Source organism: Maylandia zebra, linkage group LG14, assembly GCF_041146795.1.
Source record: "Maylandia zebra isolate NMK-2024a linkage group LG14, Mzebra_GT3a, whole genome shotgun sequence".
NCBI classification, from domain to species: Eukaryota; Metazoa; Chordata; class Actinopteri; order Cichliformes; family Cichlidae; genus Maylandia; species Maylandia zebra.
In genome coordinates this window covers 25,391,660-25,501,630 of record NC_135180.1, presented here as the reverse complement: position 1 = coordinate 25,501,630, position 109,971 = coordinate 25,391,660, and the positions used below count along the sequence as shown (strand labels likewise).

The 109,971-nt window shown below is 38.5% G+C and overlaps 3 protein-coding genes and 1 long non-coding RNA gene across 7 annotated transcripts; 3 read left to right on the top strand and 1 right to left on the bottom strand.

The window, feature by feature from the left end:
* The first annotated feature begins 14,285 nt into the window (after positions 1–14,285).
* LOC101487801 (extracellular calcium-sensing receptor-like) lies at positions 14,286–18,664 on the top strand. The gene is made up of 10 exons (XM_014408498.2): positions 14,286–14,410; positions 15,281–15,578; positions 15,803–15,889; positions 16,008–16,115; positions 16,246–16,412; positions 16,524–17,001; positions 17,080–17,310; positions 17,415–17,538; positions 17,649–18,121; positions 18,221–18,664. Exons 1-10 carry the CDS (start codon positions 14,286–14,288, stop codon positions 18,662–18,664), a joined length of 2,535 nt encoding a protein of 844 aa, XP_014263984.2.
* An 11,708-nt stretch (positions 18,665–30,372) lies between these two features.
* Positions 30,373–32,862, top strand: LOC143421951 (uncharacterized). 2 transcript variants are annotated; one of them, XR_013101554.1, is made up of 3 exons: positions 30,373–30,545; positions 30,667–30,773; positions 32,657–32,862. It is a non-coding gene; the product is annotated as an uncharacterized LOC143421951 (long non-coding RNA). The 2 variants fall into 2 exon arrangements; XR_013101553.1 differs by having other exon boundaries at positions 30,667–30,795.
* Positions 32,863–38,552: 5,690 nt separating this feature from the next.
* Positions 38,553–73,037, bottom strand: LOC101488070 (neprilysin). 3 transcript variants are annotated; one of them, XM_004543546.5, is made up of 23 exons: positions 72,598–73,037; positions 69,375–69,551; positions 68,054–68,089; positions 65,966–66,127; positions 53,511–53,591; positions 52,992–53,087; positions 52,770–52,888; positions 52,554–52,622; positions 51,963–52,097; positions 49,689–49,790; positions 49,424–49,560; positions 49,183–49,276; positions 48,164–48,292; positions 44,230–44,328; positions 44,031–44,108; positions 43,712–43,815; positions 43,299–43,357; positions 43,081–43,200; positions 42,577–42,710; positions 42,087–42,152; positions 41,466–41,561; positions 41,090–41,166; positions 38,553–40,894 (listed from the first exon to the last, which is right to left on the bottom strand). In XM_004543546.5, the coding sequence occupies exons 1-23, from the start codon at positions 72,638–72,640 to the stop codon at positions 40,795–40,797; spliced, it is 2,313 nt and encodes a 770-aa protein (XP_004543603.1). In that variant the 5' UTR covers positions 72,641–73,037; the 3' UTR covers positions 38,553–40,794. The 3 variants fall into 3 exon arrangements, with proteins under 3 accessions (XP_004543603.1, XP_004543606.1, XP_004543604.1); XM_004543549.6 differs by lacking the exon at positions 72,598–73,037 and adding an exon at positions 72,186–72,355; XM_004543547.6 differs by lacking the exon at positions 72,598–73,037 and adding an exon at positions 70,130–70,496.
* A 20,840-nt stretch (positions 73,038–93,877) lies between these two features.
* On the top strand, positions 93,878–105,193 carry LOC101464373 (putative G-protein coupled receptor 149). The gene is made up of 5 exons (XM_004543550.3): positions 93,878–94,968; positions 96,441–96,621; positions 96,780–97,282; positions 102,042–102,185; positions 102,977–105,193. The coding sequence occupies exons 1-5, from the start codon at positions 93,985–93,987 to the stop codon at positions 103,487–103,489; spliced, it is 2,325 nt and encodes a 774-aa protein (XP_004543607.3). The 5' UTR covers positions 93,878–93,984; the 3' UTR covers positions 103,490–105,193.
* The last annotated feature ends 4,778 nt before the right edge of the window (positions 105,194–109,971 follow it).

Below are 109,971 nucleotides of genomic sequence, written 5' to 3'. Positions count from 1 at the left end.
TCTAAATACTGACTGATGGATTTTGGAAACAAATTCAAACGTACGGCTCTTCTATCACATCCAACATAAATGAAGTCAGAACAGCAGTAACGTTTGTAGGGTTACTGAAGTTTGGCTAGCTGGTATATAATGATTTGCTACGTGACCGCTAGTGACACAGCTATGTGAGCATAATAATAATAATAATAATAATAATAATAATAATAATAATAATAATAATGGATTGGATTTATATAGCGCTTTTCAAGGCACCCAAAGCACTTTATTCATTCACTCTGGCATTCACACACACATAATATAAACAAGCTAACTTTTTTCCACTCGATAAAAGTTAACGTGAGTGTTCTCGGTGGTCAGGAACAAATGTAATCGCATGGCAGGATGCTGTAAAAGGACCAAACTTCAGCCAGGAGAACAACTGAGATAATCCATCCACAATACAAGGTTAGTCATTCATATACTGCTGCATGGGCTGGGCTGTAGTTACATCCTAAGGTTTTAAAAACTGAGCTTAAATAAATGATTAGCAGTAATGAAAGCCGAGGGAGGTCAACAGTGATCACTGACTGTTTTAGGAGCTTTTTGAGATTAAATAGAAGAAAATACATAACATTAAACATGTTAACAACACAAAAGCCATATTAAACGCAGACTACTTTAGACCCGGAAGCAGGATTCGTCACGTCATCACTTAAAGACCGGATAGTGTCAGTAGTCACATATTTTCAGAGGGTAAAGGACATGTTTTCTATAGACTACCAGTTAATCTTTTTGTTGCTTTGTTTACACTTTTGTATCCGTCTATAGCTATCATTTGTGGCTGAGACAATCAAATGAAGTTATTGGAAAATGATCTGGAACAGTATGCCACCTTCTGAAATGGGTCTAGATCATAACATTTATGTACAAAGAAATGCAGAGTGATCAGTGCACATCTCCAAGATGCCGCAGGCTCTTGAAGCTAAAACAAAAGTGAGCAGCTGCTCGGTGGACATGTCCCCAGCTTCTCACAGTTTGGAAAATGTGCGCGTTGACAAAGACTGTCGAGCAGATAGTCCAGTTCATACATATACACTTTCACAAACTTCTCCTACTTGTCATTGCAACTTCTCTACCAATCACAACCATGTTCACTTCCTCTTACAACCATAAGCTCTTTGTAATAAAACACATTTGTAATTAAAAAATGATTTAAAAAAATGTATAAATAATGTACATTTCCTGCACCTGTCATAGACACATAATGTCCAGAAATATTACCCAGTCCAAAGCTCAAACGTTGAACATCATATTGACGTCCAAGTTTGGACGTCCAAGATCTGGACCTGCTTTGGACATTAATCCATGACCAGAATTGATGGACCCAATATAGATATGATGTTTAGTGGGATTTGATTTATGAGTAAAATGTACTATTTGGCTATTTTCACACAGAGTTATGGCCAGCAGGCCTTGATTTCAAAATGTAGAGATGATGAATGCTACCGTATGTTTAACTTGAAAGTGTTCAGATTCCCTTTCTTTCATTCAGTTTATTTTATTTTATACATATGATTGTACACACTCTGTTTGCTGTAATGAAAATAATGAGAATATATGTCTTCAAAAAACAATTACAAGAGTATTTTATCCATACATGTATTTGTGAATATCTTCAATTATACCCGATTTACTTATTCCACTGTATTAACAGTGTTCCAATAACCGCAGTGCTAAAACAATAATATATAGATCCATATCATTGCAAATGAAAAACAGAAGTTTACAAGTGAATTAAACACAGACTTGTGAAAACACAAGTAATACCATATCTTGTGTAACTGTAGCTCAATAAGATTACATTTTTAGAGTTAGTTAATTTATACATCAGTGTACATACAGTTCCTCAAAATGTAAAGGTATGAAAAGTGGGGACCATAATTAAATATAGTATATGGTTTGCAGTTGTTCATCTTGGGGACTTATACAAACAAGGCACTTCCATTTTGCAGGGCTTCAAAATGCTGCAAAGTTTTAATATTGACTATTTTAGATCACATAGGAAATTTGTGTTCCAGCATACAAATGGTAGTATTACTGCTGAACACTGTCATAACCGTGTACATTATTCCTGGTAATGTGACCCAAATATCTGCCTTTTTCATTACACTTAATATTGTAACATGACATACCAAGTAAGTCATTTTTTTCAGAAAACAACTAGTGCAGTAGTTTTCGATAGTAACTATTGTTTTTTTGTAAACTGTTATGAACAGTTGGGGAAGATGATTTGAAAGTCTTTTTGACTAACAAAACCTCAGCTGGATGAACATAGTGATGTGGAATCCTACATCTAGTAATCTAGAAATCTGGGCTAATATGTTGTTGTTTTTTTAATCGGTCAATTTCTTTCTTTCTTTGTTCTGTCTGCTTTGAACAGAAAGTTTGAATGTGAAATAAAAACAAAAGAAACAAACAAAAAACAACATTATATATTGCATGGGGATTTACACATAATCATTCTTGATTTGAATTTGTGCTAAATGCTTTTGGCATGTTTACCTTGTATTTTCAGTTATTTCCCTGTGTGGCACTTTAAGAAGGTATTGCATTTGGATTAGGGGATTAAAGTTACACTTTTGACAAGGAAGCAAAATAAACAATTTAGCATAACTGATTTAGCAGTGTATTGAGCCTTGCAATAATTAATTTTGTTATTGTTGCCTTTCAGCCAAAGGGATGTTCAGTAGCAGCTGGTGTGCCTCTTGGGCCCTTTTGAATTACCAAAAGATATTGTTAATTTTGTTTATGCAAAGTTAAATTGGTGTTTCAGTCACGGTTGTTTACCTTTGGGTATTGATTAAGTTCGAACACAGGTGCTGAAGTGCAGGTGCCTAAGGCCTGACCATGACCTACACCTGTGGCTCATCCCAGTAACAAGCACAATAACAAACTGAGAAATTCCCTCCAGAATACACTCAGCTCACACACCTATCCTCTTAGCAGATACTTGTTTCCAGGAGTGTTGCATCATGATACCCTCATGATGTCCACTGGAGAGCTGGTGCCGTCAAGGCCAAAGTCTATGATTGATCTTACTTTTTGAACTTGATGAAATGAATGAAAGTCAGAAGGTAACTTCGTATATGTTTTTTTTAGTGTCAAAAGACATATTATCAATCAACTGGATCTGAACTTTTTATACACCTAGGCTTATTCTCTTTGGTATTATGAGGGTTGTTGCAGGGTAGGTTAGCAAAACATTGACAAATAATAAATATTTAAGCTACATTTCGATAACAATCCAAAAACGATCTGCTTCCTTTGGTACACTTATGTAGTATTTATAAGTTTGTAGCAGTGCAGCAGATGATTATTACCTGTGTTCTTTTTTTAATGGGGATCAGGTCAGATCTCTGTGCAGTCCAGTGATGTTCTTTATTATTACTAAATGATCTTTATATTCAAGAGAGCATTTTAGTGTTGCAAGAGTGAACGGCCTACACTAAAGTGTTAGAGTTAGTCTTGGAAGGTCAGTATTACCATAACAGGGAACTTAGAATACAAGTCAGCTAAATTATGGGGTAGAACATGGAAAGAGAGAAATAAATAAGAAATTATAAAAGCTGAAACCTAATTTTGTTCTTATACAGAACACATCTGGGACAGCAATACAGTATGTAGTGCAAGATTTAAATCAATGAAAATAAAAGAAAAAAAGTAAAATACTTTTCCTAACAAATTACACATACACACAATCACAAATCAGTGATTTCTTTGTACCTCCATTGGATCACCATACCATGGACAATACTGTCATCTGCTGGTAGTATTGTGGAATTACTGAAAACCATACTAATTCCAGTTATGGTGTATATTTTGCTGCTGCAGCAGCAGCAGCAGCAGCAGCAGCAGCATATTATTATTATTATTATTATTATTAGTAGTAGTAGTAGTAGTAGTAGTAGTAGTAGTAGTAGTAGTAGTAACTAAAAAACTGTATACAGCCAATATTACTAGTCCATACACACACTGTAAGGGGACAAAAATGCATATAAATACAAACATATACAACAATTACAGAACAAAAAGTAGACCAACACATGAGGGAAATATAAAGAAATTCAACATAAGCACAGTGACAAGTTAAATATATATATATATATATATATATATATATATATATATATATATATATATATATATATATATATATATATAATTTTTTTTTTTTTTTTTTTTTTTTTTTTTTTTACGTGGCATGGCCACAGACACACCAATATTGACACTGGCTGTGTGTTCTTATTATAGATTGAAACTTAATTTCTTAATTTCTTAACCTCAATGATGATAAGCCCTAAAATTCAATGTTGTGTCTTTAATTAAAACCAATTAAGGGACTTGTTCAGTCAGACTGTGCAATGTTTAAAGAAATTGCAAAAACACCTAAGAGTCACATCTCAGACTCTATAGGCCCAAGTTGGCATGTTAAATATTGAAGTTCATGACAGTACAATTAGAAAAAAGCCTTAACAAGTATGGCAACACCCTAATAAACCACAATACCTCTGGAATAATATCCTTTCAAAAGCAGAGAAGAAAATGGAAATGTCTAACCATAATGCATGTTTGTTAGAAACCAAATCCAGCACATCAGCACAGACGCCTCATACCACATCAGAATCAGAATCAGAATACTTTATTGATCCCTGGGGGAAATTATTACATATCAAGCACATTGGTAGAGGGGTGATGTTTTGGGCCCATTTCACCACAGAATCTGAGCACATTGATACCAAAGTATTGTAGAGTCTAATGTGAGATCATCTATCCGAGAGCTAAAGCTTGGCCTAAACTACATCATGTAACAGAGCAGTGATCCAAAGCACAGCAGCAAATCATAATGCCTGAGAAAGTAAAGAATCAAGGTGACAGACCTCACCCTGGCCAGAATGCTATCACTGGGAAAAAAATGCCCACAAATATCAATAATCTGAAGCAATAGTGTTAATAGTATTGGGTTGAAATTCCTCTTCAGTGATGTGAGGGATTGGTAAAGATATGCAGAACATTACTTCAAGTTTATGTTGCTAAAGGTGGTTCTTGAGTCATCTTGATAGTTTCTGACTCATTGTTTGTTCATTCTGGGATAGTTTTTGTTAAAAACAAAAATGATATACTGTATGTAATATGTATGTTAGATTATTTATTGCTGTGTACCTCAAAATGTGTTGAAATAATTTTTGAACCTGGTAAGGACCAGATGGTTTATTTATTTTTTGTTATGTCCAGATACATAAAACCTTAGAACTGAAAGAAGATGTACTTTCTTTTCTCATGACTCTATAAGGTCACAGTAGTTTCTCTTACAGGGACAATCTTAAGAGTAAATCCAAATGTTTGCAAAATATCACTGGGCTTCAGGTATAACGGTGACATTCAGTAATAATGAGAAACATCTTCTGATGTGAAGTGCAAACTCACAAAAGGACTGAAATCAAACAATTGCTTTGTTTGCCAAAATTCAATGGAACCAATAGGGGTACTTGGTTATGGTCATCTTTGGCGGCAAGTCTTTTCCCACTACCCTGATTTCTGCTGCATACTAGGAGATAGTCACAGTGTTAATAGTATTGGGTCCATATCAAGTGTCCATATCAAAATATGACATTTACCAAAGAATTGATGATGACGTGTGGATACTTTTTAAAAGGCTGCAACGAGGGAAATTCTAAAGATGACTGTGCTCATAGAAGAAAAAGACTATATTTCCCAGTTCTGCCTAAAAGGTTTTACAGCTAGATAACTGAATTACAATTAAATTGTGGGTAGATGACAATCAAATAGAAGATATTCAGCAGAATTAGAGTTACAATGAAGTCTGAAAGTCATGATGGAGATTTGAGTGGCCTGAATACAGCCAATGTTATTTGAACTCATACTGATATTTTTAATCCTTGTAAACCTAATGAATATAAATATATATGTACAGCATTAGCTTGAACATAAATTAGATAAACTACTTTGAAATGTAATGTTTAATTTCAAATTGTGAAAACAATGACACCCTTGAATAGAAACCTTTATACTTTGTATACCTTTGTACTCAGTATGTGTGTATGTTTCTTAAACTTAACTTAGAAGAGTTTTTTTTTCTTCTCTTCAATATTAAACTAATAATTGCAGGTGACAGTAACTAATGTCTCACTGCCATCTCACTAATTAATGGCATCAATGCTAATTGTTTTGAGAGAAACAAGGTAACCTTCAATTAAAAAAATTCTAAATTAATTAGTTTTCAACGCAACACCTGGTGAACGCTTGTTTTCTATCCTAAGGGCCAGATGTCATCAGTCTTGTCGAAAACACTTGCTTGTCTTTTCTTGCCCAGTTTGCCCCTTGTCTACCTCTCACCCCTCTGGGAAAAAGGTAAATTGGCAGGTTTAGGTTGATGTCATAACATAGTTTCCCTTTCATAATATGCTCACAAACAAGTTTAAGTGCTTCCCAAGTGCACACACTTATGCTTCAATGCATGTTGTTATTCATTCAGATTAAGACAACACATGTTGTTTTCATCATCTACAAGTTCACAAACAAGTGACATGCAAACATCAAAAAAACTTGCCACAAGTGAAGGATATTTAAAAACTTTTGTGTCTGTGAATATGTGTGACATATTTCATGTTATACATAAGCGTATGCATATATATTTTAAATCGTATATTATATCTATACATTTATAAGATGGCACTGAGTCTAAATTGTGATGTGACCACTACCCCTTAAATGACTTTTATCGAGCTGCACCACACCAAATGCTGCACCACACCAAATGCTCCTGGTAGACAGCAACAACCTTCTAGCATAATTCTGGTTGGATAACTGACAACTCTTTACTTTATAACTTTATCAGTTTCAAAATCACTTTTGATGTTTGTTGTCTTGGAACAACCAGTTGTTTTTAAGTTGAAGCTGTTGATTTGAGGTGATGTTAATTATTTCATTGACTTTGTGCAATGTACTAGCAAAATAACCCGAGAGCATGATACCACCACCATGCTTAATAACTGGTACTCGTACTCCAAAAATACCTCTTGTCAATTTGGCTAAATAGTTTGATCTTTTTCTTGTTTGACCATAAAGCATTTCTCCCAGAAATCATTTGGCTTGTCAATTTGGGCAGCTGAATATTGATTTGAAAGTGGCAATTTTGAACCATTCAGTCCATGGTTATGTAAAACTGGCTTCTTGTGGACAGTGACACTACTTTTTCAGCAGTTTCTAGTTTCTGGCAGGCTTGGTGGTTCCTGGGTTGTTGCTGAACATCCTAACCAATTTCCCTTTCTTCTTATTGTGACATTTTGGGTCTTCTTCCAAACGTTAGCAAAGTGGTGCTCTATCCAAATAGCTTGTACAACTGTGTGTATGCCACCCAATTGTTCCTTCTTACTATAGCCTGTAGTATGTATAGGATTTGAGATATGAGATTTATTTTAGGAAAATCAAAAGTTGTGGTGTTTAACTGAAGTTTGCTTAATAGTTACCATTTTAATTAATAACAAGAATTTTCAAAATTTTCCATAACTCCTGTGGCATTCTGACAGGACAAGCAAGGCAAGCAATGCTGTCTAAAAATACATATATAATAATGTGTACCATAGGAAACCAACCTCTTTCTTTTGATCTCAGACAATGCTGTCACTGTCAGAGATCTTCGCGCCTGTCAATTAACATGTGCATCCATCCTTTATATTGCTGCCATCTTGTGGCTGCAGTCAGCTTCACTTGTGTCAATCTCAGAAAAAACCCAGTTCTCTCTGTTTTGGGGACGTGTCCATTCTCCATTAAAAATTACTTTAACTGGACAAGCTGAAAGGCCAGCTGTGTTTTTCTTGTAATTTGCACGTGCACATTATGGATAAACCACTGGTCTTTGACGGTAATCTGATGGGAGAGTAGGTACACTTTCGAAGTAGCATCTATGAAATTATCTGAATATGTTTAACCAGCTGCTTTGTCAACACATCAGATTCATTTTTCATTCATATTTTCAATCCCCACTGTGTAGATATTTACAGTTAACTTTGTCTGCTCAAGCCTCTTAATTCAGCTGATTCTTTATTATTATTTTATTATAATAATAAGAAAAGTTGCCCCACACCACTGGCTTTAAGTTGATTTTGTGGGAAAAAATATTCATGCTAAAAATGCTGAAAATCAAACAGCAAAGTTTGAAGTAACCTTCATTCTCTGAACAGACTATTAGCCTGGAGACTGAATATTCTGAAGACTCTAATAGGCCGCAGGTCTCTTACTTCTTCCAGTACAAAAGGAAATGATTTTTGCATGACAGTGAGAGGCAGTGAAATTTTGCTCAATATTCACTGTGTGAGAAACAACAAGGAATTGCTTGATCTGCATAGTGAATCAAGCCCTATACCATCATATCACAACCAGAGGTTCTTTATTTTTCCATATATCCAACAGAGTGCATGTAGAGTATAGGCATACATATTGCCTGGATCATTTTCATTTTCCTTAGAACAGCAGAGAAAATGTGTTTCCAGGCCAGCTAGAATTTGTAATTCTATGTTCTTAATCTCTTCTGTGTGCTCGATACAGCCATGTAATTTTTGCACTTATTATACTCAATGTTATTCCTGATTTCTGAGCTCTTCACCTTCCAGGCATTCTGCAAATCCAGCTTATACTTAAAAGCTGAAGCCACAGGTAATACTTTAAATTCAAATTGACTGCTAAATCCAGAGTGTTTCCTTTACTGTCATGTTATGTCCCTTCTAGGATGAGGCTGAGAAAGAGATCGTTCTAGCTGAAAATATCAGACAAACAAATCTAAGGAATTAGATATGTGTGACATGCATTCCATGATAGATAGATTCACTCGCTGGGCCCACGTCCTCATATGAGGTTTTACATCGTTTTAGTAGATAAAGGTGAATGGCTTGGACATAAATTGAGCTACGGTTTGGGAAAGGCCTCGAAGGGGACTGGCGGAGGTTCCCGGGCCTGGCAGATCCCCATGTACTAAATAGAAGTGAAGACGTTAACGAATTGTAAAGGGCAGGGACGGTGGGGCATGTAAACTTGGGGGACATATATAGATGAGAACCGGAATGAGCATGTTTGGAGGCATGGTCCTGCTCCTGAAATTCAGATATTTTATCTCCAATTAGATCAAGATATCCTAACCAAAAGAAAGAAACTACACTACACCTAACCTCACTACCTAACGTAAAGATGAGAAAAAGAAGTCAGATAAATAGATAGATTGGATTTGGATTAGCTGATTATCAAACTAGTTGTTTGTAGCCCTTTACATCAATATAACGGCGCAAAAATGACATCTAATAAGGAAGAAAGAAAATGAACAAGTTGTTCTCTATCGAGCTGATAATATCTGCAGACTCAGACTGATGGGACAGAGATGACTGTAAATTAAGCAAGACCTCCGAAACTTTCAATTTATGCTCCTTTCAGCAATCAGCCTGTCACCAGAGGGATGATATGGAGGAGCAACACACATGAAACGTGATGCAGCCTAGAAAGGCGTCCCAAGAAAGATATAATTTCATCATTTTTATATAATTTCTCCTAGAGTTTCTCCAAGATTTAGTGTTGCATGTCACTGATTTGTCACTCTACCAGGCGGGGTCCAGTGAAATGAGCTTGTAAGGTAAATCCAACAAAGGGAAGCATCAGTGAAAAAGTGTGGTTACAATTCCCACATTAATGCTGAGACAGAACTAATCTGTCTGTGGAATTTAATCTTCATCCTTCTCAATTGCGACCAATACCCAAAGCTACTTCAGACCACTTGTAGCAGTGACTTTCTCCAAAACAGAAAAGATAAAACAATCTGTTTTCATAGTTGTGGGTCTGCGACCTAGCATTTATGTGTTTGGACCTTTGATTTTGTTTTATTTAATATTCTGCAGTTAAGATTCTGTTCCAGGTTTTGGTTCTTATTGTAGTTGTAATCCCTCTGTTTTATATTTATTTATTTTTTCTGTTGTATTATCTAGTCTTTAGATTTCATTCCTCCCATGTCCTTCCTCATGAAGTCAGTTGTGTCTCTGTTTGTTTACCTTTCTTGTCCATGTCAAGTTCGTGTCTTTGTCTCTGTCTCAGTGGTTATGCTTTCTGTTTTATTGTGGTGGCCGGTGTCTCTTGTGCATTATGTTCAGCTTTGCTTCACCTGTGTCGTTACTCCTGATTTGCCCCCGCTGTGTTCCCAGCTGTCTCCACTTCCCCATCTCCTCCTGTGTATGTATTGACTGCATCTCTCTGGCTGTGTCCCAATCCAGCGACCGCACGCTTCGTAGTACACGCAGTTCGCTGGATCAGTGTTTCAATATTTATATCTTCTATCAGCTGTACATGTAGTTTGGTTATTTGCCTTTTGGTTGAAAGTACACTGAGAGAGGACTTTTTCATTAGTGATCATAATAGTATTTTTTTTTCATATTAATGTAATTTTTTCATTTAATTGAATACAATCTATTTGTGTATGATTGTCAGTCCAAAGAGGGAGAGAGGAAAGAGGGGAACGTGAGGAGAAATTACAAGGTCAGGAAGAACCAGGTAAGAAAACAGACAGGGAATAGTGACAGGCAAAACAGACACTTTTAAACTGCTTGAGAGAGTTGACCACCAAAAGTGATAGACAGATGTGCTAACCTCAAGGTGAGGCGAAATAGGTTAAAATGAAATAAAAACATCTGCAGAGCCATAGTAGTATCTGCAATAAAGATCTTTTCATACATAGTATACATTGTACCATTGGCAAAGTTGCCTCCATTTTTATAATTGTTTTAAATTAATATTTTGTACATTTGTACATTTCAAGGACTTCTATTTTTGAAGTGTATTTTTATGTATCTGTATTATATTTTACATACACATTAAAAATGTGTATGTAAAAAGTAAAGTGATTAAGTAAATCACTCACTATGAGCATCATTCATTATTCTCCCCCAGTAATTAAGGTTAGGATATGTATTTGTTTTTATTCCAATCCATTCTTCTTTTGCAGCATTTAAATAACCATGATTAGATTTGATGGTTTTGTTACAGACTTTTCAAAAAAGTGTTTTGCTTTTCTTTCACAAGTCTGGAGATTAAATTGTATTAAGATGTACAAAACAGTGATGTCATGTTTTGTGACGAGGACCCAGGCACAGAGAGACTTGATGAATTTAAGAATCTTATGATTTAATAAAGAAATTTGCAGACTTGAACAGAGATGGTAAAATTATGATGACTGATAACGGAGACGAAGACAACAGATGATGAGGACAGGGAGGAACAGGGTTTAAATGCACCAAGGAGACAATCAGAAAGAACTCGGGAAAACTGGAGACATTTAGGAATGCAGGGACTGACAGAGACAGGGAAGAAGTCTCATCGTGACGAGTAAAGTTTATCTTGCCTGGCTGCGCAGCTGTCTGGGTGCTCAGCATCCCCAAAGCTCTGATCCTAGAATCGCCCCTGGTTCCCAGGACACATGTGTGATTCTTGTGATTAAAGCATCTTTCTTTCAGCTTAACGAGTGAAACGTCAGCTCGTTCAAACACATGTTAAAGTCTGTTTGGCTCGACACCACCGAACAGAGGCAACAATATAACATAGCAAACATTAACAATGCAGTGAATCCTGCTTGTGCCGTGATATTCACGACTGCAAACCGAGCAGCATCACTGACTTTCAGCTTGTTGTGTTTGTGGATATATGACTGACTTTAATTAGCTATAAAATCATCACATTCTCTGTAAGATTAAGTCAACTATTGAACAGCGTATATTTTAAAGTAAAAGCTTTAAAACCAAGTTGACGCTGAAAGTACAAACATCACTAATGACACATATATTTGCCAACATGTGGCCAACAGTAATGTTTTAATGTTCTTCATTATTAAACATACATCGCACATAAATAAGTGACATAATATTCAGTACTTACTTTTGGAAGTTTACTCTTTGGCGGCCACGCTTCAGGCATCCGCCGTTTTTTTCGAAACAAAATATCCACACCCACCGCCGCGCTATGAATTGTGGGATATATGGGACCACAAAGTCTACACCGGTCTACACTTCAAATTTGGGGAAATGAACTGCGCATTTGTCCAGCATATGGGTCTTACCTGTCTGCTTCACAGTCAACACATGACACTTCACTGGCCTCAAACATGAAGGTATCAACCCTCATCTGGATTCCTTCATATGCCACTAACAACCATCCATTCATGTATTGTTAAAAGTCAGTGTCCAGTAAGGGCCAACAAAATCATCTATCTGAGGAACAGTAAGTTAATTTGTTATATATGAGCTAGCAACTGTGTGTGTGTGTGTGTGTGTGTGTGTGTGTGTGTGTGTGTATATAATGATATATGTGCATATATGTATGTGTGTCTGTCTGATTTATGATGGGAGATGTAAGGTACAAGGATGGAATGTTAAAGTCAAATGACAGAAATGTGTGGTAACGGTGTTGCATACCAGTCTATTTTGTTCTCGCCACCATGTTAGTGAATCATAATCATTCAGAACCAATAGCCTGGTGCGATCTCCATACAGTTTGCCCTGCCCGATTTCTCACACGCTTAACTCCAGCTGTTGCAGAGAAAATGGTGACGATGTTGCAAGTGAGAACTCCTAAAATAATCAAAGAAAACAGAAAAACCGCCCCTACATATCATAGTAAGTGCCTTGGCAACATTGGAAAAGAAAAACTCCTTTTTAACAGGAAGAAATCTCCAGCAGAACCAGGCTCAGCGAGGGGCTGCCAGTTGGGGTGAGGGGAGGAAGGCAAGACAAAGATCTTAACTGTGACTCAGTATTTTCTTTCTGTTCTTCCTTTTTTAGAAAGTTGATTCATTTATATTGTCTTTGTATTGTTATAAGAGAGGAACTTCACTTACCATGATACCCATCTCCCAGCGATGATAGCTTTTAACTACAGTCTATTTTTTTTTCTTTTCATCAAGTTGTTTTTAGAATAAAATAATGTTAATCCTTTCCCATGAGAGCATTTGATCCTTTGAGCCCAAGGTCTTGTTAAAAAGCTCAACTAAACAATACAGAGATTATCGTATCCTAATACTAAACACTGTCTCCTAGGACACCATCCTTCCACTTCTGAGCATCACTCAGGGACATATTAGGTGCATAACACAATCGCATGGCCTAAGGCAGCACAACATACAACATGTGATATTCATTCTGCTTTGCTGTGTTTTGTAGCCTGCAGAGTTTGTCTTGATAACAATATGCAAAACACACCAATGACTCATTAATAATCACTAAATTACTCCAGAGTCTGACCTTTCTTTTAGGCACCAAAAGTAAGTCAGAACATAAATCCTAAAAGCATAAAAATCAAATTATGGCTGAATTATGGTTATTTTAAATGTACCTTAAAAGTTTAGGGAATTGTAGGAGAAAGGGTTCAGGGTTAGAGTAAATCAGTGTAAGTCAATTTAATGTATTTTATATTGATAAAAGTACAGCTGTGTGTATGTTCTAAAAGTAATGTATTCACGTGTGATGTAGTGTAGAAGCCCTGTCTAACACTGCACTACTATGTGCCTTTCCTTATCCCTGAAGGATGAATACCTAGTCAGGCATAACACTAAGACATGAGACAGCTCATGTCTTTCTTCATTATGGTCAGGTGCCCATCCCAGTTCCTTGTTGTTGTTGTTACTTGTTGTGAACCTCATGTTCTGTTTCCTTTGATCATAAGTTCCAGGGAGATAGTGCCAATCTGACAGTTGCAGCATGAGACAGAGAGCATATATATCATACAGGGCAGCATCTCTTACTTGATGCCAAAGACTATACAGTTATTTGTGCACCACTGGTAGGGGTGGAAGATACAGCAGATTGATAGAAAGTATTTTAACTACTAGATTGAGCTTATATTAATCAACTTATGTTGGCCAAATACTGTATGTTAAATTTCTTTAAATGTTGTGTTTGTGTCAGCATAAGTTAATGATGTAATGATGCATTCTTCATGCTTTTTCTTAACAAGTTAACTGTTTTTTAATTTATTAGTTTTTTTTTTGGTCATGGTCAAATTTCTATAAGTTTTGCAAAATTTACTATCAGATGTATATAGTTATTTATTTTCCAGAAAGGATGAACCCTTTATGGATGACACTGACATTAACAAAGTTTAGTCTTTCATGGAGAAGAGCAAGGCTTGTCCTCTTTAGTCTTTTGTGGACAGGGATTTTGGCCTATGACTCGTACCAAGATCAATGTGAGATAATTCCTGGCACGATGAGCCTGCCTGCACTGGAAAAAAAAGGGGACATCATATTAGGAGGACTCTTCTCCCTTCATGACATGGTGGTGGAGCCCAGTCTGTCTTTCACTTCTACACCTCCGTCTACCCAGTGCACGAGGTAAGAGTTCTTTAAATATCCTTAACATTGCTGTTTGGAACTTCACATTAAGGATGTTGAAATATAGTGTTACTTGGGAATATCATTTTTGCTGATTCCGAAGAGCTATAATTAAAAGCATGTACAAATAAAAATAAACTTTTAATGCAAAATATTTTGTTTATTATGGATACAAAATAACTTAAGCTTTACAATTTCCCCCAAACTGCAATACGTTGGAGAATCTTCTCTCACTGAACCAACTGAAAATAAAGTTATTTTAAGAACAATTAACTGTAATTAATGCACACACTGTACCCCCAGCTTTACACAGGTGCAACACGTTTATGTAACAAAACAAATGTCAGTTGCTGACATAATTTTCCAGAATGTTTATAAATTGACCAAATAACAGGACACTGATCATTTCCTCTGTTTTAACTTGTTTCCATTATTTTCCTTATAATTAGTGATCCTTTGTGCATACTGAGGCTGCTGGGTTGTGACTAGATCAACCCATTTGACTTCTTGTTAGCTTTAGCTTGTGCCACATTGCCTTTGTTAGAAATCTTTAATCTTTAAGATAATTTAAGTGTCACAAATGTTAGTTGACAGGATTATTTTCATTGTAGTCCCCTACCTGATAGCTTTGGTGAACTTTGTGTCTACTCTCACAGAAAGGAGCTTGTATCCTAGCAACATGGTACCATGTAACAAGTAACTATTTGCTTGCATCACTGTGCATGTGTTGTACATGCATGACGTGAGACTACGTGAGACTGGTATGCCAGTTACCAGTCCTGACTCAGAACAATGGAAATCATCCAGTTCTAGTCCCTGGCCAGTCAACCCGTGCATCTCAAATGTAAATTTCTTGCTGTTTTCTTCCAGGTTTAATTTTCGGACATTCCGTTGGATGCAAACTATGATCTTTGCCATTGAGGAAATTAACAGAAAGGGCAATCTCCTTCCCAACATCACACTGGGCTATAAGATATATGATTCATGCAGTACACCCCATCAGGCTCTAAAGGCTGTATTAGAGTTAAGGGGTACAGAGAACAATTCAGCAGGAAATACACACCAGCAAGGAGTCTGTCATGAGTCCATACCAGCAGTGATTGGAGATGGGGGCTCTACTCAGTCTCTTGTAGTAGCTCATTTCTTGGGAGTCTTTCATGTGCCACAGGTAGGTTTCTCACAGCTTGTAAAATATTCTGTAATCGACATAGTAGTGTGCATTGCTTATTGTCATTTTTTTTTTTTTTTAATTACCACTAGGGTAGGTCAGGCCTGTGAATTAAATCCAACAGACTAATTTAAGAGTCTTTTAAGGTTCAATACCGGTCATCATCAAGGTTTTATTTTACATTGAAATTTATGGGATTTTTTTTGTTTGTTTTGTTTTTATAGGTTAGCTATTTCTCAAGCTGTGCATGTCTCAGTGACAAAAACAAGTTCCCTGCCTTTTTAAGGACCATGCCCAGTGACTTCTTCCAGGTTCACTGCAACACTCAAACAAAAATATATTTTGCATTGTTTTTTGTTGTTGTTTTATTTTATATTTGTTTTTTGTTTTGGTTCTCTGTGCTAGTCTTGGTTTTTTTTCTACTGCCAGGTAGATGCACTACTACAACTTGTCAAGCATTTTGGCTGGACTTGGGTGGGTGTGATTGCAGGGGATGATGATTATGGTCGTGGTGGGGCTAATATCTTTGTAAATGAGGTGAGTCAGACAATTACAAATAAAGGTATTCATAATAAAATTGCATTCTTTTCCTTTTCTTTGAGTATCTTACTAAAATAACTATGAAAATGATATTTACTGTTATTTATCTTCTTTATTGCTCTCTTAGGTTACAAAGTTGGGTGCTTGTGTTGCTCTTCATGAAATTATACCTAAGAACAGAGCGCAGAGCACGATATCATCTATTGTTTCCAACATCCAATCATCTGGGGTTTGGGTGATTCTGGTGTTTGCCGTGGAACAAGACGCAGCAGCTCTGTTTGATGAAGTGCTCAGGTTGGATTCTTCCACAAGTCCTCAGTATCATCTGTTTTATTTGCTGACTTTAAGTCTATAATGTTTTTTTATCACTGTAAAAACACAAATCTACATGTTTCATGAATTCAGAATGGAGCTTGCTGGGATACAATGGCTGGCCAGTGAGGCTTGGAGCACAGCTGCCATTCTTTCCACCCCTAGAAAGTACCATCACATCCTCCAGGGTTCGATGGGATTTGCCATTCGGCGAGCAGACATACCTGGATTGCGAGATTTCCTTCTTCGTTTGAATCCCTTAAGCTCAGATGCAAGTAATGATCCCTTCCTGGCACCCTTCTGGGAAGAGGTGTTTCAGTGCAGTCTGGGTGTAGAGGCTGAAGATCAAAAATATAATACTGAGGGTAATCCTCCATGCTCTGGAACAGAAGAGTTGGGGAGCATAGCAAATATCTATTCAGATGTGTCACAGCTAAGGATTTCCTACAATGTCTATAACGCTGTGTATGCCCTTGCCCATGCAATCAAGGCTATGAGAAGCTGTGTGAAAGGAAAAGGACCATTTCTTCAGCAAGCATGTCCAGATATGGACAGTATAAAGCCATGGCAGGTACTACTTTGTTTAATAATTCATTATAAATTTACAGAAGTCACTTTACTCAAATGATCATATCTACTTTTTTTCTAGCTGCTTCATTATATAAAACAGGTAAAATATTTCAACACTTTTGGTGACGAAACAAAGTTTGATGGGAATGGTGACCCTAGAGCCATGTATGACCTTGTTAACTGGCAGCTGAAGCCAAATGGAAAAATGGATTTTGTCACTGTCGGTAAATTTGATGAGACAACTGCAGCTTCACACCATAAACTTCAAATCCAGGAAGAGAACATTTTATGGACTGGTAACCAAACCAAAGTAAGGGTCTCAGCAGAATACAACAACAATTTTCTGAACTGTAATTTGTATATTCAGGTTTTCATTATGTGACCAGTGTAGTTTGTGATTCCACGTTGCCTTAGGTTCCCTTGTCAGTATGCAGCAATGTTTGTCCCCCAGGGACCCGGAAAGCAATCAGACCTAACTTCCCTATTTGCTGCCATGATTGTGTGGTTTGTGCAGCTGGGGAGATTAGCAATCAGACTGGTGAGGAAATGCCATTTGGCCACATTACTGTTTACAATGTGACTTACCCAGTGCATTTGCTGTGGAAAAGTCACAATATGGCAGTTAAGGCCTTTCTGTCTTTCCTTTAGATGCCATAGAGTGTATCCAATGCCTGCCAGAGTTCTGGTCCAGTGCTGAGAAGACTGCCTGCATCCCCAAACAGATGGAGTTCCTTTCCTTTAGTGACACTATGGGAATCATTCTGATGGTTATTTCCCTCACTGGCATCTTCAGCACCTGCTTTGTGGCCTTCATATTCTACTGTCACAGAAGCACCCCCATTGTTAGGGCTAATAACTCTGAACTGAGCTTCCTGCTACTCTTGTCTTTGACTCTGTGTTTCCTGTGTTCCCTGATCTTCATCAGTCAGCCCTCTAAGTTGTCCTGCCTGCTGCGCCACACAGCATTTGGAATTACCTTTGTCCTCTGTATCTCCTGCATTCTGGGGAAAACCATAGTGGTCCTAATTGCCTTTAAGGCTACACTTCCAGGCAGTCATGTCATAAAATGGTTTGGGCCTTTGCAGCAAAGGATAATCATTACCTGTTGTACACTTGTCCAGGTAAAGAATTTTTACTTTTTATTAAGATAAGAATAATTATGGAGCATTTCTTTAAAAAGTTGAAATACTAAACATGTACTTTTTTTTTTTTAAATAAAGGTAATCATCTGTACAGTATGGCTGGTTGTTGCTCCCCCAATGCCACAAAAACTAATGCCACGTGATAGCCCTATTGTCATTCTTCTCTGTGACAAAGGTTCCCATCTAGCATATGCTCTGGTCCTGGGCTACATTGGCCTGCTGGCTTTTCTCTGTCTTGTCTTGGCTTTTCTGGCCAGGAAACTTCCGGACAATTTCAATGAGGCCAGAATCATCACATTCAGTATGATAATTTTTTGTGCTGTGTGGATAGCGTTTATTCCTGCCTACATCAGCTCTCCTGGAAAGTACTCCACAGTCACAGAGGTGTTTGCTATCTTGGCCTCAAGTTATGGATTGCTGGGCTGCATCTTTGCCCCCAAGTGCTACATAATTCTACTAAGGCCAGAAAAGAACACAAGGAAACATCTCATGTCCAAAACATCCACATCCAAAAGATTTTAGAACATTGTATTAATTTTATTTCTGAACTTACAGTCACTCACTATTTTTCACATAGTTTAAACTAATTAATCAGCAAACAGTTGTGTGTATTTGATTGGTAAATAAATGCAAGTGGTGGCATCAGTGTTTTGCCACCAGATGGTGGTAGTGTGCTGTCAATTGTCTCTTCTGCTGTTTATCATATCAGGAAATGTCAGATACCTTTATTCTTTCTAAGAACTTTTCCAAGTGTCTCAGTGTGTCTGTCTCACACACACACACACACACACACACACACACACACACACACACACACACACACACACACACACACCATCCATCATCAGAACACCGCCAAAATAATGGACACAAATCATGGTCATCCAGTCAGTGCTGACTACATGGGTTTTACGTGTTCATTATCCTGTTAACTGAATGCATGAACACTATTTTTTCTTCTTCTTCTTTTTCTTTACAATCCCACAGTTGTATTTTTCAGGCTACACACTTCTTTGACATCTTCAGTGGAAATTTGAAGGACAAGTCATTGCCAGACATGAATGGGTTTTGGCAATGGTGTCCATGCTGATTTGACCTGAGATAGAATAATGAGGCCCAGGGTATCTGAGGTATGCTCTCTAGAAATCCCAGCTGTCATTTGTTAATTAAATCCTACTCCTGGGGCCTTTACATATAAACATCACGCTTGGCTGTTCCTTACAATAACAAACTAAAGCATTAGACATTTTCCTGGCTTACCCAGCTGCTCTCAAGCTAACATTGATTATCCAACACTGATTGATCTGTTGTTCCTCCCAAGGCAGAGGAATACTTTGGGAAATGGAGAAATGGTGGGCCTCTGTCATTCATTTGAGATAGACAGGGAAAACAAGTGAGTGGGAGTGGCACATAGACAAAAGTGCCTCACTGATTTACATTTATTAACTATTTTTTAATCTACACCCTGTTTACACTTAGCCTTTGTATCTTCTCTGTATGCAAATTCCAATACAACTCCTCTTCAAAGTGCACTGCCTGCCTGATTAATTTCAGAGTAATCATTTAGATCATAACTGTGTTTGCTAGATGTAATTGAAGAAACCAGAATAAACAATCTCCATTGGAAGGTTAAATAATTAATTTGGTTTAAAAGGAGAAAACTTCAATAAAATGAATGGTCTTTAAATATCCAGACATACAGAATTAATTTGAAGTGTGGCTTGGTGTTAAAAATATAAGTGACTGTGAAGAATGCACACATCCAGGATTCGAGTAAATCCATTAATAAAAATACTGACAAAATGTTAGGATGAGAGCATGAATTCTTCATAGATACAGCTATTTTCTATGTACAGCTATTTACTCTCATCATTTATCACTCTTTGTTTTTTGGGTTTTTTTTGTTATGTGGTAAATGCAGATTAAATGTTTATCAGATTACCCAAGAGTTTACAGTGACAGAGATTAGAATAATTATTAGTAAGATTGTATCATTATTATGAAGTGCTTAAAATAAGATATACTGTAAGTATTAGAAATGACTGAACTTGAGATAAACGTATGACTAAATTCACTATAAATTCCAGCAGCCCTACATTAAGTAACAGCATGATGCTGCGGTTCGTTACATTATACTTTAAGGGAGCTGTTTGTAAAGTTGGGTAAATACTCTGTTATTATGTCAAAAAGCTGGAACTGTTGAGAATCTGACTTTGTTGATTAATACTCAGCAAACTTTTACTTAAAGGGTTGTAAGCAATAAAAGCAGCAATCAGCCTTTAGTCTCACAGACTCCATTAAGACAAGCCATCAAAGCAACATATTTGGCAGAGATGAAAAAAATGTCATATTTCTTTCCTGGATTGCTAGAAGGGAAATGTTCTACAAAATTCAGACATTATATGGATAATAAAAACGAACAGATTAACAGAAGAAAAAGTTAATCACAACAAACCCCTTGCCTGCATTTGAGGAAGTGCAAATCACTGGATATTTGTGCAAAACTATATTTTTAAAAGATAAAAGCTTCTGAGAGTCATTTTGCGTAGATGCAGATCTGTTGCATTTTATTGTTAGGTGCAGTCTTTCTATTATCCACTTTTTTTCAAATGCGCCATTGTTACCGATGACATCAAAGGACACGATGTATTGATGTAATGAATATGAAAAACTATTTTAAGGAAGTAGGTAAGGAAGGTAAGTCTATATATTTGTCACACTGTATAACCATTGTGCACCATGACCTCAAATCTATTTTTGTGATGATGGTCTTTCTTTTGCTATATTCCCAAAGCTTTCTGTAGTTCTCTGCTCCTCACACCAACTCTTTTGAGGTTGCTTTTTCTTTCTTTTACCTATTATGTAGTAAGAGAAATAGTCACATGGGAGATGGGCACCATAGTAACTGCAGCAGAAACTAATGGTCTCTTCCATAATAGCACCATTCACCGGAGCCCACATCGTTGCCTCCATTATATAGGACACCAAATGATTAGAGGGTTTTAGAAAAAATCCTCTGAAATTGAAGAAGCAAGTGTGATGATGTCTTTTTTTTTTATATAGTATGAGTCACCATGTTAATCTAATTAGGTACCAGATTCATTTTTGGAGCGGTTCAAAATGGGAGGACAGATAAGAAATGTGTTGACAGAATGAACACGAGAGACAGCAATACAGTTTCTCACACTGAATAATATGTGACAGAGCAAACAATTCCCACAATGTGCAGCACACTCGCACGTGAGCTCTGATGAATGTTTATTGGACTGTCATATGAGTAGCACCAAATGAGCTCATGAGCTGATAGTATGATAAAATTTCTGTTCTATTTATGCAGAAATACATACTCCTCCTTAGAGTAAGGTAAGCTGAAAATGGACAGATCAATCTCATTTTATCTGACCATTAGGGAATGGTGTCATGATAAATACATCGCATTTTGTAAAGGGTCAGTACTTGGTCAGATTTTGCTTCACTTTTGTTTTAAGTCTGTTATGTTCTTTCCTATCGATCAATGTGTCATGCTATTAGGACATCAAGATTTATTCTTGTTTGTTTGATTGATTCCTAGTTTTGTTTGGTTTTTTTGTAAGTGTATGTGTGTTTTGTCTCAGGCATCAGAAGAAGAATAAAAAAAGACTTTGGTGCAATACAGAACAGAGTGCTTTAACTTCAGTACAGTGCAAATACCTTCTTTATGCAAGTATCAGTTCCAGGAAAACTAATGTACTGCTGGCACAAAGGCCACTTACAGAAGATCAGCATACTGAAGGTGATTAGTTTGGCTTCATTAAAATCAGGACATTTGTTGGCTAGAAGGCCAGGAGGAGGCAGACAAAGGCCAGTAGACCAATGTAGCCCAAAACTAGTGAGAGGCACTATACTGACCCCACTGCACATTCAGTAATGATCTTGGTTCCCTATTGTCCATGATGTCTGTTTCTGCTGGCTGATGAGCAGGCAAGGTCAGCCACAGTGCACAGATCAGTGCCTGTGAAAATAAGGTTGACTGAGGAAATGAAAAGGGAAATATGTTTAGAATACAAATCATATTAGGAAATTCAAATTGTGAATATAAAGCAGTTTGCAGTGCACAGGGCTTTGAACAAGACTAAATCTCTGTTGCATGTCCTCATATGGGCACTAGTATGAAAAGTACGCCAATCACTACAGACCTAAAGAAGTGCTATGTTTTAAACATAGGATCACCTCTACAGAGGGCAAATTCCCAACCTCTGCTGACAACACATCAGGTTCTCCTGTGGTACCACAGAATGAAAAGCCACCAGGACCACCGAAGCTCAACTCAGCAGGCAGCAGATAGACAACATAAATCAGACTGCAACTAATATCTGGCCACAATAGACCAAAATGCAGGCTCCCCAAAGAAAACCCCCTCGGAAAAGAAGCAAATTCAGTGAAAGCAGGAGCATGAAGTTCATTTCTGGGTGATTAGCTCACACCTCAAATTAAGGGAGATTTTTTTTTTTTTTTTAAAAAGGAAGACTTTATGAATGACAGAACTGCATTATGATTATATAATAATTATATTTTTTGGCATGGTAAAAAAAAGATGCCGTTTTTTCAAAAATGTAATTTAATACCTGTGGTGGTGCTACACTTTGCTGGCACATCTTTTCCTGAATTGGTTATTTATACTAACAACACACACCTATGGCAATCTCTGCTCATTTGTCAGTGCAGCCTAAGCTGTGACAGTCGAATGAATGATGGTGTTTTTTTGGAGAAAAAAAAATTATCTGTGAAAACACAAAGAGAAAGGCAGCACACAAGAGAGATCGATAACAGTTATGTTTAGGCTTTTCCTTATGTTAAGTAACAAAACCTAATGACTCATAAAATGCAGAAAGACAAGAACAATTGGAGGTTATGACAAGGAGGAGGAGTAGCACTATTATAGTAATGACTTACACGTTGTAGGGAAACCGCATGTACAGGACATTTCCCTAAAGTTTCCTTTAATTTTCTATTCCGTGAACTTTAAAGGAAATATTTCAATGAAAAAAAAGTGCTTCTCATTAAGATTTTAAAGGCCTAAATAATTAACAGTTACCGTGGAGCTACATGAAATTATTATATTAAAATACCTTATGATTCCACATTTCACCTTAATATTAATATGACAACTTGAAGGCATTTTGAAGTGTGAAATTTAGTTTTTACTGATACATAAAATGAATGGAAAACTTTTTTAAAGAAAGGCTATGGATATGGGTTGGTCTATAGCACACATTATTTATGTATTTCATTTCTCTTAAATGCATGTGAAGAAGAGCTATTTTCCAGTTATTATTATGTATTTATTCAAACACTATTTCAGTATAATGAATCCTGAAAAGTACCCTTTTCTCTCTCAGCACAAGGCCAGCAGTCAAGGAAACATGTAAGTCAGCACTGCTCTCCTTGAACCAGGAGGACAAGGACTACCACATATACACCCAGGCACCCAGGACCAGTTAACATGGTAATATTACATCAGACTCTGAGAATTCAAAAGAAGTCACATTCAGACTTCAGAACAAGATTCTGAGTGCGTAAAAGAGATTCAGGGGGTAAGTCAACTTTTCTCACTTTATGGGAATTGCTTCCTTACAACCACTCAGTCAGTGTCAATGTGTAACTGATGCTCGCATCACAAGATGACCAACAGTGTCAAACTATTGTTTCATATCCTGTCAGAGACCATTCAATGTCATATGAGACTGTCCAGAGGTCAGGTTCAGTTTGTACCTGTAAATGAAATTCTACAATCTTGAGAAGGCACAGATGTTATCAGTTTTAGAAGTGAAAAGAACCAATCCTGTCCTGTCTCAGATAGCACTATCTGCAAGAAGTGGCACGATATTTTTAAGAGACTAGTTGAACCCCACTGTAGTCATGCAGTCATGCGTTTCTTTTTGAGCTTCAAAGGCATGTGCATCTTTTATTTCATTGCTTTTGAAATTCTTAGTTGAGGCACATTTGTGTACACATGCATTTCAATGCCTAAATGTCTCTCCTTGCAAATAATGCAAATAAATAGTACAATCCCTGAAAAAAGATAGGACACTGTGCAAAATGTTAACAGAAATGTAATTAAGAACAGAATGCAATGATTTGCAAATCACAGATTTTATTTACAATAAAACATAGAAATCATAACCCAGAGTCATATTGAATTTGATGGCATTAACACATCTCAAAATCTGTAATACAGCCATATTTACTACTGTGTAGCATTAATTTTTCTTTTAGCAAAAGCCTGTTTATGTCTGAGAACTATGGAGAGCAGTTACTGTTACTTTTGTCCTATTATTGTCTGATCAAGGATTCTAGCTTTTTTGACAGTCCTGGCCGTACTTTGTTGTATTTTTTTTGTTTCATGATTTGTCAGCACATCACAGGCAGCACGGTGGAACAGTGGTTAGCACTGTTGCCTCACAGCAAGAAGGTCCTGATTTTTGTTTTCACCACCTGGCTGTGTGGAGTTTACATGTTCTCTCTGTGCTTGTCTCCGGGTACTCCAGCTTCCTCCCACAGTCCAAAGATGCAGTTAATAGGGTCAGGTTAACTGGTAATTCTAAGCTGCCCATAGGTGTGATTATGAGTGCAAAAGGTTGTCTGTCTCTCTGTGTTAGGCTCCACTCCCCACCCCCCGCCACAAGTGATAAGTGGAATAGAATGGATAGATGGATGGATGGATGGATAGATGGATGGAAGCCTATGTTACTCTTAAATGAATTCTTAAACCTTTCAATATGGAGGGTTGCTTTCCAGATCTGCAAACTGACAATTCAATTTAAAGTAATCGTGCACCCATACCATCAGGGATTTATGCTTTTGAACTGAGTTCTGATAGCAAGGTGGATCCATGTTTTGCGTAACAGAGCTTTAACTAGTAATTTAAGGTGGTGAACTGTGTTCATAGACAGTGCCTTCTGGAAGTTTTCCTGAGCCTATGCAGTGATTTCCATGAATTATGGAATTATTTTGTTTTAACACAGTGCTGCCAGTGGTCTTAAATAACACTGGCATCCAATTAGGGTTGCCAACTCCCTGAAAAATAAATAAGGGACACCTCGTGGCCAGGGCCGGGCAACCCAGTTCACCCTTCACAGTGTGGTGAATTTTGTAGCTCTTTTTTTGTGTGTGAAATTATTTTTTAACCATTTGACTTGAATTTGATTTAAGCAGATGCATATTCTTTGTGATATGACCATATGGGAAACAAATGATCATTTAGCCATTTATTTTTAGCTCAAAATGACAACATTAACACAGTAAAACAGGTCTCTTTCTTAAACAGAAGCCTGTCATGCTTAACTTTTGAGAATATAAGTAAATCTTTCTTTAAAAGAACTCTGTCCTGCTTAACTTAAAATTATATAAATTAATAGAAAACAATAGAACGAAAAATATTCTTGTAACAGTGCACATATAGTGCATTTAGTACAATTGGCTTCAGTTGAGGTATTATTTCAAATCTTTTTTACGCACACACAAATCTTTTTTACGCACACACAAATCTTTTTTACGCACACACAAATCTTTTTTACACATACAAATCTTTTTTACACGTACAAAATATTTATGACCACATTTTGAGCCCATAGTGGTGTGCGTGTCTGTGTGAGTGAAAGACAGAGAGAGGGAGAGCGACAGATTTTCTGTTATAACCTTCATTTTATGGAGGCACAGTGTGAGCACTCAGGTCGCATCAGAGCATCGGGCGGTATAGTGTGAGACCTGCATCGTGACCTACGAACTTCTAACCCCTGCGAGTCAATCGTGCAGTTTGAGCAGGAGCTGAATAACGTGACTGAAAAAAATCGCACAGTGTCTGCCCAGCTTCAGGTGTACTGTCGTCCGAGACTTGCACCGCAGTGTCGGCGTTTGTTTCCCTGTTGGCCATGCTTGTTGTTGTGGTCATCTGTTGTCTTCCGGTATTTTCTCCGTAAGCGACCTTTCCTCGACCAATGAGATGAGCGGTAATCTGAATTGTCATACTCGAATTGTCATAAGTGTGCTGTCAGCTCATGTGTCACAAAGCAGGAGAGGGGCTGGGAATTATGTTTTCAAACAAAGCGTTAATTCCATTAACATTTATAGACTACTTTTGATTCTCACTGTATTACGGGACAAAGTGCGTCCCTTATTAGCTCAATACGGGACGTGAACTTTTGTTTCTAAATACGGGACAATTCCGTTTTTTTAAGGGACGGTTGGCAACCCTACATCCAATACTGTTGGCACTTAAGCTAATTAGCCACTAAATGTCAATCAAGTTGTATCTGTTCAGTAGCACTTACTTTTTAGCCTATTGTTGCCCCCGTCCAGCTTTATTGAGAATCTTGCTATCATTGAATTCAACACAAGCTAATATTACATGAAAAAGCAAAATGTCATTTAGTAGATATTCTGTTCTACTGTGAATAAAATATCAGTTTATGACATTTACAAATCATTGAATTCTGTTTTCATGTCTTTTTCTTTAAAAAAAAGAAAGAAAGAAAGAAAGAAAGAAGCCAGTTGATGCCAGTTCGGGCATTTGACAAGGATGCCTCCTGGTTGCCTCCTAGGTGAGGTATTCTAGGCATGTCCTACAAGGAGGAGGCCCCTGGTCAGACCCAAGGCTTGCTGGAAAGATTATATCTCTCAGCTGGATGGGGAACATCTTGGCGTCCCCCCGGATCAGCTGGAGAAGGGGGCTGGGGTGAGAGAATCCTGGCCTTTTCGGCTCAGACTGTTGTCCCCAGAACTCCAACCCAGATAAGCAGCAAAAAAATGGATTAATTAATTAATTGCATTTTCTTTCCATGTCAGCACTAAGAGAGCAACCACACAGCGTTCCTTGGAGATAGTTTTATGAAAGGATCAGAACTGAGGTGCATGAAGTTCACGAGGCATCCTTTCTGTGTTAAAAGCCAGAGATATCAACCTTCCACAAAGCAAATAGTATTGTCCTATCAAATGAGAGGACATTACATGGGATGCAAACAGTAATCTATATGACTCAAGCCTCATTACCGATTCACAGCTTAAGTACCCGAAGAGCTGAGAAGCAGAGGTGTATTATGTAGAGTTCAAGCTTTCAGCAATGCTTTCCATTACCACCTTTGGTTAGTCCTTTGAATAAAAACGGGAACTGGAGGCTTTAAGAATACAGAGGAGGAACTCATAGAACTACTTTAATAAGGAGGCATTGCTTTGAGTTTGTTTGCAACCCCCTGAATCCTAAATCTGCCAGAATCATCATATGCATACAGCAATTCCACCCAAGTCCATCCCATCAAGGGCAGCAGCTCAACTATGGCTCATGCTTGTGCAGCATCACTGGGCAATGAAGGCTAGGTAGCTCATCTGTGAAGAATAGCAGTGGTTAGAGTGACAGATGATAGAAAGAGAAAGAAAGACAGTTTAAAAAGACAGAGACAGTGAGTATGAAAAAATGGAAATTGACACATCAGTTGAGTTATAAAATATGAGTAATCCTAGAGAAAGACTTCATTTTTGAGGCCACTGCTTTTGTCAAAGGCAATTGTGGGAGCATGTCTAATACCTAACAGTGATGCCTTTGATTTGTGGGAAATTAGGAGCGGTCAGAGGAAAGCCATATGAAAACTGGGGAAACTTGAAAGTTGAACATATAGAGCCTGCAAGCTTGTTATTGAGGTAGCAGTGCAACAGAGTGTAATTCAAACACAAATGTGTAACGCTTCATTACTGGTATGAGCAACAAAGTAACAAAACAGTCAGTGTGTTGACAGCAATATTGTCGCTGACTTGCAATTGAAGTGTTGCTCTGACCCATGTGGACATTATCCAGGGGCTTGTGTCTACCTGCAAACTTGGAAGCATGATTGTTTGACCTTTCATCACTTCTACAGTGGAACGTTTGGGGCATGAACTTAATCTCTAGTTACCATAGACATGGCTGCTAACAGAGTGGTGCCCTTTGCTAGGCAACTCTCAGCTTTCAGACAGTCAAGGGTGACGCTGAACAGGAGGTCTGAGTTACTGTTCATTTCCTTCACTGCGAAGGTCGTATCCCCAAGGCGTTGACAAGCTGACTGGTTAAAACTGCTACATGAGTCACACAGGAAAATAACACCAAGAAAGATCAACATCAGAAATAAAGCCATACAATGAAAAATGCGTAGTATTAATAGACCTCTCTGCATTGAATCATATCTGTTATTAACCTCTGTCTCTCTTCCACAGCATGTCTTTTATCCTGTCTTCCTTCTCTCACCCCAACCGGTCGCAGCAGATGGCCGCCCCTCCCTGAGCCTGGTTCTGCCGGAGGTTTCTTCCTGTTAAAAGGGAGTTTTTCCTTCCAACTGTCACCAAAGTGCTTGCTCATAGGGGGTCATATGATTGTTGGGTTTTTCTCTGTATCTATGAAGCGCCTTGAGGCAACTTTTGTTGTGATTTGGCGCTATATAAATAAAATTGAATTGAATTGAATTGAATTAGCTAATATTAAGGAAAAGAAAACATTACATCCTTTAAAGTCCAATGTTTTAGGGGAAGCACTAGCTTTCTCAGTCTGAAATTCCAGCTCAGGCTGTGCTGCTCCCACATGAACACAGATGAGGCCATCAATCAATAACCTACCTACCTGATAAACACTACCTGGAATATATTTTACCACTGGCAAGAGTTCCTACTTCTCTCCATAAAGGTTATTGTCAGCAAAGCAGCCATGGAGCTGAAATGCATATTTGATAGAAAAAAGTGCAGTAAGAGAAATTCAAAGAATATCCAAAGTTGATTAGTTAGTACAACAGATATGCGCATGAAAATACTTCACATAAATCCTCTAATCACAAATCAACAATACAAATGAACAGTTACTTTGAGCAACAGTGGTTTCAAGTAATCTTTGTCACACTAAAGGAAAGAGGAGGAAAACAATGTAGCTAATATATAAGAATCACTGCAGCAAGGATGGAAAGTCTGATCAAGGCTTAGCAGGAGGAGAAAGAGATTACAGGCTAATATGGAGTTAACACAGGAATGGCGTAACACCCAGGTGTGCACATTCAGATCACCAGGGAAAGAGGTTTTAAAATATAGATGCTATATTTACATTTCACCTCAAAGTAAGTTGTTGCAGCAATGGTGTAAAATCATTGGAAACAGCTGTGTCAATTTCATCAACACCCACACTTTGCACTGACAGCAGACGTTGGGCACTTTCATGTAATCTTGCAATCAGCCTAACCTCATACTTTTCAGATCTCAGCATACAGACTCTGGGCCATATGTTAGCAGGTGAGGGTGCTGGATCTACAATTAGAAGGGGGGACTAGAGGGGTATTAACAATGAAAGGGCTTAGCCAGAGAAAAAGAGCTGTCATTTTCAGAAGGACAGCCTGTCAGTTGCAAGTGCTCATCCAATTACACCATGAGTGCCGTCTCTTTTGCGTTCTCGTTTTCTTCCCTTCCTCTGAATCTTCCTGTGCCCTCTGCTTTCCAGGGCACATGATCTCACTTTTCCTCTGCTCTCCTCCTTCATCCTTTGTTGGGTCTTAAAAGGTCTCCAGTAATTACTGCTCCTCTCCTCCACTCCTCTCTCCTTCTCTCGTCGACACGCCTATTTCTATCAACGTACAAAACAAAATCTGTTTCCACATCAGTTGGCATATTGCATCCAATGTGATTATTGTGCAGAAAACACAAAGTGTGGAAATGACTGACTGTGGTTTTACTGACAAGTAACCTGCCCAGACTCTGGGGAGCCACAGCTCCTGGTCAAGAAATAGTCCTGCACACTCCAAACCTTTTTTAAAAAATATATTTACACATGGTTTGTAAGAATCAAATTGATTTTAATATTTAAATATTAATAATCAGTTTCTTGTATGTTTTGGCTAATCTGTGTAGAAAAAAAAACAGACAGGTCAAAATCCACAAAAGAAACCGTTCAGAAAAATGTGTTTTATCTCACGTTGCTCTAATATTGACCCAGAGTATTGAGCTGCTGGAGAGTCAGAATACACTCTAGAGACAACATTGCCAGCCTCAGCTGTAACAGTTTCTCCCGGGAGGATAAGAGAGGAGAAGACCAGGGCCCACCACAGCTGGGACTTGGTCCATAGAGAAAACAATGTGACAGCCACTGCATCACTTCCAAAAAAAATAAATAAATAAAAATAAAGGAAAATTTAAATGTTCTGTTGGTAATATAAAGTGTATTGTGAATGTTGGGTAGAGGAGAACAGGCTAAAATCAAATGGGACTGAAGAAGGGCTAAAGATGGATTGTATTCCAACTCCACCAGATTTGTTTCACCCTGCTCTGCCGGATGCCAACATCAAGCCCTCACAGCAAGGAGGCTGGTTTTGCACACATCACAACAAAAAGATTAGAACAGAGAGAAGTGCCATGTCCAGGCGAGGTAAGACACACACGTACTACCCAGAAATGAGACACAACATTGGGTGGGGGGGGGGGCTCCGTTTAATAAATTTTTCCTCAACCACTCATCACATTGATATTGTTTCTCTATTTGTCTCTAGTTGTGGGTCCAACAGATTCATCCTACAAACTATTCCCTGTTCTGTTGATCGTAGGATGGATTCTCGGTTGCATAGCTGTTGTCTACTTCGTCTTCATTTTTGCTTGGGTATCTGATTTCTCTTTAAAATGTATGACATGCTTAAATGTAATACAGCAATAATGTATGTATTTGCTAGATGTTTTTAAATGTGAATACTTTTGAATAAGTTGTGAATGCCAGTGGCTTGTCAGTCAGTCAGACTTTCAGCCCACCACTCTGACTCAGACTGAACTATCTCAAAAAATATTTGATAGGTTACCATGGGGCTTTGCATAGACCTGCAAGCCCCAAGACAATGATTTGCTGTGACTTAGCTGATCCCCTGATTTTCCTTTTTAGCACTACGTCATGGTTTCAGTTTAAAACAGAAATGGCTGGATGGCTTAAAATTTAGAAAATTTAAGATAGACATGGATGGCTCAATCTGGGTGAAATATTTTATCCTTGGCAACCACTTAATATTTCACATTTCATCAGATCAAGATGACATGTATACACAAGAGGAAAAGTACCTCAAAGAAAAAATAGTGACTAGAGATTATGTTTCAAAACCTACAAGCCAGCCTGAAGTCTCATCCTGTGTGTTGTCTAAGGGGCTTGGAAAGAAAAGCGTCTGGACTTCTTTGAGTTGCTTGAAGACGTTTCACTTCTCATCCGAGAAGCTTCTTCAGTTCTAAGGGTCAAATGGTGGAGAGTCCCAGATTTAAACCCAGTGGGAGTATCCCCCCAAAGAGGGGCAAAGGACCCCCTGATGATTCTCTACCTAATCACATGAGTCAAGGTGTGAAAGCAGGTGTGGGTCACAATCAGCCAGGGTTTCGGGTGAGCTCATTATGAAACCTGGCCCCACCCTATCATGTGATTTCCTGAGATCAGATGGCCCAGGATGTGAGTGGGCGTTAAGGCATCTGGGAAGGGAACTCAAAACTGGATTATAGATGGCAGACAGTTGGTGTCGTAAACCACCGCCTCTGTTCAAAGATGGTCGCTCACAGTGGACATAGATGGCTTCTTTCACTCCTCTACACTACAATAGGTGACACGGGGGAGCCCATGAAAGATAGACGCAACAACATTGTCATCCCCTATGTAGCCGGTGTATCAGAGAAACTCAGGAGAGTTTTCTCCAAGCACGGCATCCCAGTGTATTTCAGACCCAGCAACACACTCAGGCAGAAACTGGTTCACCCGAAAGACAAAACTCCTAAACACAAACTTAACAATGTGGTGTATGCTGTACAGTGCAGCGAGGAATGCTCAGACCTCTACATTGGAGAGACCAAACAGCCACTTCACAAGCGCATGGCCCAACATAGAAGAGCCACCTCCACAGGACAAGACTCAGCAGTCCATCTGCATCTAAAGGGCAAAGGTCACTCTTTCGAGGATGCTAACGTTCACATTTTGGACAGAGAGGATGGTTTGAAAGAGGAGTGAAAGAAGCCATCTATGTCCACTGTGAGCGACCATCTTTGAACAGAGGCGGTGGTTTACGACACCAACTGTCTGCCATCTATAATCCAGTTTTGAGTTCCCTCCCCAGACCCCTTAACGGCCACTCACATCCTGGGCCATCTGACCTCAGGAAATCGCATGATAAGGTGGGGCCAGGTTTCACAATGAGCTCACCCGAAACTCTGGCTGATTGTGACCCACACCCGCTTTCACACCTTGGCTCATGTGATTAGGTAGAGGATGATCAGGGGGTCTTTTTGTCCCTCTTTGGGGGAAACTCCCACTGGGTTTATATCTGGGACTCTCCACCTTTTGACCTTAGAACTGAAGAAGCTTCTCGGATGAGAAGTGAAACGTCTTCAAGCAATTCAAAGAAGTCCAGACGCTTTTCTTTGCAAGCTCCTTTGACTACGATGACCTGGATGACTGAGAACCTTCACAGACATCCTGTGTGTTTGTTTTACTAATGCATTTTGATTTTCTTTGTTTGGCAGAAAAGTGGTATGTGAGGAAGAAATTCAATTCATCACAGAAAATAACTTCTCCTTCCAGAGGGCACGGGGAAGAAAAGATCATCTGTACGCTTCAATATTAATTTTCTATCAGATACGGTCTGGACAGACAAGAAAATGTTTGTATGAAATTAGGGAACGGTTCCCTACTGTGATTGTTTGATAATAATGTTCACATGAATAATTCTCTGTCCTGTCATATATTGTTTTTTTCAAATAAACACATTTCTGCAATTATCTCCCATTCAATTGCAGTATTTATATTATACTGTAATCACTACAACATGAATTAAAACACTTTCAGGCATCTGGGATTGAAATCCATTAACTCCACAATCAAGTAGATATCCTATTGAGAACACCAGCTGTTTTTTGTCAGATAGTGTTAAATGTGAAACATTTGCATATTTAGGCTGCTGAACTTCACTTTGTAAACCATTTCAACTTTAAAAAGAATAATGCTTCATGTTAAAAAAAACAAAGCCAAAAAAAAACAAAAACAGGAATATACTGTATTGTCAGTGTCACATAGCCACATTACTGGGACATGCCAAGTTCTGCTCAATTATAGTCTACAGTGAATGTATATAGCTGGGTGTAATTTCTGCTAAAATGATGCACCCCATTTGGTGCTTGTTCCAAAAAGTTGTCTGTGTGTGCATGTGCAAGTGAGCCCTCTCTGTATATTCCTGTCATACAGCTGTGCATCAAAATTCTTTCTTAGTCTTAGGACTAGCAATATTGTTACCATGGCTACCACAAGTCTCTTTTTTTTTTAGCAGTCCCGCACTCTCAATGGCTGTGAAACCATAACTCTTGAGAGATTAGACATCTGAGGAGTACTTTTTGTTCATAATTTGTTCTAAGAAATGTAAGCACCTGATGAACTGTTGCACACTACTGAATTCAGGCAGAATTTACTGTAGCACGTCAGGAAATGTTTGAAGCCAGTATTTGGACTTCAGCTATGAGTGATCAAACATCTTAGCTCATAAGTTAAAATGACCAAACTCTGCAATGGCGCTGTCAGCTTAAAGAGGCATTTTAAAGACTGCATTTAATAAGAGGCTATTACACTGTCTGGTTTTTTACTGCAAGTTGTGTCACATCCACTTTCCAGTAAGCAAGAGGTGTAAGCCTTATAATCGGGCACAGGCCAAATAAGCCTGTACATTGAGTGTCATGTTCAATATGTGCACCAGATGCAAACATCAGTCTAAAGGGTAATGAGGCTGAGATGGAAACTTTGTATACCACAACACCGTAATAGCAGAAACACATGTAAATTATAGTGACTCGCACACACATCTTCATGCTGACAAACATGCAAACACATGCAATTACTCTGCATCCTACTTATACACATATAACCTTTCATTAAACACGCATACAATGATTTGTAGTAATTTAATAGCGTCAGGTTGCTCCTAACAGATATTTTGCAGAATAATCATGCTTTATGCTGTTAACACACCCACTGTGCTCACTTCACAGCAAACCTGCCTTACACCACCTCACATCGAGATACGCATTCTTCACAAAACTTGCAGCCAGCCTCACTTTGGCATGCCTTCCCACTAATAGATCACTTTACAGGTACACCACATGGTGCTGTGCAAAAACATGTCTTCCAGGTGTGGTACATTAACTCTAAATTAATTCTATGTGTCTACACTTGACATTACACAATTACCACCTTGTTGTTTTGCCCTTGTTTAGTAGAAAAACATAAAACATGCATGAGTGGAACGCAAAACTGAGATCATTCTAATAAGATGCATCGTTCCTGTCAAACCTTACTGTAAGTATTGGATGGTAACAGCAATAATATTGCTTATTGTTTCCAATAATACCTGTAATTGTAACGTTATAGTGATGTAAGAGTCTTTTTTAGGCTTTAGGCTGATTTTAGCAGTAAATTTAACACCACTAATGATGCTGGCAATACGGCTGCAGTTCTCCTATATATAACCCTGGAACCACCTGGCCTAACAGAGGCTGTTTGATACCACCACCACCTGGGGCAAAGCCAGGTCCATTTTGGTCTTAAACTTATTTTGGGATGGGAAAAAAGTAGCCTGTATGTGGATCTAATGCTCTTGAAAGACTCATGGGGAATAAATGCATTTGTTTTAACAGTAGCTGTGGGCCAATTCAGCTGTAGTTAAGAAATCAATAGCTTCTTAAAATAAACACGGAAAATGACAGTTAAACTTGAGTCAAATCTTGTTGTGGAGTTGATACATAGTGAACAAGCCAAATATATAAAAGCACTGCCTTAACATAAGCACCATGACCAGCCAAGACAAGAGATTAAAGTAGAACTGATGGTTTTTCTTGATAATTAAAGACGGAGGTTGAAAGAATGCACATCATGTTTTAATTGTCTGATTTAATCCAAATATCTAGCAGCTGATGATTTGATGATATTTTATCAAGAGTGTTTAACAAAGCAACTATCTGGCCAGCAAAATCAGCAAACCAGCAAAATGGAAAGACTGCATTCCCAGAAAGCCCTACAAAGTGCTGTATGTCGAATTGGCATTTCTGATTGTGACAGATAATAGTGTTTCATCAGTTGAACCAATTAAGTGCTGTGACCTGTGTGCCAGTGTCTTGAAGCAGTTAATAAGAAATGCGTGGTCCACTTAGTGAGACAAAATGTAAAATTAATGGAACTGATCTTTCACCTGTTATCTGCTAAAAGAAGATCAATGGTTAGTTTAATGGCAGAACACACTAGAGTAGACATGGTTGAAACATGAAAGGGAGAGGGGGGGAAAGCATATGTGGCTGTCTTCAGATAACTGAAGTGGATGCCTAGCTGTCAGCTCAAGGGTCGATTAGAGCGAGCTACAACATGCAGTTTCACCTGCGAAAGAGAAACAAGATCCAGTGTGGAAAGTTGTGTGCAGCCAAAGTAATCAGTAATCCTCATCGGATTAAACTTTTAAACTTTTGCAGCTATCTATCCAAATGGACTCAGCTAAAAAACAAATAATAATAGGTAAACAAACAAAGAAAAAGATATTTAAAAACAAAAACAGATTTACTGAACAACCACAGGAGGTCACTGTTTTATATTAATTATGAAGTGAGCACAGACACTAATGTGAAGCCTTAAAGCTGTTGATGCAAAAAATATTTTTTAAAGTTTTATCATGTCCTTTTTTCAAATATTTTAAACTGTATTTACACATTGTCTATGCTGAGTACTTGAGGCAAACTAATACACATATGTCTTTTTTAATTCTTAAATTCTTGACAATATTTTTAGAAAAGGCATTAAACAGTTTCTTTTGATATATCTGCACTCACTAATGTGAAGCTGAAGAATTTTATATGTTAATTTATGTATTAAATGAAAACCACTAGCGACAGTGAATTGTTCCCGTGCCCGTGTGATCTTATGAATTCTTTTCTTTTATACTAATGCATGAAAAAGTAAAGAGCCATATAAAAAAAACTTCAGGGAAAACTCAACCAGTTTGAACTCAAAATGGGTGGCTATCAGCAGCCATTAAAAACAAGAGCACAGCAAGAGGGCACTTCACAATAAGAGCTCCTTTTGAATCAAGTGAGCAATAACAAGATGTGATTTCCTACCTGAAACACTTTCTCACTTATGATTCTCCTAACATATTATTTGCACGTGGCAGTGTGCCTATGCACATGTGCTTTTGTGCATACACCGTGCAGTGCCCCAAGCACTAACACACACAAGCATTCCAGAGACTGGAAGAGACACCCCCCCCCCAAGATACACACGCAAACACACACATACCCACACACATACCAGTAGACCCACCATTAAGGTCACCCAAAGGGCGCACGATGGAAAACTGAGTAGTTTTATGACCAGAGGGCAACAGAAGGGAACTTTGTAGTGGGAGCGAAAACAAAAGAAGAGCTGGCACTGGTGACTTTCTTAAAGTTGAAATGGCAGTAGGCTTTAACATTTTAAGCCCAGAAGTGCTAGTTGTGTTGTGAAATATAAAATAAAATAATAACAGCAAATTAAAAAAAACAAAAAACAAAAAAAAACTCAAGTCACTCTTTAATGTGTTTTCGTTTAATATCCCCCCTCTGGGTTACCACAGCAGTCTACAATGTTCACAGTGCAAAATAAACTGTTCAGCCTCCTAGGAACATGCTGAGGTGTTGTAATGTTAGCTGTGATGTTAGCTAGTGTAGCTGCTAATGACTGGGAAGGTGAGAGCACGAGGAAAGTGGGTGGTGTGAACTTTCAGCTAACTGCCAAAGTGTTACAGCCAGTGGGAGCAAAAGGGGGAATCTTGGCAGTAAATAAGCAACTGCAACTAATATTCTACTGAAAACAGTAACTGAATGAATCTCAGATAGGGCAGAAATGTGTTAACCAGAAGCAGCAGGTGAAAATATCTTTGTTGGCTGTTTGTTGTTTTATGCAGTCAAGAAACACTAAATAAAGTTTGTCCTTGCTTTTTAAAGTCACCCTGTTTGACACACTGGCGACATTTTGTAGACTCCAGCATAACCCTCAAATACTTCTGGTCTGCTCTGCCAATGAGAAGCATGCACTCACGTGAAAGTTTTTATAGTGTGGTAAAGAAGAACTACAAAAATGAAGACATAAACAAAATAATTCCAGGCTTTACTTTTTGTCTATTTGCACAAGTATGTGTTTTTTGGCCCTTGCCCCTGCAGCAGCACTCTCCCCTTTCTTAAGATATTTTTGACACTTTTCTTCAGAGTTTGGTCATATTTCCTGTGCTCCTACTTGGCATCCCTGTCCCTCACATCATGTGCGTTATAATTCTCTTTGGCTCACCTCTGAACTTCTGAAGTGTTGTTTTCCTTCTTCTTCTTCTTCTTCTTCTTCTCATTCCCTGTACGTCCCTGACAGTTTCCCTCTCTAGTCTCAGCCAAGGTGCAAGCCATCCCCGTGCCAGGAAATGTGCTTGCTAGTTCATTGCAGCATGGGGTATATTTACTAGCAGGCAGCTTGGGAGCTGCTATAAAGATATTGCACATTCATTTGTTTGCATTGTGACTAACTTTTGGCTGGCTTCACACTCAGCTCCTACTCCCCCAATTCTTATAGGCCTAATTAGTGGGGGAAGCTGCATTTAGATTAAATATTTGCCCTCTCTGTGGAAATTTCAAAAATAAACCACTTTATTCATAATACACGCATCAAGTCAACAATATTGTGTGAGTGGAATGTAATGTATGTCCATACTTTAATCTTTACAAGGCCATCAGGGAAATGCAGATTTCAAGCTTTGATGTAGAATATTTGAATGATTTTCTGCACAATTTTATTAGGTACACCTGTTAAACTGCTCTTTATCACAAATATTTAATCAACCAATTACATGGCAGCACTTATGTAGACATGGTCAAACCGAGCATTAGAATAGATAAGAAGAAGTTGACTTGTTGGTCTGACTATTTCAAATCTACCGGATTTTGATTTCAGATAGTATGGTCAGACTTAAACAACATAAAAACATTGATCCATCCCGGTTATGTCAGTTCAGGCTGTAGTGGTGTAGGAGATATTCTCTTGGCATCCTATCATGTCAATATGAACCAAAATTGCTAAGTAAGGTTTCCAGTGCTTTGTTTATTCTAAGAATTAGGCATTTCTGAAAAACTGAGAAGAAGAGGAAAAAAAAAAAACATATCATCAGCTAATTATTGTAGTAAATGACTTCAGCTTCGCCCAAAATTTTGATTTCTTGTTTCTCAAGGATTTCTGACAAGATTAACCAACCTTTCACATGTTACTAGCACGTCCTTCCTATCCCAGATAACATGCATTCAGAAATATATTTGAGCTAAAGAACAAAAACACCCATGAACATAATAAGTCAAGCTGTCTGCAGACATACTGTGTTTTTTAAAGGTTTATTCTGAAAGAAAGATGCTTCTCAAGATGATAATCAGTCATTCTTAGAAAGTATCTAAATACAGGCAACTGAGGTATTTCTGTCTTTCTACAAGTGGACTGAAAGTGAGAGAAAGAAAACCGAGTGACCAATAAAGACACAAAAACAGCTAGCACAAATAGCATTGAGAATATCTGTCTATATATATATATATATATATATATATATATATATATATATATATATATATATATATATATATATATATATATATATATATATATATCAATATATAGATGTATAGATGTATAGATATATATATATATATAGATATATATCAATATATAGATGTATAGATATATATATATATAGATATATATATATCTCTATATAGATATCGATACATATATCTCCCGCTCGCCCCTGCAGGCAGTTTAGCTTTCAAGCTGTAGTGCTCTACCAAAGGCCTGGGAGCTTGAATATATATATATATATATATATATATATATATAGTTTGGACATGGAAGGCGTATACAGTCTACATGGTCTACATGATCATGTACATCATTCATTGCACTAATTTCTAGCTTTTCTAGCTTTTTCAACTTACAATTTAACATTAAAAAATAAAACCACATGAAATGGTTAATTAAATTCTACTGATTTAATACAATCACCTGTATTCAAAAAATGGATGCACTTGTGATTTTTTTTTATGTTTCTGAAACTATATAAGAAGCTTAATCTTTTTGCTTTGTGCTTATAATCACCTTAAAACAAAAACAGAAAACATTGGCTATATGGCACACTTTGTAAGATTAAGCCAAGATAAAAATGGGAAATCACTATGCTTCTTCTCAATAGTTAAACATTTTATGAACACACTTATTCAATGTCTTATCAAAAGTTTGGAAGCTTAATAATACGCTCACATGAGTTTGTTAAAAATCAGATTCTTTTTTGACTTTGGCTTTTCGTACTGATAAAAACATGAAACGCAATGTGGCAATTACTGAAATCAAGCCGGGTTTATTATATAAACTGGACAGACCACGGACAGCTCTTTGCACTCGTTATGCTAAGTTAAGTCATATGGCAGCTGGCTAAAACACTGAGACGTGAGAGTGGTGTTGATTTTCTCATCCAATTCTTAACGAGAAAGCAAACGAGCATGAGAAAAAGCCGAGCTACTTGTTTAATAATACATTTTCTTATCCTTTGTTCTCCCACAAATGCACATACACACTCACACAGAGTAGCACAACTGTAAGGCATACCAATCTGCTTGACAAACAGCAGGCAGTTATAACAAATGACGTACAAAGACTGGAAAAGACACAGAGACATTCATTCACACGGAAACACTCAGGAGTCTCGAAGAACGAAAAGGGTTTGGTGTCTGTCGATTGTCGTCTTTATGACTTATGACCAGGTGTCATCTTAAAGGCAAAAACTTCATTTTGGTTTATAATCCACGTTCTGCTAATGAAGAGCAGCCACCTGCCAACTGCGGTAAAGATGTTAGCATTGATTATAGAACAGCACTGTGTAATATGCGATCGCGATTAAATACTCGCTGCTCTATATAATAAAATGACTTTTGATTTTCTATAATAATTTATCTAATCTAGTTTTATGGATGACCAAAGATTACACTATGAGTACACTTAAGAGTGGATCAGCATGTTGATGAAGGCTGAAACCAGCTGAGGTTTTATGAGAGTACAGCTCAGTCCCACATACAATAGAGTGGTTCAGCCCTGTTACATGTATATGAGTGTGAGTGGGTGTCTGGTGTATTCATATGCCAGTGGGCTGAGCACATTTGTCTGTCTGCTGCTCTTCTGCCAAATACTTTTGCAGAATTTAGACTGAAACACACTCACATGTGCACTCACAAATACACATTGGACTCATAAATGAGAAGCAAAACAAGAAAAATTGAGAGAAAAATAAAAACAAAAATACAAAAGTGATTGTATGAGTAGGAGAATAATTGGGCTGAATGAATGAACTACAGTGTCAGAGGTGGAGAGACAGTGCTCAGTCCATCCATCTACGAGGGTACAGTGTGCTGCCGTCCTTGGATGAAGTGCATACTGCAGTGTCAGTCCACCAGCCATGGTCCATCCAGTCAAGAGCTAAGGGAAGCTTCCATTTTAATGCAGCCCCCGGTGAGTTCTTCAAAAATCAGAGGGTAGAGGTACTGTAGGGGAATGGGGAGGACCCATCCCAGAGGTATGTGAATCACCACACACGGCAGATGTTGTCAGGAACCATGTAGCTGCTTTTGTTGCAGTTGAATGCTTTGGCAAATTCTGGGAAATTCTGAAGGGAGCCTAGTACCCTGTGAACGTAGAGAGGAGATTGATGGTTGGAGCTGAAGTTGTTATATTAGACGGGGACTTGAAAGTGAAATTAACATGACATATCATTTTGTCTAGGTTTTAAAATGTTAGCTACCATTGTAATTTGTTTTCTGCCCTTTGCCGGCAGCACATAGCTGATTGATGTAGAGAAAATACTCTTGGTTTGAGTTTACCTGAATTTCCCTGGACTGTGTACGTCAACTTTAATGGAATTAACAGCTTGCTCTGGCCGATGTGTTCCACACCACACCTGTAAAAAGACAGTGATTAGGATGCACTGAATTGCACCAAGAAATCTGCACATCTATCCATTGCTTAACCCAGTCATCCATCAATCCATCCATCATTCAATCAATCCACCAATCCATCCATCCATCCATCCATCCATCCATCCATCCATCCATCCATCCATCACGAAGCATGCATATTTTGCAGGATATTTTTCTAATGTTGCCTACAGTCCTAGGAAAGATCAGAACTACAATGCATGTGTAAAAAATGGCTTATTATTCAACAAACAACTGCTGCATCAGACAGTAAGGCTATTACCTGAGCAAAGTTTAGGAAGAAGAGTTGATCATGGGAAAGGTCAATTCCAGGCAGAGGTGGTTCCTCTCCATGCTGCTTTACGTAGTTCTTGTAGGCCTAAATCAGTGACACAATCTTACCCAGCAGTCATGTTGAATACATCCAAAAATCACACTGATTATGAAATCATAACTTATGTCACCATGTTTGCAGACAGAAAAATAAATGCATATGGATCCATCCTGTCTCCCTGAGATCTACGTATTAATTAGAAAAATAATCTAGACTTTGCGCTGAAAGAGAAAGAAAAAAAAGTGTACCGTGTATGTACTTTGTTAGACATGTATAATTTATGTGAAAATACTATACCTGCTCTTTCATGTTGCATTCAAGTCTTTGAATGTCTTTTCTGTGCTTTGCCAAGCTAAAACTGATACATCCAGCAGCGACATTATGTCCTTTATTGCTGTGTTTACAATAGCTAATGAGCCAGCCTGTGACCTAACAAAATAACTAGTCTATTAATGTTAGAAAGCAGATGACAATAGCAAGCTGCAGACTGAATCACCTCCTCTCTTATCTGTAAACTGGGCCTCTTAAACAGACTTTCTCTCTCTCTCTTTTTTTTTCCAGGCTCATTACCTGATACGCCTGTCGTATCCCTCCATTGTCAGCAATGTTTTCTCCGAGGGTGTTGTTACCATTTAACTGGAGAGGCGATATAGGGACATAGAACACAAAGATTGACAGGGGAAAAGGACAGAAGGAGGCTGTAATTTTTCCTCTGTATTTCAGCAAATCATACATATAACTTTTGGGATATAGGAAATCATTTCACAAGGGATAAAAGAAGCATTGTTCAAAAGAAAAGGACACAGAAGGTGAGACAAAGAGAAGGAGAGGAAGAGCCATTGATATGTCAACACAAAATATTAAGGGCACCTGGAGCAGAGAAGGTATGAGGCAGCAAAATGTGTGGAAAGACAGAAAAATGACCAACAGATAAGCTGGCAAAGGTAACAGGAAAGCAAATTATGAGATAAAGTAAAGTTCATGATAATATTGGGGGAAAATATGGGAGGAAATTTGATAAGAGAAAGAAGAAGGATGGATATAGTTCAGATGAACGTACATGTAGTCCACTAGCGAGATCCCAAGAGAAGTTTCCGTACTGATCAACAATGCACTTCGACAGTTCGAGGAACCTCTGTGTTGAGTCTGGTGTCCACCAGTCCTTCAGGTCGCCATCCTTATCATAGTTACGGCCTAAAGAATGAATGGGACGTGGACAGGTTGAACTTGATGAACAAGAAAACAAGAATATCAAGAGCACTTAAATGCTATATAACATATAGCAACTAACATATATATTCTATGTTAGTTGCATATTTCAATTACATTTATGTGTTTGTGAACAGTAGATGTCAGTACAAATAAATCCTCTCATCTCTGAAGCAGAACCAAGTTGGAAAAAAAGTTCTGAGATCCTAAATGGTGTTACAAAACATGTTTTTCTGGTACCAGTTACAAGGGGAAATCTATTACATATATATATAATTTATTTTTCCAAAGATCAATGCAGTCTGCCAGAACTGCCCCAGGGAGGAACAAAGAGTAACAATGCGGAAACTCATACCATTGTCATCAAAGCCATGTGTGATCTCATGACCGATTACCATGCCGATGCCGCCATAGTTGAGAGACTTAGCCTGGCCTTTGCTGAAAAAAGGAGGCTGAAGGATTCCAGCAGGAAACACTGACACCAAGAAAAGTAAAATAAATAAATCAGCAAATACATAAAATATGTATTGTTTTAGTCTTTTGCAGTTTAATCTTTGCATATATGTGAAATACCTATTTGATTTTTGCTGGATGAGTAGAAGGCATTGACAACAGCAGCTCCAGTTACCCACCTGGAGAAAGATGTTGGAATTAACCTACAGTGAAGAGCACTACTGCTACAGTAAAGAGCACTAGACTACTGTGAAATGCATGTTTGATGAAATATATCAAAATTAACCTGCAGTTATTAATAGCTGGGCTAATGTTAGCCTCCCAGCCGAGGAAAGCTGAACTCTATACGTGGGTAGGAGTATGTGTGGGAGAATGATCAGTGCACTGTGCTAAATGTGAGATACTGGGGTACACCAAAAGTGGCAAAAAGAGAAAAAAACTGATTTATTACTGCTAATTTAAATGGTAATAATTGCAGCTTAATATACATCTGGAATAAGGCAGTTTATTCTACCCCTCAATGGAAAGCTTACTCTTCTTTGTTGACTTTTACTCTGAGTTTCCGCAGGCGTTTCTTCTGCACATACTCCAGGTTCTGTAGGATGTTTTCAAAGTACTCCTCTGCACTGTAGCTCAGCTAACACCAACACACAGAAAAACAGGAGGATTAGCCGAGATGAGAGCTATCAACACTTGGCCATATATTCTCCAGCAAAACTCATAAAAGCCAGGAATTCACAGAGATTTTTCACAGAACCGATATGCGGCTACAATAAAGGCGCTCTGTATTCTGCTGAAATGATTCCATGAAAGAAGGAAAACATTCTCAGTTGCATATTTTCAGATACTTACATCTTTGTACTCATTGTTAAGATATTCGCCATCCATGATGTTGTCTGAATAGCCGATCCGTTCCCGAATAGCTCGGGCCTGCACAAGAATAGGTTGAGAAAATTGAACAAACATTTTTAGCCATCAACTATCCTGAAATTCAGAATGGGCTATACGTATAACAATCATTAACTGTTATAGCTAAAAGTATAAGCAATACCTTCTCCTCAGCTGCTTTCTTGGTCTCTGCATCCATCCATGTCAGGTCATCAAGGTTACTAATGAACACTTCCCGAATGCCTTTAATCATCTCTTCCATCTAAGCCAAACCACACAAACACAAACAAAGAGTGAAAACCTCATCATATCAGTCAGAACAGATTTACTGCAGAAGGAGACTATCATCAAAAGTCATCTGAAGTTATGCCAAGCAATCTTGCAACATACTGGGCAACAAATTCATAAAAATGCACTTCCCTGAATTAAGCCTCATTATTACATAGTCACGTATGAATGCAGAACAACTCCAGGTTACACTCTGTGTAGGAGACCTTGGCAGACATTTTCAGAAGTGTGATATTAGTTTAACATGACATATTTTTTTCTATCAAGTGTTAAAATTGGCTGTAAATTGGCAATAATCAGATATGCTTCATTAGTGACTAAAAACAACTACAACTACCAAAAGAAAATTATTATTAAATAGATATTTCTTTGTACATATAAAAGTCTCATCTTGTTTTAAAATTCTCTACAGTAGATGTCTTCACTCCTTGACTGCATGGTTACAAATACATTATTGATCATGCTACTGCTCTACATATTTTAAAAATCTACATTCGCTTATAGATGCATTCAGCATTTTAGGGTTTCATTTCTGGTTACTCGAATGATCCTGAGCTTTATGAATTTAAATTATAGAAGAGATATTGCAGCATAACGGCATCCATGCGATAGGCAGGCCAGTTATATTATTTTTATTTAACACATGAACGAGTGCAAGTGAAAAGATGCTTCAGAGCAATAGTAGCTTCAGATAATGAGATTTTCTTATGCAAATTCAAAAATCATCAGTCATCACATCAAAAGCTCACTTTTCAGTGAAACCTGTGGTGCATGTTTCTATAATGTATTTGCCCTGAGCTACATGTTTTCACGATCTGACTGACGGCACCAGTGCAAACCATGCCTGTACTTTGCCCATCAGACTTAAAAAGGCAAAGGTTTTTTGGCCACAAGCACAACAAATACACAACTGGGACAATTCAAATGAAAGTGAAATGAATCGCCACCAAATAACAAATGCAAAGAGAACAGAAACAGGAAATTAAAAAAAAAATAACTTCAGAGACATCAAAGGTCACCCTTCAAGAGTCCTCTAACCACAGATTTATTTTGAGGCCACAGTAGGCAGACAAAAGGCACACCAGCTTCTCATCACATTAGCAGAGCCCTAGCTAACATAATGCGTGACGACTTGGAGAGCACACTGTGGTTGCTGACAAACCAGCAGCGATTATACTTAAGAGGCTTTTCTAAAAACCTTTTAACATACTTGTGATAGTGTTGTGTGCATGGATACGCTGTGTTCCAGTTGTTGGTTTTTTTCTTTTAGTCAAAGTTTTAGTATGATTATGCTTCTTTGTCACACAGTGCTGCAAATTAGGTGCATTATCTACCCAAAGCTAGCAAAGTGCTCAAAAATAGATATTTTTCATTCACCATGATTTAGTCCACATGGACTGAGTTTGGAAAAGTAGACAGTTGGACCCAAAGTTACCTTATCGTATTAAAAAGAGGGATGCTTAGAAATGTAACGCTTTAGCAACAATCTAATGAAAAATATTGTAATTCAACTTATCAGAGTTACATATTTACCATCTACATTAACTATTTTGAATTACTTTATATACCATATATACTTACTGGTCAATTTTTTAGGTACACCTTTCAAGTACCAGTTTGGATCCTCTTTTGTTTTCAGAACTGTCCTAAATCATTGTTGCACAGATTCAACAAAGTGCTGGAAACATTCCTCTTATTTGATTTGTGAGTGTTTGTGTTGTTTTGTCATGGTCCTGGACCATGTTGGCCCAGTATTCTTAGTTTCCATGTGTTTTGTATTTTGTTCTTTATTTATGCCGTGGTTCCTAGGTTCTGTTAAGATGTTGCTTATTTGATTACCCTCTGTGTATCTGTGAGCCCTCGTTTCCCCTCCTTGTGTTTTATTCCATCTTTTCCCCAGCCCGTTATGTCTGTGCTCTCCCCGGGCTCTCTCTCCTCCTGTCTGAACCTCTGTGTACTTCCTGTTTTACTTTGACAGTCTCCCGTCAGTGTTGCGTTTACTCCTGCCGTGTCTTGTTATGATTATCAGTTTCACCTGTGTTCCCCGTGCGCTCCCACTTCCCTCATTAACCCTCTGTGTGTTTATGTCTGTGTCTCCCTCAGTTCTGTGTCACGTTCTCCCTCATTCATGGCTGTGTGTTTCTCTGTGCAATATGTTATAGTTTCCAGTTTAGTTTGTATGGTTTTTCTGTCCAGCAATAAAGCTGTGTTTTGAGTTCAATCCTGCCTCCGTGAGCTTGCGTTTGGGTCCTCATCCTGCCTGCACACAGCCGCAACCATGACATGTTTAGCCGAAATATATTTCTGAATGCATATTATATATAAGATTTGCTAATTACATCTGAAAGGTTGGTTAAATTAAATTATTCATTGCAATAATAACTTTTGTTAGGGTTTTTCCTTTTATTTATTTATTTATTTATTTTTTTGAGAAGTCATATATACACTCACTGGCCGCTTTATTAGGTATATTTTTCTAGTACCATGCCTTAATTTTTAGATTAATCAAGATGCTGGAAAAACTCCTGAGAGATTTTGGGCTATATTGACATGATAGCATCAGCTGCTGCAGATTTGTTTCTGCATATATCCCGTTCAACCCTGTCCCAAGGGTGGTTTATTATTGTATTGACATCTGGTGATGTTATGTTCAATAAACCAGCTTTATCATACAGTGTGTTATTCTGTTGGAACACAAAAAACATCAGAAGATAGATAGACTATACACATAGACTATGGTGTTTAAATGACACTTAATTTAAAACCCCAAAGTCTATCATTAAATTTCCCCCACACCATTACACCACTAGCAGCTTGTGCTATTGATTCATGGCAAGGTGGAACCATGCTTTCAAACTGAGATTTATTAGACCAGGTACCATGTTTCCAATCATTTATTGTCTAGTTTTGATGAGCTGATGTAAGTTACAGCCTCAGTTTCCTGTTCTAAGTTTACAGGAGTGGCAGCGATTGTGGTCTTCTACTGCTGTAGCCCATCTGCTTTAAGATTTGAGGTGTTGTGACCTCTGAGATGCTCTTCTGCATACCTTGGTTTATAAAGTGGCAGATGAGTAAATATTGTATCGATGGTATACTAATAGCAGCAGTATAAAACAACAATTTACCTAAAGTACGCACTGAAAGGAAAGAAGAACATATCAAAAAGATACTGTATCTGTGTCACTTAAAGAAAGTGTGGCAGCTGCAGGTCAGTTAGTCACAATGAAATGTGTGTACTGTGTGCATCAGAGGATGTACTGCCATACAAAGATACTGTAAAATTCTTGATGATATGACAGAAATGTACAATAATGTATTTCTATTTGTGAAAGTTGTACATGGTCGCAAATAAAAATTGATTCACATGCACAATGTCAGATGCCACAGCTCACACATACACATGCATAGGCAGTTTGAATTTACAGTGTGGGTGGTGTGATCATGCTAACAAGGACACCTTGTTCAGCTGCTTTGAGTGGAGGCAAGCAAAAACTACAGTATTCTGATAGACAAGACACAAATGTGACAAAAACACAAGTGGGTGTCAAAATACTCTCCATCAGATGTGCCTGAAACACATGTTTTTTGTTGTATGTATGACTAACTGAATACATAAACGTCCACACTCCTCTTGTAATGCCCTGCAGAGGCATTTTTAGATTATCAGTTTCAGCTTTCAATAAACAAGGTGCGGAATTCCATTACAGAGATTGTATCTTGTCTAATGAAGGATATTTCCAAGAGCTCTTTATCTTTGATTGAGTCTAATGTGTTTTAACAATACAAAGCCTAATGCACCTTCTACTGACCAGTTCTTTACTCTTTTCAGAGAATGCCTCCTGCACATAAAGTCGTCCCACAGCATTTTCCAGGTTGTTGTTGACGTACAGAGCACACTGTCGCCACACTGCTGCCTCTGACGTCGTACCAGACAGAGCCTGCAGGGAAAGTAACAAGGCACAGATCAATTAAAGATGAAGGATAAACTGGTCAGCATATTGTTTAAAGAGGCTCATGGCAATAGGAAATGGGGCAGTGGGGAAATGATTAGATTAGAAAAAGGATTACCAAGATTTTTAAGGCATGGAGGAAGAATATGAATGAAGCAACGTGTTGAAATCGACTGTTTATTAGAGCCTGACTGATACTGCAGTTTTAGCATCAATTAAATAGGTGTGTGGGTGGCGGTAGGGTTTGATTCCCATCCCCCACTTTATTTTAAAGAATTTTTCAAAATGAAAACTCTTAACACCCCCCCCCCCCCCCCCCCCCCAAAAAAAAGTCATTGAAAATATAAAATCTTCTAATTTCTAAAAATGTGCCTATTTTGCATGTTGCATAGACAAATCTCAAACATGTTTTAACCTTAGATGGTTTTCCAGTAGCCTTGTCAGTGTTAGAAGATAAACTGTATCAGCTTAAGGTAACTGATATTGCTTTGTGAAAGTAGCAAAAAAGTGCAGTAAATAACCATTTGGAAGCAGCCTTATGTGCTAATGTAACTGTGGTTTAGATCATTTCTGTTTAGCACTAATTGCCAAGTGTTAACATGCTCACATATTCCAGCAAGGTGGTGACAGTGGTAAACAAACCTGCAAATGATCAGCATGTTGGCATCTTAAACATGATCCCATGCTAACTTTAGCATTTAATTCAAAGCATAAGTATTGTCATTTAGCCCCATACCAGCAGGAACATTACTGCAAACATTTTTAACTGCTTTGCACCCTGTGTTGTTTGCATTTCTTTTAATAACTTAGGTAAGCAGCAGTGTCTGCAAACAGGACCTTCCATGGACTATAACAGCATCAAGGTCCTGTACGTGTACCTTGCGGAAGGCTTTCCTGGTGTCTCTGTAAGCTCTGCTAAGACCCACCACCATGTTCATAGCAAAACGCCACACCATGTAGTTCTGCAGATCCCTGTGAGTAGACAGAAACATGTTGAGAAAAAAGCAATCATACTCACACAAAGCTATCAATACTGTGCACTCCCTCCCCCACAAGCTTAGAGACAAAAACAGGCTTTTATACTCCATCACAGATACAGACTTAAATGAACACACCTACCTCTTGGTGTATTTGGCCAAGATCAGGTTGAGCCTTCTGTAATAGTTGGGCGAGTAGTTTATGACCTTTTCTGTGTCAGGGACGCTGATGTTGACTGTATTCATTATTTTAGCTGTGAAGTAACTCCAGTCAAATAGCTTCAAAAGGAGTTTTTTTTTTTTAAATCCCCCCAGAGATAAAGAGGAGAAGAAGATAAAGATGAGAAAGAAGTATCTATGTGAAATGAAAACAGCAAACTGTGGTACATAAAGAATTTTTTTTTTACCTGTGATTCAACCTCAAGGGTGAAGTTGGCGTTCAGGTCCCCCAGTTCCATCTTGTTGTAAAGCAACACCGGGTTGTTACGATCCTCTGGGGTATCAGTAGCCTTGGAAAGAGCAAGACAGAGGGGCTAAAAGTCAAGAATGCTGTCACAACCCTCCTGTTTCCCGACACATGCGTACAGTTGCAGTGCAGGTCCAGCAGCATCAAAAGTATTTGGCGTCCCAGGAGGCTTTGGCTCTGTAAATGTCAGAGCGCGAATGGTGTGACTGCCTTGTAAAAGCCAGCAGCTGAGTGGAGGAGAAGTGAAGCATGGCAGAGAACAGAGCAGAACAGACTAGGATGACAAACACAGAGTGTGGAAAACTGTTGATGAAAAGTCACGGTGTTGGGATCAGGCTGGTTAACAGCTTGTTTTAGACATCAGCTGCTACAGACTGGAACCACAGACACACACACAGAGGAGGGAGGTTTGGTCTACAAATGGATGACAGGAGGGTCATCCTGCTAACAGAAACCCTTTGTGTTAAGTTAGATGAAAAAAAACAGAACTAGAATACAGAAGGAAGAAGGAACCTTTGAACCATCATCTTTCCAGTCTGTCAAGAAGTACCAGCTTAGACAGAAAGATAAAGCTACTGAACCTGCACAAAGTCTTTGCCCTGCTAAAGTTTTTGCCTGCATTTTAACTTACATCAGTTGTAGGTTGCCTCTTGTGGGATTATAATATTATTTTATGCCATGTTATACCCCTAAATAAAGATTGTGAATTATTATGTCGTTTTAGTTTGCATTATTCTCCTGAATTAGAAGAAGGTGATAACTATTGCATTTGTTAAACTGATTTGCATTACATTAGACTGCTGATTTATTGTGAATGAATGATATTGTTTTATGATGCATTATACTGCTGAGTTATAAGAAATACTGTTCGCAGAAAGTCATCGCCTTATTTGTCTGATTAGAAGAGAACAGAACATGCTGGAGTTTTCTGCCCCATCTCAGCAGGAGCAGATAAACAGGGAGCCAAGGTCGTAGCTTAGGCGCTGTGTGAGAGAAAGAATGTGAATGTTTAGGCTTTTATGATTAGGTGGGGGCCACTAGAGGCTATAAGAGGTTGATCAATGCTCCACCATTTTGAGATCTGATGCTGTCTGCGTACGGTGTCCATCTCCCACGCGTGTGATCATTAAAATCATTGTTTGACTCAACCCGGCCGGACCAGTGTTGTTATTGTGGTTTTTCCTCTTGTGTCCATCCCCAATATTTGAATCCGTAACACTCTATATACTGAAATGATCACAGTAATTATGTCACCACAGCCTGCAGCTCTACATTTAACTGCAGGTCAGTGAGCTCTATCAGGTATGATTCAGAAAATCTTGGATTTCACAAGGAGGCAACTCACTGAATCTCCTCAAAAATGTGCAAGTGTTTTTCATTATGTTGACTTGCTTATTAAGGTATCTGCTATTTTACTGCTTTATTACTGACAGTTTACTCCAAGTTACCATTCCAGGTTATGGTTAACTTTCTTCTGTAATATTTTAGTTGACTGTACTATTCAGTCTCAATGGCTGTCACCTCATTCACTAGCCTCAAAATTGAGATTAGTTTAGCTTAATACCAGCCTGCTTTGCATCACTAACAGTAGTTTTAAATCAATGACATCCCAATGTCTCTCTTTCCATTACCTGAAAAATATTCTCTTTCAGCTAACAAGAAGAAAATGTCACTCCCTTATCTGCACATAGGTCAAGGAGAACGGGAATGAAGAAGCTCAGAAAAAAAGGTGTATTTCATATTTTATAAAATGATATGTGTTTAACTACACGTCTTCTGTTGCTTATCATTGGAAAAGGGTAAGATGTGAGAAAGAGGTTTATTTTTGATTGTGGTGTAGTTCAGTTTGCCACATAATCTTGCTAGCTGTTTCATTATGGACAGCTCTCAACCACCAGGAAGTCTACACTAGCAACAGTGCCCAGTGACAACTAGCCAGTTTTAGTTTGACGATATCTATTTTATATCTACCACACTTCTCGCAGTGGACCGGGAATTATTTTACATTCAGTTATTGATCATAATCAGACTTGGAACTGGATGAATACTTGGAACTGAGCAGGCTTGAACTACAGTATGCATTACTGAAAACAAGATCTCTTTCCCATGGTTTCTCAAAGCCATAATAAGCATATTTTGAAAAGTACAGGAGGTTCTTAAGTATTTGAATTCATATTTCTACTTGTAAAACGGCAAAGCACAAATCCATACTTACATTAGCAATGTCTCTCTCCAAGTCTATAACTCGTGTCACCTCCTCTCTAATGCGAGTTTCATTGATCGCTAATCCTCGGTCCTTGCGCATCAGCTTAGCCAGGTCAATCATGAATTGCTCATAGGCCCGACATGCCTGCAAAATAAACACAACTTGTAACTCACTGATTTCAGTAACCACTGACTAAATCAAGATTTGACTGATACAAAGTCTGTCTATAGCAAACATGCATATCAATTAAGGCAAAATAGGAAGCTGTAAAGTGAAACCAGAGCAATGGACGTCTGTTCCACTCACACATCTGGTTTGGATTGAGATAGAGTTATCAGCATTATGTGTGTTTTCGTTCATCACATACAAACTCACTACATTTCTAAGAGTAGGAATAAAATTTATTTGTGCACTGATGTGAACAGATGTTTCGGCTGATAGCCTCATCATTTGTGGTTTTTTTGGAACAAATTCGGAGGGACATGAAATCCAGGGGCTCAGGTGAATAGTTGGAACTGCTTTCATTATTCATTGATTAAAACGCTTTAACTGCACTGCACTGGCGTGTGGATTTGTATACATGTAAACATGCAAACTGACCTCTGCATAAGGACCAGTGCATGCATAGTAATCTCTGGACACCAGGCCAAGGCTTGTTTGCTGGTCAAACTGGCAAGGAGAAGAAGACATTTATTTTCAGTATCAAAGCCAAATAAAGGCTTAGTCATTACCTTCAGTGAACAGAGGGACATGAGGGCTTTTTGAATATGAACAGAGGGAGGTGAGTTCTTTTCCTTGCCACAGGCATACACCTACATGAATGATATGCGAGGTTGAATCCCTGTCATCAGTGCCGACGAAAAAGTTAACCAAGAGCAGAGTTCCATATTTCTCATTCAACTTGGCAATAACGTCCTCCAACCTCCATGTTCTCCCTGAAGAAATAAGAAAAAAGAAGTGAAAAAGAAGTGAAAAGAAAGAAATGGCATCAATAACATCATGCCCAATGACACTTGAAAAAGAACCAAAGTTCTCTACCATAATTGGTCTCCCAGTTGTCAACAGCTATAGGCCACTCAGACACGTCAGGCAGCATGTCAAGCAGAGGACTCCCCCCTCTCAGCTCAATTAAACCTAGTTAGAAGCGAAAATCAAAGAAAATAGGTTTTGCGGTGTAGATACATTTATTTTCTACCCATAAAATTGTGAAAATCAATTAAAAAGAAATTCAACCACTGTATTGCTTTTTATCAAGTACATACTAAACCTGTGGCAATTCAGAGGCCTTAGAGGAGTTTATTGATGTGGCTTCCAAAGCAAATCACTTCTGAAGAAAGCATTCATTTGAATCATGTAAAGCTGAAATACTGCAGTTCTTTTTTTTTTTAAATTGATGATTCATGTATATTTTCATGACAGTTTTGTTGATAGACAACACAAAAACTGAATAAGAAACATTTAACCTTCAACAGCAATTTACAAAATGACTGTTCACATTAGGATAATAGAAGATCTAAAAAGGCATAGCGTGTTAATGTCTTTTGCCTGCTGACTCACTCTCATTGGTACAGGACTTGTAAAGGGTCTTAGCCTTGGTGAGAGCAGCAGCTTCCCCCTCCACTGTTTTTTCAAGGACACCTTCAAATAAAGAAACAGAGCAAGCATGAAGCAAACAATCACAGACAAAGATGAAGAAGCAAAGTTGCTCACTGCACAATAAGGAAAGAGGGAGTAGTTGGGTGCATATAACCTCAGGTACAACATAGAGGTTTTATTTTTCTTATCTCTGGGGATTCAAAAATTCAAGAATTCAGCTGTCATGCGTATGCATTTTATTTATTTTAATTAAGGGATGCTTTCGGTCCTTTTGTCAGAAAATGGCGACACTAAGTAAATTATGATATAAAGCCTTTGCAGTAGATAGTAACCGGTGACAAAACAGAAGAAATGTAATTATTCTAAGAAGAAAAACATGTCACAGCTGTTCTTTTCAATTTAATTGTTTTATTTCTCTCTAAATAAAAACAACCTGAATAATTATTATGAAAAAAATATTCAGAAAGTGCATTTTTTTTGAGTCATAAACAAGTACAGAATATTTTAAATGTTATATAAAAACACAAGCAACATAGTGTGTGTTGGAATTTTCCTTTGATATACCAGGTGCCCCAAGAGCAAAGCTAACACATCAATACACTGTCAAAATGTGAATAAGGTGAACAACCAGTTTTACTTTGAATGAATAAATAAATCAATGAGTAAACAGATAAATAAATAGTGTTCTAGCTCCCATCTTTTAAATGGGCATGATAAATGTTATCATGCAAAATCATGTAAAAATAAATGCATATTTTATTCTGTGCTTGTCACAAATACCTTTTGGCATGGGAGTTACGGCACAGAGCAGACGAAAAGAGGTGGAAAGAAATCAAGGTGCAACAAAGCTGAAGGTGTGGCAGTAAAGGGCCATTTGGAAACAAGAGTGAGCACCAGCGCTTGTTTTATTACCTGCGTTCATTGCCTCTTCAACACCTGTTGTGGGCATATGGACGCCAGTTAGCTCAGCCTCAGGCTAGACAGCATTTCTAGGTAGACAGCTAATCAAAATGAGTGATAAGTGTTGGGGTGTAAACTTGCTAAACTGAGGGGGAGGGCATGGGGACCAATACTCTTTTCCTGTGCCGCCTCAAGGCACCAAGTTGCATATTGTAGCTTTAAAGTGTAACTATTCCTACAGGAACTGCTGTCACTTTTCAGCAGCAGCACACGAGCAGGAGCAACACGAGGATGTGCCTAAATACATTTTCTCATCATCAAGGTTCAAACACCCACACAGTCAGTAATTTTTGTGTTTGCTGCAAACCGCTGTGGTTAAAGCAAGTTTATTGTTATGTGATGCCGGTACAGAGTCCGTGTCCTCGGTGCTTCAAAATAACAAAACCTTACACCTACACAGGAGGTATCTGAAACTTCAGCTCAAGTCCAGCTGCTGGTTTGTCATTCAGCACCAACAATATGAAGAACTTAACTCTCCCTGCACTACGCTGATAAATTCATGAGCATGACTATCACGTCATAATGTTTCACTGCAGTTCAACTAGTATGCTGGGATTTCTAGGGGTGGTTCAGGGAACCTTGAAGAAAAAATCAGAGAGATGGTGAGCGCATTGAGTGCATTGAAGTGATAGGAAACATTGTAACAATGTAGGGACACAACATGATGTAGACTAAAGATATTCTGGTATCACAAAAAAAAGCAAACATAATTACATTTATTTTTCTCCATCGAAAAAAGTCTCAACTTTTCCCCAGCTTTTAGATTTTTTGTTTCTGTTCATCAACTGTATAGTTGCTTTATATGGCCTGTATCATGAATAATACATGATGTAAATGTCTTTCAAGTCTAAGTGCCTTGTGATATGCTTTGTCTACATACGGAATGTATGTAAATAGCTGCACTTATGATTGCTGTTGCTATTGTTTATGACAACTCAAGAGAAAGAAGCAGCCTTTATGTATTTCACATTTTGAAAATGTATCTCATCAGGACTATATGTGCATTTACATTTTCAGCACAAGATAGTGCATTTAATGTGCTAGTGCACTGACCTTTCAAAGACTGTAACCCAGGTTCATATCTGTCTACAACTAACACCTTTCCCAGCTACAAGTAGTAGTTGTTTGTTGTGAATACCAGTACAAATGCACGTGCTTACAACTACAGCGCTGTGCAAAAGTCTTGTGTCACCCATTTCTTTATATTTTGCTTCTGAGGACCCAGACTTTCTTGTAATTATTTTAAATGGTTTTAAGCTACACTTTTCAAAGCTTTTTAAAAGTTTTTCGTGGGACATGGGCTTCTTTTTCTCTTATTTTCAGTCCAGTCCTTTAACCTAACCATTGTTTGTTAGTTTTTTAGCCCTTAACACTGTGTATGATTCATGCATTAAAAAAAAAACACCTAACTCAAGGGATGAACCAGTGTTGTGTCTACACAGAACAGAGAGCTTAGCAAAGAACCCATTTTAAATGGTGTCTTTAGGTATTTTTTTACTAGCCTGTCGTACAAACACATCATTTGTTCCTAACTCTATAGTTAAATCCTATGTAAAATGCCAAGGATAACACTGTTTCTTAGGCATAAAATAACATGTTTGCACCAACAAGGTGATTCCCAAGGAGCTAGGTGAAAACCTGGCATATCCCAGCGCAGTCTGCAGCGTGTCCTTAAAACAATAGAGGAAACTGGACAAGTGAAGTACAAAACATCTATAGTAGTATCTACAGAGTAGATTTAGCTCTTTCAATGCTGTGCACACAGATAACTAACAAAAACTTTTGGCCAAGGTACAGCCAAAGAGAAATTGCTACAGACCAAACTACAGAGATAATGCCCGTTCATGAACTCGTGGCTTCTCAGAACTGGCCTGCTGTCTAGAGAACCAGTCATCTAAACAACAAGAGTGAACGATTGAAGTCATTCATTTAGATTATTGTAGCATGTTTAAACATTTAGTCCCTCAGGGATGGCTTTTTGAAGATTTAATGGAAGAATTCATTGGTATAGCTAGCTTAGTATTTCAGACTGTGTGTCTCCTCTGCATTCATAAACTTCCGCTTGTTGATAGCCACAAAGACAAGCTGTGCAAACACTGTCTGGTTAGTACAATCCTCCTTTCTTGAGTCTAAAAGAAAGGATTTAAGGTCATTTTCCCCATGGCTTTTAGTGTAGCAGACTAAATATTCGGCAAATACAAGCATGTATAACCTGCATGGTAAATGGTAAACAGACTGGCTCTTATAGAGCACCTTTCAACTCTACCTGTACTCAACGCGCTTTATTCACCCATTCACTTTTTTGTGAATGCTTTCTATCTAACATTCACACACAGTCTCAAGAGCTTGGAAAGAAACATTCACGCACATTCATGCTACAACGGATGCAATAGAGAGCAATCTGGGGTTAGTGTCTTGTTCGAGGATATTTGGCACACAGACTGGGAGTAGCCAAGGACCGAGCCACCAACCTTCCAATTAGTAGATGACATAATTTACTTCCCGTGCTGCACTCACCCTGATGTCTGAAAATTAGCTTTTTCTTTCTGACAACACAAAACTCATAAAAAATAAGAAATGAAATAATATATAAATCATGTGCTGTGTTGCTGCAGAGATTTTGACTAAGATCTAAGAAGGATATACAAAATATCCCTGACAAAAAATGCTACCAACATTTCAAAAGCTTAAATGATATTTTCTTTGTTTTATTCTTCCTGGTTGTTTTGACATTATCCAAGGAGAGCAATTTCTGTGTTATCAAAAGTAAACTCTTCAGTGGGTGGTTAAGTAGGTAGGATGTGTTAGAAAGATAACCTTTGATAACCTTTTGACTTTGACAAGCCGTCACATAGCTCAACATGACCTGAAAGCTTCCTGACAATTATAAAGTTATCTTATAAATATTGCATCAACAGATATACACCATCATGCTGCACAGCTCAGTGACACACCAGGATCAATACAGGAAAGAGGATGGAGTTTAAATTACACGGGCGCTTGACAGCCAACTTTCCCCTGAGTCCAAAAGGACAACAATCCTGTCACTATGAGTTGGGTTGATATGAAAAGATAACAATAAGAACAAATTAGATTTTTTTAACTGCTCAAAAAAAAAAGGATTTTCAATGCAGCTCTCTACAGTTTAAAGATCTGGGTTTCCATAAATTACACAATTCATTTTTTTTAGGAAAGATTATCAACTTTAATATTTAATTTATCAAGATCTGATATGAAATATCATTTTTTCCCCTTTATAAGCAGTAGGTCTGCAAAATACATATTTGAGCAGTTTCACTCTTTGTTTCTGCAAATTCAGTTTGGATTAAATTTGTTTTCTACAGATTCTGGTGACCCATTATTACCTCAGTGCATCAAATACTGCTGATCTGTCACATGTTGCTGGCATCTCTTCCTTACACACAAAGTGTTTTGGCAGCAGCTGTGGCAGAGAAAGATAACAGTTCTGTTTCAAAGGTTGATATTCCTGTGACTCAGGGATGGCCGGAGGTTTTTCTTTTCTTATTATTGTTATTATTTCATTTTCAGCATCTGACTTCCATTGGGCTTTTGACTTACACTGTCACTCACGTGTTATCGTTAGACAATGAATACAGCTGGTCATGGTTCACAACAGTAATCCTGCATGTAGGAAAATGACACCTCACCACTAGGTTTAAATGTGGTGCAAAAGAGTGCCTTTGAAGCTTTCATAACGGGTGAGTAAGGGGGTGAGAGATGTGCAAAGCCAGCCACTCATTACACACATTAGTATGTGATGAGAAAAGGTTGGATTCAGAAATCCTTGGACACAGCTTTTTTTGTTTGTTTGCCATATGGGTTACTGTGGTTTGTACCAGTGACCATCAAATTATAATTGGTTCATTCTAGTGTTAAAGAAGAGTCATAAAAAGATTTCCACAAAACATGAAATGATTCCAAGAGATACCTTTTCAAATGGTATCTCTATCTCCTGCTGCACAAAACATCCTTTACCCCTTGGAATAAAAAGGAAAACAATCACGCTGTGACAGCCACCATCCACTGACCTCAAGCCTACTAAGAACATGAGGAGCATTCTTTAAAAGGAAGATCTATAAGAGTGGGCAACAATATAGCAGGAACCAGCAGCTCCGGGTGGCAGTATTGACATCCTCAAAGGAAATCCTGACTACTATACACAGACCTACAAGTAGCCCAACTGATGAGAGAGTTAGATTTAAAATGACATATAAAACCAACTTAGAGGTTTCTTTATTGTGCTTATTTTATGTTTATATGTGTTTTTGGATCACAGCACAGCACTGTTATCTATAGATCTGCCTCGGAAAATAGAAGATATAATTAACGTGGCTCAGACACTGCCTCCCCCACCTCTGAGTAGGCTGTTATCACCTAATTAAATGGTACAGCAGCTCAATCGGACTGAGATCAGGTGAGGGACAAGTATATTCTTCATCCTCCTATATTCCACCATAATGATGTTGTATCCATTAGTTTCTTTCAAAATTGGTATGCTGAAACACAGAGAACATCATTTATCCAAATACAAACACAGGCTAGAATTTTGCACCAAATGCTCAGTGTGTAGTTTTGAGTGGGTTTTTTTTTTTTGGTTCATTTGCTGCTTTTTTAAGTAATTTCCTTCCTTTTTCCCTCATAGGTCTACTTGTTTTCACTTCTTGCATAACTGCATTTCACTTCAGACTCTTTATACCGTGTTCGTATTTCGAATCCTCCCATTTTCTTATTACCATGTGTGCACTATTTATGTGCTCATTTAATTGTAATGATGTCCTGAGATAGAGACCCTTCACAGGGCGCTTCCTGCAAAAGGGCACAGATCATGTGTGTGTGATTGGATTACTGACTGCCTGGCGCTAATGTTTAACCACAGCAAAGGCTTACCCTTTCACTCTCTTTTCTACACACACACACACACACACACACACACACACACACACACACACACACACACACACACACAAACAAACAAACAGACACACTTTCTATCACCCCTTATGTGTGTATTTGGATTTATTTGAGAATGGATTTTGTGCCACCTGATGTTTGCTTGAGACGTCACGTCAATTTGAACCAAACCACTCAGCATGATACAGAATCCGAATTTAGAGTTTCTACCCTCTGCATTGCCATTTTATCCCTGAGTGTTTTTCATTCCACAAGGCATTTCACTTGCAGTGTTTTTAGTGCAGCTGGATTTGCTTACAATACATGACTATAAAGGATGTACTTAGTGTATATTACGAGCAGAAATTGCAAATGAAGTCAAGACTGAAATGAGTCAAAAGTGTTTTCAGACTCTAAGTTTCCTGCTTTACACATTTGTAGGGACAATAAACCCACTGCGAGGAAACGTCTTTACCAAAGGAATACAGATTAGCTTTAAAAATTTTATGCAATAGCTTTAACATCTCAGCTTCTCTGAGGCAGCCCCGTCTCCTGTTCCCATTCAGCTAAAATTTATTGAAATGTGTTATCTAAGACTGTGTTTGTTTGCGATATATCTGAAAATGACTTCCTAATTAAAATTTCTTTGTCTTTTTTTTCATGGCTTTGCTAATGCTGTACATTTTCAGGTAAAAGATATTATATCAGACCGTGTACTCAAGAATATTCTGGAGAAGCTTCTATCGGTTAATGTTGTAAAGAAGCAATTGCATAAAACCATAATATTTTTCTAAATGTCACAGAGTAGTCTAGAGCCATAATTCTAGCCAATCAGTGGCAGACTTGAAAAGAGTATCAAAATCAGAACATCCTATGATTCAACCCCCTGTGGTCTAGGCGAAAGGATGGTAGGAAATCATTCTGCTTTTTTTCTGAAAAAATACATTTCTACTCCATATGCCCAGTGAGTTTTTATTTATTTTTTGTTTAAGTGAAATTGGCTAGTCAGGTTTTTGTTTGCTCTCTGTGTGCTATTGCTGGGAAATATCTGGGCAGAGGAGGGTCAGCTGCCCCACAAATAAAACGTTTGAAGCAATTAGGTTGGAAAAAAAACTATTTTTTGTTACTTATGTTTAAACTAAAATAGGCTGAACAACTGCACTTTAAATCTCCATTTGTTTAAATTAAATATTAATTACAATTAATATTAATACTAATTAGTTAATACAAATGATGTTTTGTTAATAGAATGTACATAAAAGATGCACATAGCCAATATAGTCATTGGATAGAAAACTCCCATTATGAGGCCTCGCATTAATAATAATGGATTGGATTTATATAGCGCTTTTCAAGGCACCCAAAGTGCTTTACAATGCCACTATTCATTCACACACTGGTGGAGGTAAGCTACAGCTGTAGCCACAGCTGCCCTGGGGCAGACTGACAGAAGCGAGACTGCCATATCGCGCCATCGGCCCCTCTGGCCATAACCGGTAGGGTAAAGTGTCTACCGCCTACTGCCAAGGACACAACGACCAGGACAGAGAGCCTGGGAATCGAACCGGCGACCTTCCGGTTACAGATGCGCTTCCCAACCACGGTTGCCGCATTGACTGCTTTTGCTGTCATCATCTTAGCTATTAGAAAATAGAGGTCACAAGAAAGGAACAGGGGGGCCTTGTGGCAAATTGTCAGTCACCAGGTAAGCCCACCTAAGGCACACCCCTCTCTATCATCCTTTTTGACTCTAATTATAGTTTTAAAAATAAATAATATCTTGCGTTCAATAAGAAGCAGACAAATTGAACTAAAACCTTCAACGGATCTGGAAAGTGTTTACTCAGGTTAATGTTTAATTAGATCTTAGATTGCTTTCTGAAATCAAAGTAGCAGCCTCCTGCTGGCACATCAGCACTGGCTTCATGTTTCAGACCCATAAGTTACATGCAACTTTCATATACTTAGTGGTTATAGAGCTATTACATGTAGTCTTGTTCCCCATTCAGTGACAAAAACAGTAATTTCTTAGAGCTTGGCTGCGCCACAGCCTACTTTGCTATTGTGTAAACTAAAATAATCCCAGCAGTTGCTGAAACAGCCATATAGCTCAACACTGCAGTTTTCAAGTAAAGGTAGTAAGTATTTAGTCCCCCCCTCCCCCCCAAAAAAAGCAAAATCAAAACTTTGTATATACTATACACTCGTTCTGTCAGTTCTTGTTAGTCAAAATGCCACTTTATTACTCTTAGTGTTATTTACACAGGAAACTCAGACATTTGGCTTTAGGACAGCTAGCAGGGGAGGTTATTACCTTAGTGGAGGTCTAAACTATTTCCTTTTATTCATAAGCATTTTTTCTGGCAAAAACATATTCACTTCAGGATTTTAGTTCAATATGTTTTTGTTGGAGAAGAATTACTGCATTAATATTCATATTATTTTTCTTGGCCACACACCTCAGGTCAGCTATATTTATTTGATGTGTTTATGAGGAGTCGAGTTTCTGTGGTGTTTTGCAACGATTCTTGCTGGAATTTTGATATGAGGAGGTCATGTGAGCAAGCTATTTATCATGAGCAAGTCCTACTGTGGTCAGTACTGTTTGTCTTACAGTAAAGCCGTATTTCAGTTATTGTTGTCACAGACAGACAGTCTCTTCAGTTTGTCATAAGTTGTTAGCATCATGCAGAAAGAAAATCTCATATCTGGACACAGTGTTGATGCCACAGCTACCACACAGGTTTGTTTTGAAGCTCTTGATTATGCCGAATTCCACAAGAAACGTAATCTGCAGGCGCTGCCCTGGTTGGATTTTGCTCTCAATAGTCAGATTTAGACCTATACAAGAAGCACCTCACACAATCAAATCAAATCAAATCAAATCAAATCACTTTTATTGTCACATCACGTGTGCAGGTACATTGGTACAGCACATGTGAGTGAAATTCTTGTGTGCGAGCTACACAAGCAAGAGAGTTGTGCAAAATACAATAATGTAAACAAGCAAAATACAAGAATGGCTACATCTGAAACTAATAAATATATGTACAATATATAATAGTATATGCATTTCTGGATGTGTATACTAAATATTTTTCTACGCGTGTGTGTGTGTGTGTGTGTGTGTGTGTGTGTGTGTGTGTGTGTGTGTGTGTACACATATTTTACAAATATGTGTACAAAATATGTACAAAATATGTGTACAAAACAAGAGAGCAGCAGTGTGCTCATATACAGATAATGCACAGATAAATGTACACACAGACACAGACACACACTTTGCACTTTAACAAACAAACACACACACACACACACACACACACACACACATATATCTGCCTTTGTTCCTTCCTAACTAGTTTGTTCCTTCCTGAAACACACTAGTTAGTAATTAAAAGAGTCACGGTCAATTAGTTAAATTATTGCACAGCATGCCACACCTGAGGAGGGGGAACTGAAAAACAAAATTCTACCAGCCTCGTGCACCTACGTACACACAGCTGTGGTCACATTCAGGGTGCAGATCCTCATTACGGATCATTACAGCATTTTACAGCATCTGAGAACAATCCAAGGCATTTACAAGCAGCCACAAATCTACACAGCTATTCACACACATACACATAGATGGAGTCATTTTTATTGCATGTCAGAGAGCCTAGAGCTCTGTGGTATCCAGGTGTTTTCAGGCCCCTGCAGCTGTTGACAGGAAAAGGATGTGCTCATCAGTAGGCGGTAGTATCCAAGTAAGCATCGGCAGCCAGGCCTAAGATCAGAGGTCTTATATTTGAGACCTCAGAGCAGAGGTCACAACTCTTAGGTCTCACACTTACAGTAAATTTGCCTTCTTACATATTTAGTCAATAGAAACGTTTTAGGGGCAAAGGTTTTATGGCTATAAGTCTTCAAAACAATAGAATGTGCACTTCAGATCCAAGGCGTTGTGTTTTTATTTTGTTTTTTTAAATGAAAAAAAAAGGACTTACACAGAGAAGCAAACAGAAAGTAAACCTGAACATGTGTGCATACAGTGCAGTCTGAGACGTTCCTACTGTGACAAGCTGAAGGAATGAGCGCAACACTGACTGCTGTTGGGGATTTAATCTGATGAATGACTGGAACCTCATGTCTCTCTGTGGTAAGCACAGCATTTAGAGCAATTAAGTCAATGATTGTAAAACATCAACCACTGCACTTTGCCCAGTGTTTCTGCCAAAACTTCCTTTCTTCCTTTCTCCTTTTATAGTAATGCAGCAGATATTAGCGCAAGACCTGATAAATCAGCCAGGTCTCAGCAACAATACAAGAGTAAGCATATTTTGTATGTGTAAAGTCATGCCGCAAACCCACACGGAGCCATGCAATGTGCATAACGGCACATACAATAGCATTTTCAAATGGTCAAATGAGTCTTTGTTGAGAAATGTTTCCTTCTTGCCCCCTTTGTGTGATTTTTATGAGTGCTTATACTGTCATTGAGAAGACAGAATAAAGCAGAAATGAATGGCTGTGAGTTGTGCAGTCCGAATAAGTTAATGTGCACTGCTTTTTATACCATCCCTAAGCTGTTTGTTAGAAGTCTAATTTAAAATCCCTGCAGTACCTCTGAGAATCTCGTGTTCAAGAAAATCACTGTGAAGGCGTAAGAGGCAGAATTTCAGCAATACACTTTTATAATTACACTACACAGAAGAAATAATGATGCAATTCTACCACTAAAAGGACCCTCTGAACAAAGGTATATAAATAAATGATCATTATGTTACAAGGCAATCTCTAAACCCTAATGAATGTTCTATTGATTGGTAAAAAGGTGTTGATCAAGAAGTAAAGAAAAAGTAACAAAATTAAAGAATTTGTTTTCCAAAACAAAAAAGTTTTAGAAAAGAAAAGCTTTTCACTTTAAAAATAGCATAGCATGATAAATCATTGTAACAGACGGCAGACAATATATACTTCATTTTGGATTAAATGCAAAAATTACTTCATTCACATCCACAATCATTTTTATGTTTTGAAACAAATCTCACCAACTGAAAATATCAGGGTAGAAAGCAAAAGAAAGACGATACTGTCCCAATGCACTAAACAGTGTGTTTATCCATCAAGACTGGACAAATGGATTACTCAAGGATGCTGCAAAGTCCACAAGACAAGCTGCACTTTAAACCCCATTTTTCCTTTCCCAATAAGGATGAATCTTTCTCATCCTCTCTAATCACTCTGTTTCTCCTGCAGCCACTCCACACTGTTTTTATTACAGAGAAAGGTACTGATATATACATTTCTAAATTTATGGCAGATGAAGAGTTTTCATTTTCCATGGAAAGTTTGTGTCCCATAAATATTTAGCACCCTGAAACAAAGGGCTCTGCCAACCTTCATGCAAACAACTTGAAATGAAGCATGGACCCATATGTACACACATGCTCAAATCTGCAAACACATTTGCACTTTAACTGCCTTTTTTGTAACAAGGACACTATACTCTAATGCCTACTAAAAACCTACAATACACTTGGGCGCACTCACACATGCAATGCTTAAATTGTGCTTTTTTCATCATAATGTGTTGGGATCTTTAGAAAACAGCTCACGCTCACACACATGCACACATATTGATAATGCCAACAAACTCCCAGCCCCCGTGGCATCAATGATATCTATAGAGCTGCGGTCCCTGATGGACAGTCCTCCTTACATGTAAACTAGAGAAACCAAGTCAAGCTCTCCTCAGTCCTACAAAAAGTAGACCAATAAGAACGTATTGTGCGAGTGCTTCAGAAGTTTTCATAAGCTAAAAGCTTTGATACAACCCTAATTCCAAAAGAATCTAAAGACAAACAGAATTTTATTTAATAGAATATAAAAGAATATCAGATGTTTCAATTGAGAAATTGCTTAATTTTAAGACAAATGTTGGCTACTTTTAAATCCAACAACTTGGACGGCCCCTCTCTCCTTTTGTCAGGGGGCCACAGCATCCATGTTTTCCAGAAATAATTTCAACACAATGGAAAACTAAAACAGAGACCTTTGCACACTGTTTTCTTCATTCTGCCTCAGTGCACCTCTGCACTGTGTTTTTAAAGTACACAACTCAAATTTCAATTTGTCTGACTACAGAACTTTGACTCAATCTGTTTTAAATGAGCTTTGGCCTAGAGAAGATGTTGGCATTTCTGCATCATGGACACACGGCTTCACATTTGTACGACAGAGCTTTAGCCAGCATTAGTGGATGGCATGGGGAACTGTGTTCACAGACAGTGGTTTCTGGAAGTGATCATAAGCCTTTTCAATGATTTCCAGAGATTTCTTCAGATTTTTCTCAGTTTAAACATTTGATATGTTTTCTGTGTTCAATTGTGAAATAAATACAACTTTATGACATTGGTAAATCATTGCATTCTGTTTTTATTTTTGTTTTACACAGCGTCCCAACTTTTTCCGAATTGGATTTGTATAAACACTTTGGTCTGATTGCCTGCTTGTCTTTCTGTGCGTGCATCTGCTTGCGCGGGTGTGTGTAGGTGTCTGACCTTTGAGGATGACCTCCAGTTCATCTCGTAAGATGTCAAAGGTGCTGTATCTAGAGGTGGTTTCAGGGATGATGTTCTTTTTAAGCCACCCTCCACAGGCATACTGGTAGAAGTTGTCACAGGGGTCCACGTTAGCGTCCATGTTCTCAATGAGACGAGACGCTGCATGGACAGAGAGGAAACAAACTCCATGAAATGAAGGAATACAGAAATAAGCAAGCCATTGTTTAAGGATATACAGTTTCAGTAAAAAATAACCAACAAATATATGACAGTGTATATGCAACCTATAATTTGTATTCAAAATTGTGTATAGTGCTGTATAGTTTTTTCAACAAGTGCAAGTCAGTGAAACCTACCATTGCACTATATTTGGACAAATGTATTGACAGCAAAAAGCTAACAAGCTGCAGGCTACACTAAAGGGACTTATTTGAGTATTACTGATGTGAACACATTTTTGTTTAATAATTAAAACCATTGTTAACTTAGATTTAATAAAAATAAATGCATTCAAAGAATAAATATTAGGCTGAAAACAGAAAATATACAGTAAATGAAATCCCGTAAATGTGTGTGAAGTTAAATAACCAAAAAGTTGAAACTAATTTTATTGGGTTTCCCCAAAAGCAGATCAACCTGCCCTTCTCCCAGTCATAGATGGCACAAATAGATGGATAACAAGCAGAAAAATAGGTCAGAGACTAACACAGATCAAATTTTGTTTCATAAATGACTGTCAGCTGAACTGATATTCTCCTTGAACACACATGTCCATTCTTAATCACTGCAATTTAGGTGGATAATGGCAGATGGCAACTTGAAGTTCCAGTTAACATGGTAGCCAGCATTTCCATTTTTATATGGCTTGAAATAATGTGATATAACACATTGATAAGTGATCTGTGAAAATCTTTCCATGTTTTCAGTTGTTATATAAAGCTAAAGATATGAGCTGTCTGAGGCATTATAAATGGTTGACGGCATCTTTTCACATACGATTCAGCAAGACAGTGAAAAATACTTCAAAACACTGAAATGCTGAAACTTCACAGAGAACATTGACTAAGCAGAACGAAGGTAGGAATTGTTAGGGCTCTTTCTGTAGGTCACTGAATAACCTGTAAAAAGAAAAGAGCATTTGCAATCATGATCTCCCTAAAGCCTGAAATGCTTGCTGTTGCAGTAGCATAATATTCAACAAAAGAAGATACAAAAATACAATTCTCTGGTATAAATGTAACATTTGCAGCAATGCAAAAGGAAAAAAAGCGGTATAATGACAGTGATTGAGTTCAGCTTAGCACCGGTACTCGAGATATGTATACTTTTTTTAAACTGCAATTAAATTCCACAAGGCAGCTCAGAGATCTCCTGTGACAAGGCTGTCTGTCAAATTTGACTGAACTGGGACACCAGCTCCCCAAAAATGCATCAGAAATGAATCAGCATCTGTTGCTAGAAACGGGAGGTAGAGTTTTAACCAGTTAAACTTGTATTTCATGTATTTTTCTCTCCTATGAGATGTTTTTAACAATGTGAAAAAATAAAGTAATAATGTTTTATGTTAGTATAGATGAAGAGAGAGGCAGGGGTTCTTTTTTTTAAGGATAACAACAGAGTTGTTGGGAGCTACTCTTACAATTTTAGTAAAAATGTCATGTTCACTGACAGGAATCATGATAAAAAAAGAGGAGAGAGAGAAAGATAAGAAAAATTGGTTGTGTGACAACAGCTTTGTGTGATATTCATGAACGTTATACAAGATTGCTTATTGCTGGAGACGTGGTCAAAGAATATTTACAGTTGAAATAATGAACTCCATAACAAAATCTTAATATGCTGAGAAAAAGAAGTTTCAGCTTTGGACTGTTTCGCTTCATCTATATACCCGCTTAACGAATTACCAGTTTCTCAGCTTCTGTTTCCTATGAGAATCTGAAGTGACAATTTCTCCAAGAATGTATCTGAAATCCCTGGGCTTCATGAGGCAAACTCAGTTTTCCTATCTTCTCCGTCTTCCCTTGAGAAGAATCAAAGCCTGCGGAACGAGCCATTAAAGAGAATGCACAAACAAACACTGCTTACCTGACTGTGTGCAGTCTGCTGTGGTGCAGATTTCATCTACAGAAAATGCAAAACAAATCATTACTCAGTGGGATTTTTGCAGCTATCAGTCATGATGTCATATCCTATTCCTCTTACTCCACTTCCATTTTCTCTCAGTTCCTTTGTTTATTTGTTCTTCTTCTTGCAAATAACGTGTGTAACTCTCACTATCAGGAATGATTTAGATGGTAAAGTGTTAATGAAATTCAGTCTGACACAAGAAACAAAGTACTGTACGACCTTGAACAGAATGCTTCATGAGTTATGTGGAATTGCACATGATGTGCGCACAGCTATGTGCATGAACGGGCACAAACAAGGTGTTGAACTTTAATCTTCATGACTTGGTAGTTTACACATTTATGAAGCAAAATGCTATAAAAGCCTCAAACTTAATTTGATTCCTCTTTCTGTTAGATGATTGTTTTCTAAACCTGCAAATTTTCACATTCCTTTTATTATTATTTAATCTGTACATCTATAAATAAGCTTCCTATTATCACTGTTAATTTATTCCTACATAGCTTGTGCCACATTCCATTAACCCTGGATCTGCAGTGATATAAGTGAAACTCCTAATATTATGTAAAATGAGCCTTCTGTCATGTGCAAGTGACAGTTTAATAAATCATAAAGAACATAAAAAAGCACGAAAATTCATGTATATGTTAAAAAACTGACAAATGAAACAAACTTATTTGGCTTCCACTGGCAAAGAAAGGCTTTCTCAGTGTCCTTTTATCATAATTTCTCCTGATTTGAAATAAACATCAAAATATATTTACATATATTCTCATCTGAGGTCAGATTTCGTACAATGGGTGTACAAAGGTGCCAAAAGACACAATGGAAACTTTTAAAAAAAGGACCTTTAAGAGTGTTTTCTTCATTCTGTCTCAGTGACTGCACTTCTGCACTGTGTTTTTAAAGTACACAGCTCAAGTGTCATCTATCACCTGAACAAAGTGCTGCTCTTCAGCAGGCTTCTTTGTGCTCACCATTAACCATGAACTCAGTTGAAAGCAATTGTCCTTCCATGTACACAGTTTAAAGGCAATCTTGAAAAGTTTGGAAAAGTTTGGTTAAGATGAGAAAAAAAATGCTCGGTAACACTCGGTGACTGTCAAAAGTATTTTTAATTACTTGATGCATTTGTATTGATAAGGATTTTGTTAGGTGCAGAAAACCTTCATCAGCATGAGCCTGACAAAAAACCCCAAAATGTTTGTCCTTTGAGCTACTCAAGGTTTTCGATATTTCTTATTTATCTTTATCAGTCTTCTGTTGTTAGATCACTCACCCGTCTTCTGTGTGGCAAAGAGGATGATGAGGGCAATGATGACAATGAAGAGCAGGGAGACAATAGTAATGAGGCCGATCTCCAGGGAGGTCCATCGGAGCTTCTTAGCCGACTTGGGGGTGTTGGTCTCTGTCATTCTTGGCACTCCTTCTTCAACTGCCGCCTGTATCAACTCACCTACGGAGTTTTGACTGAAATGATTAGTCAGCTGAGAGCAAACTAATCAGCAGCTATTCTAATGAGCAACAAATTCTGATTTAGTAAGCAAAAACTTTAAAATGCATATATGCTGACGTTTGTAGTTTGTGTATACTGGTTGCACAAAATAAGTAACTTAATGTTGGCACATTGGGACATTTTTGCAGTTTTGTGGCAAATGTTGCTTTAATTTATTAGAAATGATTCAATAATTTAATATAAAAATAATAATTCAATCTAAATATAACAAAATGAATGGGTTCAGATAATAGCAGTGAGCCAAAAATACAAGTAGAACTAAAAATCCCAGTCTTTGGGAACCTTAAAGTTTGGGAATTTTTTTTTCTCTGTTTTTTTGGACCATGTACTTTTCTAACATGAAAGGTATTAGTTGAATCTTTTTGTTGCTTTCTTAGGCACATGCAGAAAAAAGAAAGAAAAAGTTAAAAGGAGATAAAAGACACGGCAATGTTAGGAAAACAAATGGGGGGGAAAAAAGAAACCGTAAAAACTTTTTTTTTCTTGGAGTGAAAGGTGAAAATAATGGAAGTTCTTACCCTGGTGACTGTACGCTCCCAACAACAAAAAAAAGGAAAGCAAAAGAAAACAAAAACAAAAACAAAAGAACAAAACGCAAAAACAGAGAAGGAAGCACACACTTCTGAAGAACAGAAAACAAGCAGAACCTTTCCTCTGCTCTTCTCTATGCAGTGTTGTTTTCCTCTCCGGGGCCAAGTGAGAACTTTACAAAGTTCATGAAACAAGTAGTTAAGTCTATCTCTGAAGGCAATTAATCCTTAATCCTTTAACAACGCTGCACAGACATGCACTCATTCAGTGACTGCACACAAACACTCATCCACAGCCATGCTCTCATACACACTACAAGCTATAGTGTCATGAGGTGTCTATGCAGATGGGTGAGTCTTGCCACATGCAGGCTGAGATGAGAGCGCTGCGTGACCAAAGGACAAAGTCTCCTAACTTTCTTTGAACGAACAGACAACTACAGACACACATCATGTCCTGTACTCCCACACACCCCCAATCCACATTTATCAAATGTAACCACAGTCTTGCTGGATGTAAATTCACCTATCAATCCACTTCATGACTAAACAATAACCCGAGGTAAAGTAAACCTCTGAGGTTATGGCTGTTATCTAGCATGATAAGCCACTATTACACACACCAAGCACAGATCCCCACAGGCAGGGTGCTTTCCCAACTCTACACCGAAACCAAAGCATGTAAGACATCACCAAGATTTACTACAGGGAAGTGACAACTGGATTTGTTTCTACAACTGTAATAAAGGCAAGGGAAAATATGGAGGGGAAACAAGTGATTGAAAAGATAAAAAAAGGAGATGAGACAGTACGATGACACAAGTTGATATGTTAGTCGCAACTTCCTGTCAACCCCTCTCAGACTGCAGGAGGGGGCAGAAACTTTGTCTGCGAACACACACATCACTGTGACAGCAGTCCCACAGCTCTAATAAAACCATGTGTGCATGTCAGCATTGTAGAGGTTGTATATTATATTCAGCCACGCTTCTTGACACTTTGCATGCCAAGAAGTCGAATGTCTGCAAAATATATTAAAAGGGAAACTGAACATAAAGACGCAGTGAAGGAATGTGCAAAAAGAGTTGAGAGCAAGAGGAAGAAAAGGTGCAAGAAAAACTGAGCAGGACACTGAGAGGTCCTGAGTGACTCCCTAAAAGTGTATCCAGGCACGTTTAGCGGAGTCCTATAGGAGCACTAATACTGTCCCACTCGTGTTCTATTTGTCATTACGCTTACTGCTGTGTTTCTGGGGCTACAAATATAAAGTAAGGTTATTCTCATTTACTCATTAACATTGGATCTGGTTAGGTTAAGGGGACCTGTTAGCAGTGACAGTGATGCTTTTATTAAAGAGGTTTACTCTGTCAGTGTGTGTGACAGAGAACACCTAATCCATGTTAAATGTTGCTACTCCAGTTACAGGATGCAGTCAATATTTTTTTTTCTAATGCTGTGGCTCTGAGTGTATTTGAAAAGTATGCACTGCTGTGTCTGTATTTTAAGATAATAGTTTATGAAAGGAGCCACAAAAATCAAAACTCATTTTTTTCCCACTCTGTCTGCCTTTCTTGATATATCTAAAACATAAACAGCCCAAATCTTGTGAGACCACACAAACCCCTTCAAAATTAAACCCATCATTCACTGAGACACCTGAAAACACCCATGTGCCCATACGCACACGCACACATACACAATCGACACAACACTATTTGCAAAGTCACTTTTTTTTTTTTTACAACTTACATACATGTGAGCAATTAATATGTCCAGAGTCTAAATGGGTTTGAATACATGGAGGAATGTGGCCTACTTTAACTGAAAATAACACCTTCTCTGAGATATGATTTTTAGCGCGGGGCCTATAGCTGCACACTGAAGACTAAAATCATCTTTGAGTGAAGAGTCCCTGTGCGCAAAAGTGCTGTGATCTAGATGAAATGAAGTCCACCTCTTAAATTGCTGTCCAAATGGTTTTTGCAAAAGCAGTATGAATGCAACAGTAAAAATAACTTTTAAAGGGATATAACACCAAACTTACAGCAACACCACCAGTCCGCACACAGCTGGAATACAGTGCACTAGTATCACAGAGAGGTTAGAGGATACCCAGCTGGAACAGTGTTTTCTTGACGCACCAAATGCATCTAAGTTTTAAACTATGGTGGGGAAAAATATAAGCCTCAGCGCACACACCGTGCTTCGCAACCGAGAAATGCGTGCCAGCTCCTCATCTCCTGTTGCACGTCAGAAACTCCGAGGGGGGTGGCATGATCAACTGGTGCACGCTGCCCCGTGTCACTGAAGCAGCACGGGCGCACAAGCAAAACCGATGCGCGCGCACACACGCGCGCACACTCACACATACGCTCACACACACACATACATAGAGGCGCCGACGCACACAGATGGCACAGCTTTACAAGAGCGCTTGGTTTGCGTGAGCGACTTACCAGATATGTCGGGAAATTTACGGTCGATGATATATATGGGCATCACATCCACTGATCAAACATCCATCAAATCCACGGAGGGAACGCGAACTGCTGATCGATCTATTCCAGACGATCTATTTGCTTCACCCGGGATTTCAACAAGACACAAACCGATCCCGCCTCTCTTCTTCTCCTTCTTCTCCCTCTTCTCTTTCCTCTGGCTGTATATTCTAGGAGTACAAGAACACACAAACGAACACACTCACGCACAGACCCTTCTCTACAACTACCTACTGTACTATACCACATCTACCCAGAGAGGATCGCTGAATTGAAAATGATCCATCAGAGTCTTGCGCAACTGTGTGATCCACACAGGGGAGACCCCATATTTATACAGCCCGTGACATACAGTAAAGCAGTGAAGTAGCCCTCTGAAGTTAGCCGTCCATAGAGTCGTTGCCTCCTCCGCTAGGGCGACGTTTAGAAGTGACCCTGTCAGCTGCACTTGCTACTAGTGGTGCCTAAATAGCCCCAAGGCGCAAATTCAGATGAACAGTGCCATGGACTGATGTGTACCTTATTTCGTATAGCCTACTTATACAGCTTTTAGTAGCTTTTAAGCCTGAGCAATAATGGCAAAATGTACAGCAAATTCTCTGTTTTTAAGCTACACTATGCTTAATGGGTCTAAAATGCATAATTTGAATTAATAAGGACGAGCAGCTTTTAATGGAAATATTGCCTGCATTGATTTACATATGCAAGAAAAAATGATTTGTAATAGTGCAATCGACATGTAGGCAATAGGGACACGTGGATTAGTCTTCCTTTCTTTTCTTTTCGTTTCTTTTTTTTGTCCCTGGAGGCCTAGACAGTCCTAAAGATGCAAACATAAAACATGTATTCACCACTGATTCACCATTGACTACTTATTGTTGCAGGGTCTTTATCTCAGAATAATAAAGTTCCTTGAGGCGACTGTTGTTCCGATTTGGTGCTATATAAATAAAATTGTATTGAATTGAACTGAACTGAACCATAAAAATCTACACCGTCTATGTGGAGTGATCTCAACAGTGAATAGAGATTGTCTAATTCTTTTTAAACTGTCAGTCTATTCTACCTAAATCATGTTTAATGTTACCAGGGCTGGGAGTGTTATATTAAATATATCTGTGGATGTATGAGAACTGTTTGGCCTTGTCATAGTATCGTGCCTATTGGGTGTTAGTGAGTTTTTAAGACAAGTCAAAAAAAACAAAAAACTTAAATTTATTATATTCTCCATGTTACTGTTGAGTTAGTTGTGACCTTTTGCTCCTACTCCACTTACTATTTAACAACAATGTTCGCCAGTGGGCCATTCCTGTAAGACCAGTTAACAAACAGTGGTGTTTGAACTGAAAGTGAAAGTCAGCATTAAAGTGAGAGGGGTAGAAACTACATGACACTGGAAAATGAATGATGTCATTTATTCATGTCTTATTTATTTATTTATTTATTTATTTATTTATTTATTTATTTATTTATTTATTTGTTTATTTATTTATTTATTTATTTATTTATTTATTAGTAAGTATAATAAACATTTCACAATATTGTAATAAAGATGGACTATCTGGTCAAAGAGACATGATTTAGTTACACCTATTGCAAAATGCACTCAAACTCTAAGATCCAGAACTCCAAATTACTTTTTCGTGCATGTCCAAATTCAATAGAATGGTCCAGTTAGTCCAGGTTGAGAAAAAATGATTGCTTGATGGAGTTTAAGGAATAAAAAAACATTTCTATGGGTGGGGAAATAAACATGTGCTCATAGTTCCCCCGGTTTAAAACTCAAAAAATAAACATCACTCTCCTGTGTTATAGTTTGAAAGCCTAGTAGTTATAGTTTTGTTGATCCATTCATTCACCCCAAGCTCTTTCTTAGATAGCTTTTGTGGTTGTATAACTATGTGACCTTACTTTCTTTTTAGCTCTTGTCATTATAGATAAAAGACCTTATCACAATAAAACAGAAGGTCATAGATCACAATAAGCTACTTTGTCAGCTCCACTATCAATCATGTGAATTACACCAGGAAAAAAAAATAAGCAAGCCTATTTAATGTCACCCAATTATCCTGTCCATGTTTCATTGTCTGCAATCACAAAAACAGTAGGCATGCCCTCCAAGGAATTCCCATCTGTGTATATCTTTTGAATATCTGTGAAGCTGAACTGACAGCGGTTTTCACAGCAGCTGTCTGTCAGTGCATTTAAAGGATGTTCATTTGCCTGGAGTGCAACCACTGTGATCATATTTTCCATCGTTGTGTTTCTGTGCTCTTCACATAAAACCTATTGCCCCTTCTCTGTTGGCCATTTGAGCTCTGTTCGCTGTCAGTAAACCCAGCATGTTATGGACTCCTGGAGAGTATTGGATTTTAATTGCGCTGTGCCTGGGGTGACACAGGTATTAAAAAGTCTTTTGTTGTAAAAAATAGGTCGATGTGTGGAAAAACAGACACAAACATACAGACACACACTCTTTTCATTCTTTTTAGGTCTTTGGGTCTTTTTTAGGTAGGCTGTATTTTTCAAGCTCAACGGGGTCCCACACTAATCTAAAATGATTTTCATCCAAGCTCAATTCCATGTTTACCATCTCAGTTCTAAATGGCATTACACAGATACAAATATGCATCAATTACCCTCGTGGACATCGCATGGGTTGAATAAAAAGAAATGCTGCCTTTCTGTCATTTTAATTCAATTTAGTACCATTTATTTCTTAGAATAAAAATAAAAACTTCCACATTTTCATTAGATGATTCATCAGCTGAGTTTTGTGTGACAATTTTGTGGATGTAATTGATTTCCAGACAACTGGAAGCAAAAACCGTGACTAATAACCACTTCTGCATTTGGTAGGCATATGCTTGTGAATAAGCTGAAGAAAACAAATAGATGGATGCTTGAATCACACAGGACAGGCACTTTGTCACAATTTTAAAAATATATGCTTTGTTCGTAATTAATGTAACTGATGTCTAAGTGTTAGGCGTTTGTCGCCAGAGGAGCCAAGGTACGAAGGGTTTTCGGTTTGTATCAAGGTCGCTCAGATGGGTTGTACTATCAGCAGCTCCTTTCAGAAACTGTCACGGGAGCACCTCTACTATCAGCAACGGACGAGCCATCCAATTCAGCTCAAAATGTGCTGTCAGTACACATAAACATGCACACATAATCTACACCCGAAGTACAGATCCACAGAAACACAGCCACAAGATTAATGACTCACATTTACTGCACAAACATTAATAACCTTGTCACTCATAGAGATGGACTTTCAGCCGAAGCTTTGTGACAGTCATGAGGCTGCTTGCAGAGGAATACAGAAGTGCAAAACATAGAAAACACAGGAAAATGGTTAAAAGTACCAGATTACTCAGTATTTCCACACAGGCTCAGACTGTTTAGTTCTTATTTTTTATGAATTATTGTCACAAGGAATTGGATATACTCTGCACTACACTAACAAAATTCATTTGTTGTTATTTTACAGTTCCACGACACTAACTCTTCAGTGATTTACTGGAATCACTGGGAAATACTATATGTAGTATTAGGTAGATGTATACATAGAGTGCAGGAATATTATGAAAGCTGTTCCACTTGAGCAAATGCCTTCCATTAGCATGTATATCATGTATTTGTTAGTGACTTACATTTATTCCCTTGCTTTGAATCATATGCATAACTACCATGTGGCCAAGTCCAACCACTAATAAAAAACATAATCTCTGCCATGTGCTTACTGTGATAACTTTTTGTTATCAATAATACAACTTCACACCCACACCCATTAATATACAGTGTTCTTTATTATATTCATTATTTGTGCAGAGATTGTTTGTGCTGATAATTTCACTTGCTCTGTTTGAATTGCAAAAGTGGGGCAAATATCTATTCCTCTTTCTTTCCTGCGTCTTCCTGAAAGAAGTTTGCCTTCAGGGCTTTCCGCTAGCAAGGCTGTCAGGCATAAAAGCGTTCTTTTCCCTTATCCTATTTCCAGTTCTCAGCTGCAGTGTGATCAGATTTAGATAAAGATCACGGTTTGGGTTAAACCTCACCCTTTTAAAACTGGTAACCACACCTTAGAGATCATGTCTGACAAAAAGGCCTGCAGGCAAACTGTGAGTGCGTTCGTCTGCGTCACTGTTTTTTATGATTATCGATAGTCATCATAAACGCTGTGAAAATTCAAAAGACAGCTTCTTTACCCTCTTCACTTGTCCATTCTTGCTTTGCAGTTGTGAGCTGCTCTAAGAATTCCTGACGTGGAAAGGAATGCAAACCGATTCAAAAAACTTCCTTCCCAATCAGATAAACTCTCTTTTTTTCCTCAAAGTAAAAAAATATATATTTTGATAAATATGACATTATATAAATGCAGTGCTAGTTTAAGCTCAGTATGTTCTTTTCTAGAGACATTTTGTTCTTTACTACCTGATACTTTTTCTGATGCATGCCAGCACTTGCAACCGACCATGCTGGTTATAAATATATGAACAGTTATGTGAACAAGGTTACCTATAGTACTAAAAGTGAGGAGAATTAGCACACATGTTTTACGATCCCTCAGTTTAATGTGTCAGCTCTGAAGTCATTAGTATTTTGGTTTACTATTAATATTGTGCTTTTAAGCATTACCAAGCAGCAGGTTGAGTCCCTGAACCCATTTTTAATGTGAGGAGACGCTGCTGCCCCTAGCACCAAACATCAAACTTAAAAGTTAAGCCACTATAATGGAGTGTTAGCAGCTAAAAAGACAAATGTGTGTCTCAGAAGGTAGTGTGTTCCTTTTTTCTGCTTAGTAGATGAATAGGTAACTCTTCACTAACAACTCACATGTATACTGTAACTTCAAACTAAAGTCATACAGCAGAGGAAATAATTATTTGATCCCCTGCTGCCTTTTTAGGTTTTCTCACTTACAAAGAAATGAACAGTCTCTAATTTTTCATGGTAGCATCATTTTAGTGGAAAGAGACAGAAAATCATCAAAATATATAGAAAAAAACACATTACATAAACATTAGAAATTGATTTGCATGTTATCTAATGAAATAAGTATTTGATCTCCCAAAAAACATGATTTGTTAGTGTGATTGAGGTCTTGAGACTGGCTAGGCCACTCCATGACTTTAAAGTGTTTCTTCTTAAGCCACTTCTTTATTGCCTGGGCAGTATGTTTTGAAACCATGTCATGCTGGAAGACTTTGTGACTTTGCCACAGTTAATGTGGCAAAGTCACCCTGTACCCTTAGCAATATATATATATATATATATATATATATATATATATATATATATATATATATATATATATATATATATATATATCCAAAGACATGCAGCTTGTGGGGATAGGTTAATTGGATAATCCAAATTGCCACTAGGTGTGAATGTGTGAATGTGTGAATGAATGTGAATGCGAATGGTTGTCTGTCCCTGTGTGTTGGCTCTGTGACAGACTGGCGACCTGTCCAGAGCGTACCCCGCCTCTCGCCCTATGACAGCTGGGATAGGCTCCAGCGCCCCCCGTGACCCTGAAAAGGATAAGCGAATGGATGGATGGATGGATATATATATATATATGGCTAACCAACCGGACATAGTGGTGGTAGACAAACAGAAGAAGACGGCCGTAGTGATCGATGTAGCGGTTCCGAATGACAGCAATATCAGGAAGAAGGAACATGAGAAGCTGGAGAAATACCAAGGGCTCAGAGAAGAGCTCGAGAGGATGTGGAGGGTGAAGGTAATGGTGGTCCCCGTGGTAATCGGAGCACTAGGTGCGGTGACTCCCAAGCTAGGTGAGTGGCTCCAGCAGATCCCGGGAATAACATCGGAGATCTCTGTCCAGAAGAGCGCAGTCCTGGGAACAGCTAAGATACTGCGCAGGACCCTCAAGCTCCCAGGCCTCTGGTAGAGGACCCGAGCTTGAAGGATAAAACCGCCCGCAGGGGCGTGCTGGGTGTTATATATATATATATATATATATATATATATATATATATATATATATATATATATATATATATATATATATAACTGTGGGGATGGTGTTATTTGGGTCAAACTCTGCATTTGTTTTCCTCCAAACACGGTGAGTCAAGTTGATGCCAAAGGACTCGATTTGGGTTTCATTTGACCACAGCACTTTCTTCCAAGCCTTATCTGAATAATTTAGATGTTCACTGGCAAACTTAAGACAAAACTATTTGATTCACAAAGCTTGACTTAATAAATTGTGCAAAAATGATCAGTATTTTTTCAGGTTTGGGCATACGCATTTGTAAAATTGTTTTAATGTGTGGTCAGATTACTTCTTATTATGTACACATTTGCAACCCTTTTGGTGCAAATTTCTTTCCATAATTAAAAGAGTGGAAGAAAGTGAGCCTTTAAAGCTGTGTGCATTTGTTAAGCTGTGCTGAGATTTATTATCTGTTTAGTTTAGTTTAGTTTAGTTTAGTTTAGTTTAGTTTAGTTTAGTTTAGTTTAGTTTAGTTTAGTTTAGTTTAGTGTGGAAGTAGTCAGTAAGAAAACAAAAAAACAAATGCACCAAAATAGTAGTAGTAGTAGCAACAACAACTTGTAACAAGTGTAGTCACAGGTAGGTGGTGCAGGAGAAGTACAGGAGGAAGGACAGGAGTCCCACCAGAGTGTTCTGTATTTCCAGTTTGCTGTACTGACTCTACTGCTGAGGTGATAAACTCTTATCATTTAAATTAATGAAAACTGTGTTTTTTGTGCCGAGTTGCATCAATCTGAATTTTATGACTTGATAATATATGTGTTTTACCTCTTTCTTGAATTTCCTTCATTGGGGCCCCCAAAAACAGGCCACATGCTTCTACTGTTCAGAACCTCCCTCACTCCAGCCCAGAGGGAGAAGGACATATATACTTACCCCATCATAATGTCATAAGAAAATCTTCATAATTTGGCTATAAATGTCCTTTTCCTGCCTAGAAGCACCACTTGGACTTGGCTTGTAGCTCAGTGACAGACTCAATACTTCACATTTAACAAGCTACAGACTCTCCAAAGGGGAGCTGTTATGTCACACCAGTTCAATACATGTCAACCAGCAGTTCTAAACTGATGCTGCTGTTACTTTTCTTCACCTGCTTTTCCAGTAGGCCAGTAACTTCTCTTAGAATCTCAGGTCCAGAACTGTGGCTGGGCAGGTGTTTCACATCAGCCCCACATGTCCTTGTTTACTCAATTTTTCACTCTCATATATTAACAGCTATGCACACACACACACACACACACACACACACACACACACACACACACATACACACACATACACACAAAGACACACACACCTACACACAGAAAGTTGTCCCTCCAAAAGCTCTCACTTGCTGACAGCTGGAGGTTGAAGAGGTCAAGTTGATTGCTGCTACACAGCTTTGATCTCAGACTTAGTGTGATCACTTCCCAGACTGAGGTCTACTGGTTCAGTACAGTATGTGTTTCTCTTTGAATTCCAGTGTGCAAGGGATAAAGCCACTCTGCTATGAAGAGGTATCCAGTTTTTATGACTAATTGGCTTCAAATACGGGCTTATCCAGCCATATTTTTGACTCTTGTTTGTAATTATTTTCTATAAGATGCATCAAAGAAACAAATATGCATATCATTAATTGGCACTATTTTTTGGTTAAATGCATATAAATATATAAATGCATCTCTGTGTGTTGCTCATGAGTGTATTTTCCTGAGTTGGTCTGAATTGGTTATGCATGACCCAGAAGAATTATCTAATAGTGCTCATCAGTCATGGCCATTTAGCATGCCTGCTCCTGAGTGTGTTCCACCCTCTGGCACCTCTGTTCCAAGCTTTCAGAAGTGATAAACCCTTTCACTGTGTCCACCACTGAACAATTTGTCTTACTACACAAATGATCTGACAGAGGTTGGTCCACAAGCATGAGTGACTTGGACCTGAACAGCTTGTCTCAAAGAATTAACTACAATTAGTAAAAGAAATACCAAGGAGCAGTTCTGAATTAAATGATCTTAACTGGCAATCTTGAAGATTTGTATTAAAATAAAGGTCTGTTAAGTAAGATGATAGTTATACTTTTTTTTCAGATGATAGTTATACATGAAGTACTATAAATTGGTTGTCTTCAGATATAAACAGGATAATTGCTGTTATATTACTGCAAAATGTAAATTGTGTTTTGAGGCCCAGCTGCGAGGTAGTTAGCACCACTGAGTCACAGCGAGATCAAAACCAGACTGGGGCTTTTCTGTGTGGAGTTTGCATGTTTTCCCCATGTCTGTGTGGGTTCTCTAAAGATACTCCAGTTCCTTCCCACAGTCTAAAAACTGGTTAGGTTAATTGGTGATTCTACATGTCTACACCACACTCCCTGCTGGTGGCTGATGCCCTCAGACGTTGGTGTGTTGGTGGTTCTTGGTGTCTGGGGCTTGGCGCTCACGTATGTACCGGCTCACTCCTGGTGGCCGATTGGCAGGGCCTGGCGCCTGTGGCCCGGCTGGGCCCCTTCCGGGGGGTGGGGTGCCCTCAGGCCTCTGGCCTCTGGGCCTGAGGCCCGGTCCTCTCTGGCACAGCTGGCTGCTGGCAGAGCCCACGGGCACGTCACTGCAATCCCCTCTGGCTTCTGCTCCGTAGCTGCTGGGTGACCTCTCGTTTGGGGCTCTCCTCAGCTCTTCCCAGGAGGGTGGCACGGTTGCCCCTTTAGTGGTCCTCCTCGGGTCCTCGTACTCTGGGATCTCTGAATGTCTGGGGCCTGGATCTCCTCCATACCTGCTTCATGCCCTGGGGGACGGGGCTATGGCTCTCCACACTCCCTAGCAGATCGTTACATGGAGAAACCTTTTGAATACAAGCGTGCTGATCCACACAGGTGTGCACACAGGTGTTCACAGACACAAACTACACCTTCGTTGGCTGCACATTGCAGCCAAGGAACCTCAAAGCACATTGTGCGCTGTCGATCTTGCGTGCTGCACAATAACATGTAATATTTAGTATCTACTGTTATCTACTGTTAGCTAGTGTATTGTGATGGTGTTTTATTTATTATGTTGCTCTTTTTTGTTTGTTTTCTCTTCTGTTTTTTTTTATCTTCATACAGGTGATCCAGGTGTTTTGTTTGTTTTTCTTTTTTTTCTTCCCCCCTTTCTCACCATCTCTTCTCCCCTCTATTTTTCTTTCTCTCCCCCTCTTTCATTGTCTGTCCCGTCTGTAACAACCGAAAATCTAATAAAATAAACACATAATTATAATAAAGGTCAGTCAAATTAACCAATATGGCAAGGCCATGATGATCCACTTGGTAAAGTAATTCCGCTTGGCATCTTTCTTGGCCTTCAGACAACAATTCTGATGGCTAAAGATCCAAACGGGACAGGCAAAAAATTGGTGATTCTAAATGGACCGTAAGTGTGAGTTTGAATGGTTGTCTCTGTGTGTTAGCCCTGCCATAGGCTGGTGACCTATCCCCCCACGAACCTCCTTCAATCCTCAACCGCTTTAGAAAATGGAGGGATCAATATTTCCTCCTGCTGCAACTTCACAGTGAAACATTTAACTGGCAAATTACAAGTTGTATTTTATTATGAAGCAGTAACACACAGTCACATGAAATGCAATATTTTATTAGTCTTTTTAGGACTTACCTTTATTGGTCAGTGCTAAATGTATATACAAAAAGGACATCATTCATTTTCAGTTTAGAATACTGCACAGATTAATAGCACAAGAAGGAGCAGCCACAATGGACTATAGGTGACAGGCTGCGCACCACCAACTTCTCAGCAAGGTAACTACTGTGTCCTTTCACTGTGCTCTGCTGTTTGCAGACTCAAACCATGTGCAGCATTAAATCAGATCAGACTTGCTCACAGAATGATGGAGAAAGCTCGATTTATTGCCTGACTTCTTTATCAAAACAACAATAGTTTGCTTTTCTGGTCCCAGCACTCTGTCACACGCAGTATTAAAGTGCATTTGGAGTTACCACTAGTAACTACGGGTGTCACCAAATCAACCAGGACTGAAATCTTTGAGATTGCCGCTTAAATTACAAACAGAATGGTTTGCACTGAGATCGGCTCCAGGGAAAATACAAAAATTGAAGCGTTAATTTTGAAAGAGTTTGGAAAGACTTTATAAGGAGTTCAAGTCAAGTCAAAAATTGTAAGAAAAAACAAAACAAAAACAAAACAAACACAAAGCACTTATTTAACATACAGGCACTGTGAAAGTTCCTGTTACATCCTGACTCATTTCATTACCAGTGTTTTTCCAAGTCAATAATGCTGTCATAAGTAATTATGGTTCTTTCTTCTGAGAAGGCTCTTAGTCAGTCTACTCCTAAAATGGGACAAAGGCGTGCTTTTATGCAATAATCCCTTGACTGAGCCATAACGGAACAGTATCTATACTTCTGTCTTCTGCTCTCACGGATTACTGATTTTTCAAAAAGCTTCAAGTACAAGTGTGATATCCATTCACATCGCACACTTCACTAAATCCAATATCACTCCATGTATAGGATGTTATCTTTAGGGTAGCAATGACTTGATTTCCACACAGATTATATTCTTTTGTGCCTTTTATATTCATTCTGTCATCACACCACATGTTCCAGCAGGAATCAAGACTTGACAAAATGTGGGGACATAACAATGCAGGTACAGTGGGATTTATCCTAATCCAGACACTGAAAAGAGATTTCACTGAATACACCTCCTGATCAAAATGTAAGACATGTCTAGACCAGTTCCAAAACAGTTTTTTTCATTCATTGGGAATCAGCAGGAATCGTAGAGTTAATTGTGTGGTATCTGGGTTGGAGCTGTGTGACTAACCACTCTACTATGTGCCAAGCTTCCTCGTGAGTAGCAGCATTGCTGCATGCTGTCACCTCTTACAGTGTGCCATTTTCTGTGAGCGGACATTGTATGTTTTCAAGCAATATTTGTCTTAACACTCTAACATGATCTGTCGACCACCACCGAAATTCCTACGCTTCTATTTGGGTTTACTTTGTTTCCTCACCCTCGCTTGTTTTCCCCTCTGTCTGAAATCCTCTGACAGGAAATGTTTTACTTCACTTTGAAGAGTCAGCAGAGACACAGAAAAAGCATCTATCTCTCCTCTTGGACTTTTCAGGGGGCTACTCCTGTTTGAGTTTTCCATCTTCTTTGGCAAAATGTGAGCATACTGATTGGCAGTGAAAATTATGCAACAGCTAAGGTCAAGTAAGCATGAAGGTGAAGTACACAGCGGGCTACAAAGAGAGACTAGTTAACACCAGCCACTGAGTGTTGTGTCTGCTGTTTCACAAGTTTCTGGTTGATCTGAAATCGGCTTTGGCACTTTATGCAAACCCACTGCCCTCTAATGTTCTGTAATGAAAGCACAGCAATGTTTTATTCCTAGCTGTAACCCCCTGTGGTGAAGCATATTTGTTATTTTTAGTGATGTTCAAGAGAAAGGCTTTTTTTTATTCTACTCCAGCCAAATTTTTCAAACTGTTCATCTCTGTCTGAGATGAGCACTGGATTGGAAACACCAAGATTGAAAACACACTTCCCAAGATAAGATCTGCTGCCAGTTAACTTGTTGGGGAGTCGCTACCCGTCCACAGTGTTTTGAAGTGCGCTCCAGTTTGATAGCGTGGCTGCTTGAAAGGTTTTTAAAAGTTTGCCCAGCCATGCTTGTCAGCAGCACGGGGATGATAGCCAAGCTAGTGCATAGATGTCAGTCAAGGAAACCTTTCGGATTTGAGCTCAGTCCCTTATGATCTGTTTGTTTTCTATAATTGAAGCATCTGCCTCTCAAGTTGAAATGATTAGTGCCAAAATGTTTATTTAATAACCAATCATATTTCATCATTTACTTGTCATCACTCAACAGCTGATGTTTCTTTTTCTAAAATGAAAAGGAGTTCAAACAAGCTGGGGTATTCTAAAACGGTGCCAGATATATTGCAGTTTACTGAACTCCTGTGACAGTGAGGCATGTCTCTTTCCACTCTCTGTCTCTCTCTCTCTGGTTATTGCATCAGAAGAATGAATGAGAGCAAAGAAGCCCATAGGGAAAAAGAGGTACTAATGGGGCCTTAATGAAAATCTTTGGTCTGCTCATTAATGTTGAAGTACATACACACACACTACACACATGGATAGGGAAAGGAAGCGAGGCTCAGTGCTTGGGCACACATATGAAAACATGCATATGAAGACAGATGGGCTTGTCACATCACCTCCTTTATATGAGCTCCTTTTATCTTCTCTCCCTTCCATCTCTTTTGTATAATAAGAAATAAAACAAATAATAGTTTATCATCATCAGTTGATTTGCATAAATGATCAGACGTATTACTCCCCCGTTATCTCAGACACAAGCTGGGTTTTCTCTTGTTGTTGTTTTAGTAACTGATTCCATTAAGCCAGGCATGCTGGATGAATTCGTTATGCTGATTAGTGTGCTGCAGGTTGTTGAGATGGAGTATAGAGATCATGGAGAGAGATGGTCAAAGAAGCAAAAAGCTAATTTGACACATTTCTCCACAATCAGCTGCCTTGATGAGTTCTGTCTCTGCAGAACTACAGCACTGGCCCACCTGAGTGGCGCCAGAGTCCCCCCTCAGATTTGTCACCCCCTGCAGGGTGACAAATCTGCAAGAAAGGAATTGTGAGTGTAGAAGACAGATACAGTGTTATCTGTCTCTGGTTGTATTCATCTTACACTGGCTTTAGGCAAAGCTTTGGAAGCCTGGTTCCTCCTGAGTGATCCACTATTGGTTATGTTTGACTCTGACACAGCTGAGCCATTACACAGTGCAATAGGTCCATCTGGTGGCCAAATTAGAATCTTGACGTGACCTGTTCATGTCTGTTCATTTTGGCCATTAAGTGACGTTCCAGGTGTGTTTGCCATGTTGGTAATTGGGTAAAAACAATGCAATCCTTGTTATGTGCAAAAGTATGTTTTTTTTTTTTGTTTTTTTTTCTGTCTGTCCCATTTGGTTCTTTAGCCGTCAGAATTGTTGTCTGAAGACCAACAAGGATACCCAATGGATTTATTTTGCCAAATGGATCATCACGGCATTGCCGTATTGGTCCATTTGATCGACCCTTGTTTTTATTATTTATTTTATTTTATTTTCAGTTGTTACAGACGGGACAGACATGAGTGAGGGATAGGAAAGGGAGAAAGAAAGAGGAAGGAAAAGAAAAACAGAAGGGGAGAGGGACAGTGAGAAAGGGGAAAACAATCTCCTGGATCACCTGTTGAGAGAGAACGAAGAGAAAACAAGCAAAAAAAAAACAAAGCAACATACTAAACACAACACCATCGCATTAATCTAGCTAAGTGTAAACAGCAGTAAATACTAAATATTCAATGTTGTTGTGCAGCACGCAGGACAGACAGCGCACAATGTGCTTTGAAGTAGCAGCCAAGAAAGGTGTAATTTAAGTCTACGAGCAGTGAACGCCCGTGTGCACACCTGTGTGGATCAGCGCGCTTGTATTCAAATGGTTTCCACATGTAATGATCTGCAAGAGGATGTAGAGAGCCATAGCCCTGTCCCCCAGGGCATGAAGCAGGCATGGAGGAGATCCAGGCCCCAGACATCCAGAGGCCCCAGAGTGCGAGAGCCCAAGGAGGACCACTAAAGGGGCATCCGTGCCACCCTCATGGGAAGGGCTGAGGATCCCCAGACGAGGGGTCACCCAGTAGCCACCGAGCAGAAGCTAGAGGGGGCTGCACCGGCGTGCCCGCCAGCTCTGCCGGCAGCCAGCTGTGCCAGAGTGAACCGAGCCGTAGGCCCAGAGGCCGGAGGCCCGAGGGCACCCCACGCCCCGGAAGAGGCCTGACCGAGCAACAGGCGCCAGGCCCCGCCAAGTAGCCACCGGGAGTGAGCTGGTACATACGTGAGCGCCCAGCCCCGGACACCAAGAACCACCAAACATACGCAAAAGTATGTTCTAAAGTTTATCTTTTTGAGCAAAGTGGACTTTTTAGTAGAAGATCTGTTTTTCTAGCCACAGTAAAGTGCAGTCCAGGAAACAGAGTTTGAAATAATATTTCAGTAGGAATACAACATGAGAACAATCACACTGAAACCCAAACCGGCCCCTTAGAAAAAGCCAGGTCTACTTCTGGATTTTTTTCCTACTTTTACGTTTTCATATAGTCTCAGGACCCTTCAGACTGAGCTTCTGAACAAATTATGGTCCTGTTACCCAAATATGGGTAATCAGAATGGCTTACACATTCTGATTTGATGAGTTATTTGGTATTGCTTCCACATACAAAGTAATGGCAAGTAAGAAAAATAGACATTAATTAATTACTAGCCCATATTTCTTTTTTCCAGTGACAGCCTGCATTAGAAATCTTACAGCAGCTCTTAGGTTGGAAATTAAGTCAATAAATGACACAAAACATAGGAAACTGGTTATATATTCCATTAATATTTACTCTGTAACACACATATTCATATTGTTTATTAGCTAATACAGCCACACACTTTATTATCTATAGCTTTAATACAGAAAAGTAACAAAAACACATACAGAGACCACAATATCCATTATGATCCATGATCCCTGTAATTTAGTCATTGTTTAATAAAACATTTTGAACTTGTCATTTAAATGATTCCAGTCAGGATTCATTGAATGATTCATGAATTTAGTGGTTGTGACATTTCACAGTGATCCCCCTAAACAAACAAAGGCATTGTTCAGAGGAACATATGGGAAAGAGCATATACTTACAAATCTCAAAATAGGTGGCGAAGCAAAAAGCAAAGCCCCATTAGAGTATCCTTGAAAGGTGTTGGGATCTCATAATAGCCTCAGTTCTTCTTGTCAAGACTCTCCAAAACTCCAAAAGTGTACTGGAAGGATGAAGTTCCTCCTACTAAAATGTCTTTTCATTCACTATCATGGCAATAGTGATGGATAGCGATCTTTCAGACAAAATTACCTGTTGGTGTTTATCTCCCCTGAAACATGGATCATTTTCATTCTCATTATGCAATTTTATAATGAGTATGAAAGCATCTGAATGTGTTACATTTTCCCCCTCATTTAACCAGTTATCTGTTGCTTCCTTGTCAAAATATTAAAAAAAAACCACACAGTGTGGTTGCGCAGAGGTCTGTGGCTTATAAATAGCATGTTGTTTTTTACTGTTTTCATTTCTACCAGGTGCATTAAAATCATTCCAGCCCAACAAGGCATCGGCTTTTAAAAATGCAAATCAGCTTAATGTAGCACTGAACTTTATGGCTTTGAAAAACTTTTAATAATGCAAAAGGATTGTCTTCCTTACTTGGAAGGTGTTGCCTTCTTTAACCTTACCTCAGCCTAATTTCAATTTCAAGCATTTGTGTTAGGCAGTTATTTGTTTCTGTGGGTACTGTCACTGCCATATGTTGTCGCACTCATCGCAGCCAACAAAAGGAACCGTTATTACTAAAAGGTATACCACATTTTGTTTGGCTGATGGGGATGTGACCTCCACTTAAACCTCTATGAGTGCACCATTAGTCACTTTTGTAACTTGTTTGGGAAAGTAAAAAATTTATATTCAAACTCAGTCAATTAGTGCTGATGGAAACTGAGTACTGGTGCATATGTCCTTGCTTATGTGAGAGATAAATAAGGGAAACAGCACCGAACCAAACCTGCATATCGCTAAACTCCTGTCACCGTTTCCGTGGAAACAGGTGCAGAATTGTTTGTGGTCTGATAAGAATTTCTGATGGTCAACTTGGCTTGAGTTGAAATGGCACACACACAAAGTAGAAATGAGCTATTATGCACCTGACACCCCTAATGCTATTCAATCTCCCTAAAAAAAACACTTCATTTGTCTCAGGGTGGGTAATAAAATAATGTGCTTCACCATCTAACTACCACTGACATCCCCTGATCAGTAGTTCATTATGTAGTGCAACAAAAATCACAAGTAAGTGTTAATCAACACATTATTGTTTCAAAGCAAGCACACACTGCTTCACCTTTATAAGTATTATTGTAAATAATCCCTACATTTAAGCGCTTGAATAATTAATTATTAACTACACTGTATTATTACTTTGTTAAAAAAAAACAAAACTACAAAAGAAGAAGAAGAATCTGCTCACAAGTCTGCCTAATTTGTGATATATGACAACACTTAAACTGCGTGCAGATATAGATTCCTAACACATCTGCATACATTATTTCAGATCTCAGTCATTTACAGGTGCATACAGCAGAGAACCAAATGGACAATAAATGCACTTCCAGTTTCATTTGAATTTTGTCTGCACAATTTGAAAAGCATTCTGAAAAGATACTGACAAACTGACAAGCAGTGAATGTGCTGATTTATGTATTGATTTTAGGCATTTTTTTCAGCCTGCTTGCTTATTATAATAACCTTTAAAAGCCCACTTTAATAGAAGAGAGGGTCCTTGTCCTTCAGCCTGCTCACCATGCGCTTTTTCTGTTTTTCAACACTGCCTTTATTAAGTATAGATTCCAGTAAAAATAGAAAAAAAAAGTTACTGCAAAATCAAGGTGAAATTCAAAATACAAAGTTAATTTAACTGGGCACATTTTTTAGTATTTCCCATTTTCAGTGATAACATTTTAAAACATAGGGTTGACATTATTTACTTGAAGTTTAATCTATTATCAAAATTTTATGCACCTAAGTATATTTACTACAAAAAAAAAGAAAAAGAAAAGCCTTATCTTATTTAAATTTGGTAAATCACAGATTTGGGAATATATTTCTGGTGCGCGTCTGCACCATTTTCAGCATGGCTGTAAGTCCCATTATTTTCTGCAGCAGTTGAGCCTCTGCAATGGACACTAAATCACTTCCAGCATGTCAAAACATGACTTTTCAACTTGATTTAAATTTTTGAGATGTGGACTAAGTTGCACAAGGCAAATCTGGGAAAGGATCCAGACTTTGTTTCTGTGGCAAAACCTGTGTTTTCAGTGCACTCTGAGCTAGCAGGAAAGAGCAGTTCTGTTCGAAAAGAAAAAAAAAAAAGAGCAAATCATGCTCCCTATCTCGCTCTTTATTTGACTGGCTTTGAATATTCTTCAGCTGGGAAACACTGGAAATGTCTTGGCCGTAGCTGGAGATCCTGGTCTCATCACATTTTGTTGAGTTGAGTTTCTCTGCACAAGTTTGAGGCATCATAGCCTGAAAATTGTTAAGCCATCTAAATTGGACAAACAGGGAGTGGTCTAAAAAAATGCAGTGATCCTGGAAACTATCTTACATACCTGAATGAAAATTCAGTCAATTTTACAATTGGTGAAATTAGTTTGGATTTGTGGATCTGTTCACAGGATATTTGATCAAACACCCTATTGTGTGTGTGTGTGTGTATATATATATATATATATATATATATATATATATACACACACACACACACACACACACACACACCTTACAGTTAATAGTATATGCATATACAAAAGATGTTGTATTCTTCAACCAACCTTAATCAATGTTTTCATTTAGCAGAAAACACCAGAGTCGACCAAGCAATCTCCCCAAGGCCAGATCGTCCAATGCTCAGAGAAACTGCAAAAAAACCCAGGAGCTACATCTTAGACTCCACAGGCCTAAGATAGTATGTTAAACGTTAAAGATTATAACAGTACACAGTAGACTTCTGGAACAATATCAGATGAGAGTTAGAGAAAGTGGCAATGTACGTGCAAAAACCAAACACAGCTCACCGGTATAAACACCTCATATCAACTGTCAGCACAGCTGAGGAGGGGGGATGACTTGGGCTTATTTTGCAGTCACAGAACCCAGACGTTTTCTAGTCATTGATTTAACCATGAACTCATGGCATCCTACAGTCAGATGTGAAGCCCTCTGTCTGACAGGTAAAGCTTAGATCAAATTGGCTCATGCAACAGGACAATGACTTTAGTTTAGACCTCAAGCTAACTGAATGCTGTCAGAGTAGTGTCAGAGCTGTGCATAAACAAAAGCCCACAAACCACAATGAACTGAGGCAATGTTGTGAATGTATGGAAGCAACTGCTTACTCCAACAACTATGAGAATGGTTTCTGCTCACTTACTGACATTAAGATATTTGTTCTCCTTTTAGTTCAGAGTTTACCACTAAAAACCTAATTGCACAAAACCATTTGATTCACTGTTGCACTTCTATGAAAACATTTTTAACACAGGTTTAATGTGTCTTTTAGACATTTCTACTCACTAATGCTGGACTAACTTGTTTGTACCATACAAGTTTTAATGATTACATTGGACATAATTTGGATCTCAAAGTCACTTTAATTCTAAAAACAGCATTTGAACAATGCCAACATGCACCAGTTGTATTTTACATGGTACACTCAGCAGAGAATTGAGTGTTGAGCAATTATAAATTCATGGCACTAACTATTCATCCTCCTCTGCTCATTAAATTTAAAGCTCTCTCTTTTATGCAAATATAATCTTCCATCCTGTTTCTGTCTCTATATCTCTGTGTCAAGTGCTGCTTCATTAATATTTGATGTGACTTAGGATAATGATGCACTTAGACACTCTGTGTTTATATGTGTGTATGTGCATGTAGATGTGGGTACATTTGTGTTTAGAGAGAGGACGAGAGCTGCACTCCAGCAGCTCTACAGTTTAAAGTTACAAGCTGTGATGTACCACCAGAGGCCAGTAAGCAACAGAGGATTGTTAGTTTTATATTTGTACACGTATTCATGTATATGATGCAATGCAGTACATCATTTATGAATTTGAAGGGCATTTGAACAGTATATTACAATCATCAATCATCGATTAGCTGTTTCCTTTTCATGGTCCCGATGAACTACACCAAGGTTTTACTTCAAAGTATTCCCATGGTTTTGGTTTCATATCAAAGCCAATATTACAGTAAATGGATTTATTAGATGTGGTAATATGGCTGTAATTCTCAAATGAAGCTCTTTATTAGTTTGAATCTAATTTTATTTTCCTTCATGGGACGTCATTAATTGGTGGACACACCAATAAAAATGTCAGATGTTACAAAGCACACGTTCCATGTTAACACAAGGAGAATGCTAGCCATAGCAAGCCTCATTTGAAAGATTTAAATGAGGTGCAACAACACACAATCCAATAAGAATAAAATTCATGTTAGAGTCTATGCAGATTTGCTCAGTGTAAACTCTTATTACCCTCATAGTGCAGCATGCATGTGTGTCAGTCTGCAGATGGAGGAAGTTCTTTTATCATGTAGCTAGAAAACAATGATAAGCTAGTTGTGGTTGTGCTGGGAATTTGCAATAAATGTTTCATCACCCAAGCATGAATTTGTATATATGTATTACAATGACCTTGAATTTAACTGTGATTGTATAAATGACTTTTTTTAACTTCTTTTTTAAGACTTAAAATGTGGAGTCTATGATAGCCATTTATTCATTTATTTATTCAAAACTGAGCTACATCAAAACTTGTAGTTCAAACACACTCACTGTGTTTGCTCTGATTAACATTTATTTTATAACTTTTAATAGGACGTACTGTGTTGTTCTGCCCTGTAATCGACACTAACATGAGGATTTTAATAACTTACTCAAAACTGTATACACCTACTGTTAAATATTCTGTTGTGGTAAATAATTTTCAGCCGTGTATTTCTTCTGTTCAACCTCCGCATCGAACTGACTTGAATTAAAATGTACTTTAGGTCTTTGTTCCATCAACAGATAATGAAAGTGTGTTCGTTTTTCTAACAGATCATGTGACCCTGCATTTACTCTGTTCCTCATCGATGCACTTTTGCACAGTGTTTCTGAATTTATTTTACAGAGCTGCACACTTACCTTGCGCTCACATGAACAAACCACTGCATGCAGTACACACAGAGAGATAGATACACATAAAGTAGGTCACCTTGATGTGTGAGGCTGTGCTCAGCTGGTATATTTGTGTGGGTTTGTGTGTATTTGTGTTTTAGTGTTTATGTACCCTTGTGGATTGTGTTTTTGTCCTTTTACATTCCCCTCTGTGTCCTCCTGCCCCCCGAGAGAGTTGAGTCATTAGAATAGCTGGAAGTCACTTAGCCCAGACTATAATTTAATTACAGGACCTGAAGTCAGATGCACTTACACTCAGGAGCATCCACAGATAATGATATCATACAGTGAGTAAGAACATGAGGAGTGTAAATAAATGAGCCTGAGCTGACATCATACATCTCTGTGCATATTTGCACAAAGGGCATAAGACCAAAAAGCTATCAACAATGATAACAAAGCACAACACAGGAGGTGTGATCTCTTTTTCTTGAAAAAACAAAAGTAAATGAACATTCATAATATTCTTTATCACAATATTCTCTGAAAGAAAATACATCATGTAGTAGCTCTCTGTAACACAGCTTCCTTTTACAGATAAGGGTAATTTATTTCTATAACCTTCAGAACCTTTGCCACACTTTTTTTCATCTTACTTTACGAGTACTTTTCAAATCTAAGGACATGGGATCATATACAAACAGCCATGTAAGCACTTACAGTAAACTGGCCTTACTCTGTTTCGAGAGAGCATCCACCCCACATGATTCCCTTATTATTTTAGCCCTGGCATTTAGTTTCCTGACTCCATTAAGCAAAAAAAAAAAAAAAAAAAGGCGCGGGTGGGGGGTTTGAAAACAAAGCAATGAAAACCAATCTGCTGAAAATGGCTCGCACAGCCCGTGTAGATGGATTTCAAATGGAATTATTCAGTAAGTGATGGCTCCACCATTACACATAAACAAAAATCTGAATTGTCCAAAAATAAAAAAAATAAATACATGAATAAGACCCTCTACTTTTTATCATTTGCATTAAATTCTGTCAAAGGGCTTGTTCAGACAGGGGTGATTATTGGAATGTCTCGTCAAATGAGTCGAGCCATGACACAAATAAAAATACACCCTGATGAATCGAACCGGTCCTACACGGATATAGAACCGGTTGTAGTAGTATGCTGCGTTTGGCTCAACCCTCCAGTGACTGCCGTGAAAGTAACCACTGATGACGACAGCGCGTAAATCAGCAGCTGGAAACGAGAGGCACTCTGGCTGCGCCGTTTGAACGGTGGACACAGGTGCCTCCCGACACAACCTCACCAGCTCCACATCCAAGAGACTGGAAAGCGTCTGCACACGTTCTCAGTTGGATGGTGATTTTTTTTTAAAAAAAAGCATGAGCCGAATGCTGTGCTGTTCTCGCGTCGTTCCAGCCTGGTGAACTTTACAAGCTAATGAGTCAAATTTGAACACTTAAAAGTGCCAAAAGAGGCAGAACAATGAATTCACTGGAGATGTCTACGACGTATCAGAGCTCCCCAGCGCCTAACCAAAGCTACCTTCCAACTGCCACCTACGACACGCCAGACCCCTCCGGGATGGAGAGGCAAATCCGCCTGCTGCTTTTCGGTTTGTGCGTAACCATCGCCGCTGTAACGTTAGTTGGAGGTGTGTATTCGCTGCTGTCTGTCCTCCGGATGAGGAAAAAAACCTCCCTGTGTGTCATTGTGGCTTCCATGTCGGTGGACGACCTGCTCAGTTTGGTCCCACTCGCTTTATTCATGCTCCTTCAGTGGGAAGCAAATGGAGGTGAAGGGTCGGGCAGCCTGTGCACTTTATCTGGACTTCTGTACGTGTTCCAAGGTGTTTCGAGCAATATGAAGGCTTGCCTTATAGCAGCCTACACTTTTTATGTCACCAAGAGATTCGGAGTGCTTCAGTCTGTGCGCCGGCCACTGAGAGTAATGTGGGCTATTGCCGGTGTGTGGGCGGTCAGCCTGGCCGTCAGTGTCCTACCTTTATGCGGATGGGGAAGCTTTACGCCGGCCTCTCTCGGGTGTTTCCCAGAGAGCGACAGTTTTTACATTTTGCTGCTCTTCTCTTTATATTTTCTGTGTTTTTGCGGCTTGTTATTTTTCTTTATCCCCCTCACTTACCAGCTGCTGTGCTCCAGGGAGCCCCAAAGGACTTTATTGTACCCCAGCTATCTAGAAATGGCAAGAGGACTGAGCGGGACCACTCCTCTCTGTGATCTGCAGTCCTTTTCCCGGGACAGCCTGAATAAAAGTTTCGGGGCGTACAACGAACTGAGTCCAAGTCCGTGCGGGACAGAGATCAGGGAGAAAGAGGACAGCAGTTTGTCCCCAGTGTCTGCCAGTGATCAAAGGACAGCTACTGTCGGGGATTCGCCTGTGGTGTTTGCACAAAAGCGCTTCTCCATGATCCTGGCGGTTGTCAGAGTTGTTTTATGGATGCCAATGATGGTAAGAAGCCTCATAAAAGCAAATGTCCCAGTAAATGGTGCCAAAAACAACACCATAATAACTTTTTAGCAAATGGCCTGCCAACCCATTGCTCTACTTGGCTTGGAGCCTTTTAGTTGTATTACCTTGAAATGAAATCATTTATTATTCATTTAGTTGGAATGCTATTCAGCGCTCTGTGTGTAGAAAATCTATGAAACTCCAACCGAAATCTAACACGAAACCGCCTCATAATTATAGAACAACCTCTGGACAACAAAATAAAACCTCAATATCTTACTTTAAAGTAAAATCACTTTAACCCAAGGTCTCTGTTTGGCTTTATATAGCTACACAGATTGTTTTGGTGATTTATTGCCGTAATCGGTGAGGTGAGCAGACCAATGGAAATTATCGTAAAGAGTTATATTGTATGTTTCTGGCCAAGGGTGACGTCAGCAGCCACCATCCGAGCAAATCCACGAAAGTGCTTAACAGCCAATTAGAGACTACCAGGGTCTCTGTGTGGCACGCGGTTGAAGAGTATCCCCTAATCAGATCACTGTTCTTGGTGGCGCATATGCTGTAAGCTGTAAGGGTTAATAATGTGGAGGGGAAATAAAGTGGAGTCGTTTAATAGAAGTGTTTTCTTCTCTTTTTACTTTCTCTGTCACTAAAAATGAATAAAATTCCTTATCTTGTTAAAGACTCCATCAGAAATCCTTCACAGTGAGGAGGACACATTGTGAATGATGTCAGAGATTGTGGAATTTATTAATATTAATAAATTATTTCAATTTAACTTCATGGTTTGCTGCCTGTCTTGTAAAACCTTGATATTTTTTAAAATACGTTTTTTTTAATGCATTTTTTGTATTTCACAAAATAATCTCCCTAAAAGGCTTTGAGAACAATTGTTTGCAAGTTTTATGTAAAGCCTTTAGGGCACTATTCACTGGGTTTGCTTTGTGAAATACATCCATGCTTTGCAACACCAAGTTCCTCTGTTACAAGAGTTGTTCTTGTTCAAAAAAAAAGAAAAAAGAAAGCAAAAGAATAAAGTGTAGGTGATAAATGCTGTGCAGCAGTGATGGACAAAGAGAATTGGCATTCCAAACTTGCAACCCTCTTAAATGAATAAAAACAAATGATGATTAATACGAAAATGTCAAGATATCGCCGGTCAGAAATACAGTAATTTCTGTTTTGTTTCTGTGGATTAGAATATTTTCATTGGTGTTGGTTTTGTTTTATTGTAGCTGTATTATTTGTAGCCATCTTTAAAATTGAGAATACTCAGGTGCAATGCTAAAGTGCCGCTGGCCCACTGGAATACGGAACATAGGAAAATTAAAATCAAGAAAGCCCAGTATGTGTGAAAGGTCTATGCAATTTATTTTCATTCATGTGTCTCCCTCCCACAACTTCCTCATGCATATTAAGTCAGAGACTCCTCAATGACTTAATTTCTCTCCTTTTTTCCCCCCTCACAGACTTTGGTACTAGTGCGCCACGCAATCAGTGCACGCAGCTCCTCCCTGGAGACTTTGAGCTTCTTTCTCACTCTGCTGGCGCCTGCGGTCACTCCGTTATTCATGCTTTCTGAGCGCTGGATCCACATGCCATGTGGCTGCTTCATTAACTGCAAACGGGAACCAACACCAGAACCCTCAGGTAGATGATGGCACAGCACAAATTAATTAACTGTGCACAACCAAATGTCTTTTTGCACAGTAAAAGCCAAAACAACTGTTCCCGTGTGGTACAGGGGGAAACAGTGATGATTTTGCAGGGTGAAGAAAATAAAATTTTCTCACTTTTCTTTCTCACAGTGATGAAAAGAAGATTTAAGTTCAACCTTTCCTTCCAACAAGGCTACGGAGTGTATAAGTTGTCACATGCCACCATGTCACATAACAGTCCTCCCATTGAGAAGCCTGCTTATCACAGCCTTTTTAACTGTGACTTCCCTAATGCCCGTCATGATGCGCTTCAAAGTGGTGCGCTCTCTAGGCTGGGGCCCAATTTTGATTTCAGCACCACGTGCCCAGTGGACAGCTCCTCTCATGCAGATCTTCTATTGGAAGCAGTGGCTGGTGGCGGGGAGGCACTGGCTGATTGTGCTCCACTTCCCCATGAGAACCATGGGAATGATGAGAAATTCTGCTGTGTCCCTTCATTGGCTTCTCATCACCGGGAACAGGATCATAGTCTCACTGACACGTCATCAGTGTTTGAGGGGCCTGAGAGGAGGCTTTCACATGAGGAGTGTCGGAAAATCGAGCTGACAGACTGGGAGTGGTGCAGGAGTAAATCCGAGAGAACGCCCAGACAGGTACACCAGCATTCAGTGTAACCAGTTTATTTGTTGGCTCTTGAACCATTAAATGAATCATTTGTGTCTGTCACTTTGTGGTTTATGGCTGGCATTAGGCAGTTTTTCCACACACTGCAACTCTATTGCTTTCATAAATTAATCAAAGAAACCTAGGCTTTACCATACAACGTGCAGTAACATAGTGTAGTGGTGATCATTTAAGAGTAATTAGTGTTTCGCGACCGTAAAACAGACACATTTTATAATCTCCCTTTGTGCATTTACATTTTGTTTGAAAGGAAATTAAAATTTTTTATTGTGGTCCACTTGTATAGAGACACAGGATGATAGACGATGGAATAGGGTGCAATATTTACACAGACAGTTTTTAAGGAAGTGTTTGACGAGAAAGGCTTACATACTGTTGGTTTGGATTTTTTTTTTCCACATCTAAAAATATGCCTCTTTATAATCAGGCTGACAGCCTTGGAACTGTGCGTGAGATTTAGATAAAATGCTTAAAATCCTCTCTCCTCTCCTCTCCTCTCCTCACATATTCTTATCTGTTCTGAGCTTTTATCACTTATAGAGCAATTGATCAAGTTACCGCACACCATTTTAGTAGCCAATGCCAGCCTGTCTTTCAAAACCAAATATACATCCACAAACTTAAAATTTATTATGTCTAGTGAATTTCTTTCACTAGAAATAAGTTGAAGTTGGAGGAATGTGCAGCTTTAAAATGCTTACAGTTTAAAGATCAGCATCAGTGAGATTCGTTGGATGTTAGCTCCTTCATATGTGTTTATGAATAAGTTGTGCAGGTTAAATATTTGAGTGAAAGTTGAATTTAAAAAACAAACAAACAAAAAAACTAACTTATTTCCAATTCATTCTGTAGTTCAAGTTTAATCAAACACACACATTGATTCAGTATATACTGTACAGTGGTGTTTCTATACCGGGACTCAAAGTTATCATTTATTCAGGTACTCAATATTTTACTCTATCCACTAGCAAAGTCAAAGACCACTAAAGCTTGAGACAGTTTGCTAGAGACCACTATCCACTAATCCATTTTAATCCATTTCTTTCTTTGTTGTTGACATCCTGTGTTCTTATAATACCAGAAGCTTAATTCTCTTTGTGTTTCGCTAGAGCCAACTGAATTGTTAAACAAGGACAAAGCAGTAAAGGCCTAATGATTAATGTATCCTGGCATTGGAGATAAACGACACAGATGAGAGAGCAGCCTCTCTTGTGAAACAGAGCAGCCACAAGCATTAACGTTGAAACCAAACTGTGACTATTAGAACAATAACACTATTAGATTTGATATAGGCTCATTCAGTAGACTGTGGATGTAAACAGACATGGAAACATACAGGCATGTACACACATGAACGCACGCTGTAGCTGTCTCTCCTTCTTTTTCTTTCTCTGCTCTACTTATAAGTTTGAAATGTTTCACTCTGAAAATCACCAGAGGGTGGAAAATCCATGGAGCATGCATCTACAGCTTGGTTTTGGCACTCACTTTGCATCATGTATAAGTCTAAGATGCTCACTGCTGGCGTGTGTGTTTGTGTGTGTATGTGTGTGTGCGTTTCCCTGCCCTACTTCTCAGTATACCAGTCTATATATATGTCTCTCTAGGCCTTAATCATTGATTGGGGTCTTTAAATGTGGAATCACGATTACAGTGCAGTTTACAAACAAAGATAAAAACACTGCCAAACAACAAAGAAAAATGAAGCCTTTTTTTCTGTATCCACCAACCATTATGTTCCTCAAACACATTTACAAAAGACATAAAGAAACACACACACAACGTGTTATTACTGTATAAATACAGAAAGCCAAACAACAGATGAAAGACAAGCCAAAATACTTTGTGATTTATAGTTCTTCCAAGCTGTGTTTTGTTCCGTGTTAGCAGACTAGATGTCATTACCCATCGTCTTTTCTCCTTACTGTCAGCCCATCTGGCCTTCGGGAGCCAGGGAAAGAGGTGGAATTAGAGCTTAAACACATCTTTACCCTCTCTGTGACATATCTGTTAGCAAGCACAGAGTCAGGGTCCACTTACAAGCCCTTTTCCCCAAGAGGAAATGGAGAACTAATGTGCATTAAGGTATGGAGGACTGAAACCAATTTACTCTAAAGAAAAAGATTGTCCAATGCAATGAAATATAGAGACTTAAAAAAATACTGACTTTGAATAAGTATGAAGTTGATACAATTTAAATAATAGATTACTGTACGTGTGTATGCTGACACTTCAATTAATGACACTTCAATTAATTAAAGGTGTGAAATAAGCAAATGAGTCATGCTGACAACCTGATGCTTTGCTGTCCTAATGTGTTTATCCTTATTTAGTGTATTTGAATACCAAGATTTTAATACCAACTAACCTTAAACACAAAGAACTACACAAGCGTATTAATTACTATTAATTAGTAATTGAGAATAACTTAATTACTGTTTACTTACTTGTTATTTAACTGTTCAGTTCATTACATTACACAAAATATCTTATTTAAACAATATATAACCTATTAACAGCAAGCCTTGGTATTCATCTAAAAAGGGAATGAAATATAGTGACACATCAAAAAATATCTCAGTATTAGTTAACTTCAGTACAGTATTTGTGCTCTTCAGTTGTCACCTGCTGTAAATTAAAAAGGAAAAAAAACGAACTGGATCTAACTTGTTACAGTAAAAGTTATTTACTGTTCCTTAGAAACAAATATTAGCTTTATGCCAATTTTTGGATCACAACATGTGCCTGGACATGTTAGCATCCATGTGCAGTGCTTAACAAATTTATTAGCTTTATTAGCCTAAAAAACAAGAAAACAGAAGCATCTTTCAGAAGCTTGTTTTTATACAAAACAATAACTGACTTCATTGGACGTAATTCATGTTCATTCAATTCATTTTTAAGAAAGTTAGGAATTAAGCAAGTACAACATTCCACCCCTAATATTTTTTTCTGTTTAGGAGTGCAAGTAAGTAACTTTAGTTTTTCATACTAAATAAAGTAATATTAATGTGTTTTACTATAATTTTCTCCCTTGGTGCATTTAAATAATATCTATATTTTGATTCAGTTTTATGCGCACTCACTACGCAAGTGATTGCACCATAACTCTGTTAGCAAATTTTTAAAAAAGTTATCATCACTGCAAAGGTCAGCACCACATTTAATGGTGATCCAGTAGTTTTGTTGCCATTTCCTTAATCACTGGGGTCAACATCAATTTGGCATAAAAAATCAGAACAGACTTACTGTCAGCAAATAAGGAAACAGTTCAAAGGATGTTAGAATACACTGACTGGGCGCTATACAAGTACAGGCCTTATTAGTATTCATTTTAAAATATCATCACATCTGCATTGGCAGAATTTGAAATTAGCTCCCTTAGTCCCTTAGCCCCCCTTTCCATTGCACCCTACACCCACTAGAAAAGCATGGTAATATGCACGGAAATATCTGACAACATTCACACGCAGGTGTAAGCCTTCTGTGTAGTCCCACCACTTCTTATTTTTTATGCAGACTTTTTTTTAACCTTATATAACTCATTCGATCTGCAAATAGCTTCAGCTGAACAAAGTCCTCTAGCACAAGTTAGATTTTCGTTGGACAGACCAAAAGAGGTGCAAAATGGTTATTGTGGATTTTTTTTTAAAGGCATTTTAAAAATAAAAGAAAAAATTAACTTGGAAAAGGAAAAGCCAGGTGATCCTTTGGGGAGCATGTTAAAATAGTATTTTATATGTAAGATGAAGAAAGGCATGTGAAAATATCCAGAAAGAAATCCATCCGTGTGCTTCCCACATGATGTGTTCTGAACATTATTTGATCTACGTGACAATGTGTTTTCAGCTCAGCTTTGCAGTCTTTGTCTCTCCCTCTATGTCTCTCTTCATTCACAATGAGGCAAACATAATGACAGGGAACCAGGCAGATTTGGGGGAGATTGCCAAGAGACTGGCATCTGCTTTGTTTCTGTTGTGCATCATAGTCACAATAAGATTATTATATTTAACTAAATAATTTAGAAGCTTAATTAGACCTGCCACAGGTCTCCCTACTTCTGTGCCACATGATGCTTCTATTTCCCTCTGCCATTAGTATGCACAGTCTCAAACATGTTTTCACAGAGGCTCACTTTGATCTACTCTCTGGCATCATAATCTCTACAAAAGCAGTGTAAATGTGTGACTGAAAAACATGAAATATGATTGAAAAAATGAAAATTAAACTAAAAATGTAGACTCATAATTAAAAGCAAGCTGATAAGCCGTTGGAGAAAATCTGCCTGATACTGTGCACTGAAACTTTGCTATTCGAATCTAATAACGGCCAAAAAAATATGTCAGTCATTATTTGTGTTTGTGTGTTTTTTCACTGAAAGGTCTGTTGGCCTCTACATGCATGAAGTCTTGACATCTCATTTTAACAGCCGAGTGCTGTTGTTAGGGCTCTACATGCAAGCCTCATTAATTCTTGGATAGAAATGACTGGTCAGCACATTCATCTTACTGCACTTGACATCAGGCACATAATGTAACTTCAGTTACTTTAAACAACAGGAATGAGATGGAAAATGAGTTGTAGTCACAGTGAAGTATTAGTTGCTTTGGATTTATTGTCAAGAATGAGCGGCCAAGGCGGAATTTAATAGCAGTTTGATTTTCAAATAAAGACGATGTGCTAAATTCTGACTGAATTTTTGTTCTTTTCTGTGTTTTTCCTGTGCAGCGATCATCAGGTGGTCTATCAATTCCCCTGTGCGCCTTTCAGGGAACTGTATCTTTACAAGCACCTACAGGGAAGACGCTGTCTCTCTCCACCTACGAGGTCAGCAGTGATGGTCGAAAGATCTCCCCGAACAATGCCAAAAAGGTAATGTCATCTCAGCACTCTCTTTGTTTAAACTCACGTTGGAAGACAGAATTTATTTCCTCCGTAGTATGGCATTGTGGGAAATGCTCTTTGCATTCGTACTGAGAATAAATACAAATATGAATCGCTTGCTTACTCCTTTGTTATGCTGTGATCATTGATCACTATAATTTACTTAAATGTGTTTGTTTGTGTTTAAATTAAAAGAAAGGGGTAAATTATGATTTAGTTCGCTTTAAAAATGTTGTTAGGTACATTTTTAAGCTTTGAAATCATTTTCCAGTCTGTAAGTAAATCTAGTCTGAAATTAAGCTAAGAGCTGCCTGGCTCTGGCATCATATTTAAGATTTATGCAAGGTAAATATTGTTTGTGAGATCAATTTTACTCTCTTATATAGCCATCAAGAGCGGCATAGTTTTAGCCATTTCTCTCACCATCAAAAACATTCTAGATTATTTATCCTGTCATGTGCTCCTGATTGCAACACAACTCACTTCTAGAATTAGCCCTATAAGACCTTGAATCAGTGAAATGTGGAAAAGGAAATTCCTAGTTATCAATAAATATAAAATATGTCCATATGCGCTATGTAACAAATAAAAAGAAACCATTTATTTTCATAAAATGACTAGCTTAAAAAAGTAGATTTAAAATTTCTTCAGGGAGTTCCACTGGGAAAAGATTAATGGAATAGAGTTTTAGAAATCAATTATAACATTGTGAGATATTTTTGTACGACATCAAGTACACTGTGGTCCAAAACAAAACATGAAATCTCTCTTCCCCTCAGGTGGAAGTTTATCGTTCGAAGTCAGTTGGCCATGAGCCCAGTGCAGACGAAACAGCATCCAGAGGCCAGGGTGGAGATGTGAACGCCAGCTGTGTAGGAATGGGGATGGAGATTGGAATGGAGATGGGAATTGGAGCTGGGGTTGGGGACACTAATGTCAAGATCCATCTTGAAGTTTTGGAAATTTGTGACAATGAAGAGGCAATGGACAGCGTCTCTATCATATCTAACATCAGTCAGTCCTCCACCCATGCCCGCTCGCCATCACTTCGTTACTCCCGAAGGGAGAACCGCTTTGTCTCCTGTGACCTGGGTGAGACTGCCTCTTACTCCCTGCTCATCCCCAGCAGTGGCACCACAGAAGCAGAGACCATAAATATCACTATACCTGACACTGTGGAGGCTCATCGGCAGAACAGCCGACGCCAGACACAGGAGAGCTCGGGGTATCATGAGGAGATACAGCTGCTCAATGAGGCCTATAGAAAGCAAGCTGGGGAGAGGGAAGAGTGACATACATACAGAATAATAATAGGGTGGCTCTCTGGTGGAGGTTGAAAAAGCACCTCAGACAGTAAAGGCTGTGAGACAAATTTCCTAATCATTCCACATTTACTTCTTTCTGATCACCGCTCTAACAGAGTTGACAGGTGACCCAAATAGAGGCTTAGCTGAAGACTGTAATAGTCTGTTTGCCTACTCTTGTACTTCCTCTTTAGCTAATATCAGGAGAGCACATTTACTGCCTATATGTAGAGTACACAGAGATATATTAGACTGTAAAATGATATATATTGTAAATCGAGTGGAATACAGACCTATGTCAAATAGACAGTAGAAGAGAATCAGTATTTTAGTAGTGTATCTGTATTCTTGCTTTCACCATATGCCAGTTTGTTATCACAGAAGAAGCAGGTAGAAGAAAAAATCACAGATGTAAAGGAGGAAAAAAGGACCAAGGTGTGATCACGTGTCTGACATGAAACAGCTCCAGTAGACTACGTCACTGGTGACTCAGCTGTGAGGCGAGGGGTCACCTGACCCATGTGTCTGACTCATCTGAGCATGTGTTGTGCATTTTAGTATCTGTGCCCATAGAGATGAGGGTATATGTTTGAGAGCATTGATCTGTGATGTCAGTTAACAAAAATCTTCACATGCTTACCGTGAAAAAAAATTTGTGTTTATTCTGCATATATTTCTTCAAATTGTGTTTCATTTTCACCCAGCTGCAATGTCTAAAATGTCTATCTGCTATCTAATTTGGGGCTGGGAGGGTAGGGTGGATCCACCATCACTGTTTAGGATGTAAAACAAGAAGAAGTGAAGCAAACATTTTTTTTTTGTTACTTCTTCAGAACAGTTTTCTGCCTTGCACATGTTTAGTGCAATTTAAATGAGTGACTGTGCATATTTCACCACAGCAGGCAGCATATGAATGTACATTCCAAAACCACTTCGGGGGATCATCTGTCTGACCGCTCGGTTTGCTTCCCATCCAATCGGTGAGCCACAGGGACCTCTTACTTTCTATCTAATACTGTACATGCATATATTCAGGACTGGAGTAAAATTTTCATAGATGGGACTGTGTAAATCAGTATTGTTTGACAGGGGTTAAGAATGTCTTTCTGAATCATATAAATCTTCATTCTCTCAGATGACATCATTCTTTATATGCACATATACATGTACTTGTGTGTAGAAAAAACAGTGAAACTGGTATTGAAGACTAATTTTAAAGTATATATGTATTTATGTTTGTTTTATGGTGATGTCTTCTATATGTTAACTGTTTGGTTTTTTGAACTTCAACACAGCCTTGGCACAGCAAGGACTTCATTTGCAAGCTTTTGAATTGTTCTTTAGGGAGTCCCAGCCATCAGCCTCAATGTCTCCCATCCTCCTGAAGACCGTTTTCATTAAAGATTCATACAAGAAAATTGCCTCCAACAGTAGTGCGATGCATTCCTAGTTCAAGCGCTCCTAGGCAAAATGAGAGTAAATACTGTGCAGGCATGTGAATTGTGATGAATGCAACACTGTATTTAATATCAACCATGTCAACTGTTAATGGTGCCAAAGGTTTTTAGCTGAGCAGTGCGCCATCTTTCCAGCTTAACAGCGTGGATGTGATTCCATTATGTGCTTGTTCTCATTGTTAAACTACAGCTCAGCTTCTGGTCCAGAATTTTCATAAATTCAGCAAGTAATTGTTATTTGTCTTGTTATTAAGAATTCTGAGTTGCACATCAGCTGCACCAGTATTTGCATGTTTATTCATTCATGTCAACCATCTGGAGCTATTTGGTAACACACCGTTTGGATTCAAATGGAATTATTTACCACAAATTAAAAGGCAAGTAAAGTGCAATAGTTAGCTACTTTGGAGAGTGACCTATATAATATGTAACATCATTGGTTGCTGTGGCCCTAGGGTTTGGAATGTGACTAATCCACAACAGCTGTATGATGTCTTTATTCTGCTCAGTGTTCAAGATGACAGAAAAACAGCATCAAAAACATATTTCTTTTATAAGCTATTTCATAGGGAAAATTCTGAAATTGCTTAATTATATATTATCCGTGTACAGCTAACAGTTATTTTGAAACCAAATGACAAGAAAGTAGGAGAAAATTTAAAAGAGGCTGCATGAGGCTGCAAAAGCATAACGTAAAAAAACAAAACAAAACTGCAATATCAGAAACCTTGACCAGAAGCTATTCCTGATGTTTTCATCAGTTCTCTCTGATTCAAGGACTTTCACCTCCCACTCACAACCTCACTGTTTATGCTGAAACAATAAGGTGCAGGTAAGCCTGCATCAAAATGCAGCATCAGTGGCACTGTGTGAGACCTCTAGTACAATATGTGCACCTCTAAAGAGCACAGCACGATTTCTGAAAATGTAAAAATCCAGAAGGAGATAAAAACCACTATATTAAAACCTGAGGCTTTTTATTGGAGGTTTTTGAAATTCATCTGGTCAGGGATTGCTTGTATGGATTACAGCTAGCCCCTAGGGTAACAAACATGGTGTATATATGAGCTGTACACCTGCTACAGTGCTGAAAGGTTCAGGGAATGGAGGCTTGGAGCATATGAAACAGTGCTTTCTTCTTTCATGTCATTTGCTTTCCACAATCCCTCTACTACTCAAAAGGCTTTACTCCCAGTATGTTTTTTAATACCTTCCCCAAGTTTAGCAGTATTTTTTCCTGTATCATTTTCTCTCTGACATCCCTTCATTTTGAATCCCCCATCTGTTCTCTTTAGAGTACCCAGCTGAGATACTGATAGTACTCACAGAGTTCAAAATAATGACAAAGATAAAAGAATTGGCAGCTGAAGCAAAAACATGAGTCACTCCCAACTTAAAGTTTACCCGATCACTGTGGAATTGTTTTCTTTTTTAATGTCCAAAGACACAACTGAATATATTTCTGTCAAAGCTGAACAGGGAGCCTTTGTACAAGCAGGTCCAGTTAGTACTTGATGAAAATGAGATTCTCAAATACAAACTGAAAATAAGATTTTACACAAATTAGTCTTTCACACCAAACTGCTAATAAATCGTTTCATCGTCACAAATCACTATTCTCTGATCTGGGAAACTGTCTTCTTTCAAATGCATCTCCTTAATAACAAAATAGCTGATTGTGGAAGTACTGTGTAAGTATTCATTTCACTGATTATAAAAGGAAATCGTGTCTTTGATGGTTCTGATGATCACAGTGGGCGTGAAAAGAAAAAATTAATTTAAAAGTGGCAAAGCATGATATTTCCTGACAGGAACAGAAAGATTAAGGGTGGGATCTACCCTGTCACCTCCCATGAACATCCTGCACAAATCTTTCACACCACTCTTTCTACTCTCTCATCTGTGAAATGTGCTTCATGGCACAGATAGGGTGTCTATTGCTTTTAATTTGCAGGGCAAAGACACAGAGTAGAGAGAGGTAAACAATAAGGAAAAAGCACAGATTTTCCCCATATGGCATTGCTGCTAATTTGAAATAAGAGAATGCAGAGTATAATCCAATTAGATTTGGAGCATTCAGAAACAGAATCAGTGAACGGTGACGTATGGAAATGTGAAAACACTGTTTGTAACCGCTACAAAAGTCAGATAAAGCCAAAGCAATCAGTGACTGAGGAGATACTTAATAAGAATGTATCACTACTACTACTAATTGTTAATGTTTTAGTTTTCACTTTAAATCTGACAAAAAATTATATTAAAAAACAGTGCTGAAGTGTAGCAGAGAGACCCTTTAAGGTGACAGTCAGCAGTCATGGTGAATCTTTTTCATTTGGCGGCAACCTTTAAGGCCCAGATAGCAGGTCATTCCCTAATGTTCCTTAAACTGCAGTGTACCAGTGTGAACCTGGTACAGCAATTACTTTGACAAGACAGACTGTTTTTGTCTGTGCACAGAGACCCCAGAAGATATTTAGCAATCTAAATAGTCAACAAAAGGTTATTCAGGGCCGGAACCCTCCTATTAAACTGGTGTTTAATGCATAAACAGATTTAGCAAGACTCTAAACAAATATTTTCTACTTTGGATAATAGATAAAAGTAAGAGGGCATGAGCATCCTCTGTCAAATGACAGAAAAGTACGTGGACAAGTTCAGACTATCGAACTTTGCAACTTGCTCATCGTTAATGAGAAGGTTAATGTGCCAGGGCACTGAGTGAATTAAAATTATTTGCACTTGAACTAATTAAATAAACATCAAAATGAAAAAATGACATGTAAAGAAAACTCATGAAAACTTATGGAAGCATAATTTGTTTCCAGAAAGGCCACTCAGATCATCCGGGGGGGGGGGGGGGGGGGGGGGGGGGGGGGGGAATCAATCTTCTATCTTATACAGATGGATATATTATAAAGGATTCTTCAGATTTACCTCCAGATACACAATATAACCATCCCTCCCAAACAGTGGTCACAAATCAGTCCAAATGTGTGGTAGTGGGCACATCTGCCATATTGAGATAATCCATCCCACCTCACAGGTGTGCCACATCAGGATGCTGATCTGACATCATGAGTAGTGCACAGGTGTACCTCAAACTGCCCACAACAAAAGGCCACCCTGGAATGTGCAGTTTTGTCTCACAGCAAAATGCCACAGATGCCACAAGCAATGAGGGAGCGTGCAATTGGCATGCTGACAGCAGGAATGTCAACCAGATCTGTCGCCCGTGCATTGAATGTTCATTTCTCAACCATAAGCTGTCTCCACAGGCGTTTCAGAGAATATGGCAGCACATCCAACCGGCCTCACAACCGCAGACCTCGTGTAACCACACCAGCCCAGGACCTCCACATCCAGCAGGTTCACCTCCAAGATCGTCTGAGACCAGCCACCCAGACAGCTGCTGGAACAATTGGTTTGCACAACCAAACAATTTCTGCACAAACTGTCAGAAACCGTCTCAGGGACGCTCAACTGCATGCCCGTCGTCCTCATCGGGGTCTTGACCTGACTCCAGCTCGTCGCCGTAACAGACTTGTGTGGGCAAATGCTCACATTCGATGGCGTCTGGCACGTTGGAGAGGTGTGCGCTTCACGGATGAATCATGGTTCACATTGTTCAGGGCAGATGGCAGCTGAGAATGTCCCAGTTCTTGCATGGCCAGCATACTCACCGGACATGTCACCCATTGAGCATGTTCGGGATGTGCTTGACCGGCGTATACGACAGCGTGTACCAGTTCCCACGAATATCCAACAACCTCGCACAGCCATTGAAGTGGAGTGGACCAACATTCCACAGGCCACAATTGACAATCTGATAGACTCCATGCGATGATGTGTTGCACTGCATGAGGCAAATGGTGGTCACACCAGATACTGACCGGTTCTGGGTCCCCAGACCCCCAATAGCGCAAAAAACTGCACATTCCAGGGTGGCCTTTTGTTGTGGGCAGTTTGAGGTACACCTGTGCACTACTCATGATGTCAGATCAGCATCCTGATGTGGCACACCTGTGAGGTGGGATGGATTATCTCAATATGGCAGATGTGCCCACTACCACACATTTGGACTGATTTGTGACCACTGTTTGGGAGGGATGGTTATATTGTGTATCTGGAATGAATTTTAGGTCTCTACGTCCATCCCATGGGGAATGGGAGCAGTAACAATGGTGTTGCGTTTATATTTTTGTTGAGTGTAGATAATGGATATTAAATACCACAGAAGTGAAAGTAAAAATTAATTAGAAACTCTTCCTGAATTCTAAATCATGGAGGTGGGAATCTGAGAGTCTACAGTAATATATGTGAACTTGTATTAGTAGTGATGAATTCAGTCTAACTTCATTTCAGAGAAATTTTGGAAGTAAAAAACTTGGCATTCTGCACTTGCCCTACTTCAAGTGTACATCTTCAAAAAAAGAAGCAGTTTTTTTTATGTATTTTAATTTGTCACATGACCCCAGAGGTTATGCTGAAAACACACTTTTAGTGTGTTTTTAAAATGTATTATGTCATTTTAAAATCTGGAAAAGAATAAAATTATACTTTTATGCTGTTTAAATGTTATTCAGTGAATAATTTACATAAATATTTTATGGATTCCCTGAGAGACATCCCGTTCATAATCTCTGGGGTTTAATAGCACACCCTTTGCAGCTATAACAGCTTTAACTCTTTTCAAAAGGCTTTCAACAAAGTGTGTTTGGGAGTTTTTGACTATTCTTTCAGAAGCGCATTTATGAGGTCAGACGCTGATGTTGGGTGAGAACAACGTATTGTATGTAAAAATGCATAGGGTTTAATAAATGCATTAAAATGGCACAATAACCTATCATAAAAACAAGAAAAAATGTCAAAAAAATGTTTACAACTAAAAATTATATTATTATTTATTAGGTACATAGCAAACTGAACTCATGTTTTTATGCCCAAATTTGAGCTTCAGGAATTAATCAAGCATAACACTTAACTACAAAAGTTTTTTTTTTCACCTCTTCAGGA

What these genes read in the sequence shown, in the direction of transcription:
- LOC101487801 (XM_014408498.2), top strand. Translation starts at nt 14,286, where the DNA reads ATGAGCCTGCCTGCACTGGAAAAAAAAGGGGACATCATATTAGGAGGA. An exon ending in GGACTGGTAACCAAACCAAA is followed by an intron (nt 17,311 to 17,414) that starts GTAAGGGTCTCA and finishes ACGTTGCCTTAG; the next exon opens with GTTCCCTTGTCAGTATGCAG. An exon ending in CCTGTTGTACACTTGTCCAG is followed by an intron (nt 18,122 to 18,220) that starts GTAAAGAATTTT and finishes TTTTAAATAAAG; the next exon opens with GTAATCATCTGTACAGTATG.
- LOC101488070 (XM_004543546.5), bottom strand. Translation starts at nt 72,640, where the DNA reads ATGCCCATATATATCATCGACCGTAAATTTCCCGACATATCTG. An exon ending in AGCAGACTGCACACAGTCAG is followed by an intron (nt 66,128 to 68,053) that starts GTAAGCAGTGTT and finishes CTGTCCATGCAG; the next exon opens with CGTCTCGTCTCATTGAGAAC. An exon ending in CAACCTCGCATATCATTCAT is followed by an intron (nt 52,623 to 52,769) that starts GTAGGTGTATGC and finishes TCTCCTTGCCAG; the next exon opens with TTTGACCAGCAAACAAGCCT.
- LOC101464373 (XM_004543550.3), top strand. Translation starts at nt 93,985, where the DNA reads ATGAATTCACTGGAGATGTCTACGACGTATCAGAGCTCCCCAGCGCCT. An exon ending in TTTTATGGATGCCAATGATG is followed by an intron (nt 94,969 to 96,440) that starts GTAAGAAGCCTC and finishes CCCCCCTCACAG; the next exon opens with ACTTTGGTACTAGTGCGCCA. An exon ending in ACCAACACCAGAACCCTCAG is followed by an intron (nt 96,622 to 96,779) that starts GTAGATGATGGC and finishes TCTTTCTCACAG; the next exon opens with TGATGAAAAGAAGATTTAAG.